Source organism: Lithobates pipiens, unplaced genomic scaffold, assembly GCF_037356315.1.
Source record: "Lithobates pipiens isolate NorthernLeopardFrog02 unplaced genomic scaffold, aLitPip1_a1.2 Scaffold_8, whole genome shotgun sequence".
Lineage (NCBI taxonomy): Eukaryota > Metazoa > Chordata > Amphibia > Anura > Ranidae > Lithobates > Lithobates pipiens.
In genome coordinates this window covers 213,913,989-214,058,167 of record NW_027507903.1, presented here as the reverse complement: position 1 = coordinate 214,058,167, position 144,179 = coordinate 213,913,989, and the positions used below count along the sequence as shown (strand labels likewise).

At 42.4% G+C, this 144,179-nt stretch overlaps 1 protein-coding gene and 1 pseudogene across 2 annotated transcripts; both read right to left on the bottom strand.

The window, feature by feature from the left end:
- Positions 1 to 44,065: 44,065 nt before the first annotated feature.
- On the bottom strand, positions 44,066 to 102,569 carry PPP1R3A (protein phosphatase 1 regulatory subunit 3A). 2 transcript variants are annotated; one of them, XM_077470960.1, is made up of 5 exons: positions 101,720 to 102,569; positions 64,567 to 64,619; positions 64,356 to 64,474; positions 47,364 to 47,757; positions 44,066 to 47,273 (listed from the first exon to the last, which is right to left on the bottom strand). In XM_077470960.1, exons 1-5 carry the CDS (start codon positions 102,556 to 102,558, stop codon positions 45,607 to 45,609), a joined length of 3,072 nt encoding a protein of 1,023 aa, XP_077327086.1. In that variant the 5' UTR covers positions 102,559 to 102,569; the 3' UTR covers positions 44,066 to 45,606. The 2 variants fall into 2 exon arrangements, with proteins under 2 accessions (XP_077327086.1, XP_077327085.1); XM_077470959.1 differs by having other exon boundaries at positions 44,066 to 47,757.
- A 38,632-nt stretch (positions 102,570 to 141,201) lies between these two features.
- LOC143964631 (U2 spliceosomal RNA) lies at positions 141,202 to 141,296 on the bottom strand (annotated as a pseudogene).
- Positions 141,297 to 144,179: the final 2,883 nt, after the last annotated feature.

Here is a 144,179-nt window from a genome sequence, read left to right as displayed (position 1 = left end):
TGTGAACACCCATGCGATCCGATTCTGCTGCGGGCCAAAAAAAGGGTCCCGTGCGAATTTGCGGCGGGTGCGGCGGGTGTGGCGGGTGCGGCGAATGGCTGAACTCGAATCGCACAGAGATCGGATGTGATTTGCACTGCAGTGCGGTGCGAATCACATCCGTTCTCAAACCGCTGCAATGTGAACCCAGCCTTAGTGACACTGGCGACGGGGGGTGATCACGGGGTTAAACCTTTATTGGGGGGGTTAGGGGGGTACCTTAGAACTAAAGGGGGCTAACCCTAACTGCCCTAACAGTTATTAGTCACAAATGACACCCGCCGGGTGATCAGGGGGTTAAACCTTTATTAGGTAATAAATGGCGGGTGCCCTGAAACTATAAAAAAATAACTAACCAACCAGCGTCACCTGTAACAGTTATATGGTGATCACAGGTGAAAGGGTTAACTAGGGGGCAATCAGGGGGCTTTATGCGGTAGTATATGGGGGTCCCTGGCGCTATAAAAAGCTGCGGCGAACCTAAATACCTACCTGCCTAACTAGCGTCACCTGTGACACTAATACGGCAATCAGAAAAATGATCGCTTATTAGGCTGGGTTCACACTGGAGCGATGCGGAAACGCCGCGAATCCGCGGCGGGTTCCCGCATCGCATGCCTCCCGGCGGCAGTTCACACTGCCCTATGCGAACTGCTGGGAGTGTCAGTGAAATGTTACTGACACCCCCAGATCAGTTCGCATATCGCAGTGCGATCTGCAAACTCGGATCGCATGGTGTGAACACCCATGCGATCCGATTCTGCTGCGGGCCAAAAAAAGGGTCCCGTGCGAATTTGCGGCGGGTGCGGCGGGTGCGGCGAATGGCTGAACTCGAATCGCACAGAGATCGGATGTGATTTGCACTGCAGTGCGGTGCGAATCACATTCGTTCTCATAAACCGCTGCAATGTGAACCCAGCCTTAGTGACACTGGTGACGGGGGGTGATCACGGGGTTAAACCTTTATTGGGGGGGTTAGGGGGGTACATTAGAACTAAAGGGGGCTAACCCTAACTGCCCTAACAGTTATTACAGTCACAAATGACACCAATGCAAAAAAAAAAAAAAAAAAAAAAAAAATGACATTGGTGTCACTGTGACTGGGGGGCAGGGGTAATTGGGGGGGTGATCGGGGGGTAAAGGGGGGGTGTGAGTGTGCCTGGCATGTTCTACTGTGTGTGTAGAGTGTTGGTGCAACTTACTGATCCGCTCTCCTCCGTGTCGGAACGAAAAATACCGACACGGAGGAGAGAATACATCACTTCCTCTCCTGTGTTTACATTACAGGAGAGGAAGTGATGTCACCGGGGATTTCTATTCGTCGGGAGCGATCGCGAGGGGGTGGCCATGAATGAATGGCCGTCCCCTCGTCCGGGATCGCTCCCGAACGAATACCGACCGCCGCAGGCACCGGGCGGGGGCCCGATCGGGCCCCCGACCCGCGGGAGGCAAGGGACGTACATGTATGTCCTTATGCCTGCCCGTGCCATTGTACCGACGTACATCGGCGTGCGGCGGTCGGCAACTGGTTAATGAACTTTTAAAACAATGTAATACACATAACAGTCGCATATTTAATACATCAAAAAAAGGCAGGAAACAGAGAATGGCCAATGCCTTATGCATGTTAATGAGAATGAAAGAAATTGCGGAACAAAAAGAATTAGAATGGTTTGCTGATAGAGAAAAAGTGATGGAACAGGTAAGTGATATATCAATCAGGATTGAAAAGGCTGATGCGGATGCTTGTAGTCGGATTAAACAATTAGTGGCTGAGAAATGTGTATTGCAACAGAGATTAGATGAATTAGAACAAACGTGTAAATTGAGAGAAAGTTGCATTGCCTCTTTGAATCAAAGGGAGGCTGAGAATTTGCAGGTTATCACAAGGCTTAAGGCACAAGCAGCCATAATGGAATTATCCTCCAAGTGTGCAATAGTGGAGGTACCCTCCACACATGCTCAGTGTATAGAAAAGCCAGAAGTGAAATATGAAGAAAACCCGTATGCTATTATCACTGCAAATGATAGTAATGTGATGGGAATCGATGTGGAAGAAGCAAATAAAGGTGGGATAACTGCACTTGAAATTGACTCAGGAGTTGACACTTCGGATGACTCCTCAGACAACGAAAGTGTAAAGTCTGTGCATTCCAATCGCAGTAATATTATCCAGCAATGTGGGTTTCCAGCGCCATATGCTAAAAAAATGGCCTATGCAGGGAAACCAGAACTAAAATGTTTTTTGTGTAAAAGGGGGGGTCACACTTCAAAATATTGTTGGGCGGCGAATAATGATATCGAAAGGAAATTATACCGAAAACGACCCCAAGGCATCATGTGTGTTATTCAGCCAGGTGGGGTAGCCATCCACAGCACGGAACCAATAGTAATCAAACCCATTTCCCGTGTAAAACGCAAATGCGGGGTCTAGAAACTAAAAAGCAATATGTAGGACAGTTGTGTAGAGTCAAAATGGAGATAGACGCATGGTTACTCAAATATAGCACTGGGGAAAACAATGTTAGCAGAACTTAGTGAGCTGCAAGCATGGTAAGAATATTCTGGTCAATGTTTCCCGGCTATGAAAAAGGTTTGATGTAAGTTTCAAGTTCAGAATATGATAGAGGACCTGGATATAGATATACATTTTTTTTTGTTTTGTACTTTTAGGGATAAACCCCTGAATTGGTATTGTGGTTTTTCTTTTGTGTGGTTAAAAGATGTTTCTGTTATGAGTTTTTTAATCTTGTGTTTCTTTACTCTTCTCTTATTGTCAGTCTTTGTAAACTTTTCCTGAGTATCCAATACTGCTGATTAACATAAGAATTGTGTGTAATCACTTGTGTGTTCCTTTTTCCAGAGACCAGGAAGAAGTTAAACTGATTCGTATACGGACATTTGCATTTGTTTGCAGGTCTCTCAAAGTAACAACAGTGGTAAAATATAACAGAACAGGGGTTAGGTTATTGTAAATGCATAATCGATTATCACATGGTACCATGAGCTCATTAGTTAGTAATTGTTTGCAAACAATGAAAAAAAAATAGTACTAAAAAGAGTTACAAATGAAGCTAAAATGTTGTGATGATACATATGCTTTGTTTTGTTTTCGTTTTCCCCATTAACTAATTGTATTTCAGATTGGAATAAGCACTCTTTGCAGGAGAAAAGTCCATGGATGTTGTCAACTAAAAGTTGAGTGTTTGTCATTGTTTTATGATGGTTGTCTTGTCATGTTGTTTGTGTGATCATGGCCAGATTTTTAATTTAAAAAAAAAAAAAAAAAAAAAAAAATTTTTTTTTTTATTTTCATTTTTATTTTTAGTTTTAGTTTATTTTTTTTTTTTATTTTTTTTTTTTTTTTCTTTCTTCAAAATTTTTTTTTGTTGATATTGGTTTAGTCCTCTATGTTAGTTATATTTTTATTCAGGTGGAAAAGTAGTAGGTCTAATCCACCTGAAAGGGGGGGAATTGACAATGCCCTCAGTTAGAACCAGTCACCTGAAAAGGGGTAGTGCATACATCGTAAAGATACAGATAGATGCATTGTTTTTTTTAGTTTGTAAAATTTGAAGTTTTTGAGAAGCAACACTGACGTTCAGTTTTAAACGTTTTTTGATCATACCATGGGGATCCATTTTACAGTGGGTGTAGCCTAAAGAGGTCATGGTTGTTTGGATAGTTTGGTCAGAGTTGCAGAAGCCAGGAGTACTGAGGTCCTGGGCTCCAAGGAGGGAACTATAAGTAAACATGGTAAGCGAGCAGATATTGTGGATAAGAATTTGATACTGCTCTTGTTTTTCACTTCCAGAATCCAAGTGGAGCGAGAATTGGAGAGGCTTCTGGAACATGGATGACAGATGACCATCTGGTTGGCAGTTTGTCTGTGCCACACCATACCACAAATTAGTTCCAATAAACATCAGGAGAGAAGGAAAACTGAAAGATTCAGATTAATACCTGTTTTTTTTCGTATGGACAATTTGGTGCTAATGCTGAATCTGAAAGACTGTGCCTAGCAAGAGAACTTGTGAAATATTTTTGCTGAAGTCTCTCCTGATGAGTGCAAACATGTTATTTATACATGTGCAATGGGTTGGAGGTTGGGGAAGAGTTATGACACATCCAATCCGTCAAAACATGAAAATTTAAAATATGTGTTTTTTTGTTGGAAGGAGGAATTGAAAGAAGAAAGGTTTTAATGTATTACATGTATTGGTGTAACGGAGTTAATATGGTGCAGGTACCCAGGAGGCATACTGGCGCTTATGCATAATAAGGTAGCTGTGGATCAGACTAAAGGGTGCCAGGTGACACATCAATGGGGGGAAAACTTCCTCGTAGGGGTGGTGTCTCAATCCTAGCGGTCCTAGAGAGAAGCTTTCGGTTACAGGACATGCGGGACACCAGAACTAGACATGAGGAAGATACGCCCGGTTGGTGTCTCACCTGAGAGGTTGAAACCCTGCACAGATAATGCCAGTAAATACACACAGGAGCATGCTCCGTTAAAATAAAGGGAACAAACGCTGGCTACCAGGGTACCGTAGGACTTCACCACATGGTGCTGCAACATCTCATGGTGGTTGACAAAAACCTATCACCCTATATGTGCTGAGTATACACTGAATCAGGTGCGGTTATTGTACCAGTGACTTACTCCCAAAGATGAGAATGAGGTCCATGCAGGATGCTTATTGCTGAGGAGTAACCCGAAAGAGGAGGGTTGTATTCAGCACTATATTGGGGGGGAACAATAGCTGGGATGGGTGTTATTAATGGAGGGGACATCGGCCTCCTGAGGAACAAACTCACAGCCATAGCTTCAGAAAAGGAGCGTGACTTTGTTACCCTGGGAGATTGGTGGCATCCTTGATAACATTCAATGAAGTCACAGAAACACTCAGGTTAGAGTGGCTCCGGATTTTGTCAACCATGTTGAGAGGTTGGTAGAGAGGACAGAAACCTGTCATTGGCTCTGGCGCGCACTCTGTGGCAGGTGGAAATATCAGCCAACATCAAGCTGATTGTACTGTCTCTGTATGAGGGGCAGTGGCCTGATGAGTTAGCGTCACCGCTCAGTAAGATTTTGCCAAAACACGTTGCTTACACTAATCCAAAATAGTGGTCGAATGCCTGTATGGGTGGTACTAGGTTGGATTGTGAAAGGTGTTATGCTGTATGTTCTCATATACAGAAGTGCAGACTTGGTCTGTATATTTGGTGGCATCAATGGGCTTACTGACTGGGGACTCTATCTTGTTGCATCTGAGGCTATATCACACATGTGATCAGAGAAGATGAACGCTGGAGGCAGGTTGATATTTCCCTTTGTCGGAAGCATGACCATGATGTCCTTTGTAGGCCAGGTCAATACATGGGGAGGAACGAATAATGTTGGGAAGTTATTTCTCTCTGTATTCTGGATGGAGAGGTCATTGCTGGGAAGAAGGCACCCAGGTATTATTTAGGACATAGGCGAGTTTTTGTTTCTTTGTCCTAAAGAATACCGGTGTAGTGTTAGTCATGGGACTCGAGGGTTCCTTGAACCTAACCGTAGGTAGAGGTGCATGGTACACAATGGGCATGATCTCTGAAATCCAGGTACAGGGGTGGAATTGTGTGGGTTTGGTAATTGTTGTAAACTTATATGTGTAGTTAAGCGATATTTATCTAGAAGGGTCTCCCATTTGTCTATGCAAGTTGAGGGACGATTTGACGGTGAGCTCTCTGTGTACAAATTGGAGACGTTGCTGCCAAGTCAGAGCCCTGCAACGCCGCTGCGAGCAAGCCTGCCTAATCCCGACCCGTAGTTACAGTAAAAGGTTATAGGAGGTTGGGAGCGGGGTGCGTAATACATATATATGTATATATTATGGTAATAAGTTGATTTATGTTTGTGGTAGAGTGTGACCTATGGGTATTGTGAGCTAGTAATATGGGCAAGAAAGGCCCTCCTCAAGACTCTGGGTCTGAAAGCTGGGTGATATGTTGCTCTGAATGGGTGCTGGTGAATGGTGAATGAATGGGCACCCCTTGCCTGTACTGCCATCCTGAAGATACCCAAGATGCAGAATGGTGACATGGAAGCTGTCCCTGAAGAATGGTGGAGATGTGTCACTCAGTGGCAAAGCGGCACGTGTTGGGAAACATCACATGGTAAAACAATTATGGACTGCTCCATAGGACCTGCTTCGGCACACGTTGAAAACACAGCGTGGTAAGACAATTGTGTACTGTTCCATGAGAGATGTCTCTGGAGCGCTCGTTGAAAACAACCATGCGTTACACGAGCTAAGGACTGTGCTACAGGTACTGGTTCGGAAGCACATGGTGGGGAACCACACACGTTAAGACAGTTATGGACTGTTCAAAAGGAGCCGAGTCTGAAGAAGGGTGGTATGCGCCGTTTTGAGGCGCAAAGCGGCATATGTTGGAATCAGACAGGAATTATTATTATACATCTACACAGCTGTTTGTACAGCCGAACTCAGCCATAGTGATGCCAGGCAGTTTCATATGTGTGAAAGCAAGGAATGTGACACAATTTGAATAGCAGAATGAGTTTCTATTCAGCCCACCTGGAATGTACTGAACTTCAAAGATGATATGGCGCCGGCTTGTCTGCAATAACAGGGGGACAGCTGGTGGGGCGTCCGAGATCAAGCCACGAGATAGCAATCCAGTCGGAGCAGTTGCAATTCATGGGCAAACACTGCCCCCAGAGGCCAAGTATGGCAGGACTGTTAGCCTGGGGGAGGAGACACCCCAGAGACGCTGATTGGTCTACGGGAAAGAGTAGGATGGGCTATGGAGTGTGGTATGGCTGAGGTATGTTTGACAAAAAGGGTTGTGACCGGAGCTCTGTCCCTCTTTATTCCATCATGAGGTGTGGCTGCGAAGGTCGGATAAGTATGGCTTAGATTGCACTGTGATTGTATGCTATGTATTATTGTAACTTTTATTGATACTTGATGCACATTTTCCTTATTTCCTTGGGAAATAAATGAGATTTTGATTGATCTTAGACCGTGTATTGATTTCATAGCCAAGGGTGGTAGCAGGGGCGGACTGACCAGTCGGTCACTCGGGCGCCGCCCGAGGGCCCGCAGCACATTGGGGGCCCGGACTCGGCTGAATTACATGCCGATGCTAACAGCGGCTGAATTACATGCCGATGCTAACTGTGCGCTGATCCCCGCCGGCCCCTCCTTCCCCCGTCCATCCCAGGCGAGGTGCTTGTACTGTATGCATCACCTGACCTGGGACCGACGAAAAGAGTGGAGGGGCCGGCGGGGAGCAGCGCGCTGTTAGAAGTGTCTCAGGACTCAGGCTCAGCAAGCATCCAGTGACTCGGTGAGTGAAGCCGAGACACCAGGGGGCCACCACACGTGATGGGGGGGGGGGGGTACAGACAGATGCATGGGCCCCGGGTCCCTCCATCCCACAGTGTCATGCATGGGCCCCGGGTCCCTCCATCCCACAGTGTCCTCCTGGCTGTGTGCATGTCCTGTGCTGTGTGTGTCCCCCTGTGTGCATGTCCCCCTGTGCTGTGTGCATGTCCCCCTGTGCTGTGTGCATGTCCCCCTGTGCTGTGTGCATGTCCTGTGTGCATGTCCCCCTGTGCTGTGTGCATGTCCTGTGTGCATGTCCCCCTGTGATGTGTGCATGTCCTGTGTGCATGTCCCCCTGTGCTGTGTGCATGTCCCCCTGTGCTGTGTGCATGTCCCCCTGTGCTGTGTGCATGTCCTGTGTGCATGTCCCCCTGTGCTGTGTGCATGTCCTCCTGTGCTGTGTGCATGTCCCCATGTGCTGTGTGCATGTCCTGTGTGCATGTCCCCCTATGTGCATGTCCACCTGTGCTGTGTGCATGTCCCCCTGTGTGCTGTGTAAGTGTGTGTCCGGTGTGCATGTCCCCCTGTGTGCATGTCCTCCTGTGTGCATATCCTGTGCTGTGTGCGATTCCCCCTGTGTGCTGTGTAAGTGTCCTGTGTGCATGTCCTGTGCTGTGTAAGTGTGTGTCCTGTCTGCATGTCCCCCTGTGCTGTGTGCATGTCCTCCTGTGTGCGTGTCCTCCTGTGCTGTGTGCATGTCCCCCTGTGTGCTGTGTAAGTGTCCTGTGTGCATGTCCTGTGCTGTGTAAGTGTGTGTCCTGTGTGCATGCCCCCCTGTGTGCTGTGTAAGTGTCCTGTGTGCATGTCCTGTGCTGTGTAAGTGTGTGTCCTGTGTGCATGTCCCCCTGTGTGCATGTCCCTCCTGTGTGCGTGTCCGTCTGTGCTGTGTGAGTGTCCCCCTGTGCTGTGTGTATGTGTCCCCCTGTGTGTATGTGTCCCCCTGTGTGCATGTCCCTCCTGTGTGCATGTCCCCCTGTGCTGTGTGCACGTCCTCCTGTGTACATGTCCCCCTGTGCTGTGTAAGTGTCCTGTGTGCATGTCCCCCTGTGTTGTTTAAGTGTCCTGTGTGCATGTCCTCCTGTGCTGTGTGCATGTCCCCCTGTGCTGTGTGCATGTCCTGTGTGCATGTCCCCCTATGTGCATGTCCACCTGTGCTGTGTGCATGTCCCCCTGTGTGCATGTCCCCCTGTGTGCATGTCCCTCTGTGTGCATGTCCCCCTGTGTGCTGTGTAAGTGTGTGTCCTGTGTGCATGTCCCCCTGTGTGCGTGTCCTCCCGTGTGCGTGTCCTCCCGTGTGCGTGTCCCCCTGTGTGCATGTCCTCCTGTGTGCATGTCCTGTGCTGTGTGCGATTCCCCCTGTGTGCTGTGTAAGTGTCCTGTGTGCATGTCCTGTGCTGTGTAAGTGTGTGTCCTGTGTGCGTGTCTGTCTGTGCTGTGTGAGTGTCCCCCTGTGTGCATGTCCCCCTGTGCTGTGTGCATGTGTCCCCCTGTGTGCATGTCCCCCTGTGCTGTGTGCACGTCCTCCTGTGTACATGTCCCCCTGTGCTGTGTAAGTGTCCTGTGTGCATGTCCTCCTGTGCTGTGTGCGTGTCCTCCCGTGTGCGTGTCCTCCTGTGTGCATGTCCTGTGCTGTGTGCGATTCCCCTGTGTGCTGTGTAAGTGTCCTGTGTGCATGTCCTGTGCTGTGTAAGTGTGTGTCCTGTGTGCATGTCCCCCTGTGCTGTGTGCATGTCCCCCTGTGCTGTGTGCATGTCCTCCTGTGTGCGTGTCCTCCTGTGCTGTGTGCATGTCCCCCTGTGTGCTGTGTAAGTGTCCTGTGCGCATGTTCTGTGCTGTGTAAGTGTGTGTCCTGTGTGCGTGTCCCCCTGTGTGCGTGTCCCCCTGTGTGCGTGTCCTCCTGTGTGCGTGTCCTCCTGTGCTGTGTGAATGTCCTGTGCTGTGTGCATGTCCTCCTGTGATGTGTGCATGTCCCCCTGTGCTGTGTGCATGTCCCCCTGTGCTGTGTGCATGTCCCCCTATGTGCATGTCCACCTGTGCTGTGTGCATGTCCTGTGTGCATGTCCCTCTGTGTGCATGTCCCCCTGTGTGCTGTGTAAATGTCCTGTGCTGTGTAAGTGTGTGTCCCCCTGTGTGCGTGTCCCTCCTGTGTGCGTGTCCCTCCTGTGTGCGTGTCCGCCTGTGCGAGTGTCCCCCTGTGCTGTGTGCGGGTGTCCTCCTGTGTGCATGTCCCCTCTTGTGTGCATGTCCTCCCGTGTGCGTGTCCTCCCGTGTGCATGTCCCCCTGTGTGCATGTCCTCCTGTGTGCGATTCCCCCTGTGTGCTGTGTAAGTGTCCTGTGTGCATGTCCTGTGCTGTGTCCTCCTGTGCTGTGTGCATGTTCCCCTGTGTGCTGTGTAAGTGTCTTGTGTGCATGTCCTGTGCTGTGTAAGTGTGTGTCCTATGTGCATGTCTTAACACATGCTTAACATAGACAAATTGTTTGTTGTATATTGAGATGTGGTATCAGCGCTGTTAGTGGTTATATTTGAATCCTCAGGTTAACCAATTCTTTGGTACCTATCACCAGGGCCGGTGCTAGACTATTTTGCACCCTAGGCAAGACCAGCTACTTGCGCCCCCCCCCCCCAAAAAAAAAAAAAAAAAAACATGCCCTGCATGGCTTTGTGAAGTGTCATTAAATAATAGCACAACACACTCTTTGATCACAGATCCCAGTGTGTATTGTGTGACAATCTGTCAGTTTTAATTATTTCACTGTGAACACCAGGGCCAATTGCAAGTGCGACTGCTCAGCCTGGATTACGAGCATCATGGGCCTGGTGCGGAAGATTTTGGTGGGCTCTGGATTATGAAGCCCCTTGCCCTGAATTATACATTACATTTTTCTTTACAGGCCCGCCTTAACCATCACTTGTGCCTAGGCATGCCTTTCATCCCCACCCACTGCATCTGGGACCCCTTTCTTCATCATCTACTGTGCCTGCAGCCTCCCTTGCTTTACCACCCACTGCGCCCACAGCCCTCTTCCCTCACCACCCAACATACCTATAGCCCCCCTTGATTGCAGAAATACTACAGGAGAGGGTCAGAGACTGCCGACAGGGTACAGGAGAGGGTCAAAGACTGCAAAACGTGCTACAGGAGAGGGTCAGAGACTGCCGACAGAGTACAGGAGAGGGTCAGAGACTGCGGGCAGGGTACAGGAGAGGGTCAGAGACTGCCAACAGGGTACAGAAGAGGGTCAGAGACTGCGGACAGGGTACAGAAGAGGGTCAGGGACTGCCGACAGGGTACAGAAGAGGGTCAGAGACTGCCGACAGGGTACAGGAGAGGGTCAGAGACTGCGGACAGGGTACAGGAGAGGGTCAGAGACTGCGGACAGGGTACAGAAGAGGGTCAGAGACTGCGGACAGGGTACAGGAGAGGGTCAGAGACTGCCGACAGGGTACAGGAGAGGGTCAGAGACTGCCGACAGGGTACAGGAGAGGGTCAGAGACTGCCGACAGGGTACAGGAGAGGGTCAGAGACTGCCGACACGGTACAGGAGAGGGTCAGAGACTGCCGACAGGGTACAGAAGAGGGTCAGAGACTGCGGACAGGGTACAGAAGAGGGTCAGAGACTGCCGACAGGGTACAGAAGAGGGTCAGAGACTGGGGACAGGGTACAGAAGAGGGTCAGAGACTGCCGACAGGGTACAGGAGAGGGTCAGAGACTGCGGACAGGGTACAGAAGAGGGTCAGAGACTGCAGACAGGGTACAGGAGAGGGTCAGAGACTGCGGACAGGGTACAGAAGAGGGTCAGAGACTGCAGACAGGGTACAGGAGAGGGTCAGAGACTGCCGACAGGGTACAGAAGAGGGTCAGAGACTGCAGACAGGGTACAGAAGAGGGTCAGAGACTGCAGACAGGGTACAGAAGAGGGTCAGAGACTGCAGACAGGGTACAGAAGAGGGTCAGAGACTGGGGACATAGTACAAGCGTTTCCTAGGCTAGCAGTGACCAGTGTGGAAAAACACTGATCACTGCAATATGTGTAAACAGGAGTTTACAAGATATAACAATGTGCCAAAAAAACAAAAAAAACTAACAGTAATTTCTTAAGCACAGGAGGACAGTAAATGGTTAACAGGTCTGAGCCGCTCCCAGCCTGACCAACCTAAATCCTTCAAAGATAAATAAAAGGTCAAACAAATCATGGATGGACACATATAGCTATAGAAACAGCAGTCATTGCAGGTCTTGCAGAAGTCTAATCAGCATTCTCCTGTCCTGTGTTCAGTGTAAATAAAAACACAGATAAGAAGCAGCTTGAGAAGACAAGGGGAAGTCATCCCTCAGTGTGATCTCTGCATATCCTAAACACAGCACCAGAGAAGGAGAACACTGATACCTGTCTGCAGCCAGCATTGGGACAAGTTTTATCTCATACCTTCCCCATGCTCAGGTATGTCGGGTCCTCTGCATCCCTCCCTGCTCTGACCAACATCTTCTGGTCAAATGTGGCGGGCTGGACAATACGATTGGCTAAGGAGTTAGTGGGAGGCGGAGCAACTCAGCAGTCACGCCCTCCCACTCAGAAGAGGAGCGCTATTGGCTCCCTGCCTTGTTACACAGACGTCCCTCTTCCTCCAGCATTGTGAAATCCTGGGAGGGAGAGGGGAGAAGCTGCACACCACAGCGCTCGGCTACCACCCTCCCGCCGCACTGAACTCCTTGCTCTCCGGGTCCCCTGTCAGTGGCTCTGCCGGGAGCTTGGGGGTGGGAGAAGAGGAAGAAAGGGGAGGCAAGGGTCGGCTGCGCCCCTAGGCGGCAGTGCGCCCTAGGCGGCTGCCTAATCCGCCTAGTGGGTGCACCGGCCCTGCCTATCACTGACTCTGTCCATTTAGAGAAGGAAGTGACCAGTAAATTACATATTTACCAGCCCTATCCCTGCTCTCCATCCTGACATTTCCCTGGTAGTTCTGCGGGGGAAGAGAGGTGGGAGCCAGGAGAGAGCACAGGGGCCCAGGGGGAGCAGAAAGAAGCTGGATAGGAGGGGTGGTGGGGCATCAATCTGTCCAGATGCTGGGTGGGGATGGGATCAGTGGCAGATGCTAGGAAGGGGGAGATCAGTGGTAGATGCTAGGGGGTGTAGTGGCAGATTTTGGGGGGGAATGGGATCAGTGGCAGACACTGGGGGGGATCAGTGGTAGAAGCTGAGGGGGTATAGTGGCAGATGCTGGGGGGATGGTATCAGTGGCAAACACTAGGGGGATCCATGGTAGATGCTAGGGGGGTATAGTGGCAGATGCTGGGGGATGGGATCAGTGGCAAACACTAGTTGGGGTCAGTGGTAGATGCTGGGGGGTCAGTGGTAGATGCTGGGGTGTCATTGGTAGATGTTGGGGGGGTAAAGTTGCAGATGCTGGGAGGGATGGGATCAGTGGCAGACACTAGGGGGTGAAATCAGTGGCAGTCACTAGGGGGGTCAGTGGTAGATGTTGGGACGTATAGCGGCAGATGCTGGGGGGGGTCAGTGGCAGACACCTGGCGAGATCAGTGGCAGGCACTGGGGGGTCAGTGGCAGATGCTGAGGGGGTATAGTGGAACATACTGAGGGGGGATGGGATCAGTGGCAGACACTAGGACGGGATCAGTAGCAGTGTTGGTGTGTGTGTGGGGGATGGATGTGACACTGGTGGTGGGATGGGAGCAGTGCCAGTGCTGTGTGGGGGAAGTGTCCATCTGGGGGGTGATGGGATCAGTAGCAGTGTTGCTAGGGGTTGGGATCTATGGTGTTCGCTCTCTTACTTTCAGCTTGGGACTCTGTGCTTCATGTTCCGTGTATGCTCCGGCTCCCTCTATGTGTCTCCAGGTCACTATCCCAAAAAGGAATCTCCTCCACCTGGTCAACTGACAAGAGTAACCAGCTTCTGCCTCCTGATGGCTATGGAGGTTTGTAGCTGCTAGGGATGAGCCGAACACCCCCCGGTTCGGTTCGCACCAGAACTTTCGAACGGACCCCACGTTCGTTACGAACGTTAGAACCCCATTGAAGTCTATGGGACTCGAACGTTCGAAATGGAAAGTGCTAATTTTAACGGCTAATATGCAAGATACTGTCCTAAAAAGGGTTTGGGGACCTGACTCCTGCCTCAGGGGACATGGGTCAAAGCAAAAAAAAGTTTTAAAAACGGCCGTTTTGGCGGGAGCACTGATTTTAATGACGATTAAAGTGAAAAAAAAAAGTGAAATATTCCTTTAAATATGGTGCCTGGGGGGTGTCTGTAGTATGCCTGTGAAGTGCCACATGTTTCCCGTGTTTAGAACAGTCCCTGCACAAAATGACATTAAACGGAAATAACACCATTTAAAACTGCTTGCGGTTTTAATGTTATATCTGGTTCCTGCAATATGGTTGAAAATCATTGAGAAAAATGGCATGGGTAGCCCTCCCTGCCCATTACCAGCCTATTTGGGTCTTGTACGCATATTAAGGGGAACCCTGTACCCATATTAAAAAAAGGAAATGCGTGTGGCCCCCAGGCCCTATATACTCAGAACAGCAGTATACAGGCGGTGCAAACAAGACAGGGACTGTGTAGGTTTGTTGTGTTAAGTTGAATCTGTTTGTAATTTTCAACTGGTAGATTTTTAAAGTGTAGCTCCAGTCAAAAAAACTATTTTTAAGCTTTTTGGAAAACATAGGGAAGGGTTATCACCCCTGTATAATTTGTTTTGTCGTCCATCTTTTTTCATCTCACTTGCTGCTGTCTGATGTTTGTAAGTTGGATGTTTGAAAGTAGGGGCCTGCCCTATATGCTCTGCAGAAATGGCGGAACAAGGTGTTGGTTTTGCCACAACATTGTAAGCCCTCAAAGTGACTCTTGGTGGGCGCTGGAGCGCCCTGCTGTGAACGATTATATCAAGAATTGTAATTACATGCCATTGTTGAACAGTGGTAGAAAAATTGACCTTTGGTGGTTGTGGTGCTGGTGCCACAACACTATAAGTCCTCACCGTTACTCTGGGTGGGCACAGGAAGGGGCCCTCCTGTGAAATATTATATCAAGAATTGTAATTACATGTCCCTGTTAAACAGGGGCAGAAAAATTTGGCCTTAGGCACTGCTGCTGGTGCCACCACACTGCAACCTCTTCCATATACTCTAGTTTTTTTGCTGGAATTAGCCCTGCTGCAAAGCATTGCATCAAAAATTGTACTTAAACGCCCCTGTTAAACAGGGGCAGAAAAATTGGGCCTTAGGCTGAGGTGAATATCGCGGTGTATACTGCGGTCAGGGCACGCAGACAATAACCAGAAAACAGCAGAGATAAAGGGGTATATATGGATGTATACTGTGCTGTGCTGGAGGCACACACAACTTCCAATAACTCCTGCAGATGGCAATTGGGCTCAAATAGAGAACAGCTATGTAGGTGGATTATAGCGGTATGTACTGGGTACAGAGCACGCAAACAGCACGCACTATCTCCTAACACTACTGACTGCAAGCTCTATTATTAAAGATAGATCACTAGCTATATAGGTGAGGTGAATATCACGGTGTATACTGCGGTCAGGGCACACAGACAATAACCAGAAAACAGCAGAGATAAAGGGGTATATACAGATGTATACTGTGCTGTGCTGGAGGCACACACAACTTCCAATAACTCCTGCAGATGGCAATTGGGCTCAAATAGAGAACAGCTATGTAGGTGGATTATAGCGGTATGTACTGGGTACAGAGCACGCAGACAGCACGCACTATCTCCTAACACTACTGACTGCAAGCTCTATTATTAAAGATAGATCACTAGCTATATAGGTGAGGTGAATATAGTGGTGTATACTGCGGTCAGGGCACAGACAATAACCACTACACAAGAGCAAGATAGGAAATCAGCCAAAAACGATCGGTGTGTAACTGTGTTGAAGGTACACAGAACACCCACTGCTTCAGATGCCAACACACTACACAAGGCCGCCTCAAAGGCGGCCTTATATAGTGTGGGGCGTGCGCTACACAGTCTGAGCTATGATTGGCCACAGGCATCCTGCCTGTGGCCAATCATGGCTCTCCTCGCTGCTGGCGCTGCGATTGGCCAAGCATGCGGGGTCACAGTGCATGCTTGGCCAATCATGAGCCAGCAATGCACTGCGCCATCGCAGTGCATTGTGGGCCGTGCGCGCCACACAAATTTTTACGCGAACGGACCAAGAGTTCGGATTTCGCCGAACGGACGAACAGCCAATGTTCGAGTCGAACGTACGTTCGACTCGAACACGAAGCTCATCCCTAGTAGCTGCAAACTCAGTGGCTCTGGGTGAGCGGTCCGCTGTGCAGTTACTATGGCAGTATACAGTAAAACACATTGCAGCTGAGAACTCAATAGGCGGAGATGCTTGGTGAGAAGTCCACTCTCCGATCATCGCCTCAGGGTAAATAGCAGAAGATCCTTCTGGCAGCGGGCACCCCCCACATTGGCAGAATGGCAGGGCCCAGTCACAAGCGCCACTGGTGCAACCCTGGTTTTTCCGCCACTGACCTCAACCCCTCCCCTTTTGCTAACTTCTGTTCCCCAAACACCCTCTCTAATTGCCTCTGCACCTCCATCTGCTTGCTTTTACACCCAAAATCTCCTGATCATATCTGCACCTCTACTCTGTTTACCTCTACACTCACCTTTGTACCACAACCCCCCCCCCCCTGCTCATTTCTGCATCCTACCCCTCTCTTCTCACCTTTGCACCCCAACCGCCCCTTGCTGACCTGTACATCCCAGCTCCCCTCCCTTCTAACTACTGTACCCCAACTCCCCTCTATGCTAACCTCTGCACCACAACTCCTCTCCTTCTCCTAACCCCTGTTTCCCTCTCTGCTCACTGCTGCACCCCGCTGTCTCTGCTAAACACTAGTGTCAGGAATCCGCCCGTTCTGTGCGATCGGGTCTCCGTACGCGCACGCGCGTTCGTGCCGCGGGTCGTCGTGGGCACGAGCGTCTTCAGACGCGCGCGGGTGCACGTCGTTCGTATGTGCGCGCGGTACACGCACGCACGGGCGCGCGTTAGTACGATTGGCGCCAGTGCCCCTTTTTAAAGGCACAGCTGCGGGGTTCTGTGCTGTTCGTCTGCAGCTTGTACCCAAAGTGACCTGCTATTCTGCATGAACCCTACCTGATACCTGACCCGGCTCCGTTTGACTCCGCTGATCTCTCCTGCTCCGACCCCGGCTTGTTTGACCCTTCTTGGACTGATTCCTGTTGCCGAACCTCTGCTTGTTACCTGATTCTTCTGCTGGCTCCTGCTTGCTTCTGTGTCTGCTACCTCCTCATCCAGAGATCCACCCATCCTGGTTCCACGGTCCGTGGCCTTTCTCCACCAGCTGCCTTCTTGCTACAGTGAGCTCCTGCACCTAAGGATCTTCACCTACCTTGCATCTGCTGCTGCACCTGGCTGGACCCTCCTACCCGCTGCGCTCCGGTCTCCCTGTTTCCATTTCAGAGAGACTAGAACCAGAGCCGTAAGAGAGGTCCCCTTCCACCAAGTCAGACTCACTATCTGAAGATCCTAACAGTACGAACAGCCATGTCTGAGTCTGCGGAAGGGGCCTCTGCCATGAAGGAGATCTGCTCCCACCTTGCGGCTCTCACCCAGGACATGAAGTCCCTTCAGGATGGCTACACCAGGTTGGAGGAGCGTGTTCAGCATCTCTCTACCCCGGGTTCATCAGACACCGCACCTTAGCCTCCTCCTGTTTAGCCGGCCGCCCAATCGACAATCATGATGCTTCCACCTGAACCTAGGGTTCCCATTCCGGAGAGGTTTGCAGGGGACCGCTCTAAATTCCGGGCTTTTCGCAACGCCTGCCAGCTATACTTTGCCCTCCAGCCCAGGACCTTCTCCCTGGAGGCAACTAAGGTGGGGTTTGTTATCTCTCTTCTGCAAGGAGAACCTCAGTCCTGGGCCCACCACCTTCTGGAGAATGACAGTCCCCTTACTCAGACTCTCTCTACCTTCTTCGAAGTGATGGCTCAACTTTACGACGATCCCCAGCGGGCTGCCACCGCAGAATCCGCATTAACTGCATTCCAGCAGGGCCGTAGGACGGCTGAGGACTACGTCTCGGACTTTAGACGCTGGAGCGCAGATACCCAGTGAAACGAGTCGGCCCTAAGACATCAATTTTGCATGGGCCTGTCTGAGGGCCTCAAGGACGAATTAGCCCGTGTTGGTACCCCTGACGCCTTAGAGGACTTAATTGCCCTGGCCATTCAGATCGATCGAAGACTTCACGAGCGTAGGGCCGAACGCTCCTCCCAACCTCAGAGACCTGCCTGGATGACCGCCAGAACCCCGTCTTCCACACCTTTCTTCTCTCCTCCCCCTCAAGGGGGGCCTGCCAGCGTTTCTTCCGCTCCTGAGGAACCCATGCAGCTTGGATTACTCCGGCCTACCTTGTCTCCTGAAGAGCGAGCCCGCCGCCGACAGATGAACTTGTGCCTATACTGTGGCGGTTCCGGACATTATGTGGCCAACTGCCCCATTAAGACACGTAAGTGCCTCTCTTCAGTGTCTCCCAGTTCCTTAAACCTGCCTTCCAACTCTTTCCATGTTGCCCTTCTGCTCTCATTTCAGCTACAGGGAAGAACGATCCACGTCAACGCCATCCTTGACTCCGGGGCCTGCGGTTGCTTCATTGACGCTGCCTTCTCCAACCTACATTCCATTCCACTCCAGAAAAAACCTCATGGACTCTCTATCTTCCTGGCCGATGGTTCCCAAATTAAATCTGGCCGAGTCACCCAGGAGACCCTTCCACTACCCACCTCCACCTCCTGCCGACATACGGAACTGTTAACTCTTGATGTCATTTCGTCCCCACTTTTTCCTGTGATCCTGGGTATACCATGGCTGCGGGCACACAATCCCTCCATTGACTGGTCTTCTGGGGAGGTGAGGTTCCTCTCCCCTTACTGCCAGGACCACTGTCTTCCTGGGGCTTCTGTACAGTCCGAAACTCTCCTCTGCCTAGACCCAAACCTGGACTTATGTCAATCAGTCCCCGAGCCTTACCACGAGTTTCTGGACGTCTTCAGTAAACGGGGGGCTGATTCCCTTCCCCCGCATCGCCCCTACAATTGTCCCATTGAGCTCCTTCCTGGGGCAGAGATCCCGTTTGGACGTGTCTACCCTTTGTCCGAGAAGGAGCAAGAGGCCCTGAAGGCCTACATCTCCGAGAACCTCAAGAAGGGGTTCATCCGTCACTCCATGTCTCCTGCCGGTGCTGGGATATTTTTCGTTACTAAAAAAGACCAGACCCTTCGACCTTGTGTAGACTATCGAGAGCTGAACAGAATCACGATTAAAAATCGTTATCCCCTACCCCTGATTCCAGAACTCTTTCAAAAACTGAGGTTGGCTACTATCTTTACCAAATTGGATTTGAGGGGAGCCTATAACTTGGTCCGTATACGAGCAGGTGACGAGTGGAAGACTGCGTTCCGAACTCGCTTTGGGCACTACGAGTACCTGGTGATGCCTTTCGGGTTGTGCAACGCCCCAGCCACCTTCCAGCACTTGATTAACGATGTTTTCCGGGACTTTTTGGATATTTTCGTTATCGTATATCTTGATGACATCCTGATCTTCTCCAGGTCCCTGGAACAGCACCGGGGACACGTCGGCAGAGTACTGCTTCGGCTCCGGCAACATGGGTTCTGCGCTAAAGCCGAAAAATTTAAATTTGAGCAACAGGATATCCAATTTCTCGGCCTTGAAATCTCCCCAGCAGGCATCAGGATGGACCCGCAAAAAGTTGCTGCTGTCCTCGAATGGCCAGCCCCCACCGACAAGAAGGGCATCCAATGCTTTGTGGGCTTCGCCAATTTATATAGAAAATTTATTAAGGGGTTCTCAGCCATTATCTCCCCCATCACCCAGCTCACTAAGCAAAATATGCGTTTTCATTGGGGTCCTGAAGCCCAGGCCGCCTTCAAGAAACTCAAGGACTTGTTTACCTCTGCTCCCATCCTCAGTCACCCGGATCCGTCTAGACCCTACATTCTGGAAGTAGATGCCTCTGAGATAGCAGTAGGGGCGGTGGTCTCCCAGCGCCTAGGTAAAGATGACCTGATGCACCCCGTGGGGTTCTTTTCCCGAAAACTCTCTCCGGCGGAGAGGAATTATGATGTGGGTGACCGGGAATTACTTGCCATTAAGTCTGCTTTGGAGGAGTGGAGATACTTACTTGAGGGGGCGGTACACCCCGTGCTCATCTACACGGATCACAAGAATCTCGAGTACCTCCGTACCGCTAAACGTCTAAAACTTCGGCAGGCCCGCTGGGCCCTCTTCTTCTCTCGGTTCTGCTTTCACATAACCTATCGCCCTGGATCAAGAAATGTGAAGCCGGATGCACTCTCCCGCATGTTTGACATCTCCCAGGATACCGCGCCCCCGGATACCATCCTCCCTGCTAACACCTTTCTACTCATCCAGCCAGACCTAGTGTCTCTGTTAAGAAGTGCTTCCTCCACATCCTCCTGTCCCCCGGGAATTTCATTAGCGCCCAGGGAGGGCCTGCTTTGGAAGGACAATCTGATCTTTGTCCCTGAAGACGTCAGAATAAAGGTCTTGGGTCTCCTCCATGACCATCCGCTCGCAGGGCACTTTGGTGTCCGCAAGACTTTGGAGCTTGTACAGCGCTCCTTCTGGTGGCCAGGCATGAGGGAGTTCTGCAAGCAATACGTGAATTCTTGCCCAGTGTGTAGCCGGAATACGGTCCCCAGAAATCGGGCCTGGGGGCTGCTTAAACCTCTTCCCGCACCCGACCGCCCTTGGCGGATGATTACTATGGATTTTATTGTGGAACTTCCCCCTTCTGAGAACTGTACTGCCATCTTTGTAGTTTGTGACCGTTTGTCTAAGATGGCCCACTTCCTACCCTTAAAGGGAACTCCCTCCGCGACCGAGACTGCCCACATTTTCATCAAGGAGATAATCAGGCTTCACGGGGTACCCACCAACATCGTATCTGATAGAGGGGTTCAGTTCACCTCCCGTTTCTGGAGAGCCCTATGTGAGGCTTTGAAAATAGAGTTGGCCCTGTCCTCCGCCTACCACCCACAGACCAATGGGCAAACGGAACGCACCAACCAAACCCTCAAGCAATTCATCAGATGTTTTTCTTCCTTTGTTCAGGACGATTGGGTTTCCCTGTTACCTCTGGCAGAATTCGCCTACAACAATGCCAGCCATGCTACCACAGGGCAGTCCCCTGTCTTTGCTAATTACGGTTTTAACCTGTCTTTTCTTCCCGATATCCTTACAGAATCCCATGTTCCAGCAGTACAGGACACAGTATCCTTTCTTCAGCGGAATAACCGGACCCTGCAGGAGGCCATAACCAAGGCTCAGACTGACAGCAAGAGGAGCTTCGATCGAGGGAGAAGGGGAGAATTGATCCTTCAAGTCGGGGACCAGGTATGGCTGTCTTCTTCTAATTTAAAATTAGCCTGCCCCTCTAGGAAGTTGGCACCCAAATTTCTGGGTCCGTTTCCTGTTAAGAGGAGGATTAACGAGGTGTCATATGAATTGTCCTTACTTGACTCTATGAGAATACACCCAGTCTTCCATGTAGCTCTGCTTAAGCCTGCTGTACCTGATCCCTTCCCTGGTAGAGGAACAAGGCCACCTGACCCTGTGTTGATTGATGGCAGCGAGGAGTTTGAAGTGGAGGCCATCCTGGATTTCAGAAGACGACGGGGACAAGGTCAGTTTCTGATTAAATGGAAGGGCTATGGCCCGGAGAATAATTCATGGGAACCTGCTGCTAACTTACATGCTAATAGACTAATCCAGGCCTTTTTTGCTGCACACCCGGAGAAAAGAGCCACTAGGGGCACCCAGAGGTTGCCCCTTGTGGGGGGGCAATGTCAGGAATCCGCCCGTTCTGTGCGATCGGGTCTCCGTACGCGCACGCGCATTCGTGCCGCGGGTCGTCGTGGGCACGAGCGTCTTCAGACGCGCGCGGGTGCACGTCGTTCGTATGTGCACGCGGTACACGCACGCACGGGCGCGCGTTAGTACGATTGGCGCCAGTGGCCCTTTTTAAAGGCACAGCTGCGGGGGTTCTGTGCTGTTTGTCTGCAGCTTGTACCCGAAGTGACCTGCTATTCTGCCTGAACCCTATCTGATACCTGACCCGGCTCCGTTTGACTCCGCTGATCTCTCCTGCTCCGACCCCGGCTTGTTTGACCCTTCTTGGACTGATTCCTGTTGCCGAACCTCTGCTTGTTACCTGATTCTTCTGCTGGCTCCTGCTTGCTTCTGTGTCTGCTACCTCCTCATCCAGAGATCCACCCATCCTGGTTCCACGGTCCGTGGCCTTTCTCCACCAGCTGCCTTCTTGCTACAGTGAGCTCCTGCACCTAAGGATCTTCACCTACCTTGCATCTGCTGCTGCACCTGGCTGGACCCTCCTACCCCGCTGCGCTCCGGTCTCCCTGTTTCCATTCCAGAGAGACTAGAACCAGAGCCGTAAGAGAGGTCCCCTTCCACCAAGTCAGACTCACTATCTGAAGATCCTAACAACTAGACCTTAACCTGCTCAACATTGCACCCCCAACTCCCCTGCTCACCTTTTGAACCCCCCCCCCTGCTCACCTTTGTACCCCTCTTCCTCTACCCATCTCTGTACCTCAAACCCCCCTCTCTGCTCACCTCCACACCCCAAATCCCCACTTGGCTCACATTTTCACCCCACTCTCTGTGCTAATCTCTGCATCCCAATGCCTCCTCTGATTCCCTCCTTACCCTGCTCTTTGCTCACCTGAGCCTCACGACATGACTGGTCTGTGTGTTCAGCATCCACCAGGCTGTGTGCGGTGCTAGCCAAGGTGATCACACTAGCTTCCTGGTAAAGCACTGCTGCGGGGGACAGTAAGTATTGAAGACAGAAGGCAGTCTGAACCCTCGGCCCCCGCTTGTCTCGGTTTGGAACTTCCCCCGCATCTCCTGCGTGGTGCACTAATTCCCTGCCTTTGATTCCCTGTCAGCTGTAACTGCAGTACCCGGAATCTTTTTTTTCTTTGCTGCCTGCAAATTAAGTTATGGGGCCAAGAACTTATTTCAGCTTCTGCTTCGGGAAAGAGCACGGACCTGTGGGACTCTGGGACATGGTTGAAGTTCCAGCAAGGTCCCTCAGGATCCAGAACAGCTGGAAGGTATGCTAACGGAACCTTTCTGGTGATATTTCCTTTAAGAAGTACTATATAAGGCAAGCATTTGTGATAGTGTTGGTAACATTACCGACGTGTGGCAAATTCAGGTAGGTATTACTACTGCCACTTAAAGAATCTGTCGCTCTCTCAGGGAAACTAACAGCAATTATGTCTAACTCTGAACTGGTGCACAGAGTTGACAGTGCCTTTGCTGCTAACGGGAAAATAATACTGGAAGTATGCTATAGGCCCCCTAACCTGAGGGAGGAGGGGAAGACAGAACCCCCTATCGCAATTTGGATTAGCAGCAGGAATGCTGCTAATCCAAATCATCATAATGGGGGATTTCAATTATACAGACATAGACTGGGCATAAGGAACCGCACATTTGTCTAATTCACTCGCCAGTTCCTAAATGTCTTTCAGGACTATTTCATGGGTCATATGGTAGATGCACCAACTAAAAATGGATGTGGAAATAAGGGGCAATTTAGGAAACAGCAATCACAGGTCAATTACCGTATTTGTCGGTGTATAACACGCACTTTTTTCCCCTTAAAAGCAGGGGGAAATCGTGGGTGCGTGTTATACGCCGATCACCAGAAATTCTGAGCCTCTGGGCGGCTTTCAGCCACCTTCGGCTCTTCAAGGAGACTTTCGGCCGCCTTCGGCTCTTCTTGGCAGCTTTCGGCCGCCTTCGGCCATTTTCGGAAGCTTTCAGCCGCCGTCGGCCGTTCTCGGAAGCTTTCAGCCGTCTTCGGCTCTTTTCGGCGGCCGAAAGCTTCCGGCTGCCTTCGGCTCTGCTCGGCGGCCGAAATTTTCCGAGAACGGCCGAAGGCGGCCGAAATCTGCCCGAGAAGAGCCGAAGGCGGCCGGAGGCCCGCCGAGATCTACCGCACGCTGCCGAGATACACATCCGGCGGCATTTAAGAAAAATAAAATGAACACGGCTGCAATGGGGGACACGGCTGCAATGGGGGACAAGACTGCATAAGGCTGCAATGGGGGACAAGACTGCACTGGTGGACAAGGCTGCATAAGGCTGCAATGGGGGACAAGGCTGCAATGGTGGACAAGGCTGCATAAGGCTGCAATGGTGGACAAGGCTGCATAAGGCTGCAATGGTGGACAAGGCTGCATAAGACTGCAATGGTGGACAAGGTTGCAAGGGTGGACAAGGCTGCAGATGACACTGATGGGCATATAAATGTAAGTTTTTTTTTCCCTTAAACTTCCCTCCTAAAAGTTTTTTTCCTTAAAATTAAATTTTTTTCTTAAAATTCCCTCCTAAACTTGGGGTGCGTGTTATACGCCGATAAATACGGTAGCTTCAGTATAAATCACACAAATAGGAAACATAAAGGAAATACAAAGACACTGAATTTCAAAAGAACCAACTTTCCTAAACTACGAACCTTGCTAGAAGATATAAATTGGGATAAAATCTTAGGAACAAAGAACACGAAGGAGCAGTGGCGGAATTATAGGGGTCGCCAAGATCGCCATGGCGACCGGGCCCCTTGCTGCAGGGGGCCCTCAGGCCCCCTGTACTCTTCCGTAGGAGGGGAGGCTGAGAGGAGCTCCCAGATCATCAGCTGAACTGAAATTGGCTCTGTGCGGGAGCTCCTCACATTAGGGTAAAGTGTGTGCTCTTTGTCTCCCCCTACAGTGCAGTACCCAGCAGGAAGAGCCAAGGTACTGTAAATGTCTGCCGTTTTTTTTTTTTATAAGACTAGCTACTGCATTTGTGTTTATATGTGTGTGTGTGTGACAATGCTTGTATGTGTGTGTGTGAGCATGCTCGTATGTGTGTGTGTGTGAGCATGCTTGTATGTGTGTGTGTGAGCATGCTTGTATGTATGTGTGTGTGTGAGCATACTTGTATGTGTATGTGTGAGCATGCTTGTATGTGTGTGCGTGTGAGCATGCTTGTATGTGCGTGTGTGTGTGAGCATGCTTGTATGTGCGTGTGTGTGTGAGCATGCTTGTATGTGTGTGTGTGAGCATGCTTGTATGTGTGTGTGTGTGTGAGCATGCTTGTATGTGCGTGTGTGTGTGAGCATGCTTGTATGTGTGTGTGTGAGCATGCTTGTATGTATGTGCGTGTGAGCATGCTTGTATGTGTGAGCATGCTTGTATGTACGTGTGTGAGCATGCATGTATGTGTGTGTGAGCATGCTTGTATGTGTGTGTGTGTGTGAGCATGCTTGTATGTATGTGTGTGTAAGCATGCTTGTATGTGTGTGTGTGTGAGCATGCTTGTATGTGTGCGTGTGAGCATGCTTGTATGTGCGTGTGTGAGCATGCATGTATGTGTGTGTGTGTGAAAATGCTTGTATGTGTGTGTGTGAGCATGCTTGTTTGTGTGTGTGTGAGCATGCTTTATGTGCGTGTGTGTGAGCATGCATGTATGTGTGTGTGTGTGTGTGTGTGTGTGAGCATGATTGTGTGTGTGTGTGTGTGTGAGCATGCATGTGTGTGTGAGCATGCATGTATGTGTGTGTGTGTGAGCATGCATGTGTGTGTGAGCATGCATGTATGTGTGTGTGTGTGTGAGCATGCGTGTGTGTGTGTGTGTGTGTGTGTGTGAGCATGCTTGTGTGTGTGTGTGAGCATGCTTGTGTGTGTGTGTGTGAGCATGCATGTGTGTGTGTGTGTGTGTGTGTGTGAGCATGCATGTGTGTGTGTGTGTGAGCATGCATTTATGTGTGTGAGCATGTATGTGTGTGTGAGCATGCTTGTATGTGTGTGTGTGTGTGTTCATATATGTATGTGTATGTATGCATGTGTGTGTGCGCATGTATGTGAGTGTGCATGTATGCATATGTATGTATGTGAATGTGCATGTGTTTATCAGTGGTGGTGCATCCAAAAGGGTGCACAGGTGCCACCCCCTCTCTCCAGCCACACCCTCTATGACCAATGGATAGATTCATGCATAGCATAGCATGAATCTATCCATGGCCACCGTTGGCACCCCCATATTTAGATGTCTGGTCCCTTTTGAGGTGTCGGGCACCTGAATTACAGCGGCGGGGGTCATTTTTGCAGCACCTGATTAGAGCCATGGGCTCTAATAGACTTCAAAATAGGTGGACTGCGAGCGCCATGCTTGACGTTCACAGTCTACCTAGGTGTGTTAGAAAAGTGAATTAATATTCACTTTCCTAACACTGAACCGCCTCTCCACCAATCAGGTGTGCGGGTCTGTTACCCATCACCTGATTGGCTGAAACGAGAGGCGCAGCTATTGGACGCCTATCAGGAGGAGAGGACAGGAGATGAGGATGGCAGGAGATGCATGGAGGACCCTGCTCATGGCCGTTACCCGCTGCCTCACCAAGACAGGGTAAGTGGCGGGCAGACAGCGAGCGGGTGGTGGGGATTCACAGTGGCAGCATTTGATGGGCACAGTGGCAGCATTTGATGGGTACACTGGCAGCATTTGATGGGCACAGCGGTGGCATTTGATGGGCACAGCGGCAGAGTTTGATGGGCACAGCGGCAGAGTTTAATGGGCACAGTGGTGACATTTGATGGTACAGTGGTGGCGCTTGATGGTACAGTGGTGGCGTTTGATGGGCACAGTGGCTTTAATTGATGTTTTTTAAATCGGTTCCTTTATATGCGGCCACCCACTTGGGACTGGGCCCTGGTGTTCCACCATCGGGCTCGGAGAAAAGAGCCCTGTCCGGAGGTCGGGGGGGGGGGGGCCCTCCAAGGTTTCCTGCATCGGGGCCCTGAAGGTTCTAGTTACGCCACTGCGAAGGAGAGATGGGTTTGCTTTAAGAGCATTTTAAATAAGGGCATTAGCCAGTGCATCCCATTGGGAAATAAATGTAAAAGAGTGAACACAAGTCCTGGATGGCTTAACTCCAATGTAAAAATGCATATAAAACAAAGGAGAAAGCCTTCAAAAAATACAAGGCTGAGGGATCATCATTGGCATTCAGACTTTACAAAGAATGCAACAAGAAATGTAAGGGTGCAATTAGGGCGGCTAAGATAGAACAGGAAAAACACATAGTGGAGGAGAGCAAAAAAAATCCCAAGAAATTCTTTAAGTATATAAACAGTAAAAAAAGGGAGGACGGACCATATTGGCCCCATAAAGAATGAGGAAGGAAAACTGGTTACAAAGGATGGGGAGATGGTGAAGGTATTGAATGTATTCTTCTTGTTAGTCTTCACAAAGGAATTGGGTTTCAGTAACCAAAACTGCAGTGTTTATCCTCATGACACATAACAGGACGCACCCTCATGGCTAACAGAGGACAGAATTAGAAATAGATTTGGAAAACTTAACATTAAGTGCACCCATCTAGATAAAGGAAGGCCGTAGACGTGGTGTATTTGGATTTTGCAAAAGCATTTGACACAGTTCCCCATAAACGTTTACTGTACAAATTAAGGTCCGTTGGCATTGACCATAGGATGAGTACATGGATTGAAAACTGGCTACAAGGGCGAGTTCAGGTGATAAACGTGGAGTACTCGGAATGGTCAGTGGTGGAAGGTGGGGGTCCCCCAGGGTTCTGTGCTGGGACCAATCCTATTTAATTTGTTCATAAACGACCTGAAGGATAGGGTAAACATTTCAATCTCTGTATCTGCAGACAATACTAAGCTAAACAGGGCAAGAACTTCTCTGTAGGAGGTTGAAACCTTGCAAGAACATGTGAACAAATTAATAGGGTGGGCAACTACATGGCAAATGAGGTTTAATGTGGAAAAATGTAAAATAATGCATTTGGGTGGAAAAAATATGAATGCAATCTACTCACTGGGGGGGAACCTAACAAAGCAAACAAAATATTGGCATGCATTAAAAAGGAGATTAACTCCAGAGATTAAGTGATAATTCTCCCACTCTACAAGACTCTGGTCCGGCATCACCTGGAGTATGCTGTCCAGGTCTGGGCACCAGTCCTCAGGAAGGATGTACTGGAAATGTAGTGCGTACAGAGAAAGGCAACAAAGCTAATAAAGAGACTGAAGGATATTAGTTATTAAGATAGGTTGCAAGCACTGAACTTATTCTCTCTGGAGAAGAGACGCTTGAGAGGGGATATGATTTAAATGTACACACCATATTGGTGACCCCACAACAGGCGTAAAACTTTTCCGCGAAAGGGAGTTTAATAAGACACAAGGCCACTCATTAAAATTAGAAGAAAAGAGGTTTAACTTTAAACTATTTAGAGGGTTCTTTACTGTAAGAGCGGCAAGGATGTCAAATTCCCTTCCACAGGTGGTGGTCTCAGCGGGGAGCATTGATAGTTTAAAAAATCTATCAGATAAGCACCTGAATGACCACAACATACAGGAATATACACTGTAATACTGACATATAATCACACACATAGGTTGGACTTGTGTCTTTTTTCAACCTCACCTACTATGTAACTACAGTATGTACACATATATTCGGCCTCACTGGACTGGACTTTTTCCTGTGGAGTGGCATATATGGGTATCTGTCTTTGTGCTGGGAGCAGGAGTGCAGCAGGAGCCCCGGGTTCCATACTAATAATCAGGACCCGGAACTCCCAGTTCCAGGTCACCTGATCACTGTAATAGCCTCTTATTGTCTATCACAGTTATCAGTCACTTTAACGTCCTTCCCTGTGTTTCTCTCTCTGTGAATAGAGAGGAAAGACACATTGGGGGTTATTTATGAAAGGCAAATCCACTTTGCACTACAAGTGCACTACAAGTGCGCTTATAAGTGGAAGTGCAGTCGCTGTAAATCTGAGGGGTAGATCTGAAATGAGGAGAAGCTCTGCTGATTTTATCATCCAATTATGTGCAACCTAAAATGCTGTTTTTTATTTTGCTTGCATGTCCCCCTCAGATCTACAGCGACTGCACTTGTAGTGCAAAGTGAATTTTCCTTTCATAAATAACCCCCAATGTCTTTGCAGAGAGAGAAACAAACAACTGTGTGTGTCTAGAAAAAATAAAAATACCTAGATCAAGGTTTGCTCTAGGTCAGTGCCAGGGTTAGTTTTTGGATCAAGTAAGATTCAAAGTTCACAGTCAGTATATTGTGGGCGGGATAAAAAAAAATAAAAAATTGTGTTTTAGGTAGGGTAACAAAACAAAAAACAAAAGCAAAGTGTTCACTATTGCTTCTGGTTTGTACCACGGGTAAAATCAACAAATAACACACACAGATATGGTATCGCTGTGATCGTCGGGAGCAGGAGAATGAATTTTGGGTTGTTCTTTGATGGGAGGTTATGGTAGTAACAAAAAATATACAGCTACATTAAAAACATTTACTATTTTGGGCCAGTTTTCCTTTAATAATAATAACAATAATAATAAAATTATTAACCACTTCCAGCCCGCCCTATAGCCGAATGACGGCTATAGAGCAGGCGCTTTAGTCCGGGAGGCCGTCCCTGGACGTCCTGGTGTTTACTTCCGCAATGCGCGCCACCGCAGGCGCGCATCGGGGAAGTTTTGTGTTTGCCGTGTCCCCCGGAGACAGGCAAACACAGATCGCTGTAAACGGCCAATCACAGCGGCCGTTTACAGCGTGATCGGCTTGTCCAATGTGAGATGATTTCATATGTAAACATATGAGATCATCTCTCAACGCCGCTCTCCCTCCTCACACAGACAGCGTGTGAGAGGGGAGAGATGAACGGCTGCAGCGGCCGTAAGTGAAAAATAAAAATGTGCCATCCGCCCCAGTGCCATCCTTCCCCAGTGCCACCTGCCCCCAGTGCCACCTGTTAGTGCTATCTGTCCCCAGTGCCACCTGTTGTCAGTGCCATTTGTCCTCAGTGCCATCTGTCATCAGTGCCACGTATAAGTGCCATCTGTCATCAGTGCCACATGTCATCAGTGCCACATAGTGCCATCTGTCATCAGTGCCACATATTAGTGCCATCTGTCATCAGTGTCACGTATCAGTGCCATTTGTCATCAGTGCCACCTGTCAGTGTCACGTGCCATCTGTTGTCAGTGTCATGTTACATCAATGCCACTTATCAGTGCCATCTGTCATCAGTGTCACGCGTCATCGGTGCCACGTATTAGTGCCATCTGTCATCAGTGCCACGTATTAGTGCCACGTATTAGTGCCATCTGTCATCAGTGCCACATTTCATCAGTGCCACGTATAAGTGTCATCATTGCCACGCATCAGTGCCTTCTGTCATCAGTGTCACGTGTCATTGTCCTGGTGCTCCAGGGCCTTCAAAAGTGTAATAGGTAGTCAACAAGTTAGATGTGCAATTTATGCTCCTAGAACACCTGATGGCGCTCCTTGCATGTTGGGCCTCTCTATGTGGCCAGGCTGTGAAAAAGTCCCACACATGTGGTATTGTAATACTCAGGAGGAGTAGCAGATTTTTTTGGGGGGTGTCATTTGTGGTATACACATGCCATGTGAGAAAAATAACCTATTACAATGACAATTTTGTGGAAAAAAAAAAAAAAAAAAAAAAAATTTTAATTTTGCAAAGAATTGTGGGAAAAAAATGACAACATCAAAAAGCTCACCATTCCTCTTACTAAATACCTTGGAATGTCTACTTTCCAAAAAGGGGTCATTTGGGGGGTATTTTTACTTTCGTGGCTTGTCCGGGTCGCAAGAAGTGAGATAGGCCACCAGTACATCAGATGTGATCAATTTTGTATGATTCGCACCACAACTCTCTAACTCTCACAAAGACCAAATAATATCCACTAATTTGGGTTATTTTTACCAAAGACATGTAGCAGTATAAATTGTGGCCAAAATTTATGAAGAAAAATTTATAATTTGCATAATTTTGTCACAGAAACAAAGAAATATGCGTTTTTTTTCTAAATTTTCGGTCTTTTTTCATTTATAGCACAAAAAATAAAAACCCCCAGAGCTGATCAAATACCACCAAAAGAAAGCTCTATTTGTGGGAAAAAAGGACAAAAAATTCATTTGGGTACAGTGTTGCATGACTGAGTAACTGTCATTCAAAGTGAGAGCACCGAAAGCTGAAAATTGGTCTGGGCAGGAAGGGTGTTTAAGTGCCCAGTAGGCAAGTGGTTAATAAATGAGGAGATACCTGTTACCATTATCTTACCTTTTTACCTTACCATTATATTATCAAATTAATAAATGCAATACATATAAGTGAAAAAAACGAAATACATAATCAAGTGCTAAAGCAACATGATTCCATGTGTGGTAATAATTGATGTCCAGTGAATACTATTAGATTAAAATGTATAGTGAAGTTTAGTCTATTAATTACCCTCCCCAATGGGATATTTCAGTGTTCACTCTATTTCAAATGAAAAAAGTCCATACAAAGTGCAATGTCTTCATGCAGAATACTTTTCATCGTCTTCATCCCTTTGTGACTATTGTGTGTTATGCCATATCACCCATGCTCATTGCTCATCCATCAGATTTGCTCTCACCTGATATAATGTGGGATATAAGGTCAGACAGCACTATTAGTCCTTACAGGACTCAGCAGTAGGTATCTCCAAACCATCAGTCTTCCTCCTTGACCCAGATGCATAGATTTTCTTACATCATGAGTCATGGCAGTCATGCAAAGGGAAAAAATGCCAATAGTGCTTATATCATAAAACCAAGTAGCTTAAGTTACACTCCATATATTACTCACCTTTACAAGGTGCTTGGAGCGCACCACACTCTTGCCACATTGGTTTAAAACTTTAAAACCGTGCCACCGCATCAGCCCAGCCCTTCTGGGTCTGAGTTCCATGACGTCTGATTGCCCCATGAGGGGGAGAGGCATATATGTAGACATATATGGAGTGTTACAAAAAAATCGTTTTTTATTCCATTTAAACCATTTACAAAACATGTTAAAATACTGTTCACTTAGAGGTTTACAGCATGTATAGATTCCAAGCACAATTTACATGTAGGGTTTGAGCCTAAATGTGAATTGTTTGAAATCTATACATGTTGTGACCTGATTACTAGACGACCAATGGCTGAAGGTACTTGTCAGCAGAGACTTTGATTCCTGGATACCTATAGCACTTTATTCAGCTAAGCAGCACATCTATATGCCTGTTTTAGAGCAGTGATGTCTGAATATTGTACATACAATATGGGAACTGATTTGCTGTACATCATTTGGATTATTTATTGCAACCTGAAGATTACTTTGATTTGATTGTTGCTGATAAATACCCTTTAGTGGTTGTACAGAGTATTGAAACATTCTTGGATTGTGCACTCCTAATAAACTGCAGGTAGAGCTGTATGTCCTGTTATGCCATGTGCCTACCATACTTCATATTATAATTTATTAATTTGGCCCTGTTCTGAAAAACAAACAAAGAAAGTGAACAGAGAGGGTTGAAATGGGGTTGAAATTATGCCATTCCTTCTTGTATAGCATATCAAGTGTGTATTCTTTAGTGATGAGAAAATAACTGTGCACACCCTTCCTTTGACTAGCTAATTTTACACCAATCAACAGAAATAGACTTTTCTTGTAAAAATAAAATAAAAATAATAAAGAACTGTGAAGCGAAATAAGGGTCAGTGCCCAATCGAAGCAGCCTAATCCATGCCCATCTGCAGCCTCAATATTACCATGAATGCGGCCTCACCATTGCCATGAATGCAGCCTCACCAGTGCCATGAATGCAGCCTGATCATTGCCATCAGTGTAGCCTGATCGATGCCCATCTTCAACCTCGGAGGGGACAGGGAGGGGTGCAGGACGTGCACCGACAGATTACATACAGAAGAATCTTCTGTTTACTTGGCGGCCTCTTTAATACAAAGTCCCGTCTCCTATGATAGACAGAACAGTTGTCCAATGGCAGCCCAGGAGACGAGACTTCCTATTAGAGGCAGTTGAGTAAACAGGAGATTCTCATCTATCTAATCTGATGGCACTCATCCCGCCCATCCCTGTCCCCTCCAAGGCACCAATAAATACAGGTATATATCTTTTGTGACCCTTGCGGCACTTGGGGATTTGTCGTGAGCCACAAAAAATATGTATGTCCAAATTACCAGTGGGGCCGTTTGAAACCAGAACGCAACTGGCCCGTGGGCTGAACTTCGGATATGCCTGACCTATGAATATGAAATAGGAAAATTGTATGGCACTTACAGTTAATCCGATAAAGATATACCTTTTTCAGTCAAGAGATTACCACAGTAGACTCACCTTATTTATGAGCTCAAACCTCTGTGCTCACCTGTCCTTAACCACATTCCAGTAGGCAGATGCCTTCAGAAAGCATGCAGTTTTCACAAGAATTAGGTATTGACCAAATGCCTTTTGATACCTTCAAAATAAATGCCAAGACTTCCCCTGGATCTTATCTCTTTTTAAACTCATGGCATAACCTACACCAAAGACAAAAGAACACTCAATGCAACTCCAAGAAAAGTTTATTGAAAAAGCTCAAGACAGGGAATACATACAAGCACATTTCCAAGTCATTGAATATCATTTGGATTACAATTCGATCCATCATAAAATGTGAAAAGAGTATGGAACAGCTGTAAACAGGCTGTGCACCAAAATGAGACTAGGTGGGGAGCGGGCACCAAAAGGCCATTTCTGTGCATCATGCTGTGGAGATGTTTCTCTGCAACAGGTCCTGGGAAGCATGTGAGGAGCTTGTATGCAGTGTGAAAGAAATTTGAGCATGAAGAAATGGCTTCAGACATTAAGCCAAGACTTCACAGGAATGAGACAGCTGCCCCCTTGATGATGTCAGATGAGAAGATGGAATATGGTGGCACGGGACCTGGAGTATTGAGATGGAGTGGTGGCTTACACCCAACATTGATGGATTCACCGGGCATATGTGTATGCTTTTTTGTGAACAACCCAGCAGAATAATAAATATAAAAAGGGAGTGAAGTTTCTCCTTAAGTATCCAGATGTGAAAATCAAATCTATACAGACTCAAGGCTTTAACCACTTCAGCGCTGGAAAAATGTATCCCCTTCCTGACCAGAGCACGTTTTGCGATACGGCACTGCGTCACTTTAACTGACAATTGTGTGGTTGTGCGATGTTGCACCCAAACAAAATTGACATCTTTTTTTTCCCACAAATGGAGCTTTCTTTTGGTGGTATTTGATCACCTCTGCTTTTTTTACTTTTTGTGCCATAAACAAAAAAACATCGTAAATTTTGAAAAAAGGCAATATTTATTTACTTTTTGCTATAATAAATAGCCCCCATAAATATATAAAAAAAATGTATTTCTTTCTCAGTTTAGGCCGATATGTATTTTTCTACATATTTTTGGTAAACAAATCACAATAAGCGTATATTGATTGGTTTGCACAAAAGTTATGTTTACAAAATAGGGGATAGATTTATGGCATTTTTATTATTATTATTTATTTTTTATTAGTAATGGTAACGATCTGCGATTTTTTTCTATTGACTGCGACATTGTAGTGGACACATCAGACACTTTTGACACTATTTTGGGATCAGTGACATTTATTACAGCGATCAGTGCTATAAAAATGCACTGATTACTGTGTAAATGAAAAAAAAAATGGTGTCACTTTTATTCCTATTACAAGGAATGTAGACATACCTTGTAATAGAAAAAATGCATGACCAGACCTCTTAAATAGGAGATCTGGGGTGAAAAAGACCTCAGATCTCATATTTACACTAAAATGCAATAAAAAATAAATACAAATAAATGAAATGTCATTTGAATAATTTTTTTTAAATGTCCCTTTAAGAGCTATGGGTGGTTTTGACTTTGCTCCCGACCTGCAGTGGTATGGCCATCTTCCCCTCACTCGTCTCCATGCCTAAGAGGACACAAGACCCGATTCCCTCCGCCGCTACTGATGGTTGTGGTAAGAGGCGGAGGGCACCAGAGGTTTTTTTTCCCCTGTAGATGCCAAAGAACAGGGAAAGGTCATGTGACCACCCAACAGCACTGCAGGAATAAGGTATTTAGAGAATTAAAAAAATTAAAATAAAATTCATCGGCATGATCTATATGACATTGAATGAGTTATGGCAATTAACACATCTCTGTTTAGTTTCACTTTAATGCAGTCACATAATTTCATGTTTTATTGTAATTAATATAAATACATTTGCAGAGATTTGTTTTCACTTTGAAATTAAAGATTGTATTTCTGTAGATGGGTGTAAGGCAACTGCGTCTATAAGTACGTTTTGTTCTCACTGACATAATTAAATATATGTTTGTAAAGCTGCATTCACACAACTATTTTCACACAATGTCTAGAACACTTAAAGCAGTGAATTTGACATTCAAGAAACATTCACTGCAGGTGAATCTTCCTGGTATATGTGTTTAAATAACAGCGACTGATTCAACCACCATGGTGAAAATCATTTTACTGGTTTATAAACATGGCCTTTAATTTGCTCCAGGTAAATCTTCTTTTTTTTTCTTTTTTCAGAATCTTTTCTATGTGAAAAATTGAAAGCAGAGTATTTTTTGGGTAATACAACCGCATTGAAAATGTCAATCCATTAGTTGGAGAATGTCATATTCCATCAGAAGCTCCTGACACAGGTACTTTGCTTTATGCAATATTCCCTTTAAAATTATATACGTGATATGTGAATACCAAGAAGAAAATTGCTTTGTAAAAGAAAAGTTATAAAAAATTATTCAACTGAATATATTTAAAGTGAACTTCTGGGACAGATATACAGGAGCTGCCATTGCTCACTTATTTTAAAGGTGCAGGCTTTAAAGTTGTCATGTTGAGTTTGGTTTTAATTTCTAATGAGCCGTTGGGTCTGATTGAGGTTAATGTTACATACAGTACAATGAGGTGAAGCGTGATCATGGGCAAAGTTTACTAAACTGAAGTGAGCAGAAAGGAAAGTGTGTCTACAAGAAATGAGCTGTTGAGTTAGCCTTTGGTAAATTTTTTGCTAAATACGTTTCCTTTTGACTTGAATGCATTCCACCAAAAAAAGTTCAAAGTGAAATTTATCTTACCTGGTGGGAAGAGCTAAATTGGAATTTCTCTTTAGTTGAAGTTTTGGAGAAATGCATTGGAGTCAATTGGAGGTGAAATTGTGTAGAAATGTTTAACCTTTCAAAGGGTGAAGAACCTCTATTTTTTTAAATTGCCTTGCACATGACTTAATGCTTAAAGTGCACACAGTTTTAACTCATCTCACTTTCCCCTTTGGCTCAGGGTCATTTCACTTGACTTAACCTAATTTCACTGTACTTCATACCTTAGTAAATTAGGCTCAAGCATGCAGGGTGAGAGTCTAGAGTTTTAGATGTTTCAATTTTTGCAAAGTTTAGATTATACAGATTTCTATGGCTGCAGTGGCTCACTAGGTTGGGAAGCCAGGATGATATTTCTAGAGCATGCAGATTTAAAGGGATTGTAAAGATAAAAATGTTATTTTTTAAAAATAACAAACATGTTATACTTACCTCCACTGTGCAGCCCGTTTGGCACAGAGTGGCCCCGAACCTGCTCTTCTGGGGTCCCTCGGCGGCTGTCTCTGCTTCCTCCCTCAGATGCTTCTCACGTTCATGCGAGCTCCCTCGCATGATGAGAAGCATCTGCGGGCGCGCTCCCATGATACAGCCGGCGGCTATAGACGCTTGCTGTATCACACGGCTCCGCCCCCCAGCGCTCCGCCTCAGTGGATGTGATTGACAGCAGCGCGAGCCAATGGCTGCGCTGCTTTCCATCCATCCACTCCAGCCAATCAGCGGCCAGGCTGAACAGTGGAAAGGACGTCGGGGGACTTTCGAGGGGTGAGGTAAGTAAAACGGGGGGGCTGGGGCGCCGGGACTGTCAGATGTTTTTTCACCTTAATGCATAGAATGCATTAAGGTGAAAAAACATTTACCTTTACAACCCCTTTAACACGTCAGCCTTAGTAGTTCCCATACTTTGCTGTCTGTGTCTAAGTGGATACATTTCTTTTCACTTCCTACCCTAGGGACACAAAAGAAAGTGATAGAAAGCCCCTTATTAGATAGCTGTCTTAGCAGCAAATTCCATTATAGTCTATGGTGCGGGGGATTACACCTGTGAGTAGATTCTGGCCACTTCTAGGGCTAATAGGCAAACTACTGGGAACCCGGGCACAGCCACGGGAGTTTGTGCCATAAACAAAACAGTAAAAAACAAAACAAAAAAACATTTAGACAGGGTGCAGATTTCAGCGCATTTGTGGATATTCTGCTTTCTTGTGTCTGTGTAAGATCTAATTACTGTGTAGCCCTCACCTGCAAAAAACACTTGACTGAGAATCCCATGGATTGTGGGATATATAGTTTCTTTACAGGAAGTGTCAGGTCTTACAATACAGACACGGGTCATGCTTTAACCAGTGCAGTGCCATACTGCATGCCTCCGTTTTCAATGCAAACTGAAATTGCTGGCACAGGAATGTGAATATTTGCTTTACCATAAGCTGTGCATGCAGCGCAACAAGTGCCACAATGAAACTATAAGATTAATGCACATCTAATGCAGGGGAAACACACAAGGTGAAGATAGGAATATGTATGATGCCTTTAACTGCTTTATAAACATACTGGCATCTTTTATTGGCACATAAAAAAAAATTCTGAACAAAAAAAACACACCAGTATTTATGCAATGTGGGCACTTTGAGCAACTTACAGACTGTCCTGCCTCTGCTTAATTGTGTATCTGAATTTTTATTGAAGAACACAATCCTGCTTTGATTGTTTCATAGTTTCATAGTTACTAAGGTTGAATAAAGACACCAGTCCATCCAGTTCAACCTGAGTGAGTGTCTACCCCTATCCCCGTACATTGCACACTCACATTGGTCCCCGCCCTCAAGGAGCCCATAATCTAAGGTCCCCATTCATATACTAAGGCCAATTTTGGACAGAAGCCAATTAACCTACCTGCATGTCTTTGGGGTGTGGGAGGAAACCAGAGTACCTGGAGGAAACCCACGCAGGCACAGGGAGAACATGCAAACTCCAGGCAGGTAGTGTCATGGTTGGGATTTGAACCAGCGACCCTTTTTACTGCTAGGTGAGAGTGCTAACCACTACACCACTGTGCCACCGCCCCGATTGTGTATGCACAGTGTTGACAATTCTAGCTGGATGCATTAACTGCCTCCTGCCTGGCCAGTACACAGATGCAGCCAGGCAGGACAAGTGTTGTTCAAAGTGGAAGCACCAGTAAGTCCTCCACAAGCATGATCTGTGACCTCTGTGTCCACCAAACACAGCAGATTACAGAACAGTGTACCAGGCCAAAGCAATCACATAAACGTAGTAAGGTGCTACTTAGATTTTGAGCCTCTCTTTGTGGCTAGGCTATGAAAAAATCTCATGCATGTGGTATTGCCATATTTAGGAGGAGTAGCAGAATATGTTTTGGAGTATAATTTTCTGTATGCCTATGATGTGTGGTAGAAAAATCATATTAATTGACATTTTTGTGTAAAGAAAAAAAAAAATCTGTTTCTTTTCTGCATTTTTTAAAACCTTGTGGTAAAAAATATTTTTTTTTAAAAGACTCACTATGATTTTCAGAAAATACTTAGGAGTGTTTGCTTTCCAAAATATGGTCATTTTGTGGTTGTTTCCACTGTCCTTGTGCTGCAGGGCTTCTAAAAATGTGATAGGTAGTCAGGAAATTAGATGTATAATTTATGTTATGCTCCTTGAAGGCTCAAAGGTGCTCCTTGGATTTGGGGCCCTTCTATGCATCTAGGCTGTTCACACATTTGGTATCCCCAAACTCAGGAGGTATAGCATAATGTGTTTTGAGGTTGTATTATAAATGTACCTATGCTGTGTTAGTTAAATAACTTGTTAAAATTCCAACTTTGTGGAAAACAAACCTTTTTTTAATTTCTTAATTTTCCCAAAAAATTGTGATAAAAAAATTACAACTTCAAAAAACTCACCATGCCTCTTACTAAATACATTGGCTTTTTTACTTTACCAAAGAAATGTAGAAGAATACATTTTAGACAAAATTTATGAAGAATGATTATTTATTTGTAAAATTTTAAACAAAAACTTTAAAAGAAATTATTTTTTTCAAACATTTCTGTATTTTTCATTTATATAGCAAAAAATAAAAAACTCAGTGGTGATTAAATTCCACCGAAAGAAAGCTCTCAAAAAATGATAGCAATTTCACTAGAGTATAGTGTTGTATGCCAGAGTAATTGTTATTCAAAGTGTGACAGTGCTGAAAACTGAAAAGTGGCCTGGGCAGAAGGGGGGTGAAAGTGTCTGGTCTTGAAGTGGTTAAACTACCACTGCTGGTCAATTTTATTTCAGAGGTATTTCTAGAACAGTACGCTTTTATTTTAAGCATAACAAAGGAGCTACCTAAGTGTCTAAATTCTGTCTAAGCTATTTTCCCTCTTAAATATGCTCACAAAACTGCCCTGCCAATGGTCATTTTTTTCTTAAGTGTGCCTGAGATGATACACTTGAATTTCTGGTGTAGCAAAAACTGTGTTACTACATTTTAGCATATTCTATTTATTCATGCTTAAGTATTGTTCTTCTGCTGGATATTTTTCTTTTACCAGTGTCACAGTGTACCTAGGATGAGGGTTTGAAGTGTTTTAGGGACAGTGTTTTACATTTATTTTTCAAAAGATACAATAAGGGTATGCGATACAAACATAATAAAAACATTATATCCATAAAAAATGAAAAAATTCCACAAAAAATATAGATAAAGTGTTGACAATTGAAGCGCTCGCTATCAATTATGTCATAGTAAAATGTAAAAATAAAGTGAAAAGTGAAGGTGCCAGAGAATTGTGATCAAATTATAAAAAAATTGTGAAACTGCCCCTTTAAAAGTGGATAGACCACTCCAAAACCGTGGATAAATATAAATTAAAAGGTATGGTGTGATCTCATATTAAACCTCCATCTTTAAAAAATGGTGGTAACTTCATAAACAATAAACAAGAAATAACAAACAAGTAAATTATTATATAAAAATAATCCAGATGAAATTCCTTCATACAGTGCCTTGAAAAAAGTACCGTATATACTCGAGTATAGGTCGATCCGAATATAAGCCGAGGCCCCTAATTTACCACAAAAAAAATGGGAAAACTTATTGACTCGTGTATAAGCCGAGGGTGAGACATGCCTGTCCATCCCTGTGTGTCCATCCCTGTGTGTCCATCCCTGTGTGTCCGTCCATCCCTGTGTGTCCGTCCATCCCTGTGTGTCCGTCCCTGTGTGTCCAGCCTACCTGTGTCCTGTGCCTCTTTGTCCTTCTGCAGCCTGTGTCCTTCTGCAGCGATCTGCATGTAAAAATATGCCAGGATCGCCGCACCTCTTCTCGCCTGTGACAGACGGCGGCCATTCCACTGTTCAAAAGCCGCGCCTCCGTCTGTGATAGGCGGAACACTCAATTTCCCAGCAGTCAGTGTTCCGCCTATCACGGACATCCTGTCATCCTCGTCCGTAGTATGAGAATGAGCGGATGTCCGTGATAGGCGGACCACTGACTGCTGGGAAATTGAGTGTTCCGCCTATCACAGACAGGGAGGCGCGGCTTTTGAATAGTGGAATGGCCGCCGTCTGTCTGCACGACACGCTGATCGGGTAGACAGACGGCGGTGACTCGAGTATAAGCCGAGGGGGGCACTTTCAGCCTAAAAAAAGGGGCTGAAAATCTCGGCTTATACTTGAGTATATACGGTATTCACACCCCATGAAATCTTTCAAATTTTTTCATGTTACAACCACAAATATAAATGTATTTTATTGGAATTTTATGTGATAGACACAAAGTGGCAAATAAATGTGAAGTGGAGGGCAAATGATAAATGGTTTTCTACATGTTTTACAATATAAATATGTGAAAAGTGTGGCACTTTACTCTGATACCCCTAACTAAAATCTAGTGGAACCAACTACCTTCAGAAGTCTCCTGATTAGTAAATAGAGTCCACCTGTGTGTAATTTAACCTCAATATAAATACAGCTGTTCTGTAAAGCCTTCAGTGGTATGTTAGAGAACCTTAGTGAACACACAGCATCATGAAGGCCAAGGAACACACTAGACAGGTCAGGGATAAAGTGTGGAAAAGTTTAAAGCAGGGTTAGGTTATAAAAAAATATCCCAAGCTTTGAACATCTCATGGAGCACTGTTCAATACATCATCAAAAATGGAAAGAGTATGGCACAACCTACCAAGACATGGCCATCCACCTTAACTGACAGGCCGGGAGAGCATGACAGGGCAAGGAGAGTATTAATCAGAGAAGCAGCCAAGAGGCCTATGGTAACTCTGGAGGAGCTGCAGAGATCCACAGCTCAGGTTGTAGAATCTGTCCACAGGACAACTATTAGTTGTAGACTACACAAATTGGCCTCTATGGAAGAGTGGCAAGAAGAAAGCCATTGTTGAAAGAAAACCGTAAGAAGTCCTATTTGAAGTTTGGGAGAAGCCATGTGGGTGACACAGCAAACATGTGGAAGAAGGTGCTCTAGTTAGATAAGACCAAAATTGTACTTTTTAGCCTAAAATCAAAACCCAATGTGTGATGAAAAACTAACACTGCACATCACTCTGAACACACCATCCCCACCGTGAAACATGGTGGTAGCACCATGTTGTGGGGATTCTTTTCTTCAGTAGGAACAGGGAAGCTGGTCAGAGTTGAAGGGAAGATGGATGGCCAAATACAGGGCAATCTTAGAAGAAAACCTGTTAGAGTCTGCAAAACACTTGAGACTGGGGTGGAGGTTCACCTTACAGCAAGACAATGACCCTAAACATACAACCAGAGCTACAATGGAATATATTTAGATCAAAGCATATTCGTGTGTTAGAATGGCCCAGTCAAAGTCCAGACCTAAATCCAATTGAGAATCTGAGCAAAATCTTGAAAATTACTGTTCACAGATGCTCTCCATTCAATCTCGCAGAGCTTGAGCTATTTTGCAAAGAAGAATGGGCATAAATTTCACACTTTTCCCATATTTATTTGTAACATTTTTTGAAAAACATTTATCATTTTTCTTCCATGTCACAATTAAGTGCCACTTTGTGTTGGTCTATCACATAAAATGCCAATAAAATACACTTAATTTTTTGGTCATAACATGACAAAATGTGGAAAATGTCAAGGGGTATGAATACTTTTTCAAGGCACTGTATATTTTCACAAAAAGGAAAAAAAGTCCAGTCACAGTGAAAAAAAAGATACCAAGTAAAATCCTTCAAAAGGTGTTTCATCAGAATTTGTGCATAAACCATGCAAGCTAGCCAGAACCTTGAATAAAAAAGTAGTATCAATAGATTGTATTTCTCTCAGTCAGTAGCTTGGATGGAAGTGATCCTTATAACTTTAATGAGAATCAAGCAATGTAGCTCGGGAAAAGCATTATAAATTCATAGTGCAAATATGTTTAGTACCAATGAGAACAAGCAGACATATGAAGCAATACGTACTTACATTAAGATGTGCTATAAGTTAGCACCGACATGTACAGCTTTTCTCTGTTCTATCAGCCGCGGCGTGTGTTTCAAAACAAACGGGTTAGGAACCAGCAAATCCGGATATGACCAGATCTGTATTTGCTGGTTTCTAACCCATTTGTTTTGAAACTGAATATTTTTATATAATAATTTACTTGTTTGTTGTTTATGAATTTACCACAAATTTTTTAATATGAAGGTTTAATATGAGATAACACTATACCTTTTAATTTATATTTATCCACAATTATGTCATAGTTGTTGCAGACAGATAATTGTCCCCTTAAAATTTCATATAAACTTTGACATGATAATATCATAAATTCTTTTTTTTTATCACTAGCTTTTTTTATCAACAGCTGTGATATGATAAAAAGTTCCTTATTTGGACACTTTGTGTTATGTGACGACAATGTTCTGCCCTTGTCTCACAGAACCTCCTGCCTGTAAATCACTATGTGATGTAGAATTAAGGAATATGCCCTATGAAAAAACACATGCAGCCTTTTATCACTACAAAAGTTACTGCTCTAACTTTAAGTAAAAAGAAGAAAAAGCGGCCACATAGACAATGTGACAAACATATGAAACGTGGATAGTGGATAAAGTAGCGCTAGCAGATAAACACATATATTGATATATAAGTGAAATGGTGCAAAGATCAAATATACAAAAATGACACAATCGAAAATGAAAAAAAAAGTCCAATGGATGTAAAAGTCTTAAAAGAAGGGTCATATGCGCCAACCACCAAATGATAATAAATCAAAGATGGAATAAGCTGGCACTGTCCGGCATGGGAAACATCAAGGGAGGTGCATCTTCAACCGAAAAGGGAAGTATATCTACTCTTACCGGAACAGGAGGACTCAAATGTCAGTGACAATGAGTCATAAAGGCAAATCGGGGGATCAACGGAACTCCAAGGGACACAGGGCCTCCAAGCATGACTACAAGGGTGTTGTGGGTAACCAACCAACAAGGAAGGAACACCAGAAGCATTTTTTTCTTTACATAACCATTCGGATGAGAGTTCCCTTGTTTTTCCACACCTAAGGTCCAGCCCTGGTGTTCCTTCCATCTGAAGTTCGGTTGCGTGGTTACCCACAACACCCCTGGAGTCGTGCTTGGAGCCCCTGTGTCCCTTGGAGTTCCGTTGATCCGCTGATTCCAGCTCCCCTACCTTTATGACTCGTTGTCGCTGACATTTGAGTCCACCTGTTCCGGTAAGAGTAGATATACTTCACTTTTTGGTTGAAGATGTACCTCCTTTTATGCTTCCCATGCCAGAGAGTGTCAGCTTATTCCATCTATGATTTATTATCATTTGGTAGATTACACATACGGCCCTTCTTAAAGACTTTTACTTTTTCATATTTTCATTTGTGTCATTTTTGTATATTTGTACTTTGCACCATTTCACTTATATATTGATATATGTGTTTACCTGCTGGCGCTACATTATCCACTATCCAGCCTTTTATCACTGTAGTGAACCAATGGTAGCGGTGAACCTGAACCTCATTCCTAATTCTGGTCAGTGGCAACTGTACTATTTTATATTTCCCATTTCTTCCTGTCCTAGATAAAATGGACAACAGGACAAATAAAGAGTGCATTTCCCCATCAGGGACACATACAGTAATTCAAATTTCCACACTCTATCCAAAAGTAAAATAAATATGTTTGGGTAATCACATGATCATACGATCATGTTTGTATATGAATGTAAAATAAATGAATGTTCTGTCACAAGGATTTCAGGCATATTTTATTTTCCCCAAAAAAATTACAGCAATGCATTTTTATCTTTGCTGCATTATGATTTACCATTTTATATGTCAAAAAATACCAGAAGGTAAGACAAACGGCAACAAAAATTGTCAATAACTTCAAACATACCTTGCATTCTACGTCTTCTGATTAAAAATAATACAGAAAATATTTTGAGTAACAAACTGATTCTGATTAGTTAATATTTTTATTATGACACGCATTAAAATATTTTTGTACACAAACTTCCTGAACAAATAAGTAACAAGTGATAAAACATTTGAAAGTCACAGAGACTTTGAACATCTTACAGATTATTAAAATCCTTCAAATTCAACCTGGTTCTTTTTTCATTGAACGACATAGTAAGGCAAATGTTGTAACAGTCTAAAATGTAAAACTAGAATATCATTTTGGTGCAATGTAATAAAAACACAAAAACTGTTAGCTTAGAAATCTGTGTGACTTAATTTAAAAAAAAAAATTTACTCCCCTGGACCCTTGATTTAAGATTCCATGTGTGCCCTCTGACCTTTGATACTACCACCATTAGTGAATTACCTTGTTTGTGAAGTTTGATTTATCTTATCTTCTGTAGTGCAATAGTAGTCTTTAACTAGTGATAGTCTCTATGAACAGAGACATTGATAGAACAGAAGCCTGATTCACATAAAGCACCTAAAGTGGATGGGGTAATTGTAGCAACAGAGGATCACAGATTGGGTCCCTTGATTTTTGGGATCTGGGAGGAGTTACTGTCACAGTCATGCCTGTTGATGTACCATTGACTCATAATATTGACATTTTAAGTAAGTAGCCATGCCATTTTGAATTAGAAGTTTACTTATTATGCATACAATGTTGTAGAAATCCAGTAGACAATACATTACCTTGATATTATATACCATTAGGCGTAAAAGACAGAAAGCTGATTACCATTCACAAGGTCACAAAACACTTGAAATACAAATAATGCCAACTTTGTACTGAAACATTCATTACAAAACAAATGATTTATTTATGAACAATGGTTCTCATTTCTGCCTTAAAGTAACCCAAAGAAAAAGGTTACAATTACAGTACATAGGCTTCATAAGATGTGTGTATAGGAAACTGGTTGAATATATATACTAAACTGTTTTAGACAATACAATTAATATTAAAGTGTTACTAAACCCACAGCAGTAAAATCAGTCTTTATATGAAGTAAAGAATGCTTGTTATACTTAACATGGGACCAAAGGGGTTAATCCTCTGCATTGTGTAAAGGGGGTCCTGCAGCCTTATAGGACAGTCAGAGCACAATGAAAGCTCTTCCTACAAGCTTTAACCTGACACTGATAGATGTCACAAGACTGCTAGAACTGTTGATGAGAAAGGTATTTAGCCGTTTATATTTACTAAAACTATTGCATTTCCATGTTCTGTGCACTGTGGGAGACCAGATATAGTGAATGCAGGGTACTGGGTTTAGTAACACTTTAATTCAAATTCTTGTGCTCTGGAGAGGATATACAGAAATACAGTTGGTTTACCTTTAAAACAGGAGTGAGACTCCATGTACTAAACAAAGATCTCCTTGAAAACATGAAAATACTTTTGAAACATTTGTATCAGAATTTGACTGATGTGTTCAAACACTCTGCAACTCCTAATATACCTTTTCATTATGGTCCTTTCTCAAATACTGGTTCATACTGGTTCATATCTAAAATCTAGTGCAGCTACTGTTACTCCTTTCTCACAGTAGTTTTTCCTCTGTCTCCTTCCCAGTACAACCAGTACAGTGAAAAAAGGTAGAGGGCAACACATACCAAGAAATCATAATGATACATCAGACCAGCAAAAACCACAAACATTATAAAACACAAGACCTTGGAACTTGCGTGGCTAATATTCAAGTGCTCTGTGTTTTCTGTATCAGTTGTAATTTCTTGGTCAGCATGCATTTCATCAGCAGTAAAAGGATGATAATAATACTGATGTGTGTCCTCTAGTTTCACTTGCTCTTCTGTATCTGTGCACTGACTTTCCCCTTCATCATCAGGCTCACTTATAAGAATAGATGGCCCCATAAAGCTCTGCTCTGGACTATCTTGCTCATCATCCAGATCTTCTTCTTCAGTGATTACTTTCAACTGTAGGTCTACATATTCTACAACCTTCTTACCATTAGTTTCCTTAGTGAAGTCTTCCCACAATTGTAAATCTTTTTCCTCCCTCAGTTCTGTAAGGCTCTTGCTTGGCTGAGTAACAGGATTTAGATCTGCATCATGCATATCACTTTCATCAAGTGCATCATTTAACCTATTCTCAAAGTCGTATTTACCTAGTTCTTTGGGGATAAATTCTGTGCTTTCATGAACTAAACCTTCTTCAGAAAGTGTTCTCAGATTACTTGTATCTATTCTTTGACCTTCAATATCATCAATCCCTACTCTGTCACAAGGTACAGGCATTGGTTTACTAGTATGGTCTACATCTTCTCTTTTTACTTTAGGCTTTGCACTACTGTCTGTTACCTGTGCTACACCACCACTGTCACACAGATCTATATATGACCTTTTGCTGTCATCTCTACCTTGAGAACATGTTTCACTTTGACCTTTTTCTTCAGTAATCTTTGCAATGATGACCTTGTTTCCCAGTGTCACTTCACTTGGAAATGTTCCCAGAACTTCATTCCATGCATGTACTGTGCCATGGGTCACATTTTCAGCTGTACTGCATGCTATAGTAGGAGGGCACACAGGCAGTGATTCTGATTTTGTTTCTGTACTATCAGAAATTGTTCTGTCTTTTCGATCTGTAACTATTCCTTTATCTTCATTTAAGGGATACGTAATATCATATGATTCATCATTATCTGATAAAACCACATTTCTGTTATACGTGACATATTTTTTATCAGTTTCCTGATCAGCATGGCTAGAGTTAAGATTCTGTGTTGTAACATAGTATTCTTTGGATATCTTTAAAGGCACACTTTGAAAGCCACAAAAATCTGTGCCTTCAGGGGTAACATCCTTCTTTTCATCTGATAGCTCACTCATGTCATCTGTGGTTTTCAAATCTTTGTGAAAGCCAGTAATGACATTTTTGCTTTGACTTGTTTGTTCACCTATATCCTCCACCTTGTGTTCTCTAAAGGAGTAAGTATAAGCCGAAGAAGTAAGACTTAAAACTGACTGGTTTGACTCTACATGTTCTGTTTCAAGGTCAATATTGCTGGAAGGTTCATATTGACATGACAAATCCTGATAGTCACCCAAATGTGAAAAAGTTGTTGGATATTGTATTCTTAAACCTTCAGAGATGAGATCATTATCTTCTTGTCTGTTTTCCATTTCAGTTTTTATGTTTTCACTATGTTCATACCGCATTTCTTCAGTATTATCTGTTGAAAGATATGTCATGTGAACTGGATTTTGACTATAACTTGGATTTGCATTATGATCTAAATTCTCTGTTACTTCCACATTCTCACCTTGTAGAAAAGTTGGAGCTTCTGATGATTCTAGGCAAATGTCCCTGTTGCTGTCCTTTATTGGCTCAGCTTGATCGAATGCAGTTTTTTCTATTTTGTATGAATATTCCTGTGATAATGCCTCTGCAGAATGGTGGCTGGTGTTTGGTGTGGCAGGAAAATCCTCAGCTGCCAATGAAGGGGTGGGCTCAGCCATTGGGGGATAGTCCTCTTTGTTTTCATATGATTGAGATTCCTGAGAATAACAGTCTTGTGCTCCAGAATCATCACTGGTATAATATTTAATTTCATCATCGTGTTCCTTCTCTGCTTGTAAATTAAACTTGTCAGAATTCTCAATGCTTTGCTGTTCTTCAGAAGATGTGATTCTGGCTTTCATGAGACGTTGACTTAACTGCAATGAAAACAGTAAAATATTTTAAAACTATGTAATTTTTTTTAAGATTGTAGCAATTAAGGAGATGCAATGTTATATTTTTGTTGTTCATTCAAAAACTGCATTTCCAATAGACAGATGCAATGTTGTTTCTATATTTTCAAGCAGTTAGAGGACATCATTTTAGGACTAGAAATACAATGATTATTTCTTCTCAATGCATATCTTTTTGCATATGCAAGTATTCAGTTACCTATGCATAACAAGCATGTTAATTTGTGTCACCCTTCATCATACTTATTAACAACCTGACAATCAAACATTTCAATACATACCAGGCACTTTGATTATTGCCCTTGGAACAAATAAGAAGAGTGCAGCTGCTGAGGGTTGTGCCAATTTCATGAACTTGATAACTGAGGAAATTGAATGCACCTGGCTTATTACCAAGATTATAGCATTATTACAAATGGGTATATATCTAATGCTATGTTTGTGATTAAGAAAAAGTATGACATATGTTGCACATGCATGAAAATGACAAAAGCCTTTCAGATGCTTTTATGATTAATGACAGATGTTATACCATTTCCCAGTTTAAGTTAGAAGTGGAACCTTTTTGAAAACTGGACTGGTAAGAACACAGGGAGATTCACATTTCTCAGACTGCACATGCGTTCATTCTCTGGAACTGGAACTATGGGGTTAATTTACTAAAACTGGAGAATGCAAAATCTGGTGCAGCTCTGCATAGAACCAATCAGCTTCCAGTTATTTTTTGTCATAGCTTAATTGAACAAGCACCAGATTTTGCCCTCTCCAGTTTTAGTAAAACAACCCCAATGATTTCAGATTTTACCTTTGTAATGGGCTAAGCGGTTAGCACTTCCCCTGCAGCACTAGCTAACCAGAGCACTACCTGCCTGTAATTTGCATGTTCTCCCTGTGCCTATGAGGGTTTCCTCCCACACTCCAAAGACATGCTGGTAGGTTAGTTGGCTCCTGTCTAAATTGACCCCAGTATGAGTATGTATGAATGTGAGTTAGAAGATCTTAGATTGTTAACTCCTTAAGGGCAGGGACTGATGTGGATGTACAATGTATATGTAAACTGATGCGTTAATTGATGGCGCTATATAGGTATTTGTTCTAAAATAAATAGAATGACAGGTCATAACAATATGCTGGGCTCTCATGGGATAGCTCAAATGGGTCTGAATTTCTCTTCTCCTGTTCTTTATTTACAGGTTGCTATTGGTTGCAGCGGAGGTATCCCTGGGCAGCAACAGCCATGGGATTGGTCGGCGGCAGCAAGCGGTGGAAAGGACACAATTGGCGAGTGTAAAGCCAGCACGGAGGGAGCAGATAAAAGGGAGCTGTGGGCCGTTATTCGCTGGCGACTCTCACCCACCCTCCCTCTTCTCAGGATTCATGGTGTTGTTCTGTGGGGGAGTAGTCGTCCGTGTCATTTTTGATTAATGTGTTTTAGCCAGGATGGCTTCATATTTCATTAAAATTTGAGTTATTATCAGGTTACCCCTTGGATAACACCGTAGCCATTGTTTATATTTCCAAAAATAAATAAATATTTTTGAAAATTAGCTGATGTTCTATGTCTTCTTATTACTAATAACCCTTTGTGCTAGCCCATGATATAAGGACAAGGATCCCACTATAATTAAAGGATACTAATAGTGAAAGTAGTCCTGCTCTCCTTCTGAAAATGCTATTCTAGAAGACTTCAATACTTTCTGGTCACTGACCGAAAACAAGAATCATTTCACTTTGACTTCACTTCCTGCATTTTCATTTGTAGACATTGGACACTTCGGAAGAGTTAAAAAACGAATGCAAAGGTGGAACAGTTTTTTTTATAGCAAGTAGAATTTTTGTTGCATTCATAGAAATAAAGCTAACTACATTGGGTAGATTTTTCACATTATGCTTAATTTAGTTTGATAAAGAATTTGTAAATCAACCCAATTAGAATCAATCCCTTGAACAAACACATTAGTGTTTTTTTTGCTAAAGGAAAATCCACTTTGCACTGCAAGTGCACTTTGAAGTAAAGTTGCTGTAGATCCTGAGGGGGACATGCAAGGAAAATAAAAAACAGCATTTTAGCTTGCACATGATTGGATAATAAAATCAGCAGAGCTTCCACTCATTTCAGATCTACCCCTTAGATTTAGAGCGGCTGCACTTCCAAGTGCACTTTCAGTGCAAAGTGGATTTGCCTTTCATAAATAACCCCCATTATGATTTGGGTTCACTATTGTGAATATTTAAACTAACAGTGATTGACTACATTTGCATCTTTTTATCCAGTATTAGTATCAGTACGTTACATACAAAGAAAGGGGATCAGGCATCAGGAGTGACATTTCTGAACCCTTATAAATAGAAGATTTACCTCATGCTAATAACTGTCCATTTGTGTAAGTGTGACTTTCATTATAATTCTGAGAAAATGAAAAACATGGTTATTGGTGTAAGCCAATCACTGCTATGTCAAAGAAAATGCAAATATCCTAGATATGAATATCATCCATCCAGTCAAGCAGAAGTGTTAGTGATGTTGGAAAATGGAACCAAAGTCATAATTAGGATTGGGTTCTTTTATTCTGTTCCTCCAGTAGGCACAACATAGTTTATTTGAAATCAGAGTGGAGTTTTCCTTAATCTTACAGAACTTTTCCATACTAGTTTGTTAAGGTGAAATCCGGGCCAGAAGCAACATGTTGCTATGCACATATAAGTCTCCAAAAGGGGTTACAATATATATATATATATATATATATATATATATATATATATATATATATATATATATATATATATATATATATATATATATATATATATATCTTGCAGCAAGTTTCTTTAACCACTTGCTTACTGGGCACCTAAACCTCCCTCTTGTCCAGGCCAATTTTCAACTTTTAGCGCTGATGCACTTTGAATGACAATTGCGCGGTCATGCTACACTGTACTCAAATGAATTTTTTTTCCACATAAATAGAGCTTTCTTTTGGTGGTATTGAATTTTAATATTTTTTTTATATTTTGTTATAAAATTTTGCACACAGGTAATTTTTCCCCTTCATTGATGTACACTCATGAGGCAGCGCTGAGGTGGTAGTGATGGGCACTGAAGGGTGGCAATAATGGGCACTGATCGGTTACACTAATAGGCAGCACTGCTAGGTGGCACTAATTGGCACCACTGGTGGGCATTGATAGGTGGCACTTGTGGGCATTGATAGGTGGTACTCATGGGCATTGATAGGTGACACTGGTGGGCACTGTGGGCACTGGCAGGGGGCACTGGTGGGCACAGATGAGGCATAATTGTCCCTTGCAGATAAGCTGGTGATTGGCTTTTTTTTCTCCACACGCTGTCGCCTAGCTTTTGTTTACATCATGTGATCAGCTGTCATTCACTGACAGCTGATTGCGTGGTAAGGGGCCAGGACCAGCCCCTTACTCGGATCTGTGATCACCCGAGTCTCAATGACTCAGTAATCACAGCGCACGCCACGCACGCCCTGCAGGGTGCATGCAGGGAGTGTGCAAAGGGGAGGCCATCATATGATAGCCTCTCAGAAATTTAAGTATGTGCTGTGGCTGTCATTCGGCAATAGTGCGGACAGAAAGTGGTTAATTAAAGCTAAACTCAGGCCAATTTGGACATGAACACTGTAAAAATAGATTAACACTAATGAAGTGTGTGGCATGTGTGAGAAATGCAGGGTTATGTAATTATACTGAGTCACGTGCTCAGGGCTTCATTGTGTGAATGGAGGAGGTGTGGATAAACATATCAATCTCCCCCCTCCAATCACAGAATATGCATTCTAGGAAAAAAATCAACTCCTTTTTTTTTGATAGATGAGGTGCCAAGTGAGCGAACTGCTATGCAATGATCAATGTACAGTATTCCATCTGGAACTGTGAGTTTCAGCACCAGATATTTGGCACTTACTATACTCTAATAGGTGAATGAAAGTAACATTTTTATAGAACACTGCAACTTACATGTATGGCACACACTTCATTACATATGATTTAGTTTTGCAGTGCACAAATACTGTTTTTGACCTTAGTTTAGGTTTAAGTAAGCAGACTTGCTACAAGATATATCAAACTAATTACTATCAATACTGTACCCTTGCTTGAAGATTCATGAGTGCAATCAACCCAAAGTTGCTTCTTTAGTTTTAAATATAAGAAAAAATTTGGTGCTGTAAGAAATCTAGAAAATATGTGGGATGTTTACAGTTAAACATTTATTTAAAGGTGTATACATGACACTTTGTTTGAAAAGCATGCTTAGCTTTCTAATAAGAAAACCCAGCACTACCTTACCTATGCTTTTTGACATATCATGTTAAGCAATGCTCAAGATGTTGTCATCTTTGTTAACAGAGGAGGAAATGTGTGTCCTACCTGTGACTCTCCTGACTCTTTCAGATCTCTGTTTAGCATGACAGCTATTGCCTTAGAACTTGCCTAACATCTAAACTTGCTTTAGGTTCACCTGCAGTCTGAAATTGGAAAGTATGAAATGTTCATATGTAATATATTACAGATTATAGATCCACTTAAAACTGTGCATATAAAGTATTGGTAAAATTAGCACATGATAACATATTTTAGAAAAAGCAGAAACATATTTTTTTCCCCCATTATTTTCCACATTGCTAAGGCCACATCAAGATTTAATCATTAAATAAGCCTTGATGTTAATTGTACATGGGGAAAACTTAATTAACAATAAATGGTCAAAGCATTGTATAAATAAAAATTTAATTAAACAGAATTCCTGGATTCCAGGATATCTTATTTTTAAAATGATATATCGGTGCGGGATTATTATCACACAGTCTCCACTAAAGCAGTACAGGAAAGCATGCCAACCAGTATCTGAGTACACCTCTCAGTAATGTGGTGCTGCTCTAAGCCTTCACCAAAGCCACACTACTTCTCATTTTTATTCATTATCATCTTCAGTACATCAGTAGCATATGACAGTATTTCCCTACAGCAGCTTTAGTTAAGCATTGTCTTTTTCTCATTTGTGATACAATCAATAATAGGCATTTAATGATTTACAATACTTGTTGTCACTAATTTTATCTCAAATTTTTTTTCTAGTGGCTACAGCCTTGGATTGACCCATTGGAGAACTGGATGATCCTCTGATGGGTTCTCACAGCCTTGCTCTGGTAATGAGCACAGTGTAAAAAATTGGGCCCCACAGGTGCAGTATCGTCATGACTGGTTGGGGTGAATTTTGCTTCACAATGATAGGAAGAGCCGTTGCTGCTCAGAGCTAAAGTCTGACTGTGTGCATTTCAGACTGCAAATGACCAGGTTTAAATTTGTAGGATAATTAATGCTGATTGTTGGGAAAGCATATTGATAATGGGGGAATACTGCAGACCTGGGATGTGTGTATTTGAGACTCTGGCTGGGGCACAGCAATTAAAAAGTATTTTTGTGAGTACAAGGAATGTGGCATACAGTATGTTTGCAATGTATAACACAAGTCGACTCAAACTTCATTAAACCACAGCCCTTTTAACCATGCCCAATATTTTGCTCAAAGCAGCACACCGCTCACCCACACAACACTATACACACTGTCTGCCATCTGTCCTGTACAGTGAAAACAGGGATTCATCTGTGAAGAGAACACCTCTCCAAAGTGCCAGACACCATTGAATGTGAGCATTTGCCCACTCAAGTCGGTTACGATGACGAATTGCAGTTGAAACAGTTTCTGACAGTTTGTGCAGAAATTACTTGGTTATGCAAACCGATTGTTGCAACAGCTGTCCGGGTGGCTGGTCTCAGAAGATTTTGGAGGTGAAGATGCTGGATGTGGAGGTCCTGGGCTTGCATGTGGTCTGCGGTTGTGAGGCTGGTTGGATGTGCTGCCAAATTCCTCGAAACGTCTTTGTAGAGAAATTAACATTCAATTTAAGGGCAACAGCTCTGGTGGATATTCTTGCAGTCAGCATGCCAATTGCACGCTCCCTCAAAACTTGCAACATCTGTGGCATTGTGCTGTGTGATAAAACTGCACATTTTAGAGTGGTCTTTTATTGTGGCCAGACTAAGGCACATCTAATCAGCATCTTGATATGCCTCACCTGTAAGGTGGATGGATTAACTCGGCAAAGGAGAAGTGCTCACTAACAAAGATTTAGACAGATTTGTGAACAATATTTGAGAGAAATAGGCCTTTTGTGCACATAGAAAAAGTTGCAGATCTTTAAGTTCAGCTCATGATAAATAGGGGCACGAGTACAGCATGGTTCCCAGTGCATGTGTGATTTCCAGTGTGGGTGGCATGCCATTAGGATTAATGGCACCCCACCTGTGGGTACTGCATTTCACTGTATGGGTGGTTGCAGCTGTGGGAATTTGTGAGGGTCCCGCAGCAGCACCACCCGCACAGGTGCAAACCTAGCCTTAATAAAGCACTTTATCTATCCCATGAAAAAAGAACAACCCCTTTTCTTTCCCATAAAAAAAAAAACACATATTTTTCTAAATGTGTAGGTCTCTCGTCTGGGCTCCTATGCCCCAGTTGCATTATACCTTCTGATAAAATTGTTGGGAAAAAATATATATACAGTCATGTGAAGAAGTAAATAAAACCCCAATATCACTTCAAACTCAATAAATCATAATCACGTGTTCCACAAGTGCCAAGAATTAGAACATCTTCAGGGAATATGTAGGTGGAACTGTTATTTAAACCTCAGATATCTAGGGTCTGGTGTTTGCTATTGACATGTGTTGTCATGCCAAGACCAAAAGAGCTCTCTTATGCCACGTACACACAATCGGAATTCCGGCCAGAAAAAGACAAATGAGAGCTTTTCATCGGAAAATGCGACTGTGTGTATGCTCCATCGGAATTTAGCCGCCCGAATTTCCACCAGCCAAAAATTGATAGCAGTCGGGAAAACCATCAGAGCTTCCTCCAACGAGAACTCCGATCGTGTTTACGTGGCATAAGGCTTCATTCTCAGGAGGCGGATCCACTGCCATGGAGTCTGCCTCTGTCCGCCAGCTCAGAGGGAGATCTCTCCATTGATCTCCGCTGAGCCGGCGGATGACAGGTCCCTTTCTGCTCATTGAGCAGTGAAGGGCTTGTCGAGTGCCGCTGGTTGCTATGGAGCGATCCAACAAAACTGACAGGTGGACCTGAATGGTATGACAGTGTGAAAGGGGCCTATGGCCTTCAGAAAGAAAGGTGTGAATGCCTACAAATTTAGCAAGGGAATTGAATAGATACAATTTTTTTAAGTCATTCATTTAATTGCAAGGAAAATAATCTGCAAGTGGCATAGATTTTAAACTAGTCCCAATTTGTCCAGGTCTGGTTGGCTCAGAAATGCAAAATTTTTACTACATGTGTGGTGAATTGTGAAATTAAATTTTCTCTACTATGCTTATATATACAGAGATGGGCATGGCTTGCTTTAAAATGTTTTTAATGCTTGTTCAAAACATTTAAATAATTTAGTGTTCATGATCTAGCCAGAGGATTTAGTTCAAGTATAAGTATGTTTTGATTTTTTTCTCACTTCCAGTTAGTGTGCATGCATAGTTAATGCATGAAAAATACATGGTAAAAACATAAAACACACATCTAAAATGTATCGCAAATGCCTTTTAACCCCAGCAAAAAGTATTTTAATCTGGATGTGTTCTAGATGTATGTTCAGATCCAATGGGGAGGCATATGTAAGAACTTAGTAGGGTTAATTTATTAAAAGTGTAGAGTCAGTTAGATTCGCAAAGTGTATGGTAGTAAATAAGGTAAATTTGTGGGGGGGGGGGGGGGGGTGAAACGACGTACATAATTGGGTAACTGGAGTGAACTTAGCTTTATCTTATTTCAAGTGAACAGTCTATTTAGCACGGGGTGGTAAGACGGATTTAGTAAAGGAGTTGAGAATCTTCACTCTATAAATTTGCATCTGCATACACCTACATAATATCAAATCATTTGCACATTAAATAAATAAAAATCAATTTACTTTTTCACAATTTGATAAGTTATGTAGATCTACAGTCAGTTTACTGAGTAAACATTCTCAACTCTATTAGTAAATTAGGGTCAATGTGGGAATTACAGGAGTATTTTTTTTTAACTCAAACAGATTTGGCAAACTGGCAACAGAGAACATTTAATACATTTGCTTTTCTCTACCAGTGTATACAAACATAACATTGTATACACAGATGATAAAAAAAACTTGAATATCACTGTTCTCCTAAGCCCGCTACAATGGTAATATATAGATTATATATACACTGCTCAAAAAAAAAAAAAAAAGGAACACTTTGAAAACACATCAGATCTCAATGGGGAAAAAATATCATGCTGGATATCTATACTTATATGGACTGGGTAATGTGTTATGAATGAAAGGATGACACATTGTTTGATGGAAATGAAAATTGTTAACCTACAGAGGGCTGAATTCAAAGACATCCCAAAAATCATAGTAAAAAGATTATGCAGCAGGCTTTTAATGTGGCCACAGTAAATGTGCCCAGAGGACCAAAAATACATTTTTGACTTAAGGTTTATTTTACTAAAGTCATATTTGGACAGATCAACTCAAAATGATACTATGGCCCCCATGAGCTTGTATGCAACATCGGGGCATGCTCCTAATGAGATGATGGATGGTGTCCTGGGGTATTTACTTCCATAACTGGAGCAGGGCATAACTGAGCTCCTGAACAGAGTGAGATGCAACCTGGTGGCGTCTGATGGACCGAAACATAGTGTTCCAGAGGTGTTCTATTTGATTTCGGTCAGGTGAGCATGGGGCCCATTCATTGGTATTCATTGGTCCTTCATCCTCCAGGAACTGGCTGCATACTCTCGCCATATGAGGCCAGACATTGTCATGCACCAGGAGGAACCCAGGACTCATGGCACCAGTGTAGGGTCTGGCAACTGGTCCAAGGATTTCATCCAGACACCTAATGGCAGTCAGGATGCAATTGTCTAGCCTACACTGGTCTGTGCATCCCTTCATGGATATGCCTCCCCATACCATCACTGACCCACCACCAAACCGGTCAGGCTGAACAATGTTATAGGCAGCATAACATTCTCCACACTTCTCCAGACCCTTTCACGTCTGTCACATGTGGTCAGGGTGAACCTGCAGGGCGCCAGTGGCGTTCCTGACAATACTGGTGTTCAATGGCAACAGGCAATCAAGCTCCACTGTGCTGGGCAGTGAGCACAGGGCCCACTAGAGGATGTCAGGCCCTAAGACCACACTCATAATGTTTGTTTCAGAGGTCAGAGACATTCACATCAGTGGCCTGCTGGTGGTCTTTTTGTAGGGCTCTGGCAGTGCTCATCCTGTTCCTCCTTGCACAAAGGAGCATATACCGGTCCTGCTGATTGGTTAAGGACCTTCTACGGCCCTGTCCAGCTCTTCTAGATTAACTACCCGTCTCCTGGAATCTCCTCCATGGTCTTGAGCCTGTGCTGGGAAACACAGCAAACCTTCTGGCAATAGCACGTATTGATGTGCCATCCTGGAGGAGTTGGACTGCTTGTGAAACCTCTATAGGGCCCAGGTATTGCCTCATGCTACCAGTAGTGACACTGACTATAGCCAAATGCAAAACTAGTGAAAAACTGTCAGAAAAGATGAGTAGGAAAAAAATGTCAGTGGCCTCCACCTGTAAGACCATTCCTGTTCTCATTGTTGCTGATCTAGTGCACCTGTTGTTAATTTCATTACCACCATAGCAGCTAAAACTGATTAACAACCCCTTCTGTTACTTAACTGGCCAGATCAATATCCCAGGAGTTTAATATACATGATGTTATATTCTGCTAAAAAAGGGTTCCTTTAATTTTTTTGAGCAGTGTGTGTGTGTGTGTATATATGTATATATATATATATATATATATATATATATATATATATATATATCATTTATTTTTTATTATTTATTATTATACTAATGCTATATAAAGTTATTTTACTTATATTTATTGTGTTTTTACTTTACATTTCAATAATCATTTTAAGTAATGACTTGCAGAGTCATTACTGACTGATGATTTTTGGAGACTTAACACTTAATTGTTATTGAATTCTTAAAAAAAAAGTGACTTTCTATTAAAGTGGACATAAACACAAATACTCAACTATTTCAGAATGGGGTCCCTCTGGATCTGACTGGCCGATGATTCAATCTCTCTTCTTGAGGGATAAAATTGTTACTTTTGATGTGGCCACAGTAACTGTGCCCAGAGGACCAAAAATACATTTTTGACTTTAAGGTTTACTTTAATAAAGTCATATTTAGACAGATTTTTAAACAAAGATTTTAATTTATGAGCTAGGACATAGTGAGACCATTTATACACTGTACTTCTTACATATAAATGGGAGCCATCTTTATATTTATTACAGGATTTTATGATCTAGATATGTGTCATGTATGATATTTTCCCTTGTATCGCTAGCCCCTAGTAGATGTTTTGCTCATTTATGACATTTCTGTGAATGTATTTAGTTTGGTCTCATTCCAAAATTCTTCCTTTGCTCTTTCATCATCTACATGAATCTGTTTTTCTGGGAGCACCTCCATTATATATTTTCCACACATACTGTACATGATGAATTTACTGCCTTCACTAATATAGGTCATAATGTGTGCAAATTCACAGTTCCAGTGAATTGATACCTATTTAGGATTAGGCTCCACCTGAGAACCTTAACATTTTAGTCACTAATAAGTACCATTCCAAAATAAAATGCTAACCAAATTATTTTCAACCTTTGTAAGCTTGCAATTAGCTGCGGAGTGTGTTCTTAATTTTGCTATAGGGAATATCCCAATTTAACTATGCAGCAATATGTCAATACACATTCAAATTCAAACACATTGCAAAACAGTATTATATAAAGTGGTTTTCTAAGTAATGACAATATTACATAGATTTCATATTCCCAGCATATGCTCAATAGCATGCAATATAATGGTATCATCCTTCACTATGTGAAATTGTTAGTGAAAGCTCAGAACTATGTCATGTGTTCAGAAATGATCCTGCAAAACATTGGCTTTCAAGCACCATTTAAAATATCCATTATTTGACAAGCAGGATTCTTGTTCAAATCCTTGCCACTTCCTCTATGTTTAGGTCTTCATTCCCCCAGCTGTTGCCTGCTATTGTAGAACGTGTTGTGAAATATGCCTATTTTCCCACATGCTGTTTTTAAACACAGATTATGATAGAACTCTTGTCATGGCCTTGAGACCCTTCTAACCCAGTGACTGTGCTATTACTTGACAGCTCCTGCATTCTAGGGTAGAATTAAAAGAAATGCTTAATTTTCTTTTTTGTTCTTTATTTCCTTTAAGAGCTTGAAACACAACATTACATATTCAACATAATGCTGGAAGAAGGCCCTTTTTGATATTAGCTGGAGTTTGAAAAAAATATATGCCAACACAGCATGCAGAAAATGAAAAGTCTTCTGAACAATAAGATACAACATACTGGTGTTTCATTCCTAACATATGATTTAAAAGTGTATACGCCTGACCCTACCCCTTAGGAATTTCAAATACATGATTTCTCTAGACAGGCACATGTAAGAGCATCATTAAATGTAAGTACATATAATGTAAGGGCAGATATTGTTGTCTGTGTTGTTTCAAATGGAAACATACTGGATAATTGAAAGTATTTTCTCACAAATAAAATATATATGGCTATTTTTAACTATTGTAAATTTGGAGATGTTTAGAAACGCTAATTTGAAATATTTTCAAATTGTTCTTTACAGCAAACCATGTTGGAATTTGTTTCAAACTGCTAAAGTAAATGTATGTGTGTAGAGCATTATTATATTTACGCTAATACTAAAAACTTGTCCACATAATTTGGGTTATGTTGTGACTGTGATTACACTTTATACCATATATTGAAACGATGTTCCCTGATATGTACTGTATCTTTACTATTTATACTGTTGTTCTCTAAATCTTAAAATAATGCTGTTTAGAAATATATTCTGTAGATAAAATATAACCAATTTATGTTTTATTTTTTGAGTAGAGGGAGCATTGAAAATAGTCATCCAGTTCATTTTAATTTTCTGTATGGAAGTAGCTCATTTTGACATTCCAGTGGAAATTCTACAGTCATTTCTGTCTTTTCCTCATATGTCAGAACCATCATTTTCTATCTCAACTTTATGCATATGTAGGAATTTCAGCTTTAGACTTCTCAATGTATGTTGACTGTTTTATTTTATGAGTTTATGAAGCAATGGAAATTGTTATTTTCCCAGTTAATGTTAATTTTCGGTATGGAAGTAGTTCATTTTGTCATTCCAATGGAAATTCTACAGTCATTTCTGTCTTTTCCTCATATGTCAGACAGAACCATCATTTCTATCTCAACTTTATGCATATGTAGTGTATATTGATAGCTTCTATCAAATCAATTAAAAAAGGCACAATGTCCCCATACTTCAGTATGCAATTTTTATGTGGAAGCCCACTACAACTTATCCAGCTAGCGTGTTTTCTGGAACTCTCAGCGAACTATAAATAGCAAACTATCACTCAAAGAAAAGTGAGAGTGTTAATGTATCTGCAAATTCTGTTTTAATGACCTTCTGCCAACTAGTACTCAAATGCATTGAGCTTTTCAGGGATGCCAACTGTCAGGATTTAACAGTGAAATGCCTGTGTTTTTTTATATTCATAACTGACATTTGCATGATCTCAGTAATTATATGCAAATCTTACAATTTCTTCTTTTTCTAACATAAGGTTCATGCTACTTGTCAACTGCTCAGCTGTCTTGTGAGCTAATGCCTGTGGGTTTCAACCATGCCGGATGGCTGTATTTCAAGGTCTTATACCGCTCCATTGTTTAAGTCATTAAAGTGTTGGAAATACAAATCTAAGTTACAAATATCTAAAGAATCTACCTTTGGAAAATCAACCAAGATGGTCAAATTGTATTTTATTATTTTATCTGAGCCATTTACTATGTTCTGTTAGGTACTGATAACTTTTTTCATAGTGATCTGATAGATGTGATTACCATTCATATTAACTGTAATGTTTGCGTTCTATAAGTATTTTAGTGTAATTTTATGACAATATTACATTTCACATTTTTTACTGTCCCCAAATAACCGCCACATAGTGTGTATGTAGTACAGTTAACAGTCAGTATTCTTAAAGGGGTACAATCTATACAGTACAATAAAAGCAAGACAAACTTTGGACTAAACAAAAAACAATAGACTTTGTTGTTTGATTTGAAATAAGATACTCTATGATTAAAATAGTAATTATTTTGGTCTATTTTTAAAGCTTGCCTCATGTTTAAAAGTACTTCAGGGTGCATTACATCAAAGGCCAAGACCCTTTGGCATATAATTAATATCTAGATTTTTTACTTAAACTTAAAAAGTTACAATTTAGCTTGCTAACTTAAAAATATTAACATGATTAATTATGTGGGGCTTTTCGCTGTAACTCAATGCTCTTTATTCAACTTGATCCATATAGCGTCTGTCCCACCCCCACCACAAAACTCCAGAAAACATCCCTATTTACTCAAGCTCAAACCAGTCAGATAACTTACACAGAATCAAGGCATAGCGTGGGCCTCTACTGGACCAGACTTACCACTGTGACAAGCTCAAATTTTCTCTACTATTTCTACAGTTTGTTTTGTATGGAAATAACTCAATAAACTACTATGTGAAACATTTCATCTCAAAATTATGCAACACATGGCCATGATGGCATTATGTATAGTAAGCAAGTGGCATCTGCTACAATGAAAATCTTTTCGCTTGTTCCCCATCTCAAGTACTGCCCAGTTCTCTGTAAGTCTGCCTATTTGCACATATTTAGAATGTTTAGATTGATTTATTTGTTCTTCAGATGCCACTGCCAGACATGAAATACATTTAAAACAAACAGTCAACTGTTTTTTTTCAATACAGCCCTTCCAATGATTACATGTTAAGTTACTATAGCTTACAAAACTGAAAATAAAATATCTTAATATACAATGTCCTATGGAAATTTGGAAATAAAGCTTCTCCTTTGCATGACTGAATGTTTGATTTGGACATTGATTCATTACAGATTGTACTGTGCTTTATATGTGACCCTATCTGCAGTCTAAAAACAATTAGGTGGCACCGTTTAAAATAAGAGGTTTACATTTCCATGTTGGAGGGTGGGCAGTATTTTGAACATTTGCTCTCTCTTATCACTTTTGTGTGTTCTGGATAGTGCATCCCCTGCTAGGTACTGTGGTTCCTCCCATGACTGCATTGTCACTGCACTGAACATCAGTAATGTAGTGCCCTGGCTCAGAAGTTTCAGAAAGCAGGGACACCCATAGCTCTATATAAAAATAAAATTTAGCACCCACTGGAATGGTAAGTGTTAAACTTTCTCTTTTACAGGGTACCACTGACTTTATTTATTTTTTAGACCGAAGGGCACTGTAAGTAAATCTGGCCCACCTAATAAAGCCAGTTAATTTTATATTGAAGAAAGGATATTTTGGTCACACTTGTCAGTATCTCTGGCAGTTAATAATAAACTCATCCAATGGTACATCTTTCACTAATCATATGTAATGCTGCCCCATCTGCACAAAATAGATCAGTTATCCTATAAAAAAATGCCTGCAATGTCATCCACCTGACGCAGACTTTGTGCACTTGGAATGGCCATGCCCTCTAACTTGCAACTTGTGGCTTCAGCCCTGATTTCCTTGCCCCTACTTTACAAATCTGTTTGGCATTTAGATGAGGAATTTGTAATCCACTATACATGGTTATTTTGGAGGGAGCCTATTAAGGACTTGCTAGACAATCGCTTTAAGGTGGATGTAATCGACCCCTCTACTTTACAGCAATGGATAAAGTTGGTTAACCAAATACGTCCTGAAGAAAAAATATATATATTACCAGAAATTGTCAAGATAAATTTAAAAAGGTGTTAGACTGTAGAAACTCAGTCTTAACTTGCTGACAATGATACCACTTCACATATTTGCAAGACCTTTCAGCATGACAATGATAAATGGAGAGTTAATGGTTGGGTTATTGTTCTGTTTTTTATTGTTTTATTGCTGCACAGACACTGTATGTGCATGTATTTATGATCCAATATGTACATATGTATTTCTACTATGCTGTTATTTTGTCTTGTAAAAACATATATTAGAAGGATAACTCTTTTTCCCTCATGCCTAGGTGCATCTCAGATCCCTTTGCCTTTTAAACTTTTACGAGTTGCGTTTACGGGTTTATTGAAAAGGAATTATCTTTAAGCTTTAAAACCTAGAGATATTGCTTTACCTAATAATTCCAGATATTGGAATGTGATCAAAAATATGTATTATTTAAATATGTCTCTTCACGTTACAGTATGTAGTAAATCCCACACCAGTTCACAGTGGTACATGGGTATAAGGGCAAGGGTGGAAGAAAGAAGGGGCAGGGATGGAAGAAAGAAGAATGCATTGTTCGGTAAGGATCCCACCTAAACATTTTAGGTGACACATTCTTTTCATTTTTTGTATCTTCTTTATTTTTCCTCCATATGTCTTAGATACTTTTTTAAGGCATTTTTAATATCAATGGCTGTCTCTTATTTTGTATGACTTGTTATGATTGTCCTTTAAATTCTGCTCCTAGTTGACATTTCCTTTCAGCCCCAAGTTCCTGCCTTGTGACCTACTATCCCCGCTACCTCTTCGTAGACGCACATTTTGTTATGCACAAAAGATATTGTCTTAGATTTACACACAGTATTGTCTCAGATAAAAACTTGAACTAAGTGGATGTATGATTCAGTGTTGGGATACCATTACTGTAGTCCCTTTCCGGCTGCAAATACAGGGGCTTCTAGATCAATTTTCTATCAACCTTGCCGAGAACAGCAATTTAATGATTACATTGTGCTGGTTACTCTTTTCTGCATGACTGTAGGAGTAGGAGGACATAACCTGAACTATAATCACCCTGTATATGCTCTGTTATTTAAACCTGCGATAAAAGCTCTTTCTAGTGTGCTTCTTTCAGCTACCAGAATAGGCTAATTTTATTATATGTTAGTTTCCCTTTAACATTTGCAGAGATACAGAAACATAGCAAAATAGAGTGAAAATAAATGGTAATTTAGAGAGATGAACAAAAATATGAACTGAACCAAAAAAAAAAAACCCACAATTATTCACAATGTGAATAAAAATATAAAGCGAACAATAGAATCATTTCCTATTAGGCATGAAAAATAGCAAGAATACATTTAAAATTGCATATTGTAGCCCACACAACAAAACCAATGCTTTGTGAAGATAAAAAAAGAGTGTACAAAATGAAATAACAATTGAATATCTTTCTAAAGAAGAATGGAATGAAATAAAAAGCACAGTATCTTTACAATTTTAAAATCATGTGTATATAAAAGAAAAGTTAATCATTCTAATTTGTTGCAATTAAAACATGAACATTTATATGTCCAATATTACCCCCTAAAAAAAGACTTACAAATACTTCTAGATCACTATCTTCCTCGTTCTTTTCTTCTCTTTTATCTTCCTTTTCCTCATCATGGTTGCCTTCAGTAAATTCATCATGGGAACAAATTATTTTTGGGATATATTGTTCTAAAAAAAAAATGCACATTAGTAAGTGTTAAGAGTTAGAAAATACACAACTGTGAACATATAATGGAAGCTCAAAAAAATATATACTATACCCGTTAACACAGGCTGTTCTGTTGAAAATTCATCCATATCCTCATCTTCTTTACTAAAATAAAAAGAATTAAAACCTTGTAAGTAAAGTGCCTTTGACTTATGAACCATGTTGGCAACACTATGGTCAAATTTCCATCCATTATGTTCTATAACAAAACACATACTTATAGGTCAATTGATTAATTTGTGCTCTCTCTCTCTCTCTCTCTCTCTCTCTCTCTCTCTCTCTCTCTCTCTCTCTCTATATATATATATATATATATATATACACACACACACACACACACACAGCCTGGCTATGGAAGGCCTAGGCTTCTACAAGTATTTATCTGTAACGAAACTGCTCATTGCAAATTACATCTACAGTACAATAACTTTCCTTTCTGTATACCAGATATTAGTAGTCTGATTGGGCCATTTTATACTTAATTTACCAACAAGAAATGTAAGTACAATGCAAATTTTAAAACTCTACAAAATGCTTTTGAATATTGCATATAAGTGTACCCTGTTACAATACTAGAGTTTGTGTATGCAGCTATAGTTAGTCAATTTTATCTGTGGATATGATTAGTATCATTTTGCACATTTTTCTACATGAATTCTTATATTTCAATAAGATTAGCATCTTCAAGACCAGTCAGTCATGCTACAAAAACTTTTTTTAGATGCCATGTAAGCCATACCCTCCTAACTCTTTAAAAAGTATTGCTCAAACTGAAAGAGCCTTTTCTTATGTATGTGGCAAAATATGAAATAATGGAACTTATTGTTAAACTGAATGAAACAATAAATGTTCCATAGGAACTAGTTCGATTTTCTCTTTCATTCTAACATACTGCCCCTTTGAAATTCAAGGGAGAATATTATTGGTGGCTAAGGCTTACAGTAACAAGTATTCCTTCAAACAGTGTAACAAATACGGCCTAGTAGGTTTAAAGGACACACACATATTGGTTGCACACCAATAATTAAAATAACTCCAGGAGGCAATAAAATTATAGTAGACCATGCAGGCAATCTTTATTCCTTTTGGGATTACGGGGTAGAACAATAGCTGGAAATCTTTCCCTTATGCCAGCCCAGTCCTAGGTAGCTTCTAATCTGCTAAACTGCTGTGACCTTTAAAAATAAATCCATAAATGTTGTTGAACTCTCTTTTTGATGAATAAAAAATATGAAAATATAGGCACCCTTTAATGGTCATTCACATCAATTGGGTTGATTTATTAAAGGAGTACAGAGTGTTCACTTCTGCAAAGTGAATTTTTGCTTAGCTAGATGAATACAATGAAGCTAAGTTTGCTTCAAATATCCAATTGTACTAGCTGCTTATCCAGCTGCCCTCCTATGTTAACAGACATCTTTATTCAGTACGATAATGCTAACAGTAGGTGTATAGTGAAGTAATTCAAAGATACGTATTCATATAACTAAAATATTTAAATAGTCATATCAATAAATATGATTGGATATGCAAAGCTTTGCAAAGTGTGCATTCACTATTCCTTTAGTAGAATAACCCCAATGGTTTCAGTAGATTTTCCATTATTTGTCTAGTATTCATATTTAATATTCTGTACAGCCAGTGTTGTATCCAAGGTATTTAATATCATCACAAAACTGAAATACATTTTCCACAAATGGTGGGTCTGCTTAGAGTACCACAAAAAATAAGACAATGGAGCTATAAATTCTTGTAATACCAGCAATTAGGAACGTGAGATACCATCATATGATTGAGCGTCTGAGAGATAAGATCCTACTGGAGTATCAGATTGTAGTTGTCTAACTTGACGTGAACATTTCAGCCATGTCATGGTAGTGTCTGATACTATTGATCATCTGAAAGTTGCTTTTTAAGTCCCTCGGTCCCTCTAGTGGACATAAATGTGAATTATCTACGAATCCTAACATTTGTATTTGAAGTACATATTTTTAAAAATGATAATCAAATGATAACCTGAATTATTGTATCCATAGACTTGATTTACTAAAACTGGTGCACACAGAATCTAGTAATCTAGTGCAGCTGTGCATGATAGCCAGCTTCTAACTCCAGCTTGTTCGATTAGGCTTTGGCAATAAAACCTGGAAGCTGATTGGTTTCTGTGCACAGTTTCACCAGATTTTGCACTCTCCAGTTTTAGTAAATAACCCCCAATGCCTATGAGCGATCAGCAAGCACTCTTAACTGAGTCTTTTCAGGTAACAGAAACAATCAGGTAATGAGAAACAATATGACATGTTGGAATTTTATTTTACATTTTTTCGTTTTTTTTCCTTTTTTTACATGTTTAAATATGTATGCAATGTATTTTTACAAATAAACATTTACAGTGTGTTTTCTTCCTGTTACCTCTGCTAACTGTGGCAACTGTGACTTCAAGACTCTGATCAGCTACCTTTGTGTTAACAGAGTGAATGTCACATTAATCCAGTCCTGTAATGTGGCTAACAATGGTAACAGGACAATCTGCTGGGACCTTCTTGAGATTAATATTTGTGGAGTTAGAGACCTTTTTTTCAATGGCACCCTTCAGAAAACCAGTAGATCTATACTAGTATACTTCTACTAATAAGTACATTTTTAACTTTAGGTTTTCTTTAATCACTTGTATAATGGGGCAGCTTTTTCATTATTTGCTCATATATTAAAATCAGAAATTTTGCTAGAAAATACTGTAACCCCCCCCCCCCTCTTAAAAAGTATATATTTTCTAAAAGCAGCGCCCCTGGAGAATAAAATTTAGGTAGTTAAAATGTATTTTTGTTGCATGATATTTGTGCATGTATTGAAACACATACTTTGAGGAAAAATACACTAAAATGACTGTAGTACAAACATAATATTATACCCAATTTGTGATAAAATATAAAAGATAGGGTTTTGTCAAGTAAATAGATACCAAACAATTCAAGTTGCAAAAAAACTATGCAAATTTTTTTCCATAGGCAGTGCTTTATACACTTTTACTGGTCAGCAGTTTAGAGTTACCCATGTGGTACTATAATTGTTTCTCTGATGTCCACGATGATTCCTCACACATATGGCAGGATTAATGTTACATACACGTGCTCTGCATACTGCGCCTTTTATATGGGGTGTGTGCAGGGGTGATGGGAGTGAAGGGGTGCTTTGAATGTTATTAAATTAGTTTTATTTATTTTATATAATTTTTTTCTTTTTACATTTTTTATCTGACAGCAAGGGCAGGTGACAGTTCCGTTTTATAGTGACATTGGGGTCTAGGAGTCTCCCCTGCCCTCCAATGAAATATTCCTGCACAGATTGTGCTGGAATAGTTGAATCCTTGGCTACATTAGCCAAGGATTAACAGCTGTGAAAGCAACGTAATACATGTTGTTTCTGGGGCCAGAAGTCGCAGGAGGGAACAGGGGATGGAGGGATGGATGTTCCCTGGGTTCCTCCTGCCTTCTAAACAAAATAAATAATTAACAGAATGTTTTATATATATATATATATATATATATATATAACATATAAACTCTATAGATTTTCTTTAACTCATTTAAGGCAGAGATCATTGAAGCATAGATGACCAGCATAAAAGCATAATCATGCAAATGTAAATTGACTACAACTCCTTAACTAATTTGTATACCTAACTAATTTTAATAAGTTTTATTAGTGTAACCTTTTCCCTAAGTAATTCTACATTTGAATTTCATAGTTTCAGTTTTGTATTAAATATACAAATTTGTATATTAGCAAAATAGGACGTTTTGTAGTTTAGTGAAATCCTTGATCAGCAAATGTTGAGAAAACTACTTGGAAGGTGACTACTTTTAATGAGTCAAGCCCGACTGAGATTTGAATTGAGAGAGAGGATCCATAAGTAAATATTGCTTTCTGTATGTGTGTAGTGCATATTGTAAATTATACAGTACATATCTTTTTTTAAAAGAACATTAACTGAAATGAACATGATTACTTATATTAAGTTGATCACATTCACTTAAAAAAAATTAAAGTAGTTCTGTCACATTTTTTTTTTTTTAAATGAAAGAGCCTTTATAAAGCAAGTAATGAAAACGTACCTGTTCTGCTGCCTGCATCACCAAACTGCTTTGCGGTGAAGAGGGAAGCTTACTGAAAAATCCTCAGCATCCATAACACTTGTCGGATGCCTGGTCCCTTATACCTTCCTTTGGCCTTGTGTGCTTAAGTAACATAGTGCTTGGTGGAAGGATTCAGAAAATGCATCGGGGAGCGCTGGTCCCTGACATTTCTGAAAGTGCTGATTGCAGAAAAATTTCCAGCATGATTTTCTCTTCACTGCAGAGGAGGTGAGTGATGCAGAAAGTATTTACTGCTTGCTTTACAGGGGGCTCAGTTATACTTATTTTTAAAAAGCAACAGTTTTGCGTTAAAAAAAAAAAAAAGAAAGAAAAATTTTCTCTTTTAGCATTTTATTTTTAGTTTTTAAAGCATTTTTTTCATCCCTTGCAATGGCAACTACCCTTTAAAAAAATCACAAACTGGCAGCTATTTATAAACCATTAGTGAGATTCCTCCTTCTCATTTTACTATCCACTTTCTATCGTGCCCTTTTTATGACTCCAATGCCAAATTCCTTGCTTGATGTTACTCAAGAAAGCAGTGAATTAAAAAATTGAAAATGAAAAAAATGTAAACATTAATGGTAAAAAAAAAGAAAGGAAAATAGATAAGTGGTTGAAGGAGCGAATCTGAGCTGGAAAGGGGTTAAACAGAAATCTATTTTATTACATTTTTTTATTTTACTTATTTCTTTCTAGGTCACACCTTTGATCTACATTTGAATTAAATAGCATGTACAATGTAACAATGCATTGGGGAATATTTACCAAAACTGGTGCACACAGAATCTGGTGCAGCTGTGCATAGCAACCAATCAGCTTCTAGGTTTTATTATCAAAGCCTAATTGAACAAGCTGAAGTTAGGAGCTAATAAGTAACTATCCAGATTCTGTATGTACCAGCTTTAGTAAATCTCCCCCATAGGCACACTGGGGTTGATTTATTAAAATTGGGAAGTGCAAAATCTGGTGCAGCTGTGCATGGTAGCCAATCAGCTTCTAATTTCTACTTATTCAATTACGCTTTAGACAAAAAACCTGGAAGCTGATTGGTTTCTCTGCAGAGCTGCACCATATTTTGCATGCTGCAGTTTTAGTAAATCAACCCCACTGTATTAAGCCTGGTACACACAGACCGAAAATCGGCATTTCAGCAGGAAACAGGCAACTTTCGGTCCATGTGTACAGCCATTCCTCTAACAACAGGCTTCTGTCGAACAGTTTACAGTTTACTGGAAAACCAGTACAAACAAATGGCCACTGTCCACACCTATAACTGGCTTTCGCAGCAAGGAGCACATGGAAGCTGCTTGTCAATCAAAACCAGTTTTGTTTTGACATGCTTCGCTCTTTCATGTGCTCCTTGCTGCAAAGGCCAGTTATAGGTGAGGACAGTGGCCATTTGTTTGTACTGTTAGAATACTAGTGAAGGGATGTACTGGACACCTTTGCTGCCATTGTGCTATATGCTGGGTGTTCAGTGTGCCTTTAAAGAGGGGTGGGCTCCCTCCAGGCTTACCTGCCCTCTAGATACCCATTATAATGCATGCACTTCTACTTATTTCTACTATGGAGGCTCTCAAAAATGTATAGAGTTAGGACTGCAGATAATATTATTGCTTTGTCAAGGACTGTGCAGCTTATGCATGTACTGTTTGTAAATGTGTGCAAAAGAAACCCCTGTTTTTAACGCAACCGGTAAGACAGGATCATTTGGTTGGCAGAAGGCTGGTCGGTAAGTTGAGCTGGGAATTTTTTTTGTTTTGAAAACCAGTAGTTGATTAGCTCTTGCAGCCAATGGCTGCACTGATTGGTGTATTCTGTCAGGGGGAGCCCTCTTTCTCCTCATTGGCCCCCACTGCTTTCAATTACAGCCAATGGGGAGGGAGCGGGGTCAGGGCTGAGCCACGCTCTGTGTGTCTTATGAACACACAGAGTGGCCTGGAAACAAATATGCACGAGTGCACCCCATAGCATGTGGCTTTCTATGGGGGCACTCTGTAGGGGGAGGGGCCAGGAGTGCCAGTGAGGGACCCAAGAAGAGCAGGATTGGGGCTGCTTGGTGCAAAACCACTGCACACAGCAGGTAAGTATGACATGTTTCTTATTTAAAAAAAAAATTAAAAAAAATAAAAAGGTAGAATAAACCAAAAGTATAAAATAATATCAGGTTAAACATGCTGCTGTAATTTTAATAGTCATTGTTAATATTTAAAAGACGCAGCCTTCAATAAAATAACACCTGTTGTATTATTTAGTGGGCTCTTGATTTAGGTCATTGATGTAGATCCTTGTTCAGTCACTTCCTGCTATAGGGGGACAATGCTGAATGCCTGTGTCCCAATTATGTTCCATTATTGTCAATCAGAGAATTTAGTGAAAAAAAAACACAACATTTTATGAATGGGGGAAGTATTGATCAAGCAACTACTTGTGGTCAGAGTCCAAAGGGGGAGTCCCTTGCACAGAACCAAGAAGAACATTGCTCTGATTTAAAGCATCACCAGCAGCCCCCAGATATGCATACTTATATCAAGCTTAGCCGATCCAGTGTGGGCATGCAAAAAATATAATTCCTGAAGTTCAGCTTTAGATAGCAAAATTAGGAGGATTGCAAATACAACCTTTACATTTGTATCTTCTTTCCTCTGAGAGTTATACTCTAGGTTTCAGCCATTAAAAAGCTCCTCATTTGTATTTTATGCTTTCTTCCAAATATGAGGACACTCTGGCATGAAACATAGGTATATGCAGCCTATTGCACTATGGTGTGTGCCTCAAAGTTCAAACACACATGCCTTTCTCTGCACCCTCAGCTGCATGGGACAGTGAGTGGATAAAAAGCACTGAGTGAGTGTGTTCACTGTGTTCATTTTGAAAATAAAGGGGCTGGTGAAACATCCCCTGCAGCGGCCAGGGGAGAAGCCAGCAGCACTGCAGTGGGGGGGGGGGGGGGCGCAACACGAGGGGGGGAGTCGGGCAGTAGGGGGAATCGGCACTGCACAGAGTGAATAGGGTGTGCCCAGGCACACCTTGCACACCCTCTGCACATGCCTTTGGCATGGAATTAGATAAAAGAATATCAGGATACCTTCCGGAATGCTTGGTTCTTAATGCTTGCTTACAACCACCTGGCATAGGTTATATAGGATTTCTTAGTGAAAGGAGCTGGTAATACACATGAGCATCTGCAGGTAGTTTCCAAGGGTAGGCAAAGAGACATATCAGTTGATAGGTAAGTATTTTAATTGAGCAAGGGAGGACAGGCCCATGAAGCACCAGTCCTAAAATCTGTATTTAATGTGGCTGATTTCTCCTTTTGATAATACTAGATACGTGGTTGTTAGGTTGATCCAAAAGCTCTAAATCTAAAATGTTTCCTTTAATTTTGGATAAAGTAGAAATTAGAACCTCATGATTTATTGCAGTCTGAGCACTGCTGGGAAGAGTCACCTTTTCCTTTTGTCCTTGGTAGTGAGCAACATTTCCTTTCACGTTTGCTGTTTTGGCATTAGATACATTTTCCAACTTTCTAATCCTGAACGTGTACCAGAAGTTCTAACTTCTTTCTGATTTTACTATCTGCAAACGTGTTCCAGGGCATTGGTTTAGAAATCATTGGGGACAGAGATGGCTAAACAACTAGACTTTTTTTAAATGCGTTAAAAAATGAAAGACTCCATTCTACCCTTGGTACAGGTTTCCTTTAAACTTGGACGTGGTCCAAAAAGAAAGAGAATGGCTTCCATAGCTGCAGACTGCTTATATTAGGCACTACTAGAGATGGTCCAAGTAGATTAAATAAATTGAGATTCAACTCAAATTACTGAATCTCTTGCTTATAGATTGAATTTTGATCATCTTAAACCATTGACGAAAACTGGAAATAAATGTAGGACTATGACACAGCAGGGAGATTTGTGGCCAAGCAAATCAGGGCCTAAATGGCAAGATTCATATTTATTCCTGCATTATGCAATTTCCCTAAATTTTCAGCTTTCAGCGCTGTCACACTTTGAATGACAATTGCACAGTCATACAACAATGTACCCATATAACATTTTTATAGTTTTTTTTCACCACTCTATTTTTTTTTTTTTTGCTACATTACAATAAGAATTTTTGGGGAAAAAAACAAGTTTTTCTTCGTTTCTGTTATAAAATTTTACAAATAACAAATCTTTCTTCAGAAAATTAAGGCCAACATCTATTCTGCTACATTTCTTTGGTGAAAATAAACCAAATCAGTGTATATTATTTAGTCTGTAGGAAAGTTATCCAGTCCACAAACTATGGTGTGTGTATATATATATATATATATATATATATATATATATATATATATATATATATATATATCAGAAAATCACTCAAACCTGATGTACTGATGGCCTATCTCATTTCATGAGGCCCAAAAACGTAAGGACAGTACAATAAAGGACAGGACAGTACAAAAGTACAAATACCCCCCAAATGACCTTTTTGGAAAGTAGTCAGTCTTGGGTATTTAGGAAGAGGCATGACACATTTTTGGAAGTTGTAATTATTTGGAAAATGAAGAAAAAAATGTTTTTCAATTTTTTTTATATACTGTCACCAGTGCAGTACAGCATCATCATATAACTGGTGTGGTAGGGACCAGGGACACTGACTGGTGGGTGACAGTATGTTAAAAATATATTATAATAATAATAATAATTTTTTTTCAATTTTTTACAATATTTTTCCTTTTTTTTTTTTTTTACATACTGGGACCAGAGCAATACAGTGTTACCATAGTAACACTGTACCACTCCAGGGAGTTGATCAGGATTTATTTTTATTTTTTTACATGATTGCTTATAGCAGTGAATTTCACTGCTATAAGTACAGCTTTTTATTGAATGACAGTGTGTAGACACTGTGGGGTTGATTTACTAAAGGCAACTCCACTTTGCACTACAAGTGCACTTGGAAGTGCAGCCACTGTAGATCTTAGGGGGACATGCAAGGAAACCCCCCCCCCCCCAAAAAAACAGAATTTTTGCTTGTACATGATTGGATGATAAAATCAGCAGAGCTTCCCCTCATCTCAGAGCTTCCCCTGAGATCTAAAGTGACTGCACTTCCAAATGCACTTGTAGCACAACGTTGATTTGCCTTTAGTAAATCAACCCCTGTGTATTCTCGTAATTAGCTGTGATTGGTCATAGCTAATCACATGGTACAAATGGGCTGTGATTGACCCTGTCTCCAGCATGTGATCACTATGACCAATCACAGCTAGCAACACAATTGTATACAATGAATGGGATCAAAAGGAAGCCATTCAATGTTTACATTTGTCATCTGGTCTGCTGGGATAGGTCACAGTGATCACGTGTTACCAGCAGCGGGCCGGTACAGTGATCAGTCATCTGCTGCGTCCAGTGGACACAATGGGTGACAGATCATGCTGGAGTGTGGCCCAGAGTGGCCGCACAAGGCACATTCTCAGGAAGACGTCCCAGAACAATAGGGTTCCTGCCCATCAAAAGCATTTAAAAAATCCAAATATAAATAAAATGGATACAAGCATATTTTCTACAATATCAGTTTGTTTGCAAGAAACACTTGTATAATGAGGTTCTACACCTGTCTGAACACTGCCAAAAAACAAAAAACAAACAAATTGTTTTAACATTGTATTATGTTTGATTTTAATGACTTGTATATGCATGATTTTTTTTATCCACAGAGGTGATGACTAATTTTATTATCAAGATGTTTTGTAGAAACAAAACATAAATGAATTACTACATTATGTTCAACTGTTTCAATTGTTCCCTAGAAATGGCACAAACAAGGGCATTATAAGGTTAGAACTACAACTGTTGAAATGAAAAACAAAAGCATTTTAACAACAAAGAAATAGTGATTTTTAAATAAAGGAGCCCGTGACACATTTATGTCTATACAGAACAAATGAAATTGTTGTATTCATCAAAAAGGAAGTTATTGAGGCAGAATTATCAGTATATCTGTAATCCTTTTCATCTTAGAGGAATCAGTTTTTAGTGACAAAGAAACTTGTGATGGGTTTCACTGCTTAAAGGGTGTGAAATATATTTTTTTGCTTCCTATATTATTGCAGTGTCAGCGATTGTATTTCCTATGTCATGAAAATCTAATTATGCTTAAGATGAAGTAGGAACATCTCTTAGCCTTCATTTAAAAGTAATGATAAAGAAGAAGATGCTTAAAAACATAATGCTTTTATGTCAGTGTGACAATAAATTGTTAAAGAGTCAATTACAATGGAGTGAGATAGGATTAGAAAGGCAAGAAAGCAGGTATCTAGAAATACAGAAGAAAAAAACAAAAAATAAAACAAAAAATAAAACATCTCATTGAATTAATATGTTGCTAATTACATACGTGGTGGCATATCTGCATACACATATTCAGGTATTTACACCTATATTTGTATTCTCGTATACATTGATATCCACATGATGTCCTCATGATAGATCCTCCACAGTTTCATGTATGCTATGCTTATAAATGTTTTTAGTTTTTAGTTTGCTCATGTACTGGTTTATGTTTTTATAGTGATGCTTATTAAAATTGCATCAATCATATTATATCAAATGTTGTTTAAATTTGATTGTGCATGATGGGAAATTTAAACGGGAAATCCGAGTGTGGAATTGGACACACCTGAGTTTAATTTTGAAATCTATTCATATATATATATATATATATATATTGGGATAACCCTTGGATTTCCATACGGTATTGACAAAGCATGTTTACGTGTGAAATGTGTCGGTCTTTTTGTTCCCCTACCCTTATGGATTTTTTTTACATGTTTTGGATACAATAAAGCCTTTTTGCATTACATGGGAGTGCTGCCATTCATCCAAATTTTTCCTTACTAGTAATCTGCTTGCAGTGGCAGGGCGTGCACCTCATGGTTGCAACATACTTTGAAGTTTATGGTCAGTACATATCACCTGGGAGCAGTAGCATTTTTGTAATTACATACCAGCTCCCAATTTGAGGGTTTACATAACTGTTTGCCACCCATGTAACCTAAATGCATTATATATAGATATATCTATATATCTCTTGCTATATATATCTCTATATTGATATCTATATATCTATCTATCTATCTATCTATCTATCTATCTATCTATATATATATATATATATATATATATATATATATATATATATACACCACACACAGTATCTCACAAAAGTGAGTACACTCCTCACATTTTTGTAAATATTTTTACTATATCTTTTCATGTGACAACACTGAAGAAATTACACTTTGCTACAATGTAAAGTAGTAGTATAACAGTGGAAATTTGCTGTCCCCTCAAAATAACTCAACACACAGCCATTAATGTTTAAACCACTGGCAACAAAAGTGAGTTCATTCCTTAGTGAAAATGTCCAAATTGGACAAAATTTGCCATTTCCCCTCCCCAGTGTCATGTGACTCATTAGTGTTACAAAGTCTTAGGTGTGAATGGGGAGCAGGTGTGTTAAATTTGGTTTTATTACTCTCAATCTCTCATACTGGTCACTGGAAGTTCAACATGGCACCTCATGGAAAAGAACTCTCTGAGGATCTCAAAAAAAGAATTATTGCTCTACATAAAGATGTTTTAGGCTATAAGAAGATTGCCAAGACCTTGAAACTGAGCTGCAGCACAGTGGCCAAGACCATACAGCAGTTTAACTGGCCATGTTCCACTCAGAACAGGCCTGGCCATGTTCCACTCAGAACAGGCCTGGCCATGGTTGACCAAAGAAGCTGGGTGTGCGTGCTCAGTGTCATATCCAGAAGTTGTCTTTGGGAAATAGAGGTATGAGTGCTGACAGCATTGCTGCAGAGGTTGAAGGGGTGGGGGGTCAGCCTGTCAGTGCTCAGACCATACACAGCACACTTTGGTCTGCATGGCTGTCATCCCAGAAGGAAGCCTCTTCTAAAGATGATGCACAAGAAAGCCCACAAACAGTTTGCTGAAGACAAGAACACTAAGGATATGGATTACTGAAACCATGTCTTGTGGTCTGATGAGACCAAGTTAAAACCTATTTGGTTCAGATGGTGTCAAGCGTGTGTGGCAGCAACCAGGTGAGGAGTACAAAGACAAGTGTTTCTTTCCCACAGTTAAGCATGGTGGTAAGAATTTCATGGTCTGGGGCTGCATAAGTGCTGCCCACCCTGGGGAGCTACAGTAAAAAAAAAATTTAAATTCCTTTATTTTGTAAAGCAAAGTTCCATGACATACAGCAGGTCACATCATTTTCTTGTACACGTACACATTAGACAACATATTCCGTGAGGTAAGAGATATGACAAGATTTGGAGACAACGTTGTTGACAAATGAAGAATTACTTTGCCTATATGGTAACATTTATAGACATAGAAACCAGGAGGCCTACAGTGCCTCCCTGAACATTGACCATACTGACCAAAACAGAGGATTAATCAATCAAATGAGTGAATCATACACCTTAATAACAGAAATTGTGTAATATTTATGCTTCTTATGATCACTATAATTATAATACAGCTGTAACAGCGGCTGAGGTGTCGAAGCGTAGTTTGGAGAAAAGGAAGAAAAGTAACGGGAGGGTGAAGGAAAGGGAGGGGTAGGGAGGAAAAAAAGGGGGGTAGGCGGAATCCTACTCCAGTGCAGTTTACAAACATATGTCACAGTATAAAGCTCAAAGCGGTGGTTACTTAATCCCTTGTGTTTTGGATTTAGCCACCTCCTACAGATACATATTTGTGCCAGTGAAGTATCTCCAGGGCCTCTCGGAATTGTTCCTCTGTATTATAGAGAGTGGTGGCCAATTCCTCCAAGTGGAGGATACAATTGACTTTAGAATACCACAGGACCCTGGTTGGTGATTGAGGCTGCCTCCAGAGTGCGGGGATACATGCCCTTGCTGCATTGAGAAATTGCATTGTCAGAGTCTTTTTATATTTCCGTATGGTTCTCTCCGTCAGGTGTAGAAGACAGGTTACCTTTTAATTCTACTGAAGATAAGCTTTTAATGGTGGTTGTTACCTCCTCCCAGATTGATCCCAGTACCGGGCAGGCCCAGAAAATGTGGATAATAGTGCCAACTTCCGCATTGCACCTCCAACACTTATTTGGAATAGCTCCATCACTCTTATGGAATATGTAGTGAACGCTATACCATCGGGATATGATTTTGTACCCGATTTCCTGACATTGGTTCGCGATGGAGAACTTATGTGCCAAAGTTAGGATTTTATCCACTTGCTGTGGTGAGAACTGAATCCCTAAGTCCTTTCCCCATTGGTGAACAAATGTCAGGGTCTGCTCCTCTGTCTGGGTAGTCAAGTGGTTATATAACCGGGAAAGTGTATGTTGTGAAGGTTCCCTATACTGCATAATGATTCAAATGGGGTGAGGTCTCGTGGAGTATATGTCTTCTGTTGAGACTGCAAGAAGTGTCAAAGTTGGTAGGTGCTGAGACTATCTAATGGTGGGTCTGTGAGGCTAGAAATGGTTGACGGTGGGGCGAGATCCCCCCGTGGCCAAACATCCATCAGGCGGTATTTCCCTGATAGGATCAATTGTCTCATCCTTCTGCTGGTGAGACCCGGAATGAAAATCAGGGTTGCCTATTACAGGTGTCACCTCCAAGACGACCACTGCTTTGCTAAAGAAGCTGAGGGTAGAAGTTATAGACTGGCCAAGCATGTCTCCAGACCTAAACCCTATTGAACATCTATGGGGCATCCCCAAATGGAAGGTGGAGGAGTTCAAGGTCTGTAACATCCACCAGTGCCATGATGTTGTCATGGAGGGGTGGAAGAGGACTCCAGTGGCAATCTGTGAAGCTCTGAAGTGAAAGTAATGGTGGCCACACAAAATATTGACACTTTTGGGCCCAGCTTTGGACATTTTCACTTTTTGTTGCAAGAGGTTTAGACATTAATGACTGGATGTTGAGTTATTTTGAGGGGGCAGCACATTTACACTCTTATACAAGCTGTACACTCACTACTTTACATTGTAGCAAAGTGTAATTTCTTCAGTGTTGTCACATGAAAAGATGGAATAAAATATGTACAAAAATGTGAGGGGTGTTTGTGACATAATGTATATACTGTACGTGTGTGTGTTTTTATATATAATCTGCCAAGGTGTGGTTTACAAACAGTTACATAATTGTGCTTGATGTTCTAAGTTGGCAAACTGTGCTGCAAACACCATTGAAGATTATATGGGCAAAATTGTATTATTCAATTATATACATTTGTAGGGCTAACATTGTCATTTTGTCCAACAAAAGGCATGGGAATCCTGAAAATGCAATGGCGATAATGAACCAATGCCTAAATGTAAAAATTTACTGTATCATATGAGGAGAGCATTTTGATGAAGCTTCAAGGGCTTTGTTAAAAATACACTAATCCTTTAATTACATGCTTCGGGGATTCTTTAAAGTTGTAAAATTATGGGGTTTATTTACTAAAGGCCAATAGACTGTGTACTTTGCAAGTGCAGTTTGCTCCAGAGCTTAGTAAATGAGGTACAAAGCTTCACTTTACGAAAAAAAAAGCATTTTTGCTTGCACATGATTGAATGATGGAAATTTGCAGAGCTTCCCCTCATTTACTAAGTTCTGGAGCAGCTGCACAAACAAAGTGCATAGTCTAATTTGCCATTACTAAATCAACTCCAATGTCTCCTTATAAAAGGTTTTATTTATAGTGTTGTGATAAATGGGTTAATGTGTGGTACTTTGGTGCACTAAAGTTACTGCACATTATTGTGGCGCTCTGCTGGTAACAAAAGGCAACTCCAAGAACACATTTCTGTTTTGAGCAACTCAATACAAAGTAATAGCCAATGTGCTATAAAAAGAAAGGATGACCACATTGGACCACCAAGAACGCCACTAGGACCACCAGGGAAGGAGGCAACATGTGGATGGCCAGGTATGTACCCCATGGATGTACCCCATGAATGCACAATCGGTGCCAGTGAGTGCCCACAAATGGGCACTCATTAGCACCAGTATGTACTAAAAGACAACAGTGATGCTCAGCAATGCCACCTATTAGCATCATCAGTGCCAGCCATTAGTGTCATCAGTGCCACCCATCAGTGTCCATCAGTGCCACCTATCAGTGCCTATCCATGTCATCAGTGCCCACCTATCAGTGTCCTCATTGGTGCCACCTCATCGGTGCCCAGCAGTGCCGCCTTATCAGTGCCTCTCAGTGAAGCCATATCAGTGCCCATCATTGAAGGAGAAAACTTACTCATTTACAAAAAAATTTACAGAAACAAAGAAAAACTTGTTTTTTTTCAAACTTTTCATATTTTTTAATTTGCTACGCAAAGAATAAATATTGCAGAGGTGATCAAATACCACCAAAAGAAAGCTCTATTTGTGGGAACAAAATTATAAAAAATTTGTTTGGGTACAATGTCACATGACTGCACAATTGTCATTCAAAATGCGACAGCGCTGAAAGCTGAAAATTGGCTTGGGCAGAAAGGTGTCTAAGTGCCTGGTATTGAAGTGGTTAAAAGCTTGCTGAAACTGAAGTTTTTTTCTGTATGCTAAAATCACCATTGAAGTATTTGTATATCGCTTTCTCCTCTCAAGCATCTCCTCTCCAGGGAGAATACATTTAGCGTTTGTAGTCATGCCTCTTTGGTCCTTTAGTCCCCTTATTAGCTTTGTTGCCCTTCTTTGGACTCACTTCACTTCCAGCACATCCTTTCTGAGGACTGGTGACCCGAACTGAATGGCATACTCAACATGTTGATGGACCAGAGTTTTGTAAAGTGATAGAATTATAGTCTTATCTCTTGAGTAAATCCCTTTTTAATGCATGCTAATATACTGCTTGCTTTGCTTGCTGCAGCTTGACATTGCATGCCATTGCTAAGCCTGTGATCTACTAGGACCCCCAGGACCCCCAGGACCCCCAGATCTTTTTGAATTCTGGAATCCTCCAATGGTTCTTCTCCTAGCGAATAACTTGCATTCATATTTTTGGTCCCCAAGTACATTACTTTACATTTTTCAACATTAAACCTAATTTGCTATGTAGTTGCCCACCCCTTTATTTTCTTGAGGTCCTCCTGTAAGGTTTCAATATCCTACTGTGAAGTTATTGCCCTGCTTAGCTTTGTATTATCAAACCAACAGTATTGGTCCCTGGACAGAACCTTGGGGTATCCCACTCACCACACCAGTCTATTCTTAGTATACACCACCCTTTGGCTGCACCCCTGTAACTAGTTTTCTTCCAGGTACAAACACTATGGTCTAAGCCAACATACCTCTATTTGTAAATTAAGCATTTATGGGTAATTGTTTCAAATGCTTTTGCAAAATCCAGATACTAAATCTATAGGCATTTCCTTATTTAAATGGCAGCTCACTTCCTCGTAGAATGTTAGCAGATTAGTCTGGCCAGAACGATCCTTCATAAATCCATGCTAATTACTACTAATGATACTGTTTTCATGTGCAAATTCTTAGATATAGTATTTTATTATCCTCTCCAATAGTTTACACACTACTGATGTTAGACTGACCGGCCTATAGTTTCCAGGTATATATCTTTGTTCTTTTTTAAATACTGGCACCACATTTGCTTTTTGCAAATCAGCTGGTACCATTCCAGTCCTTAAGCTATCCATAAAAATTAGGAATAATGGTCTGGATATTGCCTGGCTAATTTCTCTGAGGACACTTGAGTGTAAGCCATCTGGTCCTAGAGATTTATTTAAGTTACGTTTTTCAAGTCTATTTCAGGCACTGGCTTCTGTTAGCCACAAGGCTACATTCCGTGCTTCGGTGCTAACAATACAATCATGGTTGTCAATTTAAATACATTTCTCACATGCAGCATTGGCATATTTAAAATTGCACCCATAAACACATTCTTCCACTCCTCCCAAGTATGGCAATAACATACGTGCGAGACTTTTTCACTGTCTGGTCTGGTTTGTTTTTTTTGTATCCCACAAATCCGCTGATTATGTAAAAACCAATGTACTGTAATGGTCGCCTCTATACAAGTGGTCAAAAATTATAGCTAGTGTACTACCACCTGTAGCAGTCTCCATTCCTATAAGCCAAGAAAGCCTAGCATATTGGTACATGGCTGCCCTCAGGAATGCCATATTCACTGGCCAGGAAGTACAGGAAACAAGAGAAAAAAAAAAAAAGAACAAAGGAGTCCCTGTGGTTCCAGGAGTGCAGTTGTCTACAGGGGATTACTGGAACTGGTGTCTCACTGGAGCATAGTCAGTCAGATGCACAGATGAGTCAGTTCTGAAATTATTGTTTATATAACCTTAATAATGCAATAAAAAAATCCAAGTCACCAACCTAGAGTAATGCAGTGTCAGCTATGGTAATACTGTGCTGCTCTAATGACTGGTAAAAATCACTGCCACACCACTCACAGTGTCCCTGATTAGTGATGGACGAACTTCCAATGGGATGTTTCGTGAACGCGAACCGTGAACGTGGCCAAAAGTTCGCGAACCGCAAGGACCCCATTGACTTTAATGGCAGGCGAACGTTAAAAACCTCCAGGTCATATTTTCAGCCACAAAATACTTACTAGCTGTGCACACATAGTCCCACAACATGGACACTGACATAACAAAAGTATTACGTGAATCTGGGATCGACAACGACAAGCATTTTTTTTTATCTGTGAAATTTTGACAATTCAGAAGCGCATGAAGGCCATGGAGGAGAGGTAAGGTCAGGGCAGGCTATGCAGGGGGTGCAGGAGATGATCAGTGCCACTATCAGGGAAGCGCAGTCCTGTGCCAGTGTCCCAGTGTGCCAACCTGTGCTTGAGCCCCTCCCTCTGCCTGGCACTTACCCCACCTATGCAGGGTTCCACTGCAGTGGTCCGGAGGTGCCAGTCCAGTGCTGATCCTCAGCCATGGTGCTGGCACTACCTGCTGATTGGCTTCTCCGCTGCTATCTCCCTCACTGTCTGAAACCAGCACCGCGATAGAGACTGAGCACTGACACCAGCACTTTGATAGAGAGCACTGACACCAGCACCGTGATAGAGAGCACTGACACCAGCACCGAGATAGAGAGCACTGACACCAGCACCTTGATAGAGAGCACTGACACCAGCACCATGATAGAGAGCACTGACACCAGCACCGTGATTGAGATCACTGACACCAGCACCGTGATAGAGATCACTGACACCAGCCCTGTGATAGAGATCACTGACACCAGCACCGTGAGAGCACTGACACCAGCAGCGTGATAGAGAGCACTGAGACCATACCAGCACCGAGACAGAGATCACTGACACCAACACAGCGATAGAGAGCACTGACACCAGCACCTTGATAGAGAGCACTGACACCAGCACCATGATAGAGAGCACTGGCACCAGCACCGTGATTGAGATCACTGACACCAGCACCGTGATAGAGATCACTGACACCAGCACCGTGAGAGCACTGACACCAGCAGCGTGATAGAGAGCACTGAGACCATACCAGCACCGAGACAGAGAGCACTGACATCAACACCGTGATAGAGAGCACTGACACCAGCACCGTGATAGAGAGCACTGACACCACACCAGCACCGAGATAGAGAGCATTGACACCAGCACTGATACCAGCAACTCGCTGCGGAACCCAAAAATATGACACCGATCAACCTCTTCAAACAGGAGGGTACGGGCATATAGTATGGTGTGCTTTTTTTTGTACAAGGAAGTGAGCCAAAGGTAGAAAAAAGGTCCGTGTGCTAGATTAAATAAATCATTTATAGAGTTATGCATATACATGGTCTACTGGTCACATGTGTTGAATTCCTCTGAGATCCATGCCTCATTCATTTTTATAAATGTGAGGTAGTCAACACTGTCGTGAGCTAGGCGAGTGCACTTATCGGTCACAATCCCCCCTGCTGTGCTGAATGCCCTTGGGACAGGACACTGGACGAGGGGCAAGCCAACAGTTCCATTGAAAATTGGGCAAGCTCTGGCCAGAGGTCAAGCCTGCCTACCCAGTAGTCCAGGGGTTCATCACTTCTCAGAGCGTCCACATCGGCTGTTAACCCGATGTAGTTGGACACCTGACGGTCTAGGTGGGGCCTTGATGCTGGATCCGGATGAGACCAGGGTCGGCTGAAAGAATGATCTCATTACAGAAGTGACCAACACATCTTCAAACCGCCCTCTTCTTGCAGGCGCAGTTGGATTGGTACTCTTTCTCTGGGAGTGGGAATTCCTCTGCCAGCGCACGCAAAAGCAGAATGCGGCATTTCTCTAAGCAAGGCCTGTAAGTGCTCCATTCTGACAGCCCTCTGTGATGGTGGTAACATTTCCGCCATTTTGTGTTTGCACAGGGGGTCTAAGTATGTTGCCACCCAGTACTGGTCCTTGACCTTTATGCTTTTTATACGGGGGGGTCCCTGTTAAAACACTGGAGCATGAAGGCCCCCATTTGTACTAAACTGGAAGCAGTGTCGTGGCCTGGCGCCTGCTCATCATCCAGGATAATGTCGTCCTCCTTGTTCTCCTCTCCCCATCCACGGACAACAACAGGGATCCCAGAAAGGTTTAAAGCATGCTCTTCTTGCTCCTCCTCATCCGCCCCGGCACCATCCTCCTCTGACTCCTCTTCAGACTCCTGTTGTTGACTTGTCTCAGATAGAGTAGCCCCCCTGGGAATTCTTCCAGCATTGTGACTTCCTCATCTTCCTGCTTCTGCTCCTCCACAGCTTGATCAATGACACAACGCAATGCACGCTCCATAAAGAAGGCATAAGGTACGATGTCACTGATGGCGCCATGGCTGCGACTGACCAGTTGGGTGATCTCACAGAAGTCTGCATGCATCGCGCATTAGCAGCCACTGGCGCGGTAAAAAAACCAAGCTCCCAGAACCTGTTCTGCCGCAGATTCCGTACCGGTAGTCGTTAACTGCACGTTTCTGCTGGAGCAGCCTATCAAGCATATAGAAGGTTGAGTTCCATCGCATCTGCATGTGTAAAATCTTCTGAAATGGGCCGATATTTTCCTTGCCTACCGCAAGATGTCCTGGACCCCAGGGTATTTGACAACGAATCACTGTACGACCAAGTTTAAGACGTGTGCCATTCATGGCACATGTGTAATTTTGCCCTGTTTAAATGCACACACCACTTTACCAACTGTCAAATTGAGCGGTGTTAGCCACTTATCTGCCTGTGAACGCAAATTTGAAAGGAATGCAGGGCCAGTGTGGCTCTTGGCTTCCAGGCACAACAGACGCAGCACAGCATGGCAACGTCTCACCTGGCATGTCTAATAGGTTCTGGGGATCTTGAGCAGTGCAGTGGAAGAGACGCTAGAAGCGGAAAAGGAGGAGTCAGCCGAAGAGGAGAGGGAGGATGGAGTAGGAGGAGGAGAAGAAGAGGCAGGCCTGCATGCAATCCGTGGCGGTAAAGCCAAATCTACACGGGTGCCACGGGTTACATGCTTGACGGCCGTCAGAAGGTTCACCCAGTGGGCAGTAAAAGTTATATACCTTCCCTGCCCGTGTTTGCTAGACCACGTGTCTGTGGTCAGATGTATCTTGGAACTGATACTGTGTGCCAGAGATACATTACATTGCCGCTGAACATGGCCATATAGCTCTGGGATGCCCATCTGTGAGAAATACTTCCTTCCTGGGACCTTCCATTGTGGTGTTCCAATGGCCACAAATTTTCAAAAAGGCCTCCGAGTCCACCAGTTTATATGGCAGTAGTTGGCGGGCTATCAGTTCTGACAAGCCAGCGGTCAACCGTTGGGCAAGAGGGTTATCCAGCATCATCATTTTTTTACGCTTGAACATTTGGCCCACGGAAGCCTGCCTTTTTCCAGAAAAATGTGAGGACAGCATGATGGAAGGTGGAGTGGAGGACAATTGTGAGGAGAGAGGAGAAGGAGCAGTAGAAGATGAGGCTGGATGGTGGGAGCCTGGAGTGTGGCTTGTGGGTTCTGCTGCTCCCACTGGGCTCGGTGATGGCAGCTCATGTGCCTTCTTAAGGCAGTTGTCCCTAGGTAAGTGTTGGGCTTACCGCGAATTATGCGTTGACTGCAAAGGCTGCAGATGGCAACACTATTGTCAGCAGCGGACACATTAAAAAAAAGCCCACACTGTGGAGCCATGTGCCGGCATCCTGGGAGCACCAGATGTGACCGTACATGGTTGATGCCTCGCTCCTGATACATTAGCAGTCTGCTTTGTCCCTCCTGTGCAATGTAAGTTCCGCCTGCTTCTCCTCCCTATCTGCTGGTCCATATCTCCCTCTGAACTCCCCTCCTCTTCCTCTCTTGTGGGCACCCACGTGACATCACTAGACACGTCATCATCTACGTCACCTTCCCCACCGCTATAATTAGAGATCTCAGAGTAGGTAGCAACACCGAGGACCAACCTCCTCCTTGGGCTGATATGGGTACTGTCGTCAGACTGCTGAGTGGCGGTTGTTGCTACCTCCTCTTCCTGATCCAATGCCAAGAGTGGCTGCGCATCGGCAATGTCTTGTGATGGATCAGAAAATAATTCCTGTGACTCAAGCGGAGGGTATATGGTGGTGGTGGTGTTGGTGGTAGTGTCTTTGGGGGTGCACACAGCAGAGCGTGAAGAAGAGGGTGCAGATCGAGAGGATGAGGAGGGTGCAGAAGAGTAAGGCTGAGTGAGACACTCAACCAAGTCTGGTGCGTCCTTTGACGTAATCGAACGCACCTTCTGCAATTTGCCACTTTGGCTCAAGCCTGTTGCTCCTCCCCTACACCCCTGCGGAAGGGCCTGCCTCTTCCTCTGCCTGTCATTTTTTAAATGACCCTGTGACAAAAGTCTCTAGAGAAGTGCACTATATGTGGAAGAAGGTATATAACACCCCGCTTCAATCTGTCATTTTGGGGGGCCACTGGTCTATCACACCAGTTATAATACTTTTTTCTAATTGCATTTGTCACTCTTTGTAGTATCGCTGCAGAACCGCTCAGCAGTCACAATGCTGCACAGTGGAAATGCACTATACTATGCTTTCTATATTTGAAAGTATTTTATACGTGTATTACACCCCTATATACTGCACACCAAATAGTACACCTATACCAGTCCTTAAAAGGACCTATCTGGACCTAATAGTAGCTAGCTAGTAGCTAGTGAATTGCAGACTGTCCCTGCTCCAAACACCACACTGTCCCTCCCTACACTGAGAAACGACAGCTGCAGAATCAGTCAGCAGCACTGCATGCAGTGCAGTATAATATGCTTTCTATATTTGAAAGAAAGTATATTATACGTGTATTACAACCCTATATACTGTACACCTATACCAGTCCTTAAAAGGACCTTTGTGAACCTAGTAGCTAGTGCATTTCAGAATGTCCCTGCTCCAAACACCAAACTGTCCCTCCCTACACTGAGAAAAGACAGCTGCAGAATCGGTCAGCACTCAGCTCAGCAGCACAGCAGTGCAGTATAATATGCTTTCTATATTTGAAAGAAAGTATATTATATGTGTATTACAACCCTATATACTGTACACTAGGGATGCACCGAAATTTCGGCCGCCGAAACATATCGGCCGAAAATGCCCTTTTCGGCAATTTGCCGAAAGGAAAAAACGGCCGATAATTGAGCCGAAAATGGGGCGGGGCCTGGGCGGAACTCCGCCCCCGCCCCTGGTGCCTCCCATGATGGGGGTGAATAGCGCAGGACTAATGCAGCCAGCGATGCCCCTCTGCAGTGAAGAGAGCCGTCTGGTTGAATAGAGCGCCGGGAACATCACAGCTTTAATTTCAATAGCTGTGTGTTCCCCGTCGCGCGCCGTCACACACTGGCTGCATCACAGGGGGCAACACACACTGGCTGCATCACAGGGGGCAACACACACTGGCTGCATCACAGGGGGCAACACTGGCTGCATCACAGGGGGCAACACTGGCTGCACTTATCTCTTATCAGGTCGCAAGTCTCTGACCACCTCCTGTACCGTGTCGCCAGTCTCTGACCACCTCCTGTACCGTGTCGCCAGTCTCTGACCACCTCCTGTACCGTGTCGCCAGTCTCTGACAACCTCCTGTACCGTGTCGCCAGTCTCTGACCACCTCCTGTACCGCGTCGCCAGTCTCTGACCACCTCCTGTACCGCGTCGCCAGTCTCTGACCACCTCCTGTACCGTGTCGCCAGTCTCTGACCACCTCCTGTACCGTGTCGCCAGTCTCTGACCACCTCCTGTACCGTGTCGCCAGTCTCTGACCACCTCCTGTACCGTGTCGCCAGCCTCTGACCACCTCCTGTACCGTGTCCCCAGCCTCTGACCCCCTCCTGTACCGTGTCTCCAGCCTCTGACCACCTCCTGTACCATGTCCCCAGCCTCTGACCACCTCCTGTACCATGTCCCCAGCCTCTGACCACCTCCTGTACCATGTCCCCAGCCTCTGACCACCTCCTGTACCATGTCCCCAGTCTCTGACCACCTCCTGTACCATGTCCCCAGCCTCTGACCACCTCCTGTACCGTGTCCCCAGCCTCTGACCACCTCCTGTACCATGTCCCCAGCCTCTGACCACCTCCTGTACCATGTCCCCAGCCTCTGACCACCTCCTGTACCATGTCCCCAGTCTCTGACCACCTCCTGTACCATGTCCCCAGCCTCTGACCACCTCCTGTACCATGTCCCCAGCCTCTGACCACCTCCTGTACCATGTCCCCAGCCTCTGACCACCTCCTGTACCATGTCTCCAGCCTCTGACCACCTCCTGTACCATGTCTCCAGCCTCTGACCACCTCCTGTACCATGTCTCCAGCCTCTGACCATCTCCTGTACCATGTCTCCAGCCTCTGACCACCTCCTGTACCATGTCCCCAGCCTCTGACCACCTCCTGTACCATGTCCCCAGCCTCTGACCACCTCCTGTACCATGTCCCCAGTCTCTGACCACCTCCTGTACCATGTCCCCAGTCTCTGACCATCTCCTGTATAAAAATATTTTTTGAAAACAGTCATTTTCGGTATCGGTGCTGTTTCGGTATCGGTTTCAGTTTTCGGCCTAGTGTATTTTTCATTTTCGGTATCGGTTTCGGCACCAAAAAACCCATTCGGTGCATCCCTACTGTACACCTATACCAGTCCTTAAAAGGACCTTTGTGGACCTAGTAGCTAGTGAATTGTAGACTGACCCTGCTCCAAACACCAAACTGTCCCTCCCTACACTCATAAAAGACAGCTGTAGAATCGGTCAGCACTCAGCAGCACAGCAGTGCACCATAATATACTTTCTATATTTGAAAGAAAGTATATTATAAGTAGTTATAGCTAGTGATTAGACTGACTCTCCCTGCTCCACACAGCGTCCTTTCCCTACACTGACAAAAGACAGAATGTAAAATGGTCTTCAGATCAGGTCTATTTATAAGGTAGGGGGCATGTCCATGTGCTGAAATGTCTCAATTGGCTGTCCTGTACCCCATGATGGATGTGTCATGGGTCAAATTTCTTCACAATGTAAATGAATATGGCCGCTGTGAACAGCGCCAGAAGTCCGCCTGTTCGGCGAATCACGGACGAGCAAAGTTCGCCGAGAACCGACCGCCAGGCAAACCGCAAGGCCATCTCGATCCCTGATAACTACTAAACCAGGTATTAGTTAATTTAGTAAAAAACGAAACCCAGTGGTGATTAAATACCACCATGTGCTCTATTTGTGTGAAAAAATTATAACAGTTTCAAATGAGTACAGTACTGCATGACCACACAATTTTCATTTAAAGTGTGACAGCGCTGAAAGCTGAAAATTGGTCTGGGCAGGAAGGGGTGAAAGTGCCCAGTATTGAAGTGAAGCACATGCAGGTAAATTGTTGTTTCCACATTGAAAAGGGAAGTTGAGGACTAAAGAAGCGAAGCACTTATCTAATTGTCTCTTTTACCCTCAGATAAAAATGTTTATTAAAAATATTGTATGAAGGGAAGCATCTATTATACATCATGGTCTGGTGGAATCGTCAGTATCCTGTCCAATACAGAGACCACCTCTCCATCCTCCTGATGGAAATGGAGCAAATGTGGGTGATATCTACAGGAGCTATATCATATAATCAAGCACAATGAAGCAGACACCTATTTATGAAAGACTGCTTACAAAGTTACAGTATTATATTTAAAGAATTGCAAAAATTCTTTAAGGCCTAAGTTACCAGCTATGCCTGCTCTTTCTGCCCCCCTCCTCCATTCTTAAAAAATGTACTACAGTTTCCATTAATGAAATGAGATCTATGAATGGAGGAGGAGGCCATTCATCCACTCATCCTCCATTCGTAGATTGCGCTTCATTCATGGAAGCTATAGTACAGTGTCTGTGAATAGAAGAGTGGGAAAAGAACTCTTGATAAGTGCATATGACGGGTTCCTTGGCTCTGTTAACCCAACTGCTGGCCCCAGAAGGGTTATAGGGAATCATAGGACTTTGGATTTCAACTATAACCTTATGCCTTGTACACACGGTCAGACATTCCGACCACAAAATCAGTCAGATTTTTTCAGATGGATTTTGTCCGAAACTGGTGTTGCATACACAAAGTTGTTGGAAAATCCGATCGTTCGGAACGTGGTGAGGTTCGTTGTGTACGACGGGACTACGTAGAGGCTAGTAGGCAATAGCTTTGGTCTCGTAATTTGAACTCAGCATGTGTGGCACTTTGTCCATCAGAAATTCTCTACAAACAATCGGAAAAAGTCTGATCGGATTCTATTGTTGGAAAATTTTAGATCTTGCTCTCAAATTTTTTCTGTCTGAGTTTCCGACAGAAAAAGTCTGATAGAGCCCACACACGATCGGATTTTCCGAAAATATAATACGATCTGACCTTTTCCGTCTGAATTTCCGACCGTGTGTACAGGGCATTAGTTAGCAGCACAAGGAACACTTCTCAATGACTAACTAATGTCTCTTGTGCTGTTTTTTTTACTTTTTGGTTTAACCCTTTCATGACTAAGCCTATTTCTGACATTTATTGTTTACAAGTTAAAATCCATATTTTTTGCTAGAAAATCACTTAGAGCCCCCAAACATTATATAAATATATAAGCAGAGAATCTAGAGAATAAAATGGTGATTGTTGCAATATTTATGTCACATGGTATTTGTGCAGCGGTGTTTTAAACGCAACTTTTTGGAAAAAAAGGACACTTTCATGAATTAAAAAAAAAAAAACAGTAAAGTTAGCCCAATTTTTTTGTATAATGTGAAAGATGATGTTATTCTGAGTAAATAGATACCAAACATGTGACGCTTTATAATTGCACGCACTCGTGGAATAGCGACAAACTACGGTACCTAAAAATCTCCATAGGCAACGCTTTAAATATTTTTTTACGGTTACCAGGTTAGAATTACAGAGGCAAAATTATTGGCAAAATTATTCCTCTCACTCTGAGAATCGCGGTGATACCTCACATGTGTGATTTGAACACTGTTTAAATATGTGGAGCGACTTCCGTATGCGTTTTCTTTGCTGCGCGAGCTCACGGGGATGGGGGTGCTTTATATTTTTTTCTTATTTATTTTATTTATGTTATATGATTAAATTGTGTTTAAAAAAAAAAAAAAAGATTTTTGATCACTTTTATTGCTGTCACAAGGAATGTAAACATCCCTTGTGACAGTAATAGGTGGTGACAGGTACTCTTTATGGAGGGATCGGCAGTCTAAAAGACCCCCAATCCCTCCTTCAAAGTATTCAGATCGACATTTTTGGTGATTCTGAATACTGTATATTTTTTTTTAAACCGGCGCCATTGGCAGCCGAGTAAACAGGAAGTTACCTAATTGACTAGTGTTGAAACCTTCAGGGAGTGTTAAAGTGTTGTGACAGTGCTTGGGCCTAACAAATGGCCATTTGGTCCAAAAACTGCTCCCCCAACCCAGAGGCTTGGGATATTTTATGATGGCAGCACTAAAGGAAAGAGTGGATGCACTAGAGAGGTAAGTATCCTTGGGTCATGGGGCCACCTCACGCAGACATTGAGAATTTGCCCCTGAATGAGCATGGTAACAGTGTCTCTTTAACATTTCTGTAATCAAGGTTCATGCAGATATGAGATAAGCGAACAAACACAATGGGAACAACGATAATGACTTCCATGTAATCGATAGACTCAAAATATGGCTATATTGCCTACACTGTTTTATGGAAAAATGTTCAGATGACACAACCAAACAAACCACATCTTAAATGATAAAATGACAAATAATAATCCAAGGTTATTAATGTTGGAAGTTAGTGATGTGAAGCTATCTCTATCTATCATATTTGCAAAACATGGAGATTATGGTTCATAAGTAAAAAAATAAACATATACATAAATAACTTAGTAGAACTAAAAGCAGAGCTTTTTTTCATTTTATATAGGGTAATGGAGGGTTATAACCCCTGTCAGTTTTTTGTTTGTTTTTTGCCACCTGTGTCCTATTAGAGAGATTTCACTTCACTTGCTGTCTCAAAGTGAGGGAATTCCAGGTTTTCATCAGATCTAGTGTTCCCATTGGAGATTTTCCTTTACTTTCACTCTCTATGATAATGGTAAATTGGACAAATAAAGAGGGTGAATCTCCCTAACAGGGGCACACACAGAAATAAATACCTGACAGGTGTTTTAATCCATCTCCACTCCATCCAAAAGTAAAAAAAAAAAAAAAAGTATTTGTCTAATGGCTATACTGTAACAAAATGAGATCCCTAAGGGACAGCCACCAACGTTTTCCTCATATATAAAATCAAGCAATTCCAATCACATACAGAAAACAATAGTTTGCTGTGTGTGATGTTCACATCAGAATGCAGTGTTTCAATGCGTTCCACCATTGTGCAATATTATGCAACATGTTTGCATAATATTGCACCACTTTGGATGGCCCTGCATGTCATAATGGGGAAGTGTCAAAAACATGGATGAAGAATTCCAGAATGCTCATAAGAGAGACAATAGGGCACAAGTCATTTAAAGGACTGGATCAGCAAGTAGTACATGGATCTCAGGGAAAGCCTGGGAGGTAATTTTTAAAGTCTGTGTGCTGTTGGGGAGATTTATGATGAGTTTGCATTCTGTTTGACACACATTAAACAGACAAGGCAAGCATAAGGAGAAGTCGTTCCAGCCAAGAGATAGAAATAAACTTGACAGTGCATTTCATACACAAGAAACAGTTTTGCTTGGAGTTGGGCTTTTAAGGAAAGCATCCCTGGGAAGCTTACAAGAACATCAGTGTCTTCAAAAAGTGATTCAACCTACTCAACATGCCATGTTGTGAAAGGCTAAAATGGAGACATTTAAGCAGAAAATTAAAATGTGCTAGATAGATAAAACAAACAACAATTGGGTTGATTTACTAAAGGCTATGTAAAGGTAATTTTAAGACTTGTGTCTTATAAATCAAAAATATGATGTTTCACGGATCATCCTATGTTAGGAGACAATTATAAAGCTAAAACAACACAGAGAATCTGGAATAGTTGGCATACCAACATAACTGTTAAATAGGAACCTTCAACAACTGCAATACTCCTAGGAAAAGTACATTGGCACGACAAAAGGAATATGGCACCTCAAAGTCTGCATATTCAATTTCACCAGCGCTATCAAAAATATATTGTAGGCATTGAAAAAAAAAATACATTTAGGTATCTAATGTCATGCCGAACATATATGTCATCACTTTTTTCTGGGAAAATCATGGGTGCAGAAGAGCTAGGTGTTCTTTTAACACCAACTGCTTTATAAGATGGTCATTTTTTTAGATGATGTTATGTATGGTTCTTTCAATGAGCAGTTGTATTTTTGGATTTCCTTCTTGTTCCTTCCTAGTGAAGTACTTGTGTTATTCTTTTTATTTCTGAAAATTATTATTATTATTGTTATTATTTTTTTTGTAATAAATAACTGTTTAAAAATACAAAAACATACCAAAACATTGCACCATACCCCAGCTAGAGTATATTGTCAGCCAACTAGTAACATTATTTAAAGCCCAGTTGAACTTTAAGTGCAAAGTTGTACATTCTGTTTTTAGAAAATAGCCACAGCCGGTGTAGAAAAGTCTGTTCCCTGCCAACATGCTGCAATAAAGGACTCTTACTCTATGAATGGATTTAATGTTCTCTCAAAAGATGTACAACATGCCCCTGCTAAGTAAGACTTAGGTCTCTGCAATCAGTAAAGCGTATATATTCCCCACTAATTTGAGACCTCTAGCTCTGGCTCAGTAAGGGATGAAACAAAAATTTAAATTGAAGCGCCGAACCACTGCAAAAAGATCCAGATATGACTTTATTCCACTAAAAGACAGAGGGACGACCCATAAAGTAGCCAAATCAGCCGCTGGAAAGACCCATGCTTATAATCACACTGGAAGAAATACCATAAAAGTCTGTTCACTTCCAGACCACTCACATTGTTCCCTATCAAGCCCTGATGAAGGGACTTCTTTGGACCCCCAACACACTATTTGGTTTGCCCACCCTTGACTTTTATTGGAATAAAGTCATATCTGGATCTTTTGGCAGTGGTGTGGCAATTTACCTTTTTGTAAATTTCACTACAAATCAATAAGACTGTGGAGATACTCTGGGGTATAGACATCTCCTGCCCAGGAACCAGATTAGTGACATCAACAGTTTAAGATAGCAATACCAAGAGGATAACCAACAAGACAACCTTTGAGTTAACAATGTGGTCCAGTGCTATTTTTACACTTTCCTTACCCATCAGTAGGTGATGTGTCCCTCTATGCAGGAGTCTCGTAGGGGACAGACTTTTCTGCACAGGCTGTAGATACTTACATAACTGTAGGACTTTTGTTCACCATTTATTTTCATACACATGGAACATATTTAACAGATTTCATCTGAAAGTTCAGTTGAGTTTATTTGAGACCACATGCCTATCTTTGATGGGATTATTTATTTATTTGAATGTACAGTTGAGCTGAAAATTTTAGGTATTAAAATCTAGAAGAAAGTAAGCTGTAACATTAGGATTAAACTCCAGCAGAAAAAGGGATTTTTAATCTGCTGTGTAATTGTTTCTTTGTGATAACTACTCACTCTGACATATGTGAACCCCCAATGACGAGGGCAGATAAAAAAAAAGAAAGAAATAAAACTGTTTGCTTCTTGAGTAAAAAAATAAAAAATAAAAATTGATCTCAGAAGAACACCATAAGAAGCTGCACATAAATGTATACTTGTGTTGGATAGGGATTTGTTAAAGGGCATTTCAAGTTAAATTGAAATCAATATTTGCTTGTGACCATTTTATAGTAACTCTGGGAATTTGCCCTTTCTAGCTTCAAGTATTTGTCAGGCTTTATTGCCATGTATACATTTCACCTGTTGAGCTATTTTCTGGCATAAAATATTAAGGTGATGATACTGTATAAAGAGTCAATGGCAAACCATCATATTTAGTTAAATTTGTAAGGGGTGTGGAACCTTACACAGAGGGGCCCCATGCAAAAATAGAAATAAAATTGAAACTGGTTATTTGGATTTATTTTTCACTGTGATTTCTATAGACACTCTTTCTATTCAGTTCAAAACACTGCAAGTATACTTTTAAATCCATCTGCATTAATCTTGGAACAGCTGACATAGTCCACAAGTCGTGACAACTGGAAGTCTTAGTATATGAAGTGCTTAAAATACAGCTAGTTTTTAACAATGACAACACAGACTTTTATGCTCTAAAATTGTGTTTTTTTTTTAATATTGCTATTATAATTCATTTTAGTAAACATTATGGATCTAATATAAGTAGTGTCCTGTCTTATGAATGTTTCCTACAGTATGAGAGATGAGTTTTTAATAGAGGCATTCTAAAATCGAAGTGTATCTAAACTGAAACAAATGTAACTGGTAAATAGCTCATCAAATATATATTGCTAATGAATATGACTCTTGCCCTAGGTTGACAAAAACACACTCACTCCACTATATGTACCTATGGAGGAGTGTCATTGTCACCCTAGGGCAGAAAGTGTGTTAGGACACAGAACAGCTACCCCTCCATTACATGGGGGATGATCCTGTAGTCCACAACACACTTCTTGATAGCATTATATGAGATAAGACTGCAGAGTGCACACAAAACAAGATAGCGCTAGATTTCTCAAATGACCAATATGTATTTTTTTGCACTTATGAACAGATGAAACAAAATGCTTTCACAGGTAAATTTAACAGATCAACGAAGAAAAATAAGAAAAGTTCCCAATTATAATAGAAACTTTAAGATCATGTGATAAGCTACTTAAAAGTATATCATGGCAACATAATAGTCCTTTGATGCCTCTCTCAAGTGCTATTTCCCACCAGGGAAAGAGAAGAAGCTGTATTTAAAATGGACCCTCCTGTATTGTCTGAGACTTAGCCCTTGTACACACGGTCGGACATTCCAACGGAAAGTGTCTGATCGGACTGTGCTGTCGGATAATCCGACTGTGTGTGGACTCCATCGGACTGTTTTTGTCGGAATATCCGACGGACAAAGTTTTAGAGCTGGGCTATAAGCCCTTGTACACACGATTGGACATTCCGACAACAAAATCCGTCTGATTTTGTCCAACGGATTTTGTCCGAAACTTGTGTTGCATACACATGGTCGGACAAAGTTGTCGGAAAATCCAAGCGTATGTAACGTGACGACGTTATTTCATTATGACGGGACTACATTCAGGCTAGAAGCCAATAGCTTTGGGCTAGGAATTTGATCTAAGCATGCGTGGCACTTTGTCCAATCGGAATTCTCTACACACAATCGGACAAAGTCCGATCGGATCATGTTGTCAGAAAGTTTTAGAGCACAGCTCTAAAACTTTGTCCGTCGGATATTCCGACGGAAACAGTCCGATGGAGCCCACACACAGTCGGATTATCTAACAACGCGGTCCGATCGGACATTTTCCGTCGGAATGTCCAACCGTGTGTATAAGGGCTAAAACTTTCCGACAACATGATCCGATCGGACTTCATCCGATTGTGTGTAGAGAATTTCCGATCGGACAAAGTGCCACGCATGCTCAGATCAAATTCCTAGACCAAAGCTATTGGCTACTAGCCTGAACATAGTCCCGTGGTAACGAAATAACGTCATCACGTTACGAATGATCAGATTTTCCAACAACTTTGTCCGACCGTGTGTATGCAACACAAGTTTCGGACAAAATCCGTCAGACAATATCCGATGGATATTGTTGTCAGAATGTCCGACCATGTGTACAAGGGCTAAAAGATGTTCTGAAAGGAAATGCTCTTTGTTCATTACTGGAATTGCGAGAAAGATATGTTACAACACCATGGGATGTTTGGAGATAGACAATTTCAACATTTTCTTCAGTCACTCCTAAAACCCCTCTGCTCGGTCAGCAGGTTAAGCCCATGGGAAAGACTTGTTGACCAAGGGGGAATGAACAGACAGGGGATTTCTAGTATATACAAGATGTTGATAGACCCTCTAGATTCTGGGTCCATGTGTCTTTTGGAGAGTTGGGAAATGTAATTGAATCAGCCGTTGCCAGAAATACTGAAACGTAAAGTTATTGATTATATACATTTCACTTCAACAGACACAAGGGTAAAATAAATTAATTGTAAACTATTAAATAAGTGGTATTATGCTCCATCAACATTGCATAAAATCAATTCTGATATTTCAACTCTGTGCTGGAGGGAATTCGGGGATGTGGGAACCCATGCTCACATATGGTGGCAATGCCGTTTGTTCCAGCCATATTGGAAGTATTATACTTAATTAAGAAGATCAGTGGGGCTAAAATTGGGCAAGACACCTGGAAATGTCTGTTACATATGATGGGTGACTGAAGGAAAAACTATAGAGCAGCAATTACTCCATTCCTGTTAAATGCGCGAAAGCATTAATCCCAAAGCAATGGAAATCAAATAAAATTCAGACGATAAAGGATTGGTTTAGGGAAGTGGATAAAACTAGGCTAATGGGAGAACTAATATACTTCCAAAATTACTCTGAAGTAAGATTCTATAGGACCTGGAAGAGTTGGTTAGAATTCAAACAATGCTTGATTTACATAGGTAGTGAGAGCGTTATTTAAAGGCTATCCCTCTGTTTTTTTTGGAGTTTGCTTTTAGGTTGGAATCTAGGGGGGAGCTATAAGGTAAGTAGTTATCCTACCCTGGATCCACCCTCTTAAAATTAAATACATTTTTAATTATATTCACATTTTTGATACACGCAGTAATTCATGGTATAGTAAGGGAGATGGGAATAGAATTTTTTTTTGTGGTATTTGATAATTTGGGAAGGAATAAGGGGACATGGGGGTAGAGGGTTGAGACCCCCCCCTTAAATAAAATGGAAGGGGAGAGATAAAGATGAATAGGGAGTGGGGATTTTGTATAAGGGATTGGGGGGGGGGGGGGGAGGTGAGTTAATGGAATATGGGCCGTTTTTAAATTTTTACTTTTTCTAACAACTTTGACATTTTTCAGGATGATATATTCTAGGAGAGATCCATTCTTGTGTTTTTTAATGATTTGTATATATGTTTTTGGAATGATATGTAAGGTTTTATATTTGTATAATAATTTAATAAAAAATAATTGAAACACAAAGTTGTAGTTGCACAAAATGGGGTGTCCTCTCCCCACTGTGTATTAGCTTTAGAAAATGCCCAGAATTTATTTTCGAGATTTGCAATTTTCAAGTTCTCGATTTTCAGACGTTATTGTATCTCATAAAATACAGTGACAAAATGTGCGGTTTGAAACCCAGTTTAAGGCTATACATATGTTTGTGCAATAGGTTGCAGGAACTGAACCCTGGCTGGTCTAAGTGTGAATTTGAATGTCAATAGTTTTATTGATAACAATTAGATTGAAGCTCATTTGAAAATGGGACAGGGCTCCATTTTTGTATGTAAACATGGCTGAGGAGGATAGTAACTAGTTTGAACTAAATGCAACAGTTCAGGCCACTGAAAAATCTCAACTGGACTAAATGCACATCTGTGAAATCATATGACATTCTCTGGTGGTGTTCTTTGAGTCTCTTTTTTTCTGACAGGGTTTAAATCAATAGTATGATCTGCAAACAGTGGACAATTTTTTTCTTTGATCAACTTGGATTATTCTTTGTAATTCTAGAGTAAAAGGTATGAGCTACTGGGAACTTATGGTGGAGGACTGACTGACTTTCCAGTGAAGGATCTGTAGGTCTGATTCACCATAAACACATACAGACCTCTTTCTTCAGTGGTCTTTCATAATGGTGAATTACTGTACAGAGTTCCACATGAACCTTACTTAAAAAAAATCTCTGAGCCACTGTTACTCTCACAACCCCTGCCTTTGTTATAGCCAGCACTAGAATTGCTAATGTCAACTGGTGTTAAACACAGTACGGGAGGGAGTCACTGCCTTTGTTGAGTGACAGGCCTTGGGCCTAGCAATTGGCTCTATGCCTGAGCTATACCACATGGGAGAATGTCACATGCTTCCCCATACCTGGAAGCACCAGGTCCTGTCATCAACTGTGACAGAGAAGGAGCAGCAGGGCAACTTGGTATGGTGAGTATTAGTGGGTTGGGTGACCACTTTGCAAAGACACTGCCACTTTGTCCGGAATTGGCAAGGTGACAATTGTACTTGCAGTACAATTATTCTTTATAGGAACAACTTCCCCAACCCCCAACAAACCTCCCAAATACATACACATCCTTGCTCTTCTGAGATTTTTCTTGTGAGGCCCACTGGGCTCCACCCAACCTATTCTCCAAATGTCTTCTGACTGGATCCTGCTTTTTTTCCCAAGCATGCATGCAAATTATTTTAATGGAAAGCCATCTATGTTGTGTCCCTACATCAAAAAGCTTTCCACTGGGTTTTTTTTTCTCCGTCCTTTTTTTTTTTTTTTTTTGCTTTCTCTCTTTTCTGTACTAACCTCTTTCTATAATATATTGAACAATTTGTTGGATGTGCAGGGATCAAGGCAGGCTAGGGTATGTTTGACTTTTGTACACCCGTGCTTACTATGCTCTGAGGCTCTCTGGGCATAGGTTCCTTTCCTGCAACCACTCTCAGAATCCAAGAGGTCTTTCTTTACCTATTGTACTAGGTCCTTTCTCTTTTATTAGATGGACTTTTGACATCTCCACACACGGATTCTGGTTGTTCAATGTGGATTTTGTATGTCATACTGTACACCTCTCTGGATATTTTTATACTTTTGTAAATGTACTTTCCAATGAACTGGAATATATGTTAGACTCATGTATGGGGTCAATATTTTTCTTGTTATCTGCTGCAATCCTCTAAATAAAAAATAAATAAATTAAAAAAAACTTTCCACAGGAATGAATGGAGAATTGTGGTGCACATGCCCAGACATGAAAAATCTCAGCTGGGAGACTTTAGGGGAAGAGGCAGTGGATCAACCAACAGATCGAACAGCAATATCTTGGAAAAATCGAAAGACTTAAATCGTTTTAAACAAATTTAAACAGTTATCTGAACAAAGAGAAAGTTCTAGGGCTGCTTTCTAGTAAGTCACAGAAAAAGAAGCCTGGCTTTTCTGCTCACCGTCTTAGCTTAAAAGTGTTCAGTCACTAATGCAAACAGATAAGGACCTCTGACCTTACTCTGACTTTCCAAATAGGCATATGTGTTCTAGGTCTGTGACATACTTATGCCAGAAAGTCAACCCAACAGCACGTTTATTAACATTATCAAAAATAGATCATTGTGGGAGCCCCCATATTTTTCTATACTAAAGGTTTACATTCAGGGTCCTTTTTTCTGCACATCTAGCACTTAGTATAACTAGATGATTGGAAAGTTTCATTGTAATGTTTACAGTTTAATAATTAGTGAAGCATCAGCCATACCGTGATACCACTCTGGCAAATAGCATACAAAAGAGATACAGTGACACACACATATGCTTGAAAGTACCAGTGCAATGTTCCGCCCCAGGTGTATTGGGTACATAGAAGAAAGACCACTTATGCTACAACAATCATCATATATGTTGTTGAATACACATGTTTTATTGGTGATGTATACACCCTTTATATTTTTTATTATTAAAATCTGTAATTTTACATTTATTGGTGTTTTCATTAGTTCCCCTCAAAGTCCCACAAGTACCGATGGGGGGGGGGGGTACTTTTTTTTTTTGCCCCAGGTGTATTTGTTTCAGAAAGTGATGATAGCTAAGTCCTATATTCCTATTCTGCATTATCCTACTATTTTTAAATAAAAGTATTCTCTATCTACTATAATGACAATGACCTATTTTATTATCATTATTTACTAGCATTGCTATTTAATCTCTGCGATGAGTATGGATGCACTGGCAGTCGTTTTTTTTTTACTGCCCCTAAATGCTTATGCCTCCAAACTCCTCTGAAAGTTTATGTGTGCATGGACACATAGGCTAATATGGAGGAGAGTTCAGAGTCAGTAAAAAAAAAAATTAAAAAGCAGCTGTAAATACGTCCTATCTCCATGAGCCCTTACACAGTATACAAAAACGTGTTTGTACACGATTGAGATAGTTATATTTTATGCTAAACTTATCTGTATTGATTGAAGCTTTAATGACCAGAATAAATTCTGTTATACCTTTTATTTTATATATCTTTTAATCTTTTTTTTTTTTCTTATATATATTGCAGTGATTGAATGTTTTGTAAACATTGCTTAGTCATTTAATTCACTGTTACTGATCAGCAGCTGGAAGACAGTGTTATCTGACCCCAGACTCTTCAAGGTGACCACAGCTATAACAGACACACTGGTCACAGACGTGTATATGATCTAGCAAACTTATGTTTATAAAGAATTGCTCATCCTGAGATATATACATGTGAAGATGTTACATTGTACATAACAGGATTCCGGACAGTGTAGAGCACAAAAAGCACTATATATTTCTATGTGGTCTGGAAGGATAAAGGGATGTGTTCACTATAATGCCAGCTACATTTTTTGTATTACACATAACCCACCTACCTTACTGCTCCTTTAAGACAGCTTTTCTTATTCTTGTCTGTTACATCCTCTGAATTTTTAACAACTTCCACAGACTCTTCCGCAACCTTTTTATGGCATGTTAGCACATAATTACATCCATCATTGTTATCCCAAAATGTACCAACTGAAGTGTCATAGCATATACAGAACTCCACCCGTGCACCCTCTTTTTGATAGGGGCTCACTAATGAAATAGTGAAACCAAACTGATCAGTACTCCCATTAGAAGAATCAGGAATATATTCTGCTATCAGATCATAAAAGCTGTGCCAGTCATCAAGGGACATTCTTACATAGACCTGTTTCTCATAAGACAAATTAAGCACTCTAATAATCCCCTTCATAGCCGATGTGCCCGGTATAAAATCCACCGATTCTAGTGTCACTTTTTTTGTATTCAGTCTTTCCATTAGGCCACCAATTGGAGGTAATATAAAGCTTGGAGTTAAATAAAATTCCTCAATTTTGTTGTTTTCTGTTTCAAAATTTGGTGCTACAATTGGTACATCCCATGTATCAAACTCTTTGACAGACACTAAATCAAAGCCAAATGCATCTGCAAAAGACACTTTTCTTGTAACTGTAGGTGGTGGTTCCAGGTCTCCATCGTCCGAAGATACAGATGATGCTCGTCTTCTGGGAAGTGGGGATAAGCGAGGCTTAATTGTAGCTTTCACATCATCTTCCTCTGTGCACAAATCAGTTGCACCCGGTAATTCCAATAGTTTATGCTTATCTCCAATATTTTCTTCAAAACTCTCCATCTTGCTCTTAGATGTGTGCAGTAGAAGAGCAGAACAGCTTGTGACAGTTGACATTTGAGACTCTGTGACTTAGTATGAGGATTAACATTACACATGACATTGCAAAGAGGAGTCAGGCCTATTAATACGCGTGGTGGCTTGTAAACTATTTTGGCCTTCCAAAAGGTTTTAATTCTGATACCCTAAGTGTTACATGATTAAAAATCAAAGCATTTTTTAATAAACGTGTTTTATGACAGTTCCCCGTTAGTCTTTTTCAGTGAGATAAATAGTTATGCGTGTTATTTATTTTTAATCATATATTAATTGATGGGACGCACAAATATTTACCTATTTAACTATTTTCATTGATAAATCTTTTTTTATAAAGAGATAAACAACATTATGGCTTCCCTATTTAGTTTTTTTTTATTATTTACTCTGATAAAGTTTGCTTGCAGAACTAGTTAATGCATATTTGCATATTTGGCATTTAACTTACTTTTTTTTAGGGTCTGCATCAATAGTTAAAAATGTGTATGTGTGTCTAGGGTTGTGTTAATGATACTAAAATCAGGGTCATATTGCAAATAAGATTTTTTCTTGCTGCAAGGCCAAAACAAAATGTACTGCTAAAAAGCTACTTACATTACACATTTATTAATATTTTTTATTCTGTGGAATGATTTTTTTCATTTCACATACTTTCTCTTTAACCACTTCAACACCAGGCACTTAAACACCTTCCTGCCCAGACCAATTTTCAGCTTTCAGCTCTGTCGCACTTTGAATGACAATTGCGCGGTCATACTACGCTGTACCCAAATGAAATTTTTATCATTTTTTTCCCACAAATAGAGCTTTCTTTTAGTGCCATTTGATCACCTCTACGGTTTTTATTTTTTGCTAAACAAATAAAAAAATACCAAAAATGTTGAAAAAAATATGTTTTTTTTTGTTTCAGTTTCAAAACTTTGTAAATAAGTACGTTTTCTCCTTCACTGATGGGCACTGATGGGGCTACACTGATGGGCACTGATAAGGCGGCACTGATGGGCACCAATGAGGTGGCACCAATGAAGTGGCCCCAATGAGGTGGCATTGATGGACACTGATATGTGGCACTGATAGGCAGCACTAATGGGCATTGATGGGCACTGATAGGCAGCACTGATGGGTGGCACTGATGGGCGACACCGATGAGCACTGATAGGTGGCACAAATTGGCACTGATAGCTGGCACGGATTGGCATGGATGGGCGGTACAGATGGGCATGGATAGGTGGTACAGATGGGCATGGATAGGCGGCACAGATAGGCATGGATGGGCACTGATAGGTGGCACGGATGGTCACTGATAGGCGGCACAGGTGGGCACTGATAGGCGGCATTGTATTATGTTATACTGTACTAATGGATGCCAATCAGTGCCAAACAATAATGCATGCCAATTAGTGATGCCCATTGTGGGCACTGATTGGTATCCATTATGGGCACTGATTGGCATCCATTGTGGGCACTGACTGGCATCCCTGGTGGTCTAGGGAGGATTACCTTGTGCTGGGCATCCCTGGTGGTCTGGTGGCATCCTTGGCGGTCCAGTGTGGGCATCCTCAGGGGGGCTGCGCTGATAATCAATCAGCACAGACCCCCCTCTCTGACAGACCCAAGTGAGGAAAAGCCGATCACCAGCTTTTCCTATTTACACTGTGATCAGCCGTGATTGGACACGGCTGATCACGTGGTGAAGAGTCTCCATCGGAGACTCTTTACTGAGATCGTAGTTGCAGGGTGTCAGATTGACACCCCGCAACAACGATCACCGGGATGCGCGCCCTGGGGGTGCGCAGCGGCTCAAAATTCTGATCACGTCATATGACGTCCGGTCAGGATTTTGAAACCACTATGCCGCCATGTATCTGCTATAGGGCGGGCGGCAAGTGGTTAAAGATATTTCTATAATAATAATAATAAATGTATGTATTTTTATTTATTACAAACTGCTGATCTACTGGGATTTTCATGCACAACCATCTCTAGGGTATCCAGAGAATGGTCTGAATAAGAGAAAATATCCAGTGAGCTTTAGTTGTGTGGATGAAAATGCCTTGTTGATGTCAGAAGTCAGAGGAGAATGGGCTGACTGGTTTGGAATGATAGAAAGGCAACAGTAACTCAAATAAACACTCGTTACAACCAAAGTATGCAGAATACCATCTCTGAATGCACAACACATCAACCCTAAAGCACATGGGCTACAGTAGCAGAAGACCACACCAGGTGCCACTCCTGTCAGCTAAGAACAGGAAATGTGCACAGGCTCACCGAAATTGGACAATAGAAGATGTTGCTGGTCTGATAGTTCTCGATTTCAGCTGCGACATTCAGATAGTAGAGTCAGAATTTAGTGTAAACAACATTAAAGCGTGGATCCATCCTGCCTTATATCAACTGTTCAGGCTGGTGGTGGTGGTGTAATGGTGTAGGAGGTATTTTCTTGAGACACTTTGGGCCCCTTAGTACCAATTGAGCATCGTTTAAATGCCATGGCCTACCTGAGTATTGTTGCTGACCATGTCCATCCTTTTATGACTACAGTGCACGTATCTTCTGATGGCTACTTCCAGCAGGATAATGCACAATGTCACAAAGCTCAAATCATCTTAAATTGGTATCTAGAACATTACACTGACAATCAGATCACTGTACTTCAATGGCATCCACAGTCACCAGATCTCAATCCAATAGAGCAGCTATTGGATGTAGTGGAACAGGGGATTCGCAACATAGATGTGCAGCTGACAAATGTACAGCATTTGCATGGTGCCATCATGTCAATATGCACAAAAATCTCGGAGAAATGCTCTCAACACCTTGTTGAATCTATGCCGTGACGAACTAAGGCAGTTCTGAAGGTTAAAGGGTCCAACCCGGTACTAGCAATGTGTACCTAACAAAGTGCATATATGTATATTTCTATATATTGTAATCTGGGTGATGCCTAGCTCAGTTGTAGATGAGTTTTCAGTGAGTTGACAGCCAACAGAAAATTTGGTTTAAGGGCGTGGTAGCCCACTTTTATTGAAAGTAACAAAAATGAAAGTTTATACATGCACGGGTTGCCCACACAGGGGTTCTTCTCCCAAAAATTACAACACAAACAAAAATGTCAAGCCACCTGGCTCTCAAGGCTCACAGTACAAAGCTGCACAGGCCCACTCCTGGCCTCTAGGAAGCTGTTCTCCTGACACTCCAGGCTTTCACACTCCTCCAAGATTCATGGTCCCCTCTGGTCCCCAGGACTCTCTCTTACAGTTGTCGCAGCTATTGGCTCCCCGACTCTCTCAGCTGGCCCAACTCTCTCAGTCCACTGACCTGGAACCTCTCCCACATGGAGTGCCGTCTCAAGGATATTGCCCTGGTTCTTAAGCGGTAGCACACCTCCCTCCTGGCTGCAGCAACTGCTCCAACACCAACTCCCCTGAGCTATGCTCAGATCTGCCTTATAATGTGTGCACCTGGACACACACACAATCTACAGAACTTCTGGAAAGCCTAGACACAAGACTGAAGACTCCATCCCTCTCAATGCTCTTTGACGTCTTCAAGTTTCGGGTCCCAATCCAGATGTACAAAATCCAGAGAAAACTTAAAGCATACCTTTCTCTGCTCACAAATCTTCTGCCGGAACTTCTCATGCCGCGTACACATGACCGGACTTTCCGGCAGACTAGGTCCAACAGTCTTCCCGACGGACCTTCTGCGTAGTTCCGACTGACCTTCCGAAAGAACGGACTTGTCCACACACAAATGGACTAAGTCCATTCGAAAGTCTGTTAATTTTGAACGTGATAATGTTAGATGGGACTAAAAAAGGAAGTTCAATAGCCAGTAGCCAATAGCTTCCCTTGCTTTGTGTTTGGTCCGTCGGACCAGCATACAGACGAACGGTTTTCCCAATAAGAATTGAGTCCTTCGGACAGATTTGAAACATGTTCTATTTCTAGGTCCGTCTGATTTTCTATGTGAAAAACGATCGGATTAGCCCACACAAGATTGGATTGTCTGACAGACTGATTCCTTCGCATCTAGTCTGCCATAAAAGTCTGGTTGTGTGTACGCAGCATCAAACTGCCTCTTTGAGAGTCCTGTGTCCATTTTACCCTCATTTTCACAGAGACCAGGGATCTTACTCTTGCAATATATATATATATATATATATATATATATATATATATATATATATATATATATATATATATATATTCTATATAGATAGATTAATAGATAGTTCATGTGTTTCTTATATTAACTATGAAGATTATTAGTACATTTTATTGTAGATTTATACCTGCTTCTGCTTTGTAGAAATAGAAAGGCCATCCCAATATCTTCTTCAAAATTAAATAAAGAGGGAGTGCAAAGATAAAGGGGCTGCTTGTTTTAACTGATAATTTCCAACGCTGTACTAAAAAAAAAAAAAAGAAAAAAAAAAAATACTGGGAAAATCAGCAAGTCTATAATATGAACAGGAAGTAACCTTTTGCGAGATGTTCTCTATGCAAACATTGTAGGAACATACACCATAGTTATCATGGTTACATGGAAGTACATTTTAATACTTGTCAAGTTTTGAAAATTAGAACTGGCTAGAGACTGACATGGAATAGTAATTTTAGTAAGATTATTAAAGTACACATAGGTTCATACAGCAATTATACGTTTTATACTATTTGATTTTAAGACAAGCCAGAATTTGCATTTAACATGCAAAAACATAATGGTATGGACACCAATTATAGGGATAGGTGAAAGTAAACGTGTTTAAAGTGTATGTAAACCCCAAATTTATTCTACTTGTATTCTACTTTGTCCTACTTGAAGATCCTGCCAGTAACAGTACTTGTTACAGGCTCACAGCCACTGCCTTGCAATTGGTAGCAGCCTTGTCAACCTGCTCTGTGAACCGCTTCAGTTGGCCACTGACTGCCTACCAGGTCTACTAGAAGTATTCACAGGCTTGATAGTACTATAAATTGTAGCCCGACGTAGTATAAATCACAAAGGCCTTCATCAGTGACCATCCCTTGTTCATTCAGAAAAGGTATACACAAACTCACGGATGCTGGATTTAATGGCTGTACTATTATAATGGCTTCTGGGTCAGGAAGTATTTTATTGTACAGTATTTACCTGTATGCAGTATTAAAATGTCTCAATGGAAAATCACTGAATTCAGAGAAGGCTTCCAAAAATGTCTCCATACTAGAGAGGCAAAGGCTTGCACAGTTCAATCATTACATTCATTAAAATATTAATCATTACATTAATAGAATAAATCTTTTGGGGAAGGTTTTAGGTTTTGCATTTGGAGATTGAGTACTGTTTTAATCTATACACTACAAGTTGAGACCAAGAGTAGTTTTCTGTTTTATCGTTTTATCAAAATAGTTATTGGCCAAATAATCAGACAGAGAGTAACTAAATATTGCAGTTTACTATATAGGTCTAAAGTTAGAAGCAAAAATGCAAAACACATCCAGGAAAGCATGCATGCACTGCAGAATAGTGAATGCTATACAAACATATGAAAGCTGCACAAACATGGACACACCAACTTCTCTTTGACTCAATCAGGGTAACGTGTGGCTGCAAAGAATAGTCTTAATGAAGAATCAGCAGAAAGTCTACCACAGTTCAAAAATCCGCTACTTGTGATTATTCTCATAAAGAGTGGGTCTCACGGTGAAGTCCAGGGTAGCTTTGGTAAGACAGTCGATCAGATGGAGAGTTCCAAAGCCCAAGAACAAAGAGACAACCCCACTGGCATTGGATTGATATTTTTATCAATTGAGGAGTGGCATCCCACAGTAGCTGGGTCTTCTAGAGAGGCTGAATGCTTCCACACTCTACAAACCCCTTGTTCTTAATGTGAACTGTTAGACAGGGTCTATTCAGCTTGTTGCAGGCTGGCTGGTAAGTGGGCTGTGAACTTTTTTGGGTATTTTTACATGTTTTTACACTCTGACCTGGCTGCCCACACACTGGTTTTGACAGTGGAGGGCAATTTACTTGGCTGCTGATCATTTGTCTAGCTATTTCTGCCCCATCAGATGTGGCTTCCCTGTGCTGCCAAGGGAGAGAAGCTGAGAAATGTATACTCATTGGGTGTCCAGGAACCCAGGCAGATGTAGTAAATTGAGCTATTCAGTTGTTATCTTATATTTAGCTTCCATTTAATGGATCAGCCTTTCACGTGTGGGAAAGCTCAATAATAGTAATGTTTGCTTTCTTATTGCAGTGTTTCTAAAATATCATACAAAACAACCTACATTACAAGAGCTAGGTTTAACAGATTTGTCATCTGATCTTGCTGTGTCTGTACTTCTGTACTGTCCTTGTTATATTTGACACATTGGGAAACATCACCTTGCATCAGGAGTGGTAGGTTATAAATAGTGTGCAAAAGGGCAACTCTGCTTGTAGGGTTACAAAGAGAATCATGCCATTCTAGTAAAATTCTTCACACTGTGTTAAATGTTTAAAGATATAAAAATGTTTGCATGCATATGTGAAGTCACTGTACACCATTTTTTACATAAAAATAGATCTATATATCTAGCCAAGTTTGGACAAATATATATTTGTTGAATGATTATCAATAGATAATGAAAGATCAACTAAAATATGACACCATATCACCATAGGAGAATAATCAAATTACAGATTGTGTACAGAGTTTCTCAGTACAGAGTAACAAAAATGTATTGGAAAAAGAAAGTTTCAACATGTATAGGTGATATTATCGAATAATCCAGGAGAGGGAATGGACATGGATCTACCAAGTCTTTCTGCTTATACTTCTATTCGGGATGATAAGGCCTTGAAATATGACTACACAAAAAGAAAGGGAATAAAGGGATAAAAAAACGAGAAACAAGAATATGGGGGGGGGGGGGGTAATACATAGGATAACCAGAATGGTAGTGAGTCTTGCACAGTGTGAGGGGTGGCAGAAGGAAATCCCCAGGAAATGGCAACTAGTTCGGAAAAGCAGTAGGGATAATATGGACAAAGGAGAAAGTGACTATAGTATTGGACATCAGCTAAGGTCAACCAGGAAGGCTTGGAATTGGGGATATTCCTCTGAATTTCTCATAATTACCAAGTTTTTAGCTACCAATTCCAACATATGCATAATGCCATTGAGGGTCTCATAGCGATTCAGGGAACGAAGGCTTAATATAAGTTTTCCAGTGTCTAGGTATCAATTGTCTAACCGCAAAGATGAAGAAACAGAGAAGAGAGTGTTTGGCGCAAGGAAACAATTGGGGTAAACAAAGTTGGGAGTTCCAGCAAGAATTGGAATGGGATGGAAAAATATAGTGAACCTTTGAGATGGAAAGATAAAATCTGCAGAGTAACTTGTAATTGCGTTCCTTAGTGGCTCAAGCCATGTTTATGGGTAGTAACTAAAAAAAACATCCCCACGCATCTTCAGGAAATGGTGCGTCCAAGCTCTAGTGTCCATTTAGATGCATGGCTAGGGAGACCAGAGGATACATTGCTAGATAAAAAGGTACTGTATATATCCTAATAATTGTGTGGGTTGGGAGCAAAGAAGAGCTAGACAACTGCTTGAATGGATTGAGAGAGCGATACAAGGCAGATTTTGTTAAAATGGTTCACTAGAAGCACTGCAGCTGAAGGAACATGAACCAAAGCCCCTATCTAATCAAGTTTAATGGGAAATGTGTGAACTATAGGTATTCATGCAGACATGCATACTGATAAAAACATATAAAAATCTGTAAATGTGTCTATGTTTTGGTTCACAGGACATGCGTTCATCCCATAATAAAGTCCAAAATATGCAAACAACAAAACAAACACAAGAGGGTGATTTAATGAAAAAGGCATAAAAAAAACAATTAAAATGCACTCACTAGAAAAAAGTAGATCAAGGTTTGTCATAGACCCATATAGAACTTCATAGGATCACTGTGAGGCTGCAGAACATGCATCAACAGCTTTCCAAAAGTGGCAAGATATCTGCGGCTCCAAAACAGCACCTCTTTCGGCTGGTTGAAAACAGAAAGCGGAAGGGATGTGGCTACATGTTTCAGGGCAGAAAGGAAATTCAAACTCTACTTAAGTTTATAGGGTCCAGATCTTTGAAACCAGTTCCGCTTTTTCAATCTATTATGCAAGTTATTGTATGAAAAAGGGAATGGAGGGCTGGTCACTACCATGGGAAACATGTACCAATGCAGAAAATAAATAAAAAATAACTGTACAATGAGAGGTTCTAAAGACACACTTTCCTTCTCAAAAACACATAGTAGCCATTTCCCTTGAGAGTGCTGCTAAACCACCCATTTCCTCCTTTTCCTCAAGAGTGCAATTTTGTTGGGCCTGCAAATGTACCCTTTACTTCCTACTCTCCCTACCCAAGGGCACATAGCAACTATGTTTTTATTTGGGCAAGTTCTTTACATTAAAAAACACTTATATAATCTAAGAGAAAGGGGGGCGTGGCCGAGCGACGGAGCGGAATGGCGGCTTAGTATACTTGCTCCGACGAACAGGGCTGCTTCCTCAGCTACCATCAGCGGAGACAAGCACATTGCGGAGCTGAGAGATGGTGGGGAGAAGCTCCTCTCTCAGCCGTTCACAGGCGGATACGTCCTCCCAGCTTAACCGCACCATACCGGAGATATTCCGGTCTCAGCAGATGGATGCTCAGGCCCCTAAACAGCCCGCTGACGGCCATGCGGGAGGCCAGGCAAAGTCACAGCACGCCGCCACAGGCACCGCCACAGCATATCAGCCTCCGTTCCTCAGCCTGGCAGACCTACAGCTTGTAGCGGCTGATATCAAGAACACGCTGGCATCGGCGATAACGGATCTAAAAACAAACATTAAAGCGGTTGCTTCACGTTTGGATCAGGTGAAGGCGTCCACCTCCACTCACAGCGCAGCCTTGGAACAGGTACAGCAGGCTACCAGTGTCCACACACAGCATCTATTGGAAATGCACCGCCATATCGAGGATCTCGATAACAGAGGAAGGAGGAGGAACCCGAGGTTCAGAGGCGTACCTAAGACAGTAGAAGGACCCCAACTTCAGCAGGTAATATGGGCCCAATGCAACACCCTACTGGGAAGACCCCCGGATACTCCCGTTGATATGGAGCGATGCCACAAAGCCCTGAAACCTAGAGGCCGAGAGTCAGACCCACCTAGGGATGTGGTATGTTGCTTTGTTAGCTTCACACAAAAGGAGGACATTTTACACCAGGCTCGCATTCAAGGCCAGCTACAGCATAATGGCCAGCCTATTCAGATCTATCAAGACCTCTCAGCCATCACATTGCAACACAGGAGAGCTCTGCGCCCGCTGCTCAATGTCCTCAGAGAAAGGCGTATAATGTACCGCTGGAAATTCCCGTTCTGTTTGACGGCCACAGTAGGCAACCGATCTGCCTCCCTGCGTATGCCCGCAGACCTACACGACTTCTGTGACACTCTCGGCATCCCCAGAATTGCCTTACCGGAGTGGCTGAGCTCCTTCAGGCAGCCTGAGCCCTGGATTGTGGTTCATCATGATGCAACTCCTCGATCAAGACGACACAGGCAGAGACGCAGAAGATCTTCTTCGGGTTCATCTCAAAGGGGCCCTGATGCCATGATAACCGAACGGGGCCCGAGAGCATCTCCTACATCATCACGCCGAAGAACCAATGGTTAGGTGACACCTGAACAATCGGCTTTATTTGTTTGCTCCCTCTCTCATTTCCTCCCTGGTTTGCCTTTATTCCCATTTTGCCTGAGCCTCTGACTACACATAAATTTTTGTTGTTGGAAGTCTTCCTGGCTCCTTGCGGACACTACAACAACGGACCTAGTCTTATTGGTCATCCTGACGACTTGTGATCCTCCTCTTTCAGAGATGGCGACAGACCTGCTATGGTAAGAATGCAGGTATTACTCCGAGGTCTGTGGTTTCTAAGAGCCATGCCGCTAACAAAGAGGGAGTTGAAAATAAAGGACTAGCGGACATGATGGGGGGTAGGAAACGAAGGACAAATAGAAAAAGAAAATAATAATAAGATCTAGATTATGATGTTTAACCTCATAAGGTGTTTGTGTAGAGACGCTCTGGTATATGCTCGAGTTCCAGATATTTCTTTGTTTCTGCCAGGTAAAGTTAACAGTTACCAGGAACAGTTATGAGCTTTACAGTTTGAGTTTTTTATTTTTTTATTTGTAGCCCTGCATTTTGTATAATGGAATATTTGGCTAGTAGAAGAGGCACCTGGCCTCCCGGGGGCCCACTGCCGGGACGCTGGAGCCGTGTGTCTCATTTCACAATGGCCTGCTAGGATGGGCACCAACAAGAGCAATTTACCTCATGGGCCTAAAGGGCTCATGCAGTTGGCCGATAAGCTTCATATCAAGGCACGTTCTCCGGGGCCCGGTCGGGGACCACAGGGAGGTTAGGAAACCAAGGGCTGATCCCCCCAACGGTTAGCATCTTAGCTGAATGTATGTGCTTTATGTGCTCCTCCTCCCTAGATGGCACTTTTAGTGCGTACCCTAATCCAGAATTACAACAAACAGAGGCACTTGGCAAGACAGCATTAAGCTTGTATCGTTTTTCTTATATCTTTACTTGGAGTCAGAGGGCGGTTTTGTACTGATCTTTACTGCTGTAGACCTCTGAGTGGCTTAGTAATGTTCACGGCATGCAACATTCTCCTAAGAGTCTCCTGGGGGTTGTCTCTTCTCGGGCGGGAGGGTGGGGATGGGGGGTCGACTCCGGATATTCCGGGGGCCCCTCCGCAATCCCTACCCCACCTGCGCAGGGTGACACTCCCCCCTTAAGGATACCTCCTTAGTGGGAAGCAGCCCTAAGTAGTCAACCTCATTGCCTAGTTCCCTCGCTTGCTTCCTCTCCCGCCTCAGAGTGGCTGGTCCTCTTTGAACAAAACCGGTATCTCCATTTCCCCTACCCGTAGGACCTTAGGGCCCAGGAGAGCCAGCGGAGCTGTGCTCACCACCGGAATTTTCGTGATTTTATCCTCTTGAACAGCTTTTTCCAACACAGCGGTCGGAAGGGAAGGTCTCAGGCTAGCAAGCCTACAGGCAATACACGTGCTCCCCCCCCCTCCTTTTTTTTTTCTTTTTTTTCTTTCCTCTTCTTCTCCCCCACCCTTCTCAATCTTTTATTCCACTCTTGGAGTAAGGCCCAGGCACTCAGCTCTTGCTTTTTAGGCAAAATTTGCAGAGATGACACAACCAATAGCTCAATCAGCTCCTCTATCCCTCAAAGTGTACTCGCTCAACATCAGAGGCTTAAATGTCCCTGAGAAGCGCAGCTGTATACTCGCTGAAGCTCATAGACAGAAAGCTCAAATTCTCTACTTCCAAGAAACTCACTTTAAAACTGGGGCCGTCCTGCGTTTTCAAAATAACCGCTATCCCACGCCATTCCACGCGACTTGCCCTGATTCCAAAACCAAAGGGGTTTCAATTCTGCTGGCTAAATCCCTGCATATTGACATCACTGACCAGATGCTGGACCCATCCGGCAGGTTCTTGTTCCTTAAGGGCAAATGGAACAATAGACCAATTACGTTGGCGAATGTGTACTGCCCTAATAACAAACAGGTGACTTTCCTGCGTGAGACAATGGCGAAACTTTCACTTTTCCAGTCAGGGCTCTTAATTCTAGGAGGGGACTTCAACCTCCCATTATACCCATTACTGGACACCTCCACAAAAACATCCTCACTCCCCTATTCCCCTATTGCGACAAATCAAACAACAATTAGCCTCTTTATCCTTACATGACACCTGGAGGACATTGCATCCTCTGGAAAGGGACTTTACATTTTATTCTGCGCCAAGAGAACGTTACGCCAGAATAGATTATCTCTTTGTCTCCCAGGCAGACCTCTCTTACTTACACAGTGCCACCATAGAGGGCATGGTTCTCTCGGATCACCACCCAGTAACAATCACCTTGTCGTTGCCGACCCGAATTAGTTGCACCAAAGCCTGGAGGCTAGACGCTTCACTGCTGTCAAGCAAATCTAAACCAAGAGCTTGTAGACTATTTTATACGTAATGACACCCCAGATACTTCTCCCATGACCCAGTGGGAGGATCACAAATGTTTTATCAGAGGGCAATTGCTGGCCATCTCTGCTAAACAGAAGAAAGAAAGACAGGAATTAATTCTCTCCCTTTCCTCCAGAATTAGGAGGTTGGAGGCACAGCACAAACGTTCGTTAGCCGTAGAAGTGGCCCAGGACTTGCAGGACACACGCACACAGCTGGCTGAGGAATTATTCAAAAGGGCACGCCCACGCCAGGTCCTGTCCCAGAAAATATTCTATGAGCAGGGAAACAAACCGGGTAGATTGCTGGCCAGAGCGACGCAGCAACGTACACTGAACTCCACGATCCAACATATCACTGACTCTACGGTTAATAAGGTCTCTACAAATGAAGAGATTGCCTTGCAATTTCAGAAATATTACTGCCAACTTTATAACCTACAGGTGGGGGAAGTGGGCTCGTCTGGTCCCTCCAATAGACTCTCCCAAATTCATGAATTTTTAAACCAACATAGCCCCCCGGCACTGTCAACAGAAAAGACCCAGGCCCTAGAAACCCCAATAGCGATGGAGCAACTCTTGGCAGCACTCAAAGCCATGAAACCGGGCAAGAGCCCGGGCCCAGAAGGGCTCACGTCCCAGTATTATAAATGCTTTTCACAAACACTGGCACCTAAATTCCTAAAGGCATTTAACTCACTTTCCACCAAGCCTAGCGGATTGGCGAGATTGCTGGAAGCATACATTGCAGTGATACCTAAAGAAGGGAAAGATCCCTCGAATGTAGCCAGCTATCGCCCGATTTCGCTACTCAATGTGGACGTGAAATTATTTTCCAAAATCATAGCAACGCGTCTGGCGCCTTACATACCCAAGTGGGTGGGCTTGGACCAGGTGGGATTTGTCCCTGGCAGGGAGGCCAGGGATAATACCATCAAAGCGTTAAATCTACACCACTGGCTAACATCCACCCGACAGGAGGGCTTTTTTCTGTCGATGGATGCTGAGAAGGCATTCGACAGGGTTGCGTGGGACTATATGTAAGCGGTTCTGACGGCTATAGGACTGGGACCTGGCATTAGAGCTTTTATTATGTCCTTATATGCTAGTCCAAACGCGAGAGTTAGAGTTAACGGGTACCTGTCGAACGCCTTCTCCATCCACAATGGGACAAGACAGGGCTGCCCTCTCTCCCCATTGCTTTACATACTTACCCTTGAACCTCTTCTAAGGTGCATTCGCACACACCCTGATATTACGGGCATTAAAGTCCGAAACAGAGAGTACAAGATAGCGGCATTCGCCGACGATGTCCTTCTTTTTCTGTCCGCACCGCTGACAACACTGCCCAATCTCCTGCAAGTCCTGGCTCAGTTTAAACACTTGGCAAACTTAAAAATTAACTATTCCAAGTCATACGCCATGAATATTTCTATGGGGCAAGGAGTGGTCCAGCAATGCCAACAACACTTCCCATTTCAGTGGAAGTCAGACGCGATAAAGTATCTGGGTATCCATCTTCCAGCTAACCTCTCAGAGCTCTATTCAAGGAATTTTGCAACTGAACTTCAAACCATACGGCAAAACCTTCGGAGATGGGATAGTCCCTCCATCTCCTGGTTCGGACGCGCGTTCATTATCAAAATGGCAATCTTGAACCCGTCTACTATATAAATTTCAAACCATACCGATCAGTTTGCCGCTTGCCTTTTTCACTCAATGTAAAGCGATATGTCGTTCTTTTTTGTGGGGGAGGAAAGCCCCCCGAATAAAGTGGTCTAAACTTGTACTCCCAAAACTGAAAGGTGGAATTGGGGTGCCCGATATGCAACGGTATTACTGGTCGGTGCATCTGGCTCAGGTGGTGGACTGGAAAATCCACACTAAGTACAAAGGATGGGTGACCCTCGAGAACCTGATCTCGAATGTTAATTTGCAATACATGCCATGGTTGCCCAAGAGTAGGAGACCATCACAGATTTTGGCGCATCCTCTCATTAATGCCACCCTACAAGCATTTGATAAAGCATGTACTTCCTACGTGATCTCAAATAAAGATTGCTCCATTTCTCCAATTAGAGGAAACTTATGAGGAGATGCTAGCCAAAAATTTTTTCCATAGAGGACGCTTTAAGAAACAGTCAGACCTGGCCGAGATCTCCAAAACAGGATCTTTCCCCTTCTGGTCTTATATACAACTGAAGCATTTCCTTGATGCCAGAGCCAGGAGAGGCAATTTTACGAAGCCTGTAACTGCATTTGAGGCCCTGTGCTCTTGCACCGATCCTCAGATGCATGTTATCTCCGTAATCTACACGTCCCTATTTGAAAACACGGGAGGCTTGCTAAATGCTGACCGCTCATATTGGGAATCAGCTTTGGGAAGGAATATAGACGAGGAGGATTTGGGCCGAATATACCGCTGTATTCACAAGGGGTCGCTTAATGTTTCAACACAAGAAAACGGATATAAGCTGTGCACACGTTGGTATAGGACTCCTGACTCACTCCATAAATACATACCTGCAGTGTCTGGTCGGTGCTGGCGATGTAGCAGGGAAGCGGGAACTTTCCTACACATCTGGTGGGAGTGTCAGGACTTGCAGCCATATTGGTTGAAAGTCCATGAAATCATAGGGAAGGTTTCTAGCTTAAAAGTAGAGTTCTCGCCCGCGCAATATCTCCTTCATCTGACTAAAATTCCCATGAAGCGCTATCGTAAGTCTGTGGTGATGCACCTGATTAGCACTGCTAGGATGTGCGTACCAGTACATTGGAGATCAACCTCCTCTCCGTCGTTAGTGGAATGGTTACGGAGAGTTAACCGGATAGCTGAGATAGAGGAGCTGATTCACACGTCCCTAGATAAAATTGAGAGGTACTCCGAGACCTGGGAGCCCTGGACAATATTCAAAACAACTCAAACTTATAAAGAGCTTACACAGCACTGTGGCTTGCCAGTACACTCCAACCTGATGAAAAAGCCATATTTCACAGACAAACCCCTCTCTTTCCACATTATAAATTGTATGTTTTATTTAACCCAGGTGGGATTTCGAGCGCAGCTGCCTGATGTCTTCTCCCCCTAATCTCTTTTCCCCCCGGAGCCTCACTCCACCACCTTCACTCCCCACAGGCATCCCCCCCTCCTTTTTTTTTTCTTCTCTCTGTCCTTCACCCCCCAACTTCTGATCTGGCCTGAGAGTAGCTTCCCCAGAAAGAGCCAACGAAAGCGAGGGACTTTTACACTGGAGAGTGAAGAAACACATAGCACCATAAAGATATGACTCCAGTGGGAAGGAAAAGTTTGACGGTCGAACAATAGACTGTCTTCTTTTTCTCTTTTCCTTATACTTGTTTGTTGATTTGAATTAATATGAGTTCATGACTTTGTTATTTACACGAGCAACGCTCATTGAGTGTTGACAGGAAATCTTTTTGCTTCTCTTTCCCAACAGTTTAATTGTGCATGTATATGCTTAAACCTTTGTATAACGAGATGTGTATGTAGCATTCCTCATGATACATGTTTTTCTGTAATTTCCTGTTTATTTCAATAAAAAGATAATGGGAAAAAAAAAATCTAAGAGAAAGTTTCTGGTCTCTTTTCTCTGCATCCTGCTACTTTAGGGCCATTTTTTGGGCCTGCCATTGTGCCCCTTTTCCTCTGGGAAAGGGTGCACAGCAAACTTTCTTTGGGCCTGCTAATGACCCCTTTTTTCTCCTCCTCATCATCAAGGACACAAAGCAGTCACTTGCCTTTGTAGTGCTCCCCATGCACCATTTTCCTTATCATCACCTGCCAAAGCCAAACAAACTGGCTGGATTTTTTTGCTGCTATCCTCAGGGTCAGTATATAGACCTATGCAGTGCCGCTGCTGGAGCAAAAGATAACATTTCATATTATAGTATTTTTTTTTTTAGTTCACAATGGTATGTACATATTTGCATGTTTTATATTTATAATGTTTTTCATATTTTCGTTTTCCTAGGCTTGATACTAGGCTTGTCACTGCAAAAAAAAAGGTTGCCCATCCCTTCACAACACAGGAGGAAAGGTGGGCAGCAGCAAATGGAGGGGGGAATCTTTTGGCCAATAGGTTGCCTGTGCTTCCCCAAATCTTTTTTTATTTTTTGTTACACATATCAAAGAGGCAGTGTGGAGAGGCTCTGGGTAACAGTTTCACCCTACCAGTGGTGAATGTCGCAAATGATAGTGAAGTGGCTACATATTTGAGTGGGTGTCAAAGTACACACACTAGATCTTCACCAGCACACATCGCAAGGAATAATGGACTTTACTGGTAGGTTTGTGAGTTTGCAATTCTCAGGTGCAGATAGTAGTTGACCAGGAGTAAGAACAGTGCATGATACACATTTAACATGGAATATCAGAAACAAGGACAGGTAAAAGGTAACGAAATAACGTCATCACGTTATGTACAATCGGATTTTCCGACAACTTAGTCCGACCGTGTGTATGCAACATCACTTCCGGACCTCTTCCGGAATTAATCCGTCGGAATTACTGCAACGGATTTGGTTGTCGGAATCTCCGACCGTGTGTACAAGGGCTAATAGTTCTGAGAGTCAAACACTGCTCCAGACCCAGTCATTGTCCTACCTGTCAATACTTTTTAACTGAACTCAAATGCTTACACATGATCACATCTCCTGAATTAAAAGCAGGAAAGACTTTTCTTGCCACCACAGATGTGTATACCTATGAAATAACCTTTCTATGGCTATCACTAAAACCAAATACAACTTCTGATCTAGAGGATTAATGTGGATGCCAGACAAAATGTCTTTTATCCAGCGATTTCCACCCATGCAGGGTGAGGGGTTCTAGGATAGTCCAGTTGGAGAGAAAAGGACTGATTTTCAGTTCTCTCAGGATTGATTAATCCTCATTTGGGTCACAGAATTGAGACTCAGAGACCCTTTGGGGGGGGGGGGGGGGAGAGAACCTCTAAACCCTGATTATCAGGTTTTATGGTCCCGAAGGGGTTAAACCACCAGCAAGAGTGTCTTAAGAAGCAGCAGGGAAACAGCTATCAGGCGCCTGTGAAAAGGGATGTGATACAGAACACACTTAGTGGCAAGAGAGGTAGACTGCTTGTAACTAAGACACGGCTATGCTGCTGGTGACTTGGCATTTGGGACCCCTGAGGCAGGTGAGGAGGTACAGGTCCTTTTGGGTGGGGAGCCAAGTAGTTTAATTTGTACCAATGGTGTGGACTGTTTTGTTTATTTTGAGCTGCAAGCAAGCTGTTTTACTTTTGAGCAATAAAATACTGATTTGATTTTCTAACATGCTTGGCTGAGGATCTCAAGCTCCTCAAGGCTACAGGTGTAGTGTGAATGGAGTTGTGCAGCTCCAAAATAAAATCATAAAAAACAAAATCAGTGCCCATCACTGCCACCTCATCAGTGCTCATCAGTGCAGCTCATCAGTGCCCATCAGCTCCCACCAGTGCAGCCTATCAGTGCCCAGCAGTGCAACCTATCAGTGTCCATCAGTGCAGCTTATCCGTGCTCATCAGTTTCCATCAGTGCCACCTCATTAGTGCCTATCAGTGCAGCCTATCAGTGCCAACTCATCAGTGCAGCTTATCAATGCAGCCTATTAGTGCCCATCAGCTTCCATCAGTACCACCTTATCATTGCCCACCAGTTCAGCCTATTGGTGTCCATCATTGTCCATCAGTGCCATCTCATCAGTGCCCACCAGTGCAACCTATCAGTGTCCATCAGTGAATACATGTAAAATAATATCCACGCTTAGTAAAAATTAAACAAAAACAGCAGCTGAACACTATAACCCAGATATTAGGCACTAAGTCAAAATCTGAAGATATAAAGTGCAGTGATGATGCAAATGTGAATATAGCATACAATAACTATAAAGTGCATATGTGCAAAAGTAGCTTAAATAGGTTAAATAGGCTGCAGGACACATATGAGCTGTATCACTCAAATGCACACACACCCACAATTCAACCTTACCAACTATGTAACTATTTGAAAAGCCATCCCTCCTCTCAAAGTCCTTAAAATACACACCATTTTGCTACCCAAAGAACATTCAGTAAGAGTTTACATAACAATAGTACCTACAAACTTTACACTAATCTGTCATTATGCAGTAATAATTTTCCTATCCCATCTGCTTCGAAACCCTTTATTTTTATAGTGAGGGTCTTGGACATAACAAGGTTCTCATTACTGGTCAATCTACACCACCTGACCTAAGTTCAAAGGCCAGTAAGTGCATTATTGGTTGTTGGTTGCTAAGGCAGGGAGCAGACATGATGGTTAGCTATTTCTGCAAACTACAAACAGGTTAGGTTTACTTCTACCCCATCCGCAACCTGAATCTGAAGCTCATCTCTACAGTAGAAGCAAGGATGTGTACAGACTTACTTGTGGTGCGGTTGGTGTTCTTGAACACATTAGTGTTTGCATATTGTGCCATTCATATTCAGTGATATTACATAAAAATTAGGGAATACAAATGAATATGATGGGAAAATATAAATTATACAGCATGCACACCCATAGCAAAAGGGTTGGTTGCTTTGTTTATTTATGATGAATTGATTTGTTGATTGTTCATGCCGCTTATTGTAAGACAGAGAAAAGCAATTTTGTCTTATGTAACAGAGCAGCAAATTAGCTACTTATTCTACACTGTTAAAAAAAATTTCACACATTTGAAATTGGAAATTGGCTCAGTAGTCAAGAAATTGATGCAATGCTTTGTAGTGTTAATGTAGTTAACTTTAAGTAATGTATATTTTATTTACTGAAAATCGACTTACTTACTTATCAAATTACTTTTAATTGAAAATTCATAAACTTGCATGTATACCAACAGAAGCATGGAGGTGTTCGATGGTGAGAAAAGTGTTCTTGCACACATTAGGGTATGCATTTAATATGGTCCATTTTCTGTGCATCAAAATTAGGGAAAAAATAAAAAACAGTATACTGAATACACACTCCAAAATAATTGGTAGTTTTTATATTGATAACAGGGATTTTGCTTATTGTTTGTGCCTTGACTTTATCTTGTCTAAAATACCAACAAATTAGCCCCTTTTTCTACAGTTCTTGTTATTTAGTTATATTTCAGAGAATGTAATTTAAGTAACTACCGTAAATAGATTATCAAAAAGTTACCCTATTTATAACTATAAATTCAATTTGTACTCTGACACCTTTAGCAGATGCGGACTTACTGTCAAACCTGAAAACAAAAATGTATTTTAGAATAAGACTTTAACCACTTAAGGACAGGATGGATTTAACCACTTAATGACCAGGCCATTTTTTTGCGGCACGGCACTGCGTCGGTTTGACTGACAATTGCGCGGTCGTGCGACCGTGTACTCAAACATAATTTTTATCCCACAAATAGAGTTTTCTTTTGCTGGTATTTAATCACCTCTGCTTTTTACATTTGTTGTGCAAATTTTTTTTTTTATAAAAATAACAATATTTTTTACTTTTTGCTATAATAAATATCCCCCAAAAAATATATAAAAACAAATTTCTTCCTCAGTTTAGGCCAATATGTATTCTTCTACATATTTTTGGTAAAAAAAATAATAATCGTATATTGATTGGTTTGCGCAAAAGTTATAGTGTCTACAAAATAGTGGATAGATTTATGGCATTTTTTATTTTTTTATATTTTTTTTTACTAGTAATGGTGGTGATCAATGATTTTTAGTGGGGCTGCGACATTGCAGCGGACAGATCGGACACTTCTGGAACTTTTTTGGGACCAGTGACATTTATACAGCGATCAGTGCTATAAAAACACACTGATTACTGTATAAATGACACTGGCAGTGAAGGGGTTAACAGTAGTGGTGATCCAGGGGTTAAATGTGTTCTCTGGCAGGTATTTCTAACTGTGGGGGGAGTGTACTGACTGGAAGAGAAGAGCGATCGCTGTTCCCGATCACTAGGAACAGACAATCTCTCTCTACTCTCCTGTAAGAACGGGGATCTGTTTGTTTACATCGACAGATCCCCGTTCTGGCTCTCTGTGTTGAGCGATCGCGACAAATTGGTCTGCATGGCTGTTGTCCCAGAAGGAAGCCTCTTCTAAAGATGATGCACAAGAAAGCCCGCAAACAGTTTGCTGAAGACAAGCAGACTAAGGACATGGATTACTGGAAACATGTCATGTGGTTGGTGAGATAAAGACAAACTTATTTGGTTCAGATGGTGTCAATGCATGCTGGTGGGATTGTCATGGTCTGGGGCTGCATGAGTGCTGCTGACACTGGGGAGCTACAGTTCATTGAGGGAACCATGAATGTCAACATGTACTGTGACTTCCTGAAGCAGAGCATGACCCCCTCCCTTCAAAGACTGGCCCACAGGGCAGTATTCCAACATGATAACGACCCCACCAGCTCCGTGATGTCATCATGGAGGAATGGAAAAGGACTCCAGTGGCAACCTGTGAAGCTCTGGTGAACTCCATACCCAAGAGGGTTAAGGAAGTGCTGGAAAATAATGGTGGCCACACAAAATATTGACACTTTGGGCCCAATTTGGACATTTTCACTTAGGAGGTGTACTCACTTTCGTTGCCAGCAGTTTAGACATGAATGGTTGTGTGTTGAGTTATTTTCAGGGGCAACAAATTTACACTGTTATACAAGCTGTACATTCATTACTTTACATTGTAGCAAAGTGTAATTTTTTCAGTGTTGTCACATGAAAAGACATAATAAAATATTTACAAAAATGTGAGGGGTGTACTCATTTTTGTGAGATATTATATGTCATCTGTTTAAGGGGTGGTTTTTAAGGCAGCTGCCATGCTATATGTAATATTTTGGGCTTTTTTTTACTATTTAGTGCAGAAAGGGGGTTTGTGTTAAAGGATAAGTCCAGCCTGAACTTTTTAGGCTGGGCTTCTCCTCTGGGTCATAGGAGTGCAATTTGTTTTGCTCTCCTGTGACCCGTTTTCAGCAGAGAGCAGTCTGAAGTCTGCTCTCCGCTGACATCACTGCCATCAGGCAGGGAGTCATCCCGACTTCCCAAGTCTGCATTACTGGAGAGATCACCAGCAGAAGGAAGGAGGTCCTAATTCACCTTATATAGATTTTTTGTGAGACCTCATTTAGAATACTGTGTCCAGTTCTGAAGACCTCAGTTACAAAAAAGATATGGATAAGATAGGACGAGTCCAGAGATGGGTAACAAAAATGTTGAAAGGTCTGAGGGATAAAACACATCAAGAGCGACTTCAGGAACTTAATATTGTATGCATGGGGACATGACCTCAAACTAACTGGAGGAAAGTTCAAAACGAATCTCACGCCGCGTAGACCTATTCTGACTTTCTGGCAAAATAGGTCCGACAGAATCATTCCGTCGGATAGTCGGACCGTGTGTGGGATAGTCCGATCGTTTTTCTTTAAAAAATTCAGTTAGACCTAGAAATAGAACATGTTTCAAAAATCTGTCTGACAGACTCAATTCCTATTGGGAAAACTGTTCGTCTGTATGCTGGTCCGACGGACCACATACAACGTAATGGCAGCTATTGGCTACTGGCTATTGAACTTCCTTTTCTAGTCCCATCGTATGTCATCCCGTTCAAAACGAACAGACTTTCGAGCAGACTTTAGTCCGTTTGTGTGTGGGCAAGTCTGTCCATTCAGAAGTCTGTTGTAACTGTCGAAAGTCCGTCGGGAAGACCATCAGACCTTTTCTGCTGGAAAGTCCGATCATGTGTACCTAGCATTAGAAAGCATTATTTTACTGAAAGGGTAGTTGGAGTAAACTTCCAACATAGGTAATGAGCAAAGCAACATGCTTGAGACAAACATAAATATATATTTAGACAAAAAAAGTTAACGACAAAACAAAAAAATAAATAAAAGAAATACAAATCATGTATTAAAAAAAAAAGAAGAACAGGGAGGCTTGATGGACTATTTGGCCTTTTTTCTGCCATCACCCTTCTATATTTTTATGTCTATGGACACACAGAGCCTGATTCAGGAGCAAGCCTGCATGTCTGCCCCCATAGCAAGGGGCTTGCTATGGGGGCAGACACAGAAGCAGAGTGCCAGTGGGGGACCCCAGAAGAGGAGGTTTGGGGGTCACTCTGCACAACATCATTGTACAGAGCAAGTAATTATAAACCTGTTTATTATTTAAAACAAAAAACAAAACAAAAGCAAGACTAATAATATAGCAATAATATAGAGCAACATCAAAAAATGCATGGTTTGGCATCTCTTTGGTCTTTTTTTTTAAAGATCTTGGTGATGAGTGATCCTATTAACAGCTAAGGACATAATTCTATTCTACTGCAGATGAAAGCCGGATCAGTGACATTTCCCTTCTTCCCTACCTAAGAGGTTCTCAAAGCCATTGGCAGATTGTAAGTGAAAAATCCAGAGGCATCCGTGGTGATGCTAAAAAAGTTGGGCACTTCAGAGCTCTTTATACTAAGTCAATTTTAAATTTGAAAATCTTTTAGACATTTTTTCAAAAGGTGATCAGGAATGGGACCTGTTATATTCTTTTCAGTAAAGGTTTTCTTTAACCACTTGCTGACCGCTGCACGCCTATATACGTCGGCACAATGGCAGAAGTGGGCAAATGGGCGTACCTGTACGTCCCCTTTAATTGGCAGGGCTAGTGGGCGCACACGTACCCTCCACGTACATCGTGACCATGCCCACAGATCCCCCGGACTCGATGTCCACCGGTGTCCCGCGATCGGGTCATGGACCCGTAGAACAGGGAGATGCCTATGTAAACAAGGCATTTCCCCATTCTGCCTAGTGACATGACAGGGATCTATTGCTCCCTGTCATCGGGAGCAGTGATAGCTGTCATGTCAGTGGTAGCCCACCCCCCCAGTTAGATCACTCCATAGGACACACTTAATCCCTTGATCGCCCCCTAGTGTTTAACCCTTCCCTGCCAGTGTCATTTACACAGTAATCAGTGCATTTTTATAGCACTGATTGCTGTATAAATGTCAATGGTCCCAAAATAGTGTCAATAGTTTCCGATGTGTCCACCATAATGCTGCAGTCACGATAAAAATCTCAGATCGCCGCCATTACTAATAAAGAAAAATGTATAATAAAAATGCCATAAATATTTCCTTTTTTGTAGACACTATAACTTTTGCGCAAACCAATCAATATATGCTTATTGTAATTTTTCTTACTACAAATATGTAGAAGAACGCATATTGGCCTAAACTGAGGAAAAAATTAGTTTTTTTATAGATTTTTTTTATAGATTTTTTGGGGATGTTTATTATAGAAAAAAGTAAAAAAATAGATTTTTTTTTTCAAAATTATCGCTCCTTTTTTGTTTATAGCGCTAAAAATAAAAAATGCAGAGGTGATCAAAGACCACCAAAAGAAAGCTCTATTTGTGGGGAAAAAAAGGACATCAATTTTGTTTTGGTGTATTGTCAGTTAAAGCGACGCAGTTTTTAATCGCAAAAAGTGCTCTGGTCAGGAAGAGGGTTAAATCTTCTGGGGCTGAAGCGGTAAGACTATTAAATAATCATATACTATATACCTGATGCACATCCCCTGTACTTGGGAGCATCATTTCATAACTATCTTTCACTAATTCATGTGTAGTTTGCAAAGCAATACAGCAGTAAAAGATTCCCAAAATTGCAAAGATCATTTAAAGACCTTCAGAAATGCTGTGCATGTCAGAAGCAAAACACAAATAACTGTATACAATGACCCTTATGCATGATCCCATTAAACTCACGGGGGTCCATGAATTGAAAAGAGCCCAGGGCCTGTGGTAAAATTAATCTAGCACTGGTCAGAGCTGTGCACATCAACCTCTACCAGCGTAGCTCTGGACGCCAATTTTTTCTGCTTTGCAGAAGGCTTGTACCTATTGCATGGCATTCATAGAAAACACACATTTTACTGCTGAAAAATTCAATATTTTTGCATATGCTACTTTTATCAGAATAAACCATGTTAACAAGATACTACATGTTAAAGTACAACTTCTTCCTGTGAGATTAAAGAATTTTCCCAATATACCAAAATATAATTTGTCATTTAATACATATGATGGAAAACCTTGGCATACTGGGTCCAACATCTGTCAAAATGCCAAATGCAGTACTCTACATACCATACCGTTTTTAAAAGATAAGTTCATCTTTTAACAAAAAATAATAAATTCACATTTTTTTTGCAGGTAAAAAAAGTGCATATATATATATATATATATATATAGATATATATATCTATATATATATATCTATATATATATATATATATATATATATATATATTGTTTTAGGAGCCTTAGAAAGCATTGCACAAGTGATCAGCAGATCACTGATGGCATGCAGGTCTCCTGCAGACTCTCAGTGTAATCTATCGTAAAATTTAGGCCTCGCTAGGCAGAGGTATTAGAGTACCATCCCTCAAACAACATGCATCACTCCAGACTATCTGACTGCTTTTTTTTTACCGAAGACTAATGCTGCGTACACATGACCGGACTTTTTGGCAGACTAGGTCCGACGGTCTTCCCGACTGACTTTCGGCGGAGTTCCGACGGACTTTACAAATGATCGAAATTCCATTAGTTTTGAACGTGATGACGTAAGACGGGACTAAAAAAGGAAGTTCAATAGCCAATAGCTTCCCTTGCGTTGTATTTGGTCCGTCGGACCAGCATACAGACAAACGGTTTTCCCGATAGAAATTGAGTCCGTTGAACAGATTTGAAACATGTTCTATTTCTAGGTCCATCTGATTTTTTTAATGAAAAATTATCAAATTAGAGCACATGCGATCGGATTGTCCGATGGACTGATTCCGTTGGACCTAGTCTGCCAGAAAGTCAGTCGTGTGTACGTGGCATTAGAAGACTGAGAAGACTGACACACTGAGGGAACACAAAGTATGAAAAACAAATTATATGAAGTGAACTTGGCAGGCGGGACAGTAGTCACATGGGTGTGCTCATTCTTACAGGGTAACTGAAACAAGTCTCGATAAAAAAGCTTGATTAGTATGTTTGGCTATGCCTACCTTATCTCTTACACAACTCCCTGTCTCAAACGTCACTTCAATTGCCACAGTTAGAACTGTCAAACAGTTTTGTCATGTTGTAACTAAGATCTCTGATAATCACCCACAAGGCACATGGTGTCCAGTATGGTGATATTAAAATATCACTGCGAATCCCATATACACTGGAGAATTTACCCACTGGTCTTTTGTCAATGCCTACATTATACACTCCTCAATATCAAACATTTTTATGGTTCATTATACCGGGGCCTTCTTTTACTATCTTACCTGTGACCTACTATTAGATATGATAAAACAATATAAAGTAGAAATTCACATGCATATGCTATCTAGATTGCCCTACATTTACCAAAGTCCTGCACTCTCCCCTAACTAATTAACAGTGCAATGATTAAAATGTAAGTACAGTCACAGATTAATTTCCCCAACTGGTTTCCCATCTCCTAAACCAATCCTGGATCCAAGTAAAACACAATCAAAGAATTATTAAGTACAGATTATCTGTCCATTTGATCAATTTTCTTTTGCATTAGACCACCATAACATTTGCATCCTAAAGTGTCATTAAACACAAAACCTTTCTCTTGGCAGTTATATTAATAATGGTGTGCTTTTATCTATATTGTACACCTTTTCTTTCCCCATCTTATATAGTTAGATAAATACCTTGTTGACCTTGCCATTTCTAATGTCCTCCTCTTCCTCGTGTCAACAAAACAGCAACTGATTATGTTGGTGCTGCGTTGTCACACATGCTGCACATGCTCTACAATTTTTTTTAATTCCCTCACTTTCTTCGGTTTAGGCTGCCCCATGTGACAATTTATGTCAGCTGGGTTGGCTCCAAAGTTAGAACTGCTGGGTGGCACCAGCAGTAGTCATGTTTGATAGGAAATTTCTCTCCTAGGATTACTGGTCCCATGTTTCACACAAACAGATCTGCTGGTAAAAGCAATCCATAAACCGTCCTTAAAGCCTACGCTTTGTGTGAAGCATGAGACTGGAAAACCAGGGAGTGAAAGCCTTTATCAATCAAGGCTCCCTGTGTGGGCACACAGGGAACCTGGCTGCTATTCTAATAAAGTGCACTGCAGTGACATTTCAGTTTGCTCCTGAGGTCTTTAGCTTGCTCTGACCACTGATCATATATTGTGGTGTGGACCTAGTAAAACAAAGTCACATGACTATGGTGTACAAGGCATTGGAAAGGTACTGGTGTTTAGAATTTTTTTTAAACTGTGAGGCAGGAATCCAGGTATAATGTTATATAAATATGATATAAAGCAATAATTGTGGCAGTAGGTCCATAATGTTATTAGATACTGACAGCTCCAGATGCCCCTTTGGAAATGCATTCCAGATAATGTCCAGGTAGCAATAATGTGATTTACTTCCATACTATCCTTCAAATACCAAGGCCAAGACAACAGCTGTTGGTGTATTACCAGGGTGAGTAACAATGAGTAATCATGTCTGGTAAAGAGTCCCTAATTTACTGTAGACCTGCCGGTCTCATAGAGCTACTGTAGAGGTAATTTGCAGGTTTCAATACCTTTTCTGCTGACATAATATCACCAGCAGGCTTGTGAACTCTCTGGAAATTACTGCTGCAGCATGTACAATGTTTGGCTAAATCCCCCAGTATTTATTTTTGTAATTGTTGTGTACTCCACAGTAATGATGAGCAAACAAAACCAATGTTTGGTTCAGTGGACATTCACAACATAGTACCTGAAGCCCATTGAAATCTTTGGCAGCTGACTAACATTTTTCCTAGCCTTTATCAAGGCCAGTGTGCAAGCTTTTAGTAAAAAAAGGGTATGGGTAGCTGGACATTGTCAATGGAAAAAAAAGAAAAAGAAAAAAAAAGTGTGGGCCTTTTAATATGTCTTAGGCCGCGTACACACGGGCGGACTATCCGTCCAACTAAGTCCGTCAGACAATCCGACAGACAGTCCGTCCTACTTTTGAATGAACGGACTTGACCACACACGACGAACAGACAGTCCGCTGAAAGCTTGCGCGATGACGTGTACGGCACGTACGACGTCCAATACACTGCAATGCAACCTTCGGCCGTGTAAATCCTTTCTGAGCATGCGCCATACTTAGTCAGTCGAACTAGCCTACTCACGAGCGGACTGTCTGCTGAAACCAAGTTTGGACGGACAATATTACGGAAATTCCGAAAGACTTAGTCCGCCAGACTGTCCGCTGAAAAAGTCCGCTGAAGCCCACACACGAGCGGATTGTCCGCTGAAACACGTTTCAGCGGACCAAGTCCGTCAGACAGTCCGCCCGTGTGTACGCGGCCTTAGCCCTTGCACACACAGTCAGATATTCCGACAACCAAATCTGTCGGATTTTGTCCGAAACTGGTGTTGCATACACACAGTCGGACAAAGTTGTCGGAAAATCCAATCGTTCAGAACGTGATGACGTTATTTCGTTACTACGGGACTACGTTCAGGCTAGTAGCCAATAGCTTTGGTGTAGGAATTTGATCTGAGCATGCGTGGCACTTTGTCCGATCGGAATTCTCTACAAACGACCGGACAATGTCCGATCGGATCATGTTGTGGGAAAATTTTATAGCCCAGCTCTAAAACTTTATCGGTCGGATATTCCGACGGAAACAGTCCGATGGAGCCCACACACGGTCGGATTATCCGACAACACGGTCTGATCAGACATTTTCCGTCGGAATGTCCAACCGTATGTACAAGGGCTTAGAGAGCAATATTAAATCAACTAAATTCTTTGAAATTTATATGCCTTAAATGTGCATGTGTAGGATGTACTGCAGCAAAAGTAAAATTTAGAAAGAAGGAAAAAAACTACTGCTGCTAAATGACAGTTCCGTTGTCTGCTTCTCTTTGGAAACAAAGCAGTCAGGGATCTTGGGTGATGTCATTGACTACATATGGTCACAACCATATTTGGCAAATGACATCAGCCAGCATCACCGGCCAAGTTACATCCATCAGCTGGCTGAGGAGCTGTCATTTGTGCAAGGGTTGAGTGGACCATTGGCATGTGTTTTCATGTCTATGCCAGCAGGTCATTGTTTAATGTGATTAATGATGAATCTACCTCACTGATGGAGTTATAGTGATATGGATACAAATCGGATGCTATATCGCTTAGGAGATTTAATGTGTTCCATTAGCCTGCTGAACCTTGTAAAATAGGCATGAATGGCTTCTGGTTGTTATTTTCCTATACATTTGTTTAACCACTTTTTAATAAAGATATTGCTGGAATATTGGAATTTGAACAAGAGCTGAGCACTTGGGATATAATGAAATTCAAGTGAAGTTTAAATAAAGCCAGACTCACATATGTATATTGCTTTAGATTGCTTTATTACTAGTTTACAACCACCATTTATGACCAGGCTGCATTAAGATGTTTTGGATATTATGGCTATGGTGTTCCAGTGTTCTGTCAAAAGCCAACTTGTCAAAATCTCAAATTACATCACTTCCAGTGACTCTCCAGCAACAGTATTTGCAGATACCAATGACTTGGCTGTTTTGACAGAACAGGGGCAGCATATACAGTACGGTCAGGGCCGCCATCAGGGGGGTATAGTCCATACACTTGTAAGGGGCCCCAGCATCTGGATGGGCCCAGCTGACTGGCACGGATGTGAGAAGGCAGAGCCGGATGCAGAGGAGCTCAGTGGATGCTCCTGTATGAGTGTGAGCTGGCAGGCTGCTGCTCTGTCATGAGCTGACATCGGGCTCTTTGCTGCCACCTCTGGCCGTTTCCTGCATGTGCACTCCTCTGCATGTGGAAACAAGAGCTGGGACTAAGACCATGGGCTGTTGTGCAGAGGGCGGGGCTGTGTGTGCGACTGTGTACATGCCTGTGTGTGTACATTTCTCCGTGTGTACATGTATCTGTGTGTACATACCTGTGAGTGTGTACATGTCTTGTGTGTGTGTACATGCCCGTGTGTACATGTCTCTGCGTGAACATGTCTTGTGTGTGTACATGCCTGTGTGTGTACGTCTGTATATGTGTACATGTCTCTGTGTGTGTGTACATGCCGGTGTGTGTACATGCATGTATGTGTACATGTCTCTGTGTGTATACATGTCTGTTTGTGTACATGCCTATGTGTGTACATATCTCTGTATGTGTACATGTCTTGTGTGTGTATACATGCCTGTGTGTGTGTGTGCGTGCATGTCATATATACACATGTGAGTGGTGCTGGAAGTGTAGAGGTGTGAGGGGGCTTAGAGCGTACAAGTGTCAGGGGGCTGACAGCGTACAGGTGTGAGGGGGCTCAGAGCGTACAGGCGTGAGGGGGCTGAGAGAGTACAGGTGTGAGGGGGCTCAAAGCGTAGTACAGGTGTGAGTGGGGCTGAAATCATACAGGTGTGAGGGGGACTGAGAGCATACAGGTGTGAGGGGGGCTGAGAGCATACAGGTGTGAGGGGGGCTGAGGCACTGAAGGACTTGGTGGGATGGATAGTGGGAAGATTTGGTGGGACGGCCAGTGAGCAGGACCCTGTTGGTGGTCAGGCTCGAAGGGGGGGCCCAGGCCTAAAGCTGTATAAGAGGCCCCACAATTTCTGATGGCTGCCCTGAGTACGGTAGATGATATAATGAGTAAACATTGTTGGTCCGCCCGTGCTAATAACCAACAAGGCGGCAACAACTTTTTCCTCTTTACCTGATGTTCTGTGAAAACAGCCAATTCATTGAAATCTCCAATTACAGCTGCTGGAAAGTCACCGGAAGTGACGTGGTTAGAGATATTGATGAGTTAGCTCTTTTAACAGAACACCAGCATTCCTTTCCAGCTGATTTACTTTGTGTCACTATGTCTTGATCTGATTGTTTTTTTCTTTCGTCAAACACATTACCTCACATAAATGCCTAGCATAGACATTGCTGGCAATCTAATAACCGATTCTGTTTGCTTTTCCTCAACCTGTAGCACCAGGTCCAAAGTTCCTATAACAAAGTAATATGTGAGTGGTGCTGGAAGTGTACAGGTGTGAGGGGGCTGAGAGCATACATGTGTGAGGGGGCTGAGAACATACAGGTGTGGGGAGGCTGAGAGCATACAGGTGTGAGGGGATTGAGAGCGTACAGGTGTGAGGGAGCTGAGAGCGTACAGGTGTGAGGGGGCTGAGAGCATACAGGTGTGAGGGGGCTGAGAGCATACAGGTGTGAGGGGGGCTGAGAGCATACAGGTGTGAGGGGGCTGAGAGCGTACAGGTGTGAGGGGGCTGAGAGCATACAGGTGTGAGGGGGCTGAGTGTGTACAGGTGTGAGGGGACTGAGAGCGTACAGGTGTGAGGGAGCTGAGAGCGTACAGGTATGAGGGGGCTGAGAGCATACAGGTATGAGGGGGCTGAGAGCATACAGGTGTGAGGGGGGCTGAGAGCATACAGGTGTGAGGGGGCTGAGAGCGTACAGGTGTGAGGGGGCTGAGAGCATACAGGTGTGAGGGGGCTGAGTGTGTACAGGTGTGAGGGGACTGAGAGCGTACAGGTGTGAGGGAGCTGAGAGCGTACAGGTATGAGGGGGCTGAGAGCATACAGGTATGAGGGGGCTGAGTGCATACAGGTGTGAGGGGGCTGAGTGTGTACAGGTGTGAGGGGACTGAGAGCGTACAGGTGTGAGGGAGCTGAGAGCGTACAGGTATGAGGGGGCTGAGAGCATACAGGTATGAGGGGGCTGAGTGCATACAGGTGTGAGGGGGCTGAGAGCGTACAGGTGTGAGGGGGCTGAGAGCGTACAGGTGTGAGGGGGCCGGAGGCACTGGGAAGATTTGGTGGGACGGCCAGTGGGCAGGACCCTGGGGAATGTTGGTGGTCAGGCTCTGAGGGGGGGCCCAGGCCTAAATCTGTATAAGAGGCCCCACAATTTCTGATGGCTGCCCTGAGTACGGTAGACGATATAATGAGTAAACATTGTGGGTCCGCCCGTGCTAATAACCAACAAGGCGACGACAACTTTTTTCCTCTTTACCTGGTGTTCTGTGAAAACAGCCAATTCATTGAAATCTCCAATTACAGCTACTGGAAAGTCACCAGAAGTGACGTGGTTAGAGATTTTGACGAGTTAGCTCTTTTGACAGAACACCAGTAGTCTTTTCCAGCTGATTTACTTTGCGTCACTATGTCTTGATCTGATTGTTTTTTCTTTTGTCAAACATATTACCTCACATAAATGCCTAGCATAGACATTGCTGGCAATCTAATAACTGATTCTGTTTACTTTTCCTCAACCTGTAGCACCAGGTTCAAAGTTCCTATAATAAAGTAATAAAGCAAAATCATTGTTAAAATCGTGTGCAATATTTTCCTCCTATAAATACCACTTAAGTATTTCAAAAACTATATTTGCATGTAAAAACTTGCCAAGTTTATAGTCTACATTAATTTTGTAATTACTGCACCCTGAGCCAACCCAGTTCTGTGACAATAGCGAATTAATATTCGCTATTGTCTTCCTGATTCTCCTCCAGGATCCGATTGGCCGAGAGGAGAAGCAATCATATTGACCACCGAGGGAAGGAGTAGGGAAGCCACCAAATACGAAGCCACCGTGAAGCTGGAGATGCAAGGTGAAGACCCCGATGAAGAAGCTGCCACCGAGGAGGAGAAGATGCAAGAAGGAGCCAAAGCTGCTAGATGCGGTAAGTGCAGGACTGGGTACGGACGAGCAAGGAACACACATTAATAATTATGCTACCAAATTAGTGTGTGCTGTAAATTGCCTCCAGCAGTGTTCTGGTTTCTTCTTGCTGGAGGCTGCCATTTTGCTGAAGCCCAAAGCCCCAGCTGTGAATCATAAAGCAGAACTTAACCCATTTATTTACCAGTTTCAAAAAATAGTTTTATTTGATTGTGTCTTCAACCAAACTGTCAAACCATCAATTGGCTGGTGTCCTAGCTGATCACAAGTGCAGCACCATGACAGTTGTAGATCAAACAGAAGCAGCTTCCTTGGCTTTAAAGGATAGGAATGTTTAATGCTACTTTAAGGCTGTCAGCAGATTAGCCTCTACAAATTCAGCAGTGCCTAAAAATGCCTAAAATTGAGAGCAACTGAGCATGTGCAGAGCAGGGTGAGACAGTGTATTACTGTAACTGTATGGGCACTAATTTTTATGTTTTACATAGCTATACCTGCAAAAGGGAGCAGCCTGAAGTGATCTAGCAGAACTTAATTTTATGACTAAAGTTCCACTTTAAATCTTGGACTTGAAGGCAGAAGGCTGCAAATGTGCTAAAAAGAAACTGAATTTGATTACTGAAAATATATATTTAACAGGGCCATGAACCAGAGTTATAAGCCTAGCACATCAGTAGCATATACAGTATCTCACAAAAGTGAGTACACCCCTCACAGTTTTGGAAATATTTTATTATATCTTTTCATGTGACAATACTGAAGAAATGACACTTTCCTACAATGTAAAGTAGTGAGTGTACAGCTTGTATAACAGTGTAAATGTGCTGTCCCCTCAAAATAACTCAACACACAGCCATTAATGTCTAAACTACTGGCAACAAAAGTGAGTACACCCCTAAGTGAAAATGTCCAAATTGGGCCCAGTTAACCATTTTCCCTCACCCGTATCATGTGGCTGGTTAGTGTTACAAGGTCTCCGGTGTGAATGGGGAGCAGGTGTGTTAAATTTGGTGTTGTTGCTTTCACTCTTTCATACTGGTCACTGGAAGTTCAACATGGCACCTCATGGCAAATAACTCTGAGGATCTGGAAAAAAAGAAGATTGCCAAGACCCTGGAACTGAGCTGCAGCATGATGACCAAGACCATACAGTGGTTTAACAGCACAGGTTCCACTCAGAACAGGACTTACCACGGTCGACCAAAGAAGTTGGGTGCACATGCTCAGCCTCATATCCAGAAATTGTCCTTGGGAAATAGACATATGAGTGCTACCAGCATTGCTGCAGAGGTTGAAGGGGTGGGTGGTCAGCCGTCAGTGCTCAGACCTTTACGCCGCACACTGCATCAAATTGGTCTGCATGGCTCTCATCCCAGAAGGAAGCCTCTTCTAAACATGATGTACAAGAAAGCCCGCAAACAGTTTTCTGAAGACAAGCAGACTAAGAAAATGGATTACTGGAACCATGTCCTGTGGTCTGATGAGACAAAGATAAACGTTTTTGGTTCAGATAGTGTCAAGCGTGTGTGGGGGCAACCAGGTGAGGAGTACAAAGACAAGTGTGTCTTGCCTACAGTCAAGCATGGTGGTGGGAGTTGTCATGGTCTGGGGCTGCATGAGTGCTGCCGGCACTGGGGGGGCCACAGTTCATTGAGGGAACCATAAATACCAACATGTATTGTTACATACTAAAGAAGAGCATGATCCCATGCCTTCGGAGACTGGGCCGCAGGGCAGAATTCCAACATAATAACGACCCCAAACACACCTCCAAGACGACCAATGCCTTGCTAAAGAAGCTGAGGGTAAAGGTTATGGACTGACCAAGCATGTGTCCAGACCTAAACCCTATTGAGCATCTGTGGGCATCCTCAAATGGAAGGTGGAGGAGCAAAAGGCCTCTAACATCCACTAGTTCTGTAATGTCGTCATGGAGGAGTGGAAGAGGACTCCAGTGGCAACCTGTGAAGCTCTGAACTCCATCTTCAAGAGGGTTAAGGCAGTGCTGGAAAATAATGGTGGCCACACAAAATATTGACACTTTGGGCCCATTTTGGAGATTTTCACTTAGGGGTGTACTCACTTTTGTTACCAGTGGTTTAGACATTAATGGTTGTATGTTGAGTTATTTTGGGGGGACATCAATGTACACTGTTATACAAGCTGAACACTCACTACTTTACATTGTAGCAAAGTGTAATTTCTTCAGTGTTGTCACATGCAAAGATGTAATAAAATATTTTCAAAAATGTGAGAGGTGTACTCACTTTTGTGAGATACTGTAGGTAAGAGGAGCATTTCCCATACATAAATATGTACACGATAAATAAGCTTATATTTTAGCTAGCTGGGTAGCTGTGAGAAAAATTAAGAAAATGACCTGTCTTCCATACAGCCTGACGAGGTATACAGATTATGTTCTGTGAAATGTTACCGAAATTCCTTTGTTGCTATAATAACAGCAAACACTGTATCTAGGTAGATTTAAAATGTTATTTAAACTGCTGTGTGACTTGTCATGAGTTCTTCAGCTGCTGCCATCTGATCAGATTGTAGCTCACTTAAGCCAGCTCTTAACTTCAGATAGAGATCCTGATTATTCTCAGTACCCAAGTTATGACTACAGATAAAATTCATTTTTTAGCAGTAGGTCACTGGACAACACTTTATTAAGATGCTTAAAGGAAACACAACATTGTTATCAAAGGCTTGCCTTTATCTCAGTAAATGTAAAATATATCTGATGTATTATCTTTAAAGTTTTACGTATAAATCAACAGGAGCTTAAGATCAGTATACACCAAAAAAATTTAAAAAATGTTAAAAAATGTATAAAATAGATATATTTTTTCATGTTAAGTGCACACTAGGTAATGTATAGCTCCCAACTATGCCTGATTTGTCCCTCTTTCCTCCTCATTTGTCCCTCATTTTGGTCTGATCTATAAAGTTATAATTGCATAGTATATATGCTAATATATATATATATATATATATATATATATATATATATGTATATATATATATATATATATATATATATATATATATACATTTTTATATATATTATATATAATTCTCCTTTGTGGGGGTGTGGTATGCCTGCATACTCTTGCTAATATGTTTCCCTCATTCCCGTCTCAAAAAGTTGGACAGTATGGTAATGTGTAAATGTAATACAAGTGTTTACTACCACTTACAGAGATCAAAGTACCCATTCTGCACCTTCCCAAAGGAATTGAGATCACAAAGGAAACATACTTATATTAGACCCTCTGCAGGGACTAGCGACATAAAGCTGATGTTTAGCTAAAAAAAGCTAAATCCCTGCAGCGAAGAAATCTTCACTGCAGGGATGGCTGTCCTTTTCCTATCTTTGAACTTCTGCCACTGCAATGGTTAACAACTTTGGGTCTTCAGGCAAAGCAACAGTACAGGTGATCCAAGGGGGACACATCCCCTCCTTCCTCCTCCTCCATTGAGCAAAATTCTTTCATGCTTGTAGCATGATCTGTAAATGAGAGAGAGAATCATGTGACTCATCAGATTCCCCCTTCACATACTCTGTTACAGGCTGTGTAATCGATGAAAGAACTTTTCTCGGGAGTGGCAAGAGGAGTAAGGTTGGAGGCATTGCCCATCAGTTCATCCATACTGCTGCTGTGCCTGATGACCCAAAGCTGTTAGGTATTGCATCTCCAGAAGTTCAAAGAGAGGAAGAGAACATGCCATCACTGTGATGAAGATTTCTCCAGAATCCAGCTGCCTGCACAATGTAGGATATACTTCATTACAGATAAGTGATGTAACTAAAGATCAAAAACTGCTAAAGTTAAATTTCAGCTTTAACCACTTCCGGGCCACCTTCCGCACAATTACTGTGGCAAGGCGGCCCAGCTGCGTGAAACAACGTGCCTGTATATCAATTCATGCAGTAGCCTCTGGGGACTGATTGGACAGAAGGGGAGCCAATCAGCGGGTCTGGCAGATGCGATGTCCGCTGGCCACCCACGATTGTTCTCCAGAGAGGTAGATCGCCATTCTGACAGGGGAGAACATAGAGATCTTGTGTTCCTGCTAAGCAGGAACACGGATCTCTGTGTTCTCCCAGTCAGAGCAATCCCCACCCAAATAGTAAGCACCCCCTAGGAACACACTTAACCTGTTGATCGCCCCTGGTGTTAATCCCTTCTCTGCCAGTGTCATTAGTACAGTAACATCATATTTTTACCACAATCACTATTTTAGTGTCACTGGTCCTCAAAAAAGTGTCAAAAGTGTCAGGTGTCCAATTTGTCCACCGCAGTGTCACAGTCCCGCTAAAAATCGCTGATCGCCACCATTATTAGTAAAAAAAAAAAAAAATTATATAAAAATATCCCATCTTTAGTAGACGCTATAACTTTTGCGTAAACCAATCAATATACACATTTTGAGATTTTTTTTACAAAAAAATATGTAGCAGAATACATATTGGCCTAAATTGATGAAGAAATTAGATTTATGACATTTTTTTTATTGGATATGTTTTATACCAGAATGTAAAAAATATTGTTTTTTTTTTGTCAACAGTGTCGCTCCTTTTTTGTTTATAGCACAAAAAATAAAACCCACAGAGGTGATTATTCACCCCCAAAAGAAAGCTCTATTTTGGGAAAAAAGTACATAATTTTTTTTTTGGGTACAGCATTGCACAACCGCGCAAGTGTTAGTTAAAACAGTGCCGCATCTCAAAAAAAAGGCCTGGTCTTGAAGGGGGTGAGACCTTCTGGAGCTGAAGTGGTTAATTTATTTGAGATGCAACTCCATCTGTGACCTTTTGTACTTCCTAATAATATGATCAGTTTTTTTTTTATTTCTTAATAAGAAAATTAATTAAAGACAATTTTCTATGGAAAAATGTGGAAAATACCATTGCATTCCAAAAAAAAAAACTCCTATTTTTTTATGTTATCAATGTCATCATCCTTCCCCTGCTGCATTTTCCATAGGAATAGATTGATAAACAAGTGTGGTCTTTCACTGAGTTTTTATGTAAATAGATATTAAGGCAAGCCCAAAGATTTCCACTAATACTCCAACCTGATTGTCAATGCACCGAGATCAAGTTGTCATATTTTTACTTGCTTAAAGTCAAAGTTTGTCTTTGTTTAAAAAATAATACATGCACGTGTTTTTGCAAGAATATATTTATTTATATCTAAGAAGCCTGCAGAGCGTTGCACCTGTGATCAGTGGATAGTGGGTGCAATCTCAGGCTCCTGCAGACATTTGCTACAGCTCTCTTCCCATACTTCAGCATGCTCTTAATCCATTGAGGACTACAAGTCTGTCTGCTGTAGTAGTTTATTCATTTACAGATGGAGGCCTGCACAACTGTGTCAATGTAACCGCTTCACGACCAGCTGGCTCCCTTTTTTCAGCCGTCGTAGCTATACGTTGGCTTGTGGGGTCGGGATAGCAGGCGTGTGCATGCAAGCTGCAGAGCATGGGTGCCGATGCTCATGGCCAATGCCGGCCACGAGTGATCGTGAGCAGGAGACACAGAACAGGGACGAGTATGTGTAAACACACACTTCCCTGTTCTATTCTGACAGGATCTTCTGTTCCTATTAGCTAGGAACCACGATCCATCACTTCCTCTAGTTCAGGGGTAGGGAACCTTGGCTCTCCAGCTGTTTTGAAACTACAATTCCCATGAGACATTGCAAGACCCTAATAATCACAGGCATGACTCCTAGAGGCAGAGGCATTATGGGATTTGTAGTTTCAAAACAGCTGGGAGCCGAGGTTCCTTACCCCTTTTTTCGATTGAAAAAGCCCATGGCGTGCAAAACACACCCAAAAAACTTCCACCCGGTGCATAAAAAAAGTGCACACACATAAAGAGTGAAACACTAAAAAGTGCAGACGGGTGTCTGATGTCCTCCACAAGGAAGGACCATACCCTGATCCCCCGGGGCGTTAGGCTCCAGACAGGGACTGAGGTACCAGACTCATCAGTGGTCTTCCAGCCGAAGCCGGAAGACCTCCTTTCCCCGGGAGGACTGCGGAAACAGAACCTCCTAGGTACTTGGTACTATGGTGCTTCCCCGAAGGTAGGCCCCCCAATGGAGGTTGGACCAAGCCAGAAGGCCTATGTCCGCCCTCCCAAAAACTTTCAGGATAGGTCCGAGGACCGACACCCTACTCATCACACGTGCAGTGACAAACACACACAAATAAAATAAATAAAAAGTGAGGAAGGGATAGTGGAGAGGAGAGTGAAAAAGGTGGCCATTGTGCAATACAATGACCAGGCCCTCCGGCCAGGAATCAAAAAATTCCTCTGGTCCTAGCCAAAAGGCCGGGCCCTAGAGGCAGGTGTGAAAAAGCGTGTTAATGGTGACGTGACCTAGGTGCGAGATATCAAAGTGCGTAGCACAGTGAGTATAAGGCACCCCTGGACTGCCACTCCAGGGGCACATCACCATGGGCTTTCCAACAGAAGCATCCCCGACCTCCCAGGCCACGACAGCCCACACCCCAGCCAGAAAGGCATGGAGATCCAGGAGCTTGGTGAGACCCTTTGCCATCAGGTCACACCCTCACTCCCATCACTCCTACCTAATTACATTCGGAAGGTACAGGCCGCCCCCCTGCTGGAACAGGAGAACAAACGTTCCCTCCCGAAAAACTGACTGGAGCTAAAGCTGCCACAATCCAAGCCAGAAGGCCAGGGTCCCCTCCCCTGGCGCCGACCAGTGGTTCTCCATCCCCATCAGAAGGCTTCCCTTTCGGCTACGAACCGTTCCGGGTCACCTTTACACCAACAGGCTTTGCATAGCAACCGCTGCCCCTACTCCACCTTGCCGTAGAACAAGGACGGAAGCAAGCGCCACCTATTGGTAACTGATAAGAACAGATACTACACTTGATCTTAGCCAAAAGGCCGAGAAGCCTGTTCCTTACCCCTGCTCTAGTCAGTCCCCTCCCCTTCAGTTAGAATCACCTCCCAGGTAACACAGTTAACTCCTAGATCGCCCCCTAGTGTTAACCCCTTCACTGCTAGTGACATTTGTATAGTAATTAGTGCATACTTATAGCATTGATCACTGTATTAATGCCAATGGTCCCAAAAAAATGTGTCCAAATTGTCCATTATAATGTCGCAGTCACGATAAAAATCACAGATCGCCGCCATTACTAGTAAAAAAAATAATAATAAAAATGCTCTAAATCCATCCCCTATTTTGTAGATGGTATAACTTTTGTGCAAACCAATCAATATAAGCTTATTGCGATTTTTTTTTTTTTAGCAAAAATATGTAGAAGAATACATATCAGCCTAAATTGAGAAAAAATAGGGATATTTATTATAGCAAAAAGTACAAAATATTGTGTTTTTTTTCTAAATTGACACTCTTTTTTTGTTTATAGCGCAAAAAATAAAAACTGCAGAGGTGATCAAATACCACCAAAAGAAAGCTCTATTTGTGGGGAAAAAAAGACGTCAATTTTGTTTGGGTGCAACGTCACACGACCGCGCAATTGTCAGTTAAAGCAACACAGTGCCGAATCACAAAAAAGTGCTCTGGTCAGGAAGGGGGTAAATTCTTCCGGGGCTGAAATGGTTAAAATGTGACAATGGTTGTAGGGGAGAGTAACCCCTGCCTGCTCTCACAGGAGGGACTCTGGGGGTGGGGGTTTCTAACAACATGTGAAGCGTATAACATGTAACATGTTGCTAAAGGTGAACTTTTCCGGGGGCGTGTCCAAGATGGCGGAGTGAGAAGACGTGTGCCAGAGAGCTCTGCTGCCCTTTTTATCCTGTAACCTGCTAAACCGTTTGGATTGCTGTACTTTTTGGTGGTTGGGGTCGGTGAATGCCTTCCAGACTCCCAGGGCGCGGAAAAGGGGGTAAGAGACTGAAATTTCCCCCTGATATTCCTCTGGAGACCGGACCGGTTCCCTCTGGGCCTAACGACCGGCCGCCTCGCTGTAACATGGCGTCTCAGACAGACGCGCGAGGGGACGCTGCTGCATCAGCCCCGGGCATCCCTGAAGTCATGGCTGCGATAGCTGCGTGTCAGACGGCCATTACGTCCTGCCAGGCGGCCCTGACTAATAAGATTGAGGAGGTACAGATGGACGTGGGCCTTCTCCGGCAGGACCTGGATAAAGTCCGCTCCCGAGTGTCGGAGGCTGAGCACAGAGTGGGACTGGTGGAAGATGCGGCGGGGCAAAATACCATCGCCATCCGTTCCCTGCACGCTAGAGTTAAACTGCTGGAGCACCGAGCCGAGGATTCTGAGAACAGATGCCGCCGGAATAATGTGCGCATTGTGGGTCTGGCGGAAGGCGCGGAGGGCCCGAATCCGGCTGTATTTGCGGAGGAGATGCTCCGTTCCCTGCTCCCTGCGGCTCGGTTGTCTCCTTACTTTACGGTGGAGAGGGCCCACAGGCTGCCGCCGCAGCCCGGTCCGCAGGGGTCCCCTCCCCGTACGTTCATCCTACGCCTGCTAAATTTCCGGGACCGAGATGAGCTGCTTCGGGCGGCTAGGGCGGCGGGGGAGCTGACCTACCACAATAACCGGCTGATGCTGTTCCCGGATTTCTCCCTGGAGACGCAGAAGCTCCGCCGCTCCTTTGATGCTGTGAAGGCAGCTCTTCGGGCGAAGGGCATCAAGTACAGCGTACTCTTCCCTGCCAAGCTCCGGGTGATTGATGGGGAAACTACCAGGTTTTTCCTGTCCCCTAAGGAGGCGGCCGCGTGGATTGAAACTATCCCCCCACGGGGATGAAGATGTACCGAACACCTGCACCAAGTTACCTTGTCTATTAGGCTGCTGGACTGTGAGTACTGGTCGGATTGACCCGTGCAGTGGGGTGGTTAGGTGCTTTTGGACTTGTGGGGGGGACTCTATTGGGACTTGCTTTGGACGCCTGGCATGTGGGAGGGGGGAATTGTGGGGCTCGCGCTGGCTCCGTTGCAGATGCTGTTTTTCCCCCCTAGATTATCACTTGGGGAGCTACATCTTGTCCAGCACCTGGGGAAGCTTGGTTGTCCCAAGCGAGCACTGCAGCCCAGGGAGACCCAGCTTTATATCAAGCCGTTGGAGATGATGAATCCCCTGACCTTCAAAGGAACCTTTCAGGCTACAGTTCCATAAGCTGAGGGTTGTTTCATCTGCCTCCCCTGCACTTTCGGTCCGTTTATGCCCGCTGCTTTCCAGGACAGTGATGGTTCTCCAGTACATTTCTGCGAAGCACAAGGTACTTTAAGTTTGCACCCCTGGCCTCGGTCGGGTGATCTTCTTGACACGGTTTGAAATTTCAGGCAGCATCTCTTGGAATTGATGCTGTTTTACACAGACATGAGGGCAGCACAGATTGAGTGACTCTAACTGTTGCAGCTGATGAGGCGTTGCACGTTGCTGCCTCTTGAGAACACACACGCCTCCTGCTATTAGTTGCCTTCGGGCCGGTTTTTAGGGAAACATGCAGACTTACCTTGGGTGGGCTCTGCGGGGTGGGGGAGGGGGGGGAAGTTGGCCGTTGCTGACTGGGGTTTGCCCACTCTGTGGGTGTTGGTTTGTTATGTTCTGATTTATTTTCTTATGTTTTGTTGTTCTGTTCCTTTAAGGCATGCTCAAATATCCAATATGGGTGACTGTGGGACGGGGGGGAGGCGGTGGGGGTGGCTCAGTGCTGCTTGGTTGGAGGGGGCGCTGGCACTGTCTGCCGCTGCACCTGTCCGGTCCTGTGTGCCTCATTCTATTTTACTGGTACAATGGCCAAGGTTTCTATGATCTCCTGGAATGTACGGGGGCTGAACTCTGCCCAA

Excerpts from the sequence above, each read along its gene's own strand:
- PPP1R3A (XM_077470959.1), bottom strand. The coding sequence starts at position 102,558 with ATGTCAACTGTCACAAGCTGTTCTGCTCTTCTACTGCACACATCTAAG. Across the intron at positions 64,620-101,719 it reads TGTCTTAAAGGAGCAGTAAG|TAAAGAAGATGAGGATATGG; the intron begins GTAGGTGGGTTA and ends TTTTTATTTTAG. Across the intron at positions 47,758-64,355 it reads ATAGTGATCTAGAAGTATTT|TTAAGTCAACGTCTCATGAA; the intron begins GTAAGTCTTTTT and ends TTTTCATTGCAG.